This window comes from Phaethon aethereus (assembly GCF_964289735.1).
Source record: "Phaethon aethereus genome assembly, chromosome: 21".
In the NCBI taxonomy this organism is placed as follows: domain Eukaryota; kingdom Metazoa; phylum Chordata; class Aves; order Phaethontiformes; family Phaethontidae; genus Phaethon; species Phaethon aethereus.
In genome coordinates this window covers 7,100,738-7,244,916 of record NC_138597.1, presented here as the reverse complement: position 1 = coordinate 7,244,916, position 144,179 = coordinate 7,100,738, and the positions used below count along the sequence as shown (strand labels likewise).

General features: G+C 40.8%; 4 protein-coding genes across 10 annotated transcripts; 3 read left to right on the top strand and 1 right to left on the bottom strand.

The window, feature by feature from the left end:
• Window positions 1-8,601: 8,601 nt before the first annotated feature.
• On the top strand, window positions 8,602-24,323 carry NADK (NAD kinase; the record flags this gene model as incomplete). Of its 2 annotated transcripts, XM_082009390.1 has the most annotated exons (11): window positions 8,602-8,774; window positions 13,275-13,358; window positions 17,616-17,745; window positions 18,288-18,396; window positions 18,632-18,717; window positions 19,005-19,107; window positions 19,957-20,108; window positions 20,630-20,729; window positions 21,355-21,512; window positions 22,673-22,755; window positions 23,854-24,323. In XM_082009390.1, the coding sequence occupies 11 exons, from the start codon at window positions 8,602-8,604 to the stop codon at window positions 23,999-24,001; spliced, it is 1,326 nt and encodes a 441-aa protein (XP_081865516.1). In that variant the 3' UTR covers window positions 24,002-24,323. The 2 variants fall into 2 exon arrangements, with proteins under 2 accessions (XP_081865516.1, XP_081865517.1); XM_082009391.1 differs by lacking the exons at window positions 8,602-8,774; window positions 13,275-13,358 and having other exon boundaries at window positions 17,194-17,745; window positions 18,291-18,396.
• A 26,137-nt stretch (window positions 24,324-50,460) lies between these two features.
• On the top strand, window positions 50,461-57,305 carry SLC35E2B (solute carrier family 35 member E2B; the record flags this gene model as incomplete). The annotated part of the gene is made up of 8 exons (XM_082009439.1): window positions 50,461-50,785; window positions 51,495-51,630; window positions 52,757-52,884; window positions 53,757-53,877; window positions 54,232-54,285; window positions 54,935-55,007; window positions 55,715-55,860; window positions 57,059-57,305. 8 exons carry the CDS (start codon window positions 50,461-50,463, stop codon window positions 57,303-57,305), a joined length of 1,230 nt encoding a protein of 409 aa, XP_081865565.1.
• Window positions 57,306-61,263: 3,958 nt separating this feature from the next.
• On the top strand, window positions 61,264-78,410 carry CDK11B (cyclin dependent kinase 11B; the record flags this gene model as incomplete). 6 transcript variants are annotated; one of them, XM_082009279.1, is made up of 19 exons in its annotated part: window positions 61,264-61,374; window positions 62,028-62,143; window positions 62,667-62,764; window positions 63,385-63,523; window positions 64,102-64,232; window positions 65,426-65,548; window positions 66,722-66,817; window positions 66,929-67,057; window positions 67,876-67,941; window positions 68,532-68,707; window positions 69,452-69,542; window positions 70,861-70,982; window positions 71,332-71,437; window positions 72,031-72,152; window positions 73,165-73,272; window positions 74,248-74,364; window positions 74,628-74,776; window positions 76,268-76,457; window positions 77,506-78,410. In XM_082009279.1, the coding sequence occupies 19 exons, from the start codon at window positions 61,264-61,266 to the stop codon at window positions 77,596-77,598; spliced, it is 2,283 nt and encodes a 760-aa protein (XP_081865405.1). In that variant the 3' UTR covers window positions 77,599-78,410. The 6 variants fall into 6 exon arrangements, with proteins under 6 accessions (XP_081865405.1, XP_081865404.1, XP_081865403.1 ...); XM_082009278.1 differs by having other exon boundaries at window positions 62,667-62,791; window positions 68,538-68,707; XM_082009277.1 differs by having other exon boundaries at window positions 62,667-62,791.
• A 3,106-nt stretch (window positions 78,411-81,516) lies between these two features.
• On the bottom strand, window positions 81,517-137,769 carry LOC309412511 (E3 ubiquitin-protein ligase MIB2-like; the record flags this gene model as incomplete). Its single annotated transcript, XM_082009425.1, is given in 26 exon segments — window positions 81,517-81,691; window positions 82,343-82,469; window positions 83,506-83,616; window positions 84,524-84,688; window positions 85,899-86,066; window positions 87,342-87,481; window positions 90,360-90,505; window positions 94,360-94,548; window positions 94,552-94,694; window positions 105,515-105,580; window positions 106,369-106,553; window positions 108,365-108,543; window positions 110,227-110,457; window positions 111,865-111,991; window positions 112,617-112,771; window positions 113,475-113,631; window positions 114,268-114,416; window positions 116,871-117,004; window positions 118,002-118,164; window positions 118,897-119,001; window positions 120,188-120,295; window positions 122,275-122,417; window positions 123,832-124,026; window positions 127,450-127,556; window positions 136,878-137,049; window positions 137,523-137,769. Coding segments are annotated over 26 exon segments (3,987 nt in total).
• Window positions 137,770-144,179: the final 6,410 nt, after the last annotated feature.

Below are 144,179 nucleotides of genomic sequence, written 5' to 3'. Positions count from 1 at the left end.
GCCAGTTTCCCTGAAATAGAGTGAGCTAGAATTCCATAAGGCCGGATTCTGAGATCTCTCCTATATCCCTGTCATAAATGTTGGAAGCCCTGGTGGCTTGGGGCAGGTAGCAACTGCAATTGCCCAGACCTCCCCAAACAGTTGGCGTGAAGCTATTTAATAGGTAACTAAGAGAAGTTTTTCCCTAGAGTTCCCTTTAGCCTCTCCACTTGGAATTGGTAGACAATGTTGGCTTTGTCAATGTGAAAGTTTAGCCTAGTAAAGGTTTAAGGGGTGTTTGACTTTAGAGGGATCGTGCAGAAAGCAGAATTAATTCCTCTGGACTGCATATCTAAGCTAGTAACTTGGCTTGAAATTCAGTGCTGCAGCAGTGTGCTTGCCTATCAAACACCTTATTCTGTCTTCCCCAGGTGAAACTGAAGCAACTAGAAGCTTCTAAATTTTCCAATTAATCAAGCTGCTTTTCTAAAAACAATCAAGGTTTCATGTGAATAAAGGTCTTTCCTAAAAAGACTCACTGGGTTTCCTGTGAACAGTAAAATGGTGTAACAAGTAGACCTCGTTTATTCTTATTTGTATTAGAGTAGCAAGTGGAAATCCATAAAATATGGACTGCATGCTTCTTAAGGTGCATGCAAAGACGCATTTCCTGTATCAGTGAGATTATAGTCTTGAAAAGATTGATAAAGCGGGAAGTAATTACTTTTATCTGTTTTGAAGGCAGAAAAACAGACTCCATTAGTCATGCAGGGAGAGACAGGAACACCTCCCAAAACACCCCAAGCTGTATCCCAATCCATTCTTCGTAGGTGTGTCTCTTCTCTATATCCTGCTGCGAGATGGGAGGTAACTCCTGGGTGCCTATTGCGATGCTACTCTTCATGTGTTAGATTTCTCCAAAATCTCTCCACTTCCTATTACCTAAGTTTTCTTTGCTGGCTGCCAATAGCTCTCAATCCTATCCTGACGTTATCAAAAATGGTATGTATTGTCAAGTGGATTGAGTGTGTGGGGCTACCTGCCAACATTCCTGATTGCTTATCTCAGCTGTGCTACTGATTTGTTAACCTTTGTGCAAGTCAATTAATCTAGTTCAGTCTTTAAAATTGGGATAATGACATTTACGTAACGATTGGAGGTGTTTATAATCAGCCTGAATAATGAATGCAATGCTGTGGCATACATTTCTCTGTCTTTATGTCAGTGGCTTTGTAGTTTATGACCGTTGATAAATAGCTTATTTGTCACACTCATGTGCTACCATTTTCATCAGAATTAACGTTGTGGTACATTTTTATTTCTCATGATTCCTCAGGAATTCTGAGTCATCAGGAACTAAAATGAATTTTGAGAGGTGAGAACTATGTTCTTCAACCGTGTTAGGTGTTAATAGTGACAAGTTGTTAATTATTTCCTGTTCGGTGAGAATACTTTTTGCTGAAGGTAGGTTTGGGTTTTAGATGGAGACTGAACAGAGCCTCTCTGTATGAGGCACCAGTCTTCTGCACAATTAGTCAAACAAGCAATAGCATTTTTGTTATCTTCTCTTTTATGTTAAAGCCAGTCAAAATGTATTTCCCGAACTGAAATCCTTAGTAGAAAAAAGCTGTTATGTTTTTTATGTTTATTTCTCAATGTTACTGCCAATGTTTCTCTTCATTTTTTCCCAGTGTCTTCCCTGGGAGAAGGAAGCACAACCTGTGTTAGAGTGCTGAGCTACGCTGTTCTGATCATGGTGTTAGGGAGGATATGCTCAAAAGTGACATGAGACTCTTCTATTTCTCATGGCACTTCTGTCTGTAGAGGAGGGAAGAGGTGTTACCAGTCTGTCTGTTACGTTCACCCAGACCAGCAAGAAGATATTCCAAGGTTGCTGCTGAACCTGGGCGGCTCAGAGCTGCTGTTGTAACTGTAGCTCTTTTATAAATAGGATAGGCGTAGCCGATTAGCAGTCTTATCTCCACCAATTAATGAGGATAAGTAAGTGTTCATCCTGTTGCAGAGTTCATGCTTCTTGCAAATGTTGAGCAACTGCATGAAGTTACTGTGCGTGGGAAAAAAAAAAACCCTGCCACTTTGAAATGTTTATTTTTTAACAGACAATGTATTATTGTGGAAAATGGTTCTAGTGGTGATTTATCATGTTCATCTTAATGAATTTGGAAAAATTCATCCCAAGAGCGAACTCAAATGAAAATGTACTCGTTGGTTAGCTTTTGGAGTCAGTAATTAGGTAGAGACAGGCATGGTTAACTGTGTTCAAGCATGGTTCCTCTCTGCTAGAACACGTTTTACTACAGGTTTTAAGACGAATGCTTTGACTGTGTAAAACTTAGTGCTATATTCCTTCCTAGTGGCATGTTGTGCTGTCCCTTTACAGTTTGAATATCTCTTTCAGCACCTGGAAGATACTCGAGTCTCCAAGACACTGTTAACTTAATAGAACCGTGTATTATTTCCTTAATTCCTTGCAGACTGGGCTCTTACCACTGTCTGGAAGGAGGATTAAAGATAATTGTGACTCAAAATACTGCACTTTTTACAAAGTGGTGTAAGACTGCCTATGGTGTTTCCCCATATGTAGCAACTGCTTCCTCTTTCAAGTTTGTCTTGTCATTTATTGACTGTTAGTTCTTTGCAGCTCCCCAGTTTCCTGAAAACATAAATATCTGCATAAAGGAGGAAGAAGAAAAAAAAATCCCAAATTGCCACATTCTTAAATGGTGTAACTTGCTTTCACTTTGTGGATAGATCCTGGTATGCAATGCAGTGAGCTACATGTATGAATCTGTGATCTCTTTAAAGGAGTATTGGTTGAAAATGCATTTTTGAAATTGGAAAACCTTGTAGGTTTTGGTAACTGTGAAGGATTGTTTACTTGTTGGCATTTATATAGGGGTCTGATCCTACCTCTGTTGAAGTTTGTGACAAAGTTCCTGACGATTTCAAGATAGCATGCACACTGAAACCAAATGCCTTTTTGCTTTGATTTCAGATCAAGGACAGACTGGAAAATGGTTTTGTGCATTTTGGGAGCTTGTCTGTAGTTGAGATTGAGTGCTTGTAGTATAGTAAGGTGAATTTCATATCATAGAGTATTTAACCGATGATCTAAGGAAAGATTAAGGTAGAAGTTCATGACAGTTGTTGCAGGGTAGATGGGTGTGAGTGAAGTGTGTGCAAACAACTACAGCCATAGTCAAGGGATTGAGGTGTGGCACGAATTGAGGGGCAGAAAGCAGATGAAGCCAACTGAATGTGCAAACCTGTACTTGTCCTTAGATTACACGTTACGGGTTACATACGTTACACACCTGGCGCCTTCTAAAATGTGCTACAGTTCAAGTGTCCAGTGCTGTACTCGCGGTTAGCCCCCTGAGAGATGACTGCTGAAGAAGTCGTGGTATTATGAAGAGACCAAAACCACAGCAGGCTACCGCTTGCCGTTGCTTCTCCCCGGCTGGGCCGGCACCGGGCCGGCACCTGGTCAGCGCTGTCACGGTGGATTTTGCGGCACATCCAGAAGGACTGTGCCCTTCCCTTAACGCTGGGCCCATGCTCCTTTTTTGCAGCCTTCCGCTGGGGTCTAATCCCAGCTCCAGGCAGTTAATTAACAGTTCCAGGCAGCTCCTAATTAATAGTAACAACCTGGGATAAGGAGAAAAACGCCTCAGCCACGCCGCCGCCGCACCCCGGCCGCGGGCCCCGCCGCGCATGCGCAGAGATGCGCCGGCTGACGCCCCGCTGCCCGGCGGAGTCCGCGCAGGGGCGGGGCGCCAAGCCCGAGGGCGGCGCTGCCGCGCATGCGCGTTGCTCCGCCTGCGGGGCCGACGCGCCTGAGGAGGCGGGGAGAGGATGATGGAGGTGCGCAGGGGCCGTCGGCCCCGCTCACTGCCCGGGAGCAGCCGCGGTCGCCGCCACCACCACCACCACCACCGGGGTCGACGTGCCGGCCTCTGAAGGGACAGGGGGCGCGGGCGCGGTGAGTCGGGGGCGCTGAGGCTTGGGGTGGGCGCTTACGCTGAGGGGAGCCCCCGGAGAGGCTCGGCCGGGCCAAGCGGCCTCCCAGGGGGGCGTCGGTGCGTGCCTCCGCAGGGGGGCTGCGCGGTGACCCCGCCGCGGCGCCGGGGGCGGGCGGCCTTGCCGGGACCGCTTGGGCTGCCGTGTCGTGGCGGGAGCCGCGGCGCACGCATCCCCTGCGGCCGGTCCCGTGGGGCGGGCCGGAGGCGCTCGGGGAACTGCGGGCTGTCGGTCCGTCCGCGGGCGTGCGGGTAGCGCCTGCAGGCGCCGGCGGGCTGTTCCGCGGGAGCGCACCCTCGGCGCGCTGCAGTAACGTGAGCGGTGAGGAGCCCTGCGGCAGGACAGTTCCCCGAAAGGGTGACGGGTAAAACCACGTAATCTGGCCCACGATCTCCTGGTCACACATCAGGCGCGTGCGATCCACCTTCTCGTTTGTTTTAACACTCACGTGTCTGACTAAAGGGATGGCGCTGAGTTTTAGGTTATTAATGCCTGTTCCTTGGTATTGTAGGTGAGTGTGGTGGTGGTTCCGAAGCGGAGGAGTTAACAAGCGGACTTGTTTTCCCTGGTGTTTAACACGTGACAGTCATGCTGTCTGGTTTTTAGTAGAAATAGCACTTGAGTATGTAATCAAAATTACATCTACGCGAAAGCTTAGTAGAACTGTTTCAGACTAACTTTGTAGTTGGGACTCTTACAGTGGACCTGGAGTATGGTCCCTTAATAATAGTCGGAACGGTGTAGTAAAGCTTTTAGGGGTGTTACGGTGTTCTGTCCTTCTATACAAAGATGACTTGATGGAACCTCTGTGAAGTTCTGGTTCGCGGGAGCCTACATTTATAATGACAGAGAAATTGAAGATGGGGAACTACAGTAAAAGGTTGGATACATATGAGAGGTGACTCAGCTGGCTACTTTGTATCGCCATCGCAGAAATTTGATATTAAATGTGAACATTTTCTTAATTGTCCTTCATTCTGTAATGCTGAACATCTAATTACCTTTTTTTTTTTTTTTTTTAATTTTATTTTTGGACATGACTTAGACCAGAGCAGCCTCTTTTCACCAGTTTGTTGACATGTACTTAAAGCTTTTGGATCCAATCCTGGAAGCTGTTCAGTGATAGTTCTGTCCTTACGTCAAGTCTGCTTATTTAATAAAGGTCTTGTGAGGGAATGTTAATTAAACAGTACATGGTGTAAGCTGTAGTTAAAATATCTTGAATTGGAAAGTATTACATAGAAGGAATATCAAGTTCTTAGGCTGTATTCTTAGGTTTGTGCACCATCTTACTTCTACTTTTGTGCTAATCTGATTTTCTTTACCGGCAGCATCTGTCAGATGAAGATACTTTCAAAGAAAGTCACTTAGAAACACACGTTATTTATTGCTTGCTGTATTAATTATTGTTCTCTGCACCTCTTAGTTAAAGGTGATGCTGAGGAATAGGATGCATATGTTTCAACTGTTAAGTCACAGGAAAACTAATTCTCCGCGATCTGCTTTCACAGATGCTGCATTTCTATACACTGTGTTAACTGCTGTTGTAATTTTTATGTTCCTGGGCCCAAATCAAGCTCTCAGTGTTTGGATAAAAAGGCATGTGGGGTTGATAACCTATGTAATGGGAAAGGAAAGGAGAATGATGTATTGTTAACTACCTGGCCTCGTCAAATTTTTGCATGTGCCCATTTTGCAGTGCAGACTTTAAAGAAATAATTACTTAGAATTATGACTTTTGAGAGTGGATGCAGAGTGCAGATACGTGTACGGGGATATATGAATATCTCTGAGAAATATGCTGCTGGGGATAGGTGAGAGACTGCTTGCCACTGGTTTTCTCTCACTACCTCTGAAATAGTTTAGCAGCAGTCTGTACTGAGAGGTAATGAATGATAGAGAGAAAAATAACTATTTTATATAATCTCCTAGGGTAATTCTGTGAGGATAGGATTTGTTCTGGAAATATCTGGTTTCTAAATTCGATAATAAAACACAGTTGCAGTGGCTGTTGGTATCTGCTTTTTTTTTCCTCTACCAGTTCCAGTGTATTTTTTTCCTGTCTGGATTATTCCTGGGGAGCTGATCTCTGTTGATGAGTAATTATCTCTAGTACTTTTATCGGCTAATTCTACAAATTGGAGTGTATTAATGTATACTAAGCATTAACTTTGACTCACTGTGATAGTTTTGGTTAATACTGGCTAAGAGCATGGTACTCCAGTAGAGATATAGTCAGATCTGTAATTCCTTAAAAATCAGAAAGATGGTAAAGTACGTGGAAGTCTGGGTATATGAAGATGCTGGAGAAGCCTGTTTGGGCCCTGTGAAATAGATACACCAAGCACAAGAATATTCTATTTGCCTTTATGATTTCAGGTTATAAAGAATAATCCTTAGATTTAAAAGTATAAACTAAGGTATTGGATTTCTTTTAAGATACGTTGATTCATAGTCCTTTAATGATAAGTGCATTACAAGTGTAAGTAGCTACAAAGAGGTGGTAAATTACTGTCTAGTCTTCTAATTTACTTATGGCGTTTTAAAAATTATTATTTTCAAATCTATTGGATAAAGCCCTCTGTTTAAATTCAGTACTTAACATTTTGAGTTCTTTCTATATTTGATCAGGAAAACTGTTAATTCAGAACCACTTTGCATGGGGCAGGCAAGAGGGAATCCCTCAGAAATGCTCGTTCAAGTATATTTTGAATCTCTGAAGTAAAAACAGTGGGCTAGTTTAAATTATGATTTAAAGAACAAACAGTGTTAGAACTTCCCTCATGCATACATAGATGCTGAAAGACCCCTTCCAGTCAAAGATACTGAATATCTCATTTTAAAGGCACTTTTCTGAAACTCACATATCTAAATGACTTGTTTTCTGTAGCTGGTTCAGAAACAGCCAGCCAGAGATGTATTCCTGGAGCTTGATGAGGTTGTGATAAAAGGTAATACAAATGTAAAATCTATTAAAAATAATTTATGTTGCATTAGTCAGACTTTATAGTCTGTTTTACATACATGCTTGCATGATTAGAGTAATAAATCAAGTAACTGGCACAAAATTTATATTGAACTTATTTAAAAATGGAGCTACATTTTTTTAATTTGTCAAAAACTGTAAATGTGTTTACTGTTTCCCAAGTCATGGTCAGAGGTAGATACTAAGCAATGAGTAACCAACAACTAAACATTGATATCTTTACAAGTGTGGGATCTTATAAATGATTAATGGATGGCAGTAATTGTACCTCTTTGCAGTGGTGTTCTTTTAGGGTAAACCTAATCTACAGTAGGGCAAAAGTATTTTCTAATTTGAATAGGTGGTGGTTCTGTCTAATTTAGTAATGAGCCAGTGCTCATTCTAAAATTACAAGTTCATTTTATTGACGATTTTGTTGTCTAAAAGTTGGGATGCTGTGAAACTTAGTTGTAAAATTGTGGAAATTGTCATCCTCTGCTAGTATTACAGCCAAATATCATTATTCATGAGAATTTTCCAGAACCATCATCTACTTTAATGGTTACAGTAATGTTATGGTCCATTCACTACAGGATACAGTGGGAAGCGCATCCTAAGTGATGAAACTGTTTTAAAAGCACCTTCAAATTTTTAATGAACCAACTTTTTCCCCATATTGAAATCAATTGAGGAATGTATTGTTCCTCTAGACTTCATTATCTTAGTTACAATTTTTTATTGTTTGGTGTTTGTTCATACACTGAAAGTTGCTTTCTATTTGTATTGTGGTAAGGCTTCTTTTACTTGGCTCAAATAATGAGAACTTGCATATGGGGTTTCTAGTACTTTTGGGGAAGTTGGGTTTTTTTGGCTTTTTTTTTTTTTTACTGCTGCAGAATTGCTGTCTAGCTGTGTATTTTTTATTTGTGCTGATTATTTGTGGAAGTGAAATACTTCACATTTGTCCTTATTTCATCTTGTTTGTTTTGGACCATCTCCCCAGTTTGCCACAAATGATTTAAGAACTTCAGTATCGTCCTCCAGCTTGTTTTTGTCTCTTCTCAGCTTGGTATTAATCTAATTTTTGTGAAGAATTGAAGTTTATTAAGGTTCTCTCTATTGCATTATTTTTTTGGTTACTCTGACAGCTTTTTTCTTTCCCTGTTACAGCTTAGAGTATTCTAGTTTTATTTGTTTGATATATGTATCACCTAATAGATTTTCCTGAGTTTTGATTCCTTGGCAAATATTTAAGGCTTTTCGTCCTCTCCAGTACCTAACATAATTTTATCTGGTATATAACTGGAGATGTGAATCTGTGCTGGTCTTGAAACAACTTTGTATTGAGCCTCTTGTAAAGCTGAGAACATACGTGTGTTAATTCTGCTTGGTTTTCCTTCGGATTACCTTGAAGTCTTCTCATTACCTTGAATAATTTCACATTTCCAGATCCTTTTGAGAAGTGTTTATCAAAGTGTGTAAGGTCAGTGATTAGCAGTTACTTTGTTACCTTTGCTAATACTGAGATTTTTCTTCTCTCTTCCCTGTCCCCTTTCTCCTGGTGTTTTTCTATAGGAGTTGAATTTCTCTTTCACTGAGGTTCTTTCACTTCCAGTATGGAGATGAATCAAGAAAAACTGTGTACCAGTAAGGCTGATGTGAGCTCAGATTCTGCTTATCATTGCTCAACGTGTCATGATGACGAGGAGTGGAGCAATACTAGCCGGGGACGAGCTAAGTCGCGAAGTTTGTCTGCTTCACCAGCCCTAGGAAGCACCAAAGAATTCCGGTATGGCTCTTGGCTCCTCCTATTGTTGCTACCTTTAAGGGAAAAAAAAAAAAAAAATTGTAATCCAGATTTTAATTTTTGCTTCTCTTTTTATACAGCCCTGGTCTTGCAGCTGTGACAAGTGATAATGAACAGAAATAAAAATAGTGTTTTGTTGTGGTAATAAATAGGGAGGAACATGATTAGTGAACCATCCTATTGTGGTCCCTGCTGTGAAAAGAACTTGAATTTCTGAAGTAGCCATGTTGGTGGTCATCTCTAAACTGACATTCATGTAAATAGGTTCTGGTTGGTTGTGAGGTTTGCCTTCTGTTTCAGTGTTTCTTGGTAGATCTGAAACTGCTTTTTTGTAGATACTTCAGCAACATTCTATGTGTGCATAAGCAGCTTGAGGAAGACAATGCATTACTGTTTGCTTTGAATATGCTATTTAAATGCTGTCTGAAGTATGTCAGAGCCTGGATTCAATAAAGTGTTTGAATTTAGAAATGGCTACGTGAAATGTAATAGATCCTCTTTTTTTTTTTTCTTTTTGAAACTGCACATGCCATTTGGCATGGCTGTCAAAACAGGTATCTGCAGAGTTCATAGTCTTAAAGAAAGAATCAGTCAATAGTAGAGACACTTCTGCAAATTTTTACACATTTACTAGCTAGAGCTCTTAGTGCTGTGTATTAAAAACCTGCATGAGTATTTAGGTTATACGGTGATGTGAGGCAGCACAGACTAAGTTTGTGCATGCAGATTTTTTCACAGCAGTGAGAAACGCCCATTTTTTCTTTGAGCCAAATTTCTAATCTAATCAAGGCTCTTGCCATGTGGACAGCTTGGATAGAACTTTTGATTTTGTGATCTTTGGACCCATTGTAAATATTGAATAGCATGCTGTGGTAGCAGTGCGTCTTCATCTTGCGGGAAGCATAGCAGAACTTTACCTTACTTAGATTTGTGACCCTCTATAAAAGCATGGACGGAATCATGGAAGACATTCTCGACAGATGAAATTCTCGTCCAGAGTTACTGCTTTGATGGTAGGAATGCTCTTGCAAGGCAGAGCATATATGGGTGAGGCTGAAGATCGCAGGGGGAAGCTTTATGGTGAAAGGAGACATAATAAAAGCCTTTATCTGAAGAGGCTAAAAGGTTAGGAAAATACTTGCTTTGCATACGTAGTTCAGAAAGTCAGTGTACTTTAATGCTTTTGGAAACTGTTCACAAAGGACTGTGCTCTGTACTGTTCTAGCTCCTGTGTTGTGAGTCATAGTCAATACGTAAGACTTTACATTAAAAGCGTTCTGTAAAACTACTGTTTTTTCCCTTGTGTAGCCCTCAGCCTGTGTAAAAGACCATGTGGTCTAAATTTTTGTGTATTATTATCTTCTAGCTAAGTAACTACTTTTTCAAACTAGGAGAGATCTTTGTAGACCCTACCCATTGTGGGTTTGAATTATGTTTATTGTTTATGAGATTTTTTTTTTTATTTTCATTAAGATGTTCTGCATTCATTCACTGGCTGTCTTCAATTTAGTGCAAAATTGTCACAAGGCATTTTGCAGAATGTCAGAAAGTGATCTCAGGCTTTCTCTGTGGTATTTAGAGTGAAGTAGTTGCCTATCTGCTTTAAACTGACAAGTATATTTTCCTAAAAGATGTATAATTTCAAGTGCATTGCTGCTCATTCTCAGCAAAGACAGTCTTACTACAAACAACTTTAAACTCTGTTCAGTCAAATATTTTACCTGCTATTGATTTAATAGTGTATGCTCTATTAAATTAAAAGTACTAAGAAAACCAAGTTAAATCTCAACCAAAATGTATACCAGTTATTAAATTGAGTTTGCAGAGAAAACTTTGTTTGAATGTCGTGAAGGTCAGATGTGGATATTTAATGCCTCTTGTAGGAACAGCGTTTAGCCAATTACTGGGAATGGCATAGAATAATGAACTGTGTTGAAGGAAGGCAAAAAAGGCAGTTATTTGGGAGAAGCTTGAGCAGAGCAAGAAGTGGGAGCTGATGTTGCCAGGGCATTATTTAGCTATCCTGATTGCTGGTGTAATTGTTGACAAGTAGACAGAAACTCACCATTCCTTTACACATACTGGTACGCACATTAATGTCTAATTATGTCAGTTCTTGCTTACTTTTCTGTTTTAATATAAATAAGGTAAACTTTATAAAACAGTAATAATCTTACCTGACTGGATTAGTCATGCCTGGACTTACAAGTGGAAAAAAAATTATGCAAAAAAACAAATACAACTTCTGTGTGTTAGATGTTGGAAATTAAATACTCATTTTCCTTATTGGAATTCTTACAAGTGCGTGTTTTATTAGACATGGAACAAATAAGATGTTGCTGTTATTCCTTAATTATACTTTTTTAACCTGTCATCTGTTTTGGATTTTTATTAGATTTCTGAGGGGTTTTTTTTAGTCCTAAGAGTGAGTCATCAGGCTGGTCTGAGCTACTTACAATACACACAATAGAAGGCAAAGCAGTAGTGATTTGTTACTGCCAAGCAATAGGTTAGCTACCAGTTCCTGTGTTAATTGAATTAAGCACAGGAAAGGCATATTTCCCCCTTCTGTTTAATGGAATAATTCTAATAGCATTTACATAATGTTTCAACAGTTACATGACTTGAGTAAGTTTTACTCCCATTTACAGATTTGCTGAAGGAGGTGGGAGGAAAGTAAGGCAGAACCGTTCTGACTTGCTCCAGATAATCTCATCCTAAAGCTAGGAGTAATCCTGGGTTCTGGGTGGGATTTAAGTTTGAGGATAAATGATACTTCAGAACTTCTGTTTATTTGAAGACAAAGATCATATTAGCTCTTACTAGGTAAATAAATGGGGGGAAAAAAGAGTCTACCTATTCAAAACTAGGGCCCGGTACTGCAGATATGTGTCTCGATATACCTTAGAATTGAAGGATTTGCGTTTTATTAATTTATTAAGTGCAAAGATTTGAACAACAAAAGAAGTGCTTAAATGATTGGGACACCATTACTGTGGCTTGATCATGGCAAAAAAATCTGAAGGTGTTGCCTTGGTGTTGGAGATTTCATTGTAAATGCTTGTTAAGACTTACACTGGGAAACCTGATTTATATGTTACTGTACCTTATTGAGATGAAGAGCACTCATTAAGCTATTTTAAGAGTGTTTATATGAGATTAATCATTCTGCATGTCCCATTCAAAAGCTGTGCGCTCTTAGGTAAGATGTAGTGCTACAAGAAATACAGGAAAGAAAGTATCGTGGTTATTGTGTCTGCAGCAGTGAAGCTGGTGTCACTTAGGAGTTGATGCAGACTAATCCTTTACACACACTGACAACACACAACTAACAGTTGTCATAGATTGTTGCTGAGAGCATGGCCTGAAAACAACAGTCATGAGGTTATTTTATTGTTTGTATGCTTAGTTGTTTGCTTGCTCATTGCCAACAGAAATGAGTGCATGCCAAAATATTACAGAAGAGAAAGTGCTTACACTATATAAACAAAAGCCTAGCTTAGGTTTTGTATTTTAATTAATTGATTAGGCACACTTATTAAGTGAAGGTTGCGAGAATACTGGATTACCTAACAAAAACTGAATGCTGCTGCTCTTTCTCTCAGCTAGTGTTACTACAGCGATATTTTGAGTTTCTTTTGAAACTTGCCAGAAGTGTCTCATTTGATAATTTCTTGGTGTTATTTAATAAATTCCTACAAAATCTGAAGTGTTCAGTCAACTACTGGTCAAGTACCTGGTTGAGTACTCAGTGTTAAATACTTGTTTATGTAATCATACTGACTATTATTTAGGATTACAACAAATTGAGGAGTTGAAAAACGTGTCCTTTAGTTATTTAAATTTCTTCTTACTCTAGCTTAAAAGAAAACTTTTTTAAAATATGTAAAAACTACATAGCTAATTCTGAAACAGGAATTTTTCCTTTTCACAGTAGTGAGACCTTGAAAATAGAAAATAGATTGTTTTTATAATTTGGGTTTATTTACACTTTTTTTTGGTCTCTGAGACATGCATGTACTGTTCTGTATTGCAGTGTCCAGAGGCTAAATAGAATCTTTGCAGGCTTGACATGAATTCACAGAACCAACCTGAGAAAACCTGTCCATATCCTCTTTGAGTCTGTGATGCTTCCTTTGTGCAAAGTGAAGATGAATACAAGAAGAATATGCGCCTGGTACTAATATTTAGGAAGTGATTAGTCAGTGTGTGAAGGGGATAAACTGTAAGTGAGGCTTCATGTAAAATCACTTTCAAGGAACAGGTACAGGAGTTAAATTTTAGATTTGAAATGTGAGAGCTAATATGTGTAAAATTGCATTGGCTGTTCAAGCACAAATGTCGGTTTAAGAAATGTACTTTACCCTGTATTGCCTAGTGCAGCTTTTTCAAAGAAGTGGTTTTGGTGGTTGGGGAGTTAATTATACCCAGTTTGCCATCACATTTCTTTTACTTATTTATTATTTTTATATATATTTTTAGGAGAACCCGCTCCTTGCATGGACCATGCCCAGTGACCACATTTGGACCAAAGGCCTGTATGCTGCAAAATCCTAAAACGATTATGTAAGTACTTGTCAAATAAATATTATTAGGCTTATTCTGTGTGAAAGAAAAAAAAAGTTTGCTTTTCCACTACTCACCCCCTTATCGGCATTGTTTGTATTTACCTGATATTTAGAGGTTTTCATGTTGCTTGATTGCCGGTTTGGGGTCTGCATTGCCAAAATTGGCCTGTGATTTTGTTACCACACACTAACCGTTTAAAAAGTCAGTCTGAGAGGAGAATGGATAGCACTGCTGATCTGTGTTCTCAAGTAAAACCTCATTAGATGTGCTTTAGCTTGATCTGCATGTTGAAAAGTATAATATGGGTTTGTTTGTCTTTTTTTCTCCCAAGGGATGATAGGACATAATCGATATTTCTCTGTATGGATTTATAGTGGTTTTGCTGGTTGGAATACTTCCTGCAGGGTAACGGACATACAAGGAAATTAATTTTACTGGTTTTACGTTAATAATTCATGTGGTGTTCTTAGGCCCACTATCTACTGCCTAAACTAATGGGAGTTTTTTCATAGCTCAGTATATCTATTTCAGAAAAAACATTAACCATTTCACATAAAATACAGCAGGGCATGTGAGTAGTATTAAGTACTGAAGTTTTGTTTAGACATGTTTTGCATAATCTGCAATCCATAGTTTGATGTCAACAATGGCAACTGTAATAAAAGCTTTCCAACATAATTGACAGTAAACTCACCATGTGTATTAAACACCCTTATAGCAATCTACGTATGATACGAAGAAGCTATTGGTAGCATTTTGGTTATTCCATCAAGTTGAAATACGTAAAGAGCAGTGTTTCTGAATGAGAGAGGAAGAAAAATTGTTACGGACAACATGAGGAAAGGAGGAGAAGTAGTTCTCTGTACTGTGAAATCTGAGGAAAGCCTTCTCCCTCTCTTGGTATTATGTGTTTGAGGTAGTAGTTTGAATTTTTCTATTTGAACTATGGCAGTTTCAGTGTATGAATATCATTAAGGCAAGTTTGCTTTTATACTCTGAAAATAAGAGTTGGTTTCTGCTTCGCAGGCATAGAAACATTTTAATTTTGTAGGTTGGGTGGTATAAAAGTGTTGCTTTTTACACTGTGTATTGTATACTTAGTAAATGGTGTCTTGACTTGGTCAAACGAGGAATGTCAGGTTCTACAGATTAACCAAGTTAGTGGTCCCTATTTTTGTCCCTTCAAAAAGTTTTGTTTCATTGTTTTTTCAGTTAAATGTAAGGTATTTGTGTTATTTATTTGCCCCAATCTTTACTTAACCAGTAGTAGTCTTCCTCAGAACAGGTTGGTGGTATCCTAACTTTTCCTATGAAGGTGTGGCGGAAATTTTGCAGCGTACAGAAACTCGTAGCTTCCTCATTCTTTCTGTCTGTTCTAAAGTTTGTGGCTTGGAGTGCTCTTGTTCAACTGAAAACCCAGCTTGTGTTGTGTGTTTACCCACTTGATTGTGATGAACATGCTCCTCCCCATGGGCTGGGCCAGCAAGGTACGATATAATGATAGCGTCAAGATCGGTGGAGTACAGAGGCTGCAGGCAATACTGAGTGCACGCCACTAGCCAGGGAAAAGGCTGCGTACGCAGTGTTCGCAGTAACTGGGGAGTAAGGGTGCTCTCAGGTCATTGAAGGAGAGGACTGTTTGAAGACCAAATTGTAAAATACTATTCTTACTATACGAAAGGTTTTTGTTGTGGCTTCTAAAAACAAGCAAAACTTTTCTGTTTCGGTTTTTCTTCTCTACAGTAATGTAATATTGCTAAACTCTCTTCACTGGAGAGGATTTTTTAACAGAAAATTTCAGGTTTTATGTATAGGCATAAATTAGTGGAGGTCTTGATGTTAGTGGGTTAGGGCTAGTGTTGAAGATTGTATTGAAAAATCTGCTTTCCGAAGACTGTTATGTAAGATGACCAGGTGAATTGAACGACAATTCAGTGAAAAAAGAATTGGGTGCTTGTGTCGTTGAGAAGAGGTGAGGTCAAAGAGAAAAATGTTTTCTTCTGAGGTAGCACTTTATTAAGTGAGAAAAGCTGTAGCCTCTTTTTTTTTTTTTTTTTTGGAGCGCTTGCATTTGCCCGACTCCTGGAAATAAACATGAAGATCTTAAAGCATGTTATGAATAATCTTTCATTTAGTAGAACTACATGGAATTGGTGAGTACAGTTGAAAGAGGCAAACTCTCTTTTATTTGAATGAAGTCTGTATTAGCTCTAGGTTTATTAAGTGAAAAGCAGTGCCGCAATCTTTAGTTCTTTGCCAGCTTTAGAAGATAGATTAATCATCTTGAAACAGTTTTGGGGGTGGTTTCTCTATGTCTATTTTTTACCTTTTAACAGTATTGAGATTTGAGTTTAATTTTATGAAATTAACTTTGGTATAGAAGACGCTTCCTTAGTCACCATTTGTGTTGGAAATAGAATATAAAACTTCAGCTTCGGTTCCTTTGCAGCTGTTCAGCAGCAATAAACACATTAATGCAACTCCTCCTATTTTATTTCATTTCAGTTCATTTCCAGTTTAGCTGTTGGTTGGCTAGTCAAGTCCGAGGTTAGTTAGTCAAGCCTTCCAGATTTGTAGTCATCTCGGATTCGTGGCGACGTTTGAGTCCAAGTCTGGTATCTTCAAAATGCCCGTACACTGAGCCCGGGGGTTGGACTAGACTCTCCAGAGGTGCCTTCCAACCTCCACTATTCTATGATTCCTTGACTGTAAAATGAAATATAGCATAATCTTGAAAGCCGGTATGTGATACTGAGTGTAACCGCATGTTTGTATTCTTCTGTGTTATGTAATAATATTTAGAGAGACAGCACTGTTTGTTAGTAAGAGTTACTGGTATTAGACTACTCCATCAATCTATAGTTTCTGCTGTATATATGTAGAATATAGGCGTTTTGGAAAGCAAAATGAATTCCGCCTCTGTTCTATCATCTGTTTTATTTTAACCCCTGGAAGTGCTAAATCCAAATCTCTTTGTAAATTTGCCTTGTTCAGCATTTATACTAATCTGCTTTGCTTTATGGATTATATCTGCACCCTATGGAAAAGGATGGGTTGCTTGTTATATGCGAAATACAACTGTGAAATGATGTAGCTTAGAAGTAGATACTAAAGAAGGAAGATACAGCTGGGTATTCCTACATCTACTACACATGTTCTAGAACGACATGAGGGTTCTGTTACTGAACCTTCTTGAAAGCCGCAAAATTATTTGTGTACATACATTTAGTTCTTGAGGTTGTCAAGTCTTAGAATGCTGTCGTGATAACAGGCAGACAGTAATTTTAAAATACTTTTTAAAGTTAAATTTTTTTAATTTAAAGTAGTAGTTGTGCTACTTTAAGCAGATAAACATTTTTGTGATCGACATGAAAATAAAGTAAATGCATAGATTAGAGTTTCAAAGAAATTTTGCACAAAAGTTACATATGCTTGCATATCTGTAATGTTTACCTGGAATAGAAGTAAAGAGGCTTCTGTTCCTCTTTAAGCCCTTTATTTATGAGGTTTTATGATAGGAAATATAAGAGTTTCAAGTGCAGACTTCCCAGAAGAGAGTTTATGTACTATATTTTTTTCATAGTTGTTAAGGCTTATCTTGAGGATTTAGTACAGGTAACCATGTGAATCTTAATTATTTGCCCTTCTCTTGTGATAGTGTTTAGTATTAGTAGAAAAGCTGTAGCCTGCATCTACAGGCTTCAATCTGTATTGAGAAAACTGTGACTGTATACTGGTGTCGGTGGAAAAAATGCTGAAGGAAATACTGTTAAAAAGAATATTTGGGTTGGAACTATTGCACTATTTTTTAAATTTACATTGACTTGTTTGACTTACAGTATGGGATGGCAATAAGAAATTATGCTGTAGCTTCTTCTGATTCTCTAATTGGATGTTTCTCCTTATTTTGAGTGAGCTTAATAGAAGAGGGGACTAAAATAAGGTAGAGGAAAGCATTGTGGCTGGAAGCCTTAGGGAAGATGTCAGTCAGTTCAAGAACTTGATCCAAGAGCTTTTGTAGTGCTTCTGTTAAAGTCCCTGCTTGCACATGTTCTTAGCATGGTAGCAGTTACAAGAATGGACGCTTGATTGGTTTCATGGGGGAAAAAGCATTGTTACAATATGAACTATTGCATCCTTCTTGCTATTGTTCTCGGACTGCGTGCAGTTATAGTTGAGGATGTATTCTTAACAGACCAGAATGTTGTCAGAGCAAAATGTAGTAACATTGTTGTTTTTTTTTCTTTTCTCTAGGCACATTCAGGATCCAGCAAGCCAGCGGTTGACATGGAACAAACCTCCCAAGAGTGTCCTTGTTATTAAAAAGATACGTGATGCCAGTCTGCTGCAGCCTTTTAAAGAGCTTTGTGTGTATCTTACTGAGGTAATGAAATGTAAAATCCTTTTTTTTTTTTACCATAATTAAAAGTTTTACATCTAAACTGGTTTCAATTACCGGTTCTGTTGAATGTGGAATGTGCAGAATTGTATAGTGCAAACAAATTGTTATACCCATTGCCACTGGAAGTAGTAAAACTTGTTTCACAGCTTAAGATCAGTACTTAAGTACTGTAAATACAGAGCTTAAGAAAAAAGTAAAGAAAAAGCTTTCCTTCATTCCATTTGCAGTTCTAAATTACAGGGAAGGGGACGTAAATCCTTTAAGCCTTGAACAAACAGAACAATGTTACTGTATGATGTAATCATTATTCCAGAGCTTAGTTTAATCCGTTAGATGGTCTGTGGAAGCTGCAAAATTCTCATTAGACTTAGACCACACATTAAAAGTAACCCCCCCAACCAACAAATGCAGACCACTTCTGTAAAATAATATTTATATGTTTTAAACTAATGTAAATTATGGGGAGAGTAAAATATTTTGTCATTTTATGAGGTTATTAACAAGCTTATCTTGCCTCTCTTAAGGAGAACAATATGATAGTGTATGTAGAAAAAAAGGTACTGGAAGACCCTGCTATAGCTAATGATGATAATTTTGGACCAGTGAAGAAGAAATTTTGCACCTTCAGAGAAGGTATGGTAACCATTTCTTGAAAGTAAAGTTGGAGTATGTTGCTTATTGGTATTTCCTTAATTGTTCGGTCAGGTTTGTTCAACTAATGTGTCTTTTGCAACCAGCTGCTATTAGATCTTAATTGTGTTTTTTACATTTGTGAGTGAATGTTGGCATGCTGCAGTTAATTTACATTTGGAAATGAAGAGTATTGATAAAACTTAATTCAAAACTTGTATTTCAATGTTGCTTCTAGATTATGATGATATCTCCAATCAGATAGACTTTATCATATGCCTGGGAGGAGATGGGACCTTACTTTACGCTTCTTCGCTTTTCCAGGTTGGTCTTTATGGGAAATAAACTTGAAGACCTCTTTTCTTTTTGAAGTATTTGAAGGTTGTTTTTTTTTTTTCTTCATTATAGAGTTCAACACTTGTCCTTTGCTGTTGATACCTTTTTTTATCAAGCCTCTTTTACCCTGTACTTTCTGAAAATAATGTATGTAATGTGTTGTTTTTATTATGCACAGTTGAAGTTACATCAATGGTCAAAATATTTACAGGCAATTAGTTGAAGTATGAATTGCTTTTATTCAGTAGCTTTTAAATTCTTTTCTTTATTGATAGGGTAGTGTACCTCCAGTTATGGCTTTTCATCTGGGATCCCTTGGATTTCTTACTCCATTTAATTTTGAGAATTTTCAGTCCCAAGTCACTCAGGTTATAGAAGGTAAATTTAAGGGGACAAGGTGTGGTGTTTCTTTTTGTTACTTTTTCTGTAGCTTTTTCCAAGGCTGGTAAATAAATTTTCTTAACCAACTCATTTAGGTTGTCCCATAAGACAGTCACAAGAAACGTATACTAAACTAAGAGAAGTATTGCATTGCATTGACCCATTCAGTGCTGCTTTCTGTAGCATTTTGTAAAGGAAAACAGCTAAGAAACAACTTTGTCCTGTGTGGAGTGAACAAGTAAAAGATGGTGCAGAACTTGTGTTAAATGACAGCTAAAGATACAAATGGAGTGTAGCTCTGAAGTCTGCAGTGGTCTGTTTCTCTAAGCAGCGTAGTGCTTAAATACTGAGGAGTCACACAAACAAAATATTTGAGGAAAGAAGTCCTTTGTTTCTTCAAGAGGAGGTTATCCGAGTTGCATCCAAAGTAGATTCCTGAAAAGATGTATAAAATTCTCACATTGCTAGAATGTTGTCTTTTAATAGGTGCTTCTAATACACTAATTTTCTTTAGGCTTAGCTTTTGTCTTAGTAAAGATCCCATGAACCTAACAGTATTTATCCAATCTTGATCATGTCCATTTAAATTTTCTTTTTACATGATGAGGAAAGGGAGGACAGACTGGGTTCAAATTTTAGATTAATTTTGCTCATTACTACTGAAAATTAGTTTTGAGCTTTAACCAAGTATAGACAATTATCTTGTGAATGAAATTGGGAATGTTGAAAGCACAGGCAATAGATGGATTTCACGGGCATTTCATACAGTTTGCTAGTCATTACAGGGTTTTATTTACTATGCTAGCATATAATTTTTGTGTACTTTCTCCTATATTTCACTTCCAGGCAATGCAGCACTTGTTCTACGAAGCAGGCTGAAAGTGAAAGTAGTAAAAGAGCACAGAGAGAAAATGACAGTACAAAATGGTATAGAAGAAAATGGAGTAGTGTCTGCAAATATAGAGAAAGAAGTGGGCAAGCAAATTATGCAATATCAGGTCAGAGGGCAAAATAAGCAAAAGAACTAATACGCTGTTTTTAGATTGCTTTTACTTGGTTTTATTATAACTTTCCCCTTTTCATCAGTTTACTTACATTAGCCCAGTGGTGTGGGACAGATCCATATTGTTCTAATTCACAGTATGTGCACTAAACAATGAGGAAGTGATGTACTACATTACTTTCTGCAATTATAAGTGCTAATATTGTACCTTCCTTTAGTAATATTTTCCTTCTATTTCAAAAACAAAGTAGTGTTTCTAAAATGGGATATCCTGAAGATTTTTAGAATTGAAAAGAAAACCCCTGCATGTTGCTAGTAACAAGCTTCTGGAAATAATTCTTAACATCTGAAAACTTTAGCTGGCACTTGATAAGACAGAAGCGTAAAGAGTCTAATTTGGCAGGTACTAAACCAGCATCAGTTTTTCAAAGATCTGGAACGCATATTTCGACTTGCCATTTATTACATTGCCAAGTCAGCAATAGCGGACTGGTATAATATTTGATGTCATGACAGGTCCTAAATGAAGTCGTGGTGGATCGTGGTCCTTCTTCTTACCTTTCCAATGTAGATGTGTTTCTAGATGGACACCTGATAACAACCGTGCAAGGAGATGGTGAGTCTGCTTCTTGAGTTAAATTGTTTATCACTTCATGTGTAGACTGTTGCTATTTTACTGGAGGATTTTCTCACATGGAAACAAAATACCAAGCTTAATTTCATTGGTGACAGAAAACATTAGTGTGCAAAGAATAGGTATGTTTGTTTATTGGTAACTAATGCGTTCTACAGTGAAGTGTTAAAGTGTTGTAAGCTTTGTGGACTTATGAAGGCAAGTGACAGTTTCTTTGGGTATGATATGTTAGGGCTTAAGGGCAAGAAATAGTTCAGAAAAAATTTGCTTGGATATCTGAAAGTTGATGAAGGCCTCAGATCTCAAGTTCTGAAATACAGAAGTTTATCTGTAAAGTTCTTGTCATTAAAAAAATGAACGTCACTGTTAGAAAGTTGTGTAACCTGAGGTCTAGAAGTTTATGCAACTTCACCATAGAACAAACGTGCTGTGCCAGGATTAGAGGAGACTTTCTGACTTTTTGTGTATTAGACTGCAATTCTCCTGTGAAATACAAGTTGGTACATTCTCTGCTTCGTTTTCATAACAGTGCTATTTCTTAGTCATCTTCCAAAATGACACATTGATTGTAAGGCTAATGTAAGTGAAATTTTTGCTCCTTTCACAGGAGTCATTGTCTCCACGCCGACTGGTAGCACTGCATATGCAGCTGCAGCAGGAGCTTCTATGATTCATCCAAATGTTCCTGCAATAATGATCACCCCAATCTGCCCTCACTCGTTGTCTTTCAGACCTATTGTTGTTCCTGCTGGAGTGGAACTCAAGGTTAGCTTCTGTTATGTTATTTCTCTTTCTAAGTTAAAATCTTTTGTAATAACCGTGTGAACCTGACCAAAGCAGAAGAGGTTAGGAAGTGCCGTGTATCTCCTGCATTCTTTCATTTGTAGGAGGACTGGATCGAGTCTGGCTGAAGAATGCATCTTTATTTAAAATAATATACCCACTAGCGAAATATTTTACACCACTTCCTACTGGATTGTACTTGTGTAACGTTCTGTAAAATGGGAATACATAAATTTGCATTCTGACTAATAAAATTTTTACATAATTTCTGCTAAAGTGCATGTAAATCAGTGGTGTTTAAGGGAATGAAAAAATTCTACTTTCATGGCTAAAACAAGAAATATTGCAGATTTTTAGTATATTGGTAGTTATCTGCAATTCACTAATTATTTTTTTGTTAATGCTGTCTTGCAGAAAGGCTTGTAATACCTGAATATAAAATGGACTTAGTTAATGTGTATTTTCAACAAATATTCACGTATAAGTAAGAACCCTTTTCTGCTTCTTGTATCTGTTAAAGTCTCCAGTCTACTTAAGCTGGAAGAGAACTAAGGGCTCTCCTAGCGATGTTAGACGATTATCATTAAGAAATAAGTGTTTGCTGGGGTTTTTGGTCTTGTTTTACAACATAAATTGAATGTTTATTCATGGCACTGCTCTCAGTACACAATTGCTTTCATGTCGCTGGGTGTTACTGGCCAATGGTAGTCAATTCTTTTCTCTTCAGAATGTATGAGCAAAATGTCCTAAATTTGACAGCTTTAGATTCATTATGTATGAAAATATTTTTCTGGATTAACTTTATTGTTTTTCTTGAAAGATGCTAAGTCAACTTGTGTGACTGAATTAAAGCATGCACTGGCTGTAACTGGAAGGTCTTTCTGGTTTATGACCTTGTATTTATAAAGAGGGGGTTTATTGCATATAGAAAAATATATGCATATATACTGAACATGAAATGAAGGTTTGGAACTTGTGTGGTATGTTACTGCACTGTTATTATGGACAGATTGTGAATTTCAGTGCAACTGTAAAGTTGCAGAGTCAACTCTGTACTCAGAGGGAGTGTGAAGGAGGTGTTTGTTCCTTGCGCTTGAAAAATAGGTTTTAGACCTGAAGTTTAATTCTTTTCTCTTTCTCAGATTATGCTCTCCCCGGATGCCAGGAATACAGCATGGGTTTCATTTGATGGAAGGAAGAGGCAGGAAATATGCCATGGAGACAGGTCAAACCTTTTTTTGATTGTAGCATCTCTCTATAAGTATAGAAAATACTGATTCATGTAGTTCTCTCATTCTCTAACATCTGTCAAAAGTTTTGCTGGCAATGATAAAACAAGCTTCTATAAACCCTAACAACTCTTAACAGCACAAGCTGCTCTAAATGTATTTAATTTCTAACGAGTTTTTTAGATCTTACTATGAAGTGAAAGTTTAAGTGAAATATTAAGACAAGAGCGTGTAAAAATTGCATGCTTGGTAAGGAGGATGGACATGTCTTTAGAAAATTCTGTAAATTTAACTTAAAGATAAATCTCTTGAGAACATGTAAGCTAACAGGAGTTGCATGTAAGCAGTGGCTGTGAATAATGCCATATGGTTTAAACTGTATTAACTTCAGTGAGTGGTTGTGGTCACTTGCGATGCTATTGCCTTGAGTGAGCAGAATGCAGTGTGTGAAGTTTCCTCAGTTTTTATGTGCAAATGTGGTGGCCTGTCCTAATGGGAGGTGATTTAAGGCAACTGTGTGATACGTGACTGGTAGACTTGCTATTCAGGTTGACTTCTTTTTTTTCTTGGTCCGTACAAGTTGCCAGGAAGGAAAATGTGTAGCTGGCATGATGCTCCATCTTGAATCGTTTGTATTTCCTCTGAGGTTTAAAGATCTATAGAATAGGTCAGGAGACTAGTAAGGATTCAAAATGAGATTTGGCCCTTTGTTAGATGCTAGCCTTCTTAGTGCTGTTGCTTATAGTTAAAACTTGAAAATTAAAGGTCAAGGTGGTGACTTCTATTTTTCTTTGTCCCTGTATTGTTGATGTGAAGACCAGGAAAAGGTCTTGCAGGACATCATGGAGTGGGTTCAGTATTCTCACTGTGTCAAAGACTGCTGTTCACAGTGCATCTGTTAACAGTTTTAAGCCCTGTGTTCACTCTGTTTAGATGAGCCTGCAGACTTGGTTGTTACTTGATTATGGAATCTCGCTGTTTTACCAAATTGGCTGAACGTAGCACTATGTTAGCTAGTGAGTAGAAGATTTTTTTTTTTTTTAAGTTGCTATTCATTGCCCTTGACTGACTGGGGTATTCCTGTGTTGTTGCAGTATTAGCATCACTACCTCTTGCTATCCCCTTCCTTCGATCTGTTTCCGAGATCCTGTGAGCGACTGGTTTGAAAGCTTGGCTGAGTGTTTACACTGGAATGTTCGGAAGAAGCAAAATAACTTTGCTGTTGAAGAAGAAGAATTTTGAGTGTCTACGTCTAACAAGACTCGTGGGAATGGAAAGTGGCAGTATCCCTTCTATATGCTTGGGTTTTTAAGTTTTTGGCTAACAAGTGTGGTCACCATCTCAGACATACATAGCGATTAGAGTTTATATCTGACTGACCTGCTGATGGCTGGAAATTATTGTGCTACTTCCTGTCCACCAAGAGTAGGAATGGAAGAAATTAGGCTCTGATTGTTGTAACCCAATTTGAATTCCCTTTAAATGGGCAATCTGAAAATGGATTATTTCTGATTGGTATTGACAACTGCATCTGTAGATTTGATTGTAACCCGTAACTTACCAATAACATGGTAGGCTGAATGTAGATGCATAATAGAAAAGTGGCATTAAAGTAGTCTGTTTAATTCGGTATATTTGTAATTCCATTTAAGACTGCTATGCATATAAAGGCTTTAAGAGGTTTTTTTTTTAAAAAAAAAAAGCTCCTCTTTGTTAGCTTAAATGTCTTGCCCAGAACAGCTCCCCATCAAGACAGTGCTTAACACACTGTGAAGAAACACCCATAAAGAATGTTTTTTTTATGAATAGATGGAACTAGTAAAAAGTTTTGGGTTTTTTATATACATAGAATCACAGAATCACTAGGTTGGAAAGGACCTTTAAGATCATCAAGTCCAACCATTAATCCAGCACCACCATATCCCCTAAACCATGTCCTGAAGCACCACATCCACACGTTTTTTGAACACTTAACATACATGTATATCTTATGCCCATTTGAACAGTGTTTGACCCTTTGCTGTCATCACTGTGTAAACATCCACAAAGAGCATGGACGAGCATTAGTGTGGGCGTAATTAGTTATTACAGTGCTTTCCATTTTTGTAGCTGAGCTAGTTTGTAGTTCTGCAGTTCCTGTTGGTGGGAATCATCACTGTGGTGTTTTCTCTTTTTTTTTTTTTTTCCCTTGATTCTCTGGAATAAATGGTAGCATTAGACACTATAAAGTAAAACAACCCAAACAACTCCAAGTGTTCAAAAGGAATCTGGACTTCCATTACTACTATATTGTCTAGTTCCATTATTGTCTTGAAGAAAACTAATATCCTGTACTAGGAACCCTGAATGCCCTCAATTTCCATTGATACATTCCCACTCTTGGTGCTGAGTAATACAGAAAGGGGTACTGCATTGGTAGGCTGATAAATGAGAGAACACATTCCCAGTAGAGTAGCAATGGTGCCTTCAGCACACTCAAGATATTCTAAGTCTCATATTGACTTTTTTAAGATGCTTTCAAATGTTTCTAACTTCTCTATGTAAATATTTTATTGTATGTGCTTTTATGAAAGAATAACAAAAACCAACAAAAAAAAACAGTTGGGGAGAAAAGGGTTTGTACTGTACTTTAACTGAAAAATATCAAACCCAAGTATAATGTTTACATTTATGTTCTCTGTGGTGCAGTCTCATGATCATACTATCGAAACTTTAGCATTTTCAAATTCTTGCTGCATTGGACATTAAAGGAATGGACATTATCTGCTAAATTTAAGCTTATGGCGTAATATTGTGGAGGGATTAATGTACTGATTAAGTTGGGATTTCCTTGAAAGTGGAGTGAGAAGCTCTGTTGAACTTTTCATGATTGTCTTCTGTTGTTTATGTGGTCCAAAGTGGTAATGGGAAATGTATTAATTTCCTACTCTGCCTAACCTGCTGTCCTCTGATGGTTTAAATAATGTCTCCTGCATTTTGAATGCTGCCCTAGTCTGTCTAAATTTATAAACCCAGGTGAGAGCACTTTTCCATGAGAGAGATGCAAATTCTTCGTTAATGATACAAATCACAATGAAAATGTGTTAATACAAATTAATACTCAGTTTGTAAATTTTGTAAAATAGAATATTGTTTTGATTTGGTCTAAATAGACAAATTTTGTGATATCTTGGAGAATATCCAGATAGCTTGTGGGATATATCTTTCACTTGAATCTGCGGTAATTGTTTTATCACTGTTTTGAAGTTGCTTACGGGTTTCCTAGGTGGAGTATTCAGTTATTTAATAACTGTTTACTTTTTGAACTATAGAAGTGTCAGACTTTTTGCTTTGAAATTATTTTATTTAAACATGCAATAATTGAGAAAAGAACAGGGTATAGTGGCTATATAAATGTATTGTTAAGTGAAAAACAAGCAGAATACTAGGCACGCTAGGAAGTGGAAATCATTTTGCAGAAGTGAGGTGAAATGATTAATGAGCCTTATCTAGTATTTTTTTAAGATAAAACTATTCAGCACTTTTTATTTATGCTTTTTATAATAGTAAAGCTATTATTGATTAAATTGCCAAACTTCAATTCTCAGAGTGCATAGTTCATGGAATCTGTAATCAAAACGTACTACTTTCTCTAGGTTAGATCTAGATCTAGATTAGGAGTTGTCTTAAATTTATCACATACTGCAATTGCATTACTGGCTTTGAGGCTTCTGCAGTTGTGCTCGTACAGCTATTCCTGCTTGGTCTTACTTGGATCACTGATCAGCCAAGTAGAGAGCTACAATCTCTGACTGACGGAAAGAAAGTCACATGATGACTTTCGTCTTTGCTTTTTCTTCAAAAAGCTGCATTGATTTTAATTGCACTAGCTGCTTTTGTGTCAAAACGCAACCCAAATTGTGTTAATACATTACAAATTTATCGAACTGTACAAAGTCCCTTTGCAAGGCCTTTAATCCGCAAACCAGCAATTCACAAGCAGGCTAGTGAGGTTTAAACAGCTCTCAAGTTTTGCATATTTAACTACTTAAAGTGTAGGTAACTTCTGTTCAAACCACAGCTGAACCAGAAAAACGCTGTAATGCAGACCTGGTTATATTGGCAATATAAGCTCATTTTGCTGATGTAGCTTACTCAAAAGTAACTTGTTTAAACTGCACTAGTAAAATAGGTTTTTGCTGATTAAGAGCAGTGTTCTTATTATAGGGGTTTGTAAATGTCACTGTACCTACAAATCCTTTCCAGTCTACAAAGGGCCAAAATGGAAGCTTGGAAAATTTTTTTTTTAAAGTTATTCTCTAGTAGAGACTTTAAGAAGTTATTAACAACTGAAGTAGTATGGAATGAAGCAGTGTACTGAGTTTTTAAAAGAGGAAAAAACCTGTTATGTATTGTTAATGCTTTGAAAACTTGTTTTAAATATTGTTGAAAACCTATTTTTCAATTCTTTCAATAAAATCTTTTTGTAAAGTTGGATTTGTAAAGCAGCATTTTGACTGTTGAGAATATAAAATTAGATATACACAGTTACTTGCTTAGAAGGCGAATGTCCAGTGTGGGTTTTTGATACGTTGTCTCATGGGACAGTGGCATCTGTTTTCTAGAAATAGATGTAAAGCTTTTTTGAATGTATATGTCTGATACCAGTCTTTTCTCAAGTTTCAAAATAAAAGCTGAATTTGCAGTGCAAGTTGAAGCAAATCTTCTGTACAACTAGTTGGGCTACATTAACTACTTTTGTGAAGGCCCAAGAGTAGAAAAATGGGGAAAGAAATAGATAAGGGCAATAATCTCAGATAATTTGGATACCTAGTAAATTTAAGATTGAAGATGTAGTTTAAATGCCCATTCTATCCTTACCTTTGCATGCTGTGACCAAGTTCTAGACACTTCTTCCATGAAACTTGTGGCTAATGATTATGAGTTTTTATGATTTCATAATTAATCTCTAACCTATTCCAACAGTTCATGATGTCAAATGATTGGTAAATGTGAGGAAGTATCTTATGCAGGTAATACAGCTGTTTTCAATGGAGTTCATTTGCTTTACAAGGTGCCTTGGAGTTTTCCATCTTCTCATGGCTGGCTTGTGACAAACTTGCTGTCCGTGGCCAAAACAAAACACCATTTCTGTGGCAGTGACACTCTATTGCTTATGCATAAAGCAGGGAAAAAGCATGGCCAAAGACTGGACCTTCATTTTGCAGATGATTCTTTGAGACAGTTTGTATGCAATTTGCTAGTCCTGCCTTGCCAGCGTGAAGTCATCTTACTGTTTTCAGTTCAAATGGCCCTGTTCTCGCACTGAGAGCTGTAACCACCATTGTTTGCTCCACTCCCCAGTCTTTCCAAGCTGAAGCATCAAAAATTTTGGCACAAAATCAATTCAGCTGGGCAGATTAAAAAATGGCTGTATCAATTTACCCTGGGTTTTTAAGAGTTAGGAGAACTTAAGGTAGCCCAAAGTAGGACTATCTGGACATAAAACCTGTGTGAAGCTTGAGGCCATCTTTTTCTAGTCTTCCCCTGCCCTGCAGTGTGTCCTCATGATAAGCAGAAAAGGATGTTGGCACCAAGATGCAGTGCAACCTAGATCGTTCACATAGGCGTTGGGTGGCAGTATGGATTACAGCCATCTCAGGAAGTACAAAAAAAATCTCTTGTGCTGGATGTGAAGGTCAACACATCTTGTACCTGTTGCTGCCGTTCCTTGAAATACTAAGTTTAATTTAATCTGGGTCTCCCTTCGTGCAGCAGTCCTGCCTCTTGATGAGAGTGTTGTATTCCTTGTGCAACTGCGAGATAACTTACTACATTGCTAATGAAAGGAGTGATAGAGAAGCATATACCATTCAGAGTGGTATTAGGATTTGTCTTGTAAAAACATGATTATATTCTAAAGACAATTTGAACTAGCCTTACCAGTCAATGACTTGTTACTGTGGGGCACAGAAGATTGCAAGGCCTAAACGCTCCTCCTTACTTTGTCAAATTACCTTTGTCTTTCTGTGCTGTGTTCTTTTAACTTTTCTGGAATCCAGATTAGTATCAGCTGTTGCGCACGTGCGCAGTAGCTTGAAGCTTTTTTAAGGGGAGTCATGAGCACAACGGGGAAAAATAGTTTGGTCTCATATATTGTCCTCCAACAGAAAAGCAGGAAAATATACCCAGAGAAATGCGATTAAAGCTACCAATACTTGGTAGTGATGGGAAAATAGCAAGTTGATTCGTTTTTTCAGTAATGATGAAAAATTGAACTCAATGGCTTGAACAAAGAACAGGCAGAAGATAATAATGCAAAAATTAAGTGTATGAGTGGTTCGGACTCTTTCTTCCTGTTGGGTGCACTTTACTGCATATGAAAAAGAAGCCTCTCTACATGCTGTTTTTGTGGTATTTCTCATATAACATGGAAAAGAAGATTGATCAAAGAAGGGGAAATGTTGGTGTATTTATCAGATGTTATATAAAGAATTGGTGCAAATTACCCAAACCCACAATCTCCTTTTATGTACCGTTCTGGGTAAAACTTGCTAAATGCTTTTGACAGGGGAAGTTCTTGATGACATGTAGAGCAGTAGCTTCCATTTGTTTGGTATCGTGTGATTTGTTCCCATTGTTTTCGTGTTCTATTGGCAAATTCCAGTTAAAAATGTGATGAGTAACTTTGGATTTACCCAAAGTTAACTTTGGATTTAGCTGGATTAATCTCCTGCTTTAAGAACAGAAAAAGTGAAGTTGCTTGTCTGAACCAGTTGGCTTAATGATTGTCTACATCCAGGATTAGAGCTGGGCAAAAAATAAAGTGCTTCGATTTGGAGTAGGCCAAAGATATTGTCTGCAGATTATTACAGGATTGTGTATTGGGAAACTTTCACAGATTCAGCCTACTAGCTCTTACCTACACAAGCATTAACTTCAAGACCTTGTGAAAAAGAACAGGCAGATTTCCACAGGAACTTAACAAGACCTTAGTCAGGAATAAGAACATTTTTCTGTGAAAGTATGAAAGTTAATTATCCAAGGCATCACAATACATTTCTGCTTTTGGGGAGAGAAAGGTTTGGATGTAATCACAACTTTCTTCCTGCTAATCATACAATCGTTTCTGCCATCTCCTTGCTATGAAGATCAAAGGAGCGTAGTGCAAGCCTACTTTCTTCAGATAATTTTGACGAAGTACAGGCCTACTGCAAGATGAAAGTCTTTCCTTACTGCTGCTTTAGCCAAGACCTGCTGCATGTTTACTTGTTTTAGAAAAGGATTGAACATGCTTAATTGTGTTCCTCCATTTCAGCAACAATTCATAGTCACATTTTGACTTGTGGAATGAAGTCAGAGTCATCAGCTGGTACCCTGGTGCTTTCTCTCGGTGTTGTCAGCTGTATGCAGTCTGACCACAGACATTTAACCTCTTCATGTCTCCATTGTGCTATATAAAATAGATTTGTTTCAGGTTTAGAAGACTAGGATGAGAAAAAACCTTTTTATAGACGTTTTGAGATCGTCCTTGTAAATTTCCCTAATAAGGTACAATAAACTATTTTAACTACTTTTGGCAGTGTACAGGTACCACAAGTTAAAGATGTGTTTGAAAAGGAATGTGATGGCAGTTTTCACAGCATATGTGAATTGCACGTCCAGCCTCTTCCATACTCAGTTTGTAAAGAGGCTTCCCATGGAACTCGTGCTGCTGATATGAGAAATAATTATCCATGCACATACTGTGTTGATACTTTATTAAAAAATAGGCAGCCAGTAGGTAAAGATTCCAATCAATAAAATACTGAACTTTTACATTGCAATATTAAAGGCTTATGTTAACAGTCACCCTTGTGTATGGAATGGCACATCAGTTAGATACGCTAAAGGCAGGCATGAGATTACACCACGTAGCTTTTATGTGTTGCTGGGATTTAAAAAAAAAAAAAAAAAAAAATTATCCTGAAGTCAGAAGAGGAACAAGAGCCCTAGCCATTCTGTTGGGGTTAAGCTATCACACAGCCATGGTGGAGATGAGGGAAATCAACTTTGGGGCTTGACTTCTGTTCAGCAACAGATCTGAGCTGAGAAATGATGGTAGGGCAATCCGCTTCTGGACTCAGTAATAAAAGATGATGGTGTGCAAATTATTTTCATTATGTTTGTGTATATCCAGAAAAACAGCATTTATATTAACAACATTCTCTACTCACATGCATGTTGTGAACCTCCTGCAGTTACAAAGCAACATCAGGAAAACAGAGAGTGAAAGATGCATTGTCCTGTCAGCAAAACTCATTGAATTGAGAGGAATACTGTTAATTTCCCGAGAGCACATTGATTTTTAAACTAAGTTACCAGCTGCACTGCTACAGTTCCCTGGCAGAATATGAACCAAGAAATGTATAGACCTTTTCTGAGCAACTTCCTCTACCTCTGTGAAACGGACCCATTATCTCACATCCTGAATGCCAGCAGCTGATCAGAACTTCCCCAGCTACCATTTGACTCTGTAAGAGCTGCAGATAGAACACAAGGGGGATGCTCAGGAGTCAATCCTTCCATAGGAAGAGAACACTGTGGGAAGAAAGAAAGGAAGATCAGTCAACGCCAATGCCTAGCAGCATTTATGTCCTTCATGTAAAAGGAGGTTTGGGTAGTTTAAGATTAGTGGTGCTCTAGGTCCCTTTATTGGGTCTCTCTTAGTTATTGTAAGGCAGTTATACAGCATGATAAAGAAAAATTACGTGTATCTTGTATAGAGGAGATTTTTCCACATAGGTCTGTTTTTCTGGATAGCAGCAATTGTTGCATATGTTGGAAGCAACTTTGATAGTATCAGTTTTCTTCAGGGAGAGATCGCATGTGTTCCATCCAAGCTTCTGAACTTTGTCAGGCCAGTAAATTCTGAGGCTGCAGTAGTGCTTGATGTCATTAGAGATCTACCTTTTATTGTGACTATCCCTAACTTTTCTTCTCGGCAACCTCTCTACCTAATTGTGACTGTGATACAATAGGCTACAACCGTCATAATTAAGTTAACCTTTATAAGTACTTACTTCTTTCTCTCAGCCCCTGCCCAAAGTTGCGGTAGACATGAATCAGTGCCCAAAACAAAACAGATTTTATTGCAACAGAAATGCAAGAGCCGGTAATGAAAGCAGCTTCCAGAGTGTAAGAATTCCCTTTGCCCCACTCCCTTATCACCTGCAGGAAAATGGAGACATACAACAATCAAAACCTAGTGCCGCAAAACCCTGAAGCCATAAAATGCAATCGGCCACTAAATTTCTGAAAGCCACTAGATAGTAATTGGGGGTGGGGGACAGAAAAAAGCTGGTCACTTTTAAACCATCTTACTTTCCTGATTACGTGATTCCCTGGCTGCACACTGACTGTAGCTTTCTGATCTCTGCATCATTAAAGTCGTATGAAATCAGTATTGTGCCCAGATTGAAAAAACAGTCAAGCTGGAGATAAGGAAACCAGACTTCATCTTACATCTCAGTCTCTTTCCACTGTAAAATACAGAATGAAGTTGTGTTCCCTGGCTGTCATTGTATGTCCAGGGTCTGGCTTCATGATCCTATTTTCATTCATATAGCTAGCCTGATTACTGTGCTTATGACGCTAGTAGTTGGCTAACCTGTGCTTTTTTGAGGGGTCTGACACAGAGAAAATGGCAACTTTTAATTAAAAGCAACAATATTTATATCCTGCAGCTGTCTACTGCCTCGAAGAAGGGTCACTGTTCCCATGAACAAAGTATGGTCAGGCGTGTTAATACTAAGATGAGACCTCTGCAAAAATTCAGTACCGAAGGAAAGACACTAAGATCAAGCAGTACTCTTTTCCCCCTTTCTGCAGGTTTGAGTCACTGCCCCAGCAGGCCTAGTAATTATCAGGATGAGATTAAAAAATGCACAGTTCTGACTACTTTGATTTCTTAACAAACCCAATGGTGTACGTGCCAAATCAAGGCAGGTTAGGGACGTCCTGGCCAATTTTGATGCAGTTAGTTATTTTGTCTACTAAGTCCTATCACTTTTCCTGTTTATACTGCAGAGAGTTGTTAAGCAGCTGCTATACAGAGTCAATCTAGCAGCTTTTTCAGCGCTTAAGTAATTAATGGTAAGTGCAGTTTACTTTTCCTAGTTTTTGTTTCTTGGGTGGTTTTTTTTTTCTTCCTTTCAGGTAGTCAGACAAAAGATGCTAAAAAGAATTGATTTGGAGAAATGACTATATTACAGATCTCTCTAGCACAAAGGAGTATTGTATTGCATGTCCATGCCCTCATTTGCTGGGCACTCTTGCGTGTTCATTGTTGCCATGCAAAAATATAATGAGACCTAGCTATTTTCCGGTTGTTACGTTACTCTTATGTCTGAAGCCACCACCTGTACTTTCGTTCCTAACTGCGCTACAGGTAAAGTATAGCCACCAAAGGCAATGTCTGGTCCTTCTGTGCTTTGCCAGTGAATAATTGGAAGAGCCTGACTTGACTGCGTACTTGAATAAATACAACCCCAAGGACTTGGATGACTGCAGCCACTGCACTTTTATCAGTATCTGGAGATTATTTATGTGAAGTATGAGAAACACTGTCTGCTATTGGTAGAGCTTGTCCCACGATGAACAACCTGCTTTGCCCTTCTTCCTTACCTCCCTTCACACATGTGTTGTGGGAGGTGCTGGGATGCCCCAGTGATAAGTGCTTTATCACTGTTACAGTGCCAAAAAAATGCCTAACACTGGAGTTTGTTGGGCTTGCACTGTCTCTTGTTTTGACTACATCAGGATCGACAGCTGGGGGTGCTGCCTAAGAAATTCTTTAAAATATAAAGACTTGAGGCCCTTGCAGATAGTCAAATGCTCTGGCACCATTTGAGACTTCTTGTGAAGGAGGGGAGGCATTTTTGAGGAGCTGTGTATCTTGTACTGGAAGATTTTTTTGCATCTTTCCCTAATCATTCTGGACACTTTGACAGTTGCAGAGACTTCCAGGGCCTCTCCCTCTAACTAATCAGTTCAAGTGCAATTTGATGTGGTTCTTGTCTGAAAAGTTGATCCTGAAGAGGTAGGATTTGCCTGCTGCTTTCATCGATTCTAACAGGAGCTGCAATGAAGGGGTATGCTCAGGCATGAGGCGCCGTGTTTTGGGCCCATGGATCCAGTAATGAAGAGGAGGCCTCCAGCCTTGCTCCCCATTATCAAGCAACTAAGTTTGATGAGTTACCGTGTAAAGCAGGTAGATGAGATAAACTACTTCAGGTACGTTCTGACTCAGAAAAATCCACACTAGAGGTTTCAGTTCTTTTAAAATCTGTAAAATAAGATGAGATACATACAGCTTTGTAACTTGTGGCTATATATAAAGGCTAGATACATTTGATTTTTCAATAGCATTTCAAGTGTTGCTCTATGGAGTTCTCAGTTGTAACTTTGCTCACCGCTTGCCTTCTCTACCTGTGTTTTTTTAGCAGGAAATATGGTCTCTGTTTTCCACTGAGCTGCGCCAGGGGTGATGTTGGTGAAATCAGAACTGGTTGTTTCATGGGCACATCCTGACAGCTGTGTGTGATTTGAGCCATCTTGGCATCCTCTTGAGCTATACCTTCTATTACTTACATTACAGCTCCCAGCTAGCTTAAATGGAGAAGCAGCTGACTCAGATTCTGAGTTGCATTTAAGCTGATGTACTTTTGCTTTGGGTACGCTCAGATTTTTCTCTAAAAAATTAATGTTTTCATAGCTAACAGACTGAAAGCGCTCTGTGACTTTTTTCTCCACCTTTGCTTCTACTACAGGGAATTAAATTCACTGAGAACTAAAACGTGGGAGGAGCAAGAGGATTTCACTGTCAGAATAACTTTGTTTCACAATTAACCTTGGGACTTGGGAAAGAAGAAATGATGGACTGCTTTCCAGCAGGTACCAACTTTCAGCAGTCCTGAACTGGAGGGGCAGGTCTAAGCAAATGAAAGAAAAACAGATGAGACACTGGGAATGAAAGTAGTGACTGTGACAATGCTATGATAAGATTTGATGCATCCCATCAACCACAGATTCCCCCCAAAACCAATAGTGATCCTTCTGCAGTGGTCAATATATGAATCTCTACAAAAGCATTAAGATGGAGCATTAATCATGCTCCCCCTAAGGGAGTTTGTCTATTCCCTGCCACCTCTACTATTGTCTCTGTTTTCTGTGGTACTGCACAGTGCTTCTCTTAGGATAAAACCAAAAGGGAAAGGAAAACAAAGGCTGAGAAACACAAGGAGAGGGAAAGAGAATTAGTAATTAATGGGAGAAAAGAGAGAAAATAAATAATGGCGGTAAGAAAAATAAATCCAGTAAGTAAATGGGAGAGCATGTATATAAATAGAAGACAAATAATGATTAATCCCCTTACGAAATAGCATATGCATCAACACAGAAATAAGGGAGCATGAGGTTTAGCTGTGCTTTCAGATGCTGTGGTTACCAGAAAGGACTGTGTATGAGGTGTTTCCAAGTTTTCCCTTCTATTATGCGTATACTTTCTGGTGGATTATGTATGTCTCCATACCTTTCTTAGGTAACAGCCTCATAGCAGGTGCAGTTTCTGAGAGCACGAAACAAGACAATGATACATGTTTCTCTACTGCTGCATCATCTGCCAGAAGCCAATTGTGAAAAACTTGTCTTAACATGGTAAGGAAAAGGAGTTGCTATTGTGACCCCTCTGTCAAACTGTGTACATGCTTTAGCCTAAGACGGAATCATTTTTACCTCGGATGCAAAGCTACCAGGCTGTCATGAAATGTGTCTACCTTTTCGAAGCTGCTGTTGCCCTGCAGTGCTACTAGTTACTGAAATACAGTACTACATTTTTTTCATTAATTTTACATTTGCTATTTCTTAGTTAGCTAAGAAGCTGTTAACTCCTTCTAGTACGGAAGTCAGTAATGTACCTAGACTGGGTAAAAAGTAGTTTTCATGTAGTTCTAATGTAGACAGTTTCGAGCAAAGGTCAAGAATCTGTACTTATCCCTAGGACATTTACTATTACTAGCTGAACTATTAAGAAACACGTTTGCTGTTGATGAAAGCATAAGGAATATCACGAATGTTAAGACATGAGACCATCTGACTGAAGCACCTTTTTCTCTTCTTAAAAGAAACAGTGCCTTTTAATGCCTAAAGGCAAATCAACGAGAAGCAAAGAACTCATAATATGTGAACGCAACTGGTCAGATGAACTTTCTGATGGTGGGGGAAAAGGAGCTGAAAGGTTTGCTTTTAATCCTAGGAGGAAAAAGGACATGATTCTGACTGTTCCCTCTTTTCCACATCCAATACCTTTGTGAGGCACTGGATCTTTGCTTTCAGTTAAATTGTATGTGAGGTATTGCACGACACTCCCAGAGAAAGATGATTCTGTGCAACTGTTCACCTAAAGTTACTAAAGTATTTTAAAGTACAGTGCTCAGTGCTAGCTCCATTTTTAGCAAGGAGAGCAGTCAAAACACTTGGAAAGCTGTATTTCATCTATCAAGAGTTTGTCTGAATGGCTAAAGCAAACATCCGAGGAGCCTAAACAAAAAAAAACAAACGCCAAACCCCCTAAACTCCTTCCTGGTAATAAAAGACTCGCATACCTGATGTACTTTGGCCTTGATCCTGCAATCCTTATGAGCTCTCAAGATCTCAGATGAAGTTCAGTCTGATTGACCTGAAAAACTACATTTCAGGTTCACAAATCCTTATGTTAACCTGAAAACTGTCGCTCACCTTTAAAGAAGCTGCCCCAATAAAGGGCCACTCATCTTTTTGGTGTGGTTTCCTAAGGATATAAGGCCTATGCAAGTCTCTCTGTGTCTGTATATCCATCTTCATAATAATTTGGAGGACTGTTGCCAGTTTCATTTAACCTTGTCAGAGAGGTAGAAATATTGAAGATACTGTGACTCTGTAGGTTTCATTAAAGTAGATGATCAAGGACTGAGAATAAAACAATGTCCCTCAGAAAGGAATAATGATAGTGTGACACTGTTTCATCCTGTACGCTCAGTTGAGAGACACAGATTTATACGAAACCTGACTTCATTATTGTTGGTGCTCTTGTCTTCTGCTGGCATCCATTCTGGCTCCCTTCCACTTAGCAGTATTATGTACAATGGGATGGCTGTGACTTCCCAGCCTGTGATAATTGCTCAGGCTGAGAACTTCTGGTCTCAGAAGTTGACTATCCTTGCTACTGTCACTGTTAGCTTAACACTTACTGCAATGATGCTAATGGTCACCTTCAGGCAGGCCCAAAGAACCCCCGTTGCCGAGATGATATTATGTAGAAGGGTGATCTCATGCAGACTTATCAGCAGAACACACAAGCAGAGCTGAAAGAGTAGAGGCAAAGATTTGGTAAAATTATTAGTTTGAGACTGTATAGCCCAGCAAAAAATACCTGACACAGTTGGGTACAGGTCTAAAGACTAAATTTTTTCCTCAGAAACTGACAGACTACGAAACGGGGCTCAAGGACATACTTCCCTTTATGCCGTATTAGCAACACCAAAGAACAGGGAAGGCAGTAACATGTGCTCCAGATAAAGCATAAGGTAATACAGTGTAGTACAGTAGTGACGTAAGAATGAAGGGTAGTGTACAGAAGTACAAACTCTTTCTAAGCAGATCTTGGGTTCACTTCACTTACCTATAACTGCAGGTTGCTATCTCACCCTGATTGCCCTGCTAGGTCAGGCTCTCCTTCCCCATGCCAGTATCATTTTCTCAAATGTAGAAGACAGCTAAGATGGCTGGAAAGCAAGAGACTGCAGGCTGAGATGTTGTGCAGTGATAATCTTTCTTATTTTAGGAGGCCATGTTGGGTTGGAGCCTCCGGATGCAATTGTTTTTACAAGGAAAACTTCCCAAAAATAACTTCCAGTTCTCCTTTTGGGCAGGACAGTGATAAAATTGATGTTGCTTCATTGTTATGGATTTTAACTAAGCTTCCCTATAGCAAACACCTGGAGAGATGACCATTATTAAGCTAATCTTACCTAAAAGGTAAGATACATGCAGGATTGCTCTAGGAAGTTAATAGTTCAGCTCAGCTAGTCGAAGATATTCTCAATAGGAGGGAAAAAAGGGAACCCAGGGAGAGAGAGTTCTATACCTGCGCCTGAAGATCGAAGGTCAACATGGAAAAACAGAGGTTCAGCATGAAGTACTGTGACTGTAGGCTTTCTAGAGCACCACCCACTCGAAAGGCCATCATGCTTTGACTCTGGATGAGGATGATGGCACAGATGACATCAAAGGAGCCAACCAGGAGGATCAGAATGAAGCGGGCCTGATGGGAAAGAGAAGTAAGGATGTGACTGGCCATGCCAAAACAGGGACAGTCTTTAACCCTAAATCTAACGGTAAGTATAAGAATAAAGGAGTAAGGAGAACCGGGATGCCTGTTAATAGCATTTTAAATAGACAACAATTAAAGATGCCACACTGTTAAGCGGCAAAGATCAGGCCATGACTTTTGCCATTTGTTGCAACCACTTGGTAATAACTGTAAACTCACGTTGGCTATTTTGGTTTACATCACCCTCAATGTAGTAGTTTTACAACTGTTAGAGAAACATAACTTTTGCACTCCCTGTAATAGCATGATGGTTTTTAGCAAGGTTTTGTTTGAGGTCTTATCATACAGTTTGAGGAAACAGCCACCTTTGATTCGAGACTGGCTCGAAGCCAACTGGCAAGAATATTCCCCGTTGATTTCAGTGGGGACAGTGGGTTATTCTCAACGCTGTACTTACTAAATTTTGAAAAACATTGGGTTTGTCTGGGTTGTATCCACAACTTTGCCGGCATTCACACTAAATGTCTGCTGCTTTAAAGATGGCTGAAGTGGCAAAATGTCCTTTGTAATTACATTGATAAAAGAATATTTATACTGTTATGCCTTATTCTGTCTCAGAAATTTTACTCAGGAAGCGGGAGTTACAGTAATCCAAGTTACTTTTATAGTAGTAAAAAAAATCCTTAATAGTACATCTCCTACACCAGGTTTTACTTTGAGGTTCTTGTTTAATATATAAACTGGTGACTGAGATGCGTACCTTATAGTTAGTTGCATCTCTTTGATGCCTGTTCCTTATTGACCCTACCAACCCAGTTTGCTGTAGATAAGTATGTTTAACTAAATGTACAATTGATATGTAAATTGAATAGGCAAATTCTGCTCCTCTGCGTCTTCCTAGCTTGGTTGCCATCTCTTCTATTGACGAATAATTTTTGGGTGACTTCACAGCAAGGAACCTTCTTCTCACATTTGTGATAAATGTGTGACCGCAAAACGGAAGGATTTCTGAGAAGCACAGCAAGTGGAAGTTTAACTACAAATCTTAGTATCACTAACTTGTCTTAGTATCTTAGTGTATTTAGCTACAAATCTTAGTACCTGATTGAATACAATCCCTGTATTACATTTTATTGTTACAAAATGCAAACAAGATAATCTGGAATGGCAGTACCTCCCCTAGCAGATTGTATATTTTTGTTTCCTTGGAGCAGGTTACTGTAACTCTTAAAAATACATGGCTGCATTTATGGTAATGGCTAAGTCACTGCGTATCAACTTAAGATTCCAGTTCTGTTCGTAGGCTAGATTTATATGACTTTAGGCCAGTTGTTTTACAGATGTAAATCTGAAGCAGAGTAGGTGAAGCGAAGGATATCTTCTATGGTAATCCTGTGTGAGTAGAACTCTTTGATATTTATGTTACTTTCAGGTACTGCCAAAAAGAAACCCACAGAATAGCTCAAAGCAGCAGATTTCTAATTGTGGAGGTGCACATTTTGTTATTTAATGGTAGGAATAACTCAGCCTGATTTTTCTCTTTTATCAGTGCCCTTATCACAGATTTTTTGCCTTTCTAAGATTTTCAAATCCCAGATGTGGAAAAAACCATGGTTAATTAAAGCCAGGAGACTAACCAGGAGTTTGGGCTTTTGCTCAGCAGAGAGAACTGTGAAGTTGACAATGGAACGGAACATCACTAGCAAGATGGAGAGAACAAAGACGATGAGCTCCTGGCGATTCTCCTGCAGGATTCCTCTAGTCACATAGTACACACAGAACACTGGGGAGGAGAAGGAAAGGTCAGTTACCAGGTGAACACAGGGTGCAATTTTTCCATAAGCTTGATCCAGATGACAAAATGGAAGTTTCAAGACTGTGTAACTTGGGCTCCTCAGTCCAGAGCCTATCTTTACTCTTACCTGAATCAGATACTTAAAGTGAATACTCTCCCCTGTGTTTAGTATACAAGAAATTAAATAATTTGTTAGATTTTTAAATTATTTGTGAAGTAACACTTTGAAAATGGCAGCATACTAGCGATCCAAATTAACTGGCAGCTGTGGTATGTTATTCTATTAATACTATATTGAACGTTATGTTGAACAGTGTATTTGAATTAACTGAAGCAACACCATTTTTATTAAAGCATGGAAATTACATCATCTTCCCTGTGAGAATAATTCAGGTGACTAACAAGGAATGTACTACTCATACATATACCTCTATAGTATTGTTTTTGTGTTTCTGACCACTACAAATGGACTGTGTATTGAACTGAACTTAGACAAACTGGATTCCTAACAGTTTATTTTCGTTGTGGAAATTTTGAAACACCCCATCTCACAAACAGTAGTCCAGAAAAGAACTGGTTCAGGGAAGTTCTGACCTATGTTTTTATAAAATACATCAAAACCCACCACTCTTTACAGCAAAGATAGCTGTCACTGTTGAACTCTACACATCTACTTTGACAAAGCATAAATGAGGAAAAGGCTTTCCTTTTGGTAAAACAGGAATCACTGCTTTGTTCTTATATAGGATGCTCCAGCAAACACTAGTTAATTCTTACCACAGACAAAGTAACAACAGATTTCTTTTTCCAGAGGGTTACTTCCTGGATTCCGCACATCTAATAATCTAGTTTTGCTAGGTTGGGTCATGGGGACAAAGTGTCACAGAAGTTTTCAAAGTAAGATAATAACTTCAGTTTCCCTAAACAAACTTTCTAGTGAATGAACTTCCTTTTTTACCTTTATTAACAGTGATTGAGAAAACTGAAAATTTTTGGCAAATTACAAAGTGAATCATGCAATTTTTTTGCATACTTATGACCTCAGGAAGACCTGAAAGATTTAAGACGGTATTTCCTTGTTTTGCGAATTCATCTGCTAAATCAGAAGAAGTCTGTACAAATAACTTGAAAACAAACTCTTTTCTGAGCCTTAAGATTTTTGCAGAGATAGCATATGCACATTTCTGAAATAAAGGACATCCCTTTGTTTTTTGTAAGTGAACATTTTTCAACAAATTAAATCCCAAACCCTCTTTAAAGTAAATAGCTCTAGTGGTAAATCCAAGAGATTTGTTACTGCTGGGGCATCCATTTTTCTTTAAAGACCTATTATCAGTTCTGACAGTGTTTTGTCTACCCTATAGAAAACATAGTTTGGGCATGTTTATGGAGGTTAGCTTACACATCTTAAAATCTTAAGGTAAGCCACTCATGGTTTTAGCATGTTCCTTGAATGATGTTATCGTTACAGACTGTTATGTTGAAACAACAACTTTTGTTTACATTAAGACTTTGAAATCTGAAGTAATGTCTGAAAAATACACTACTTTTCCTGATTTAAACCAGAGATTTGAAAGAGGAGTGCAATTCCTTCCCTGTGTGTGCTGCAGCATAGAATACTAATTAGTATGAACAGAAGGTAGGAGGGGGGAAATAGATTAGCAGCCATGCTTTCAGCTTCCCCATTTATAACATCATGTGATTAGTTTATTATGAAGGTTCTTCATTTTTCTCTGAAGTACAAAACAGTGGTTGCTAACAAAAACAGTGTGACAGATTGGAGGCACCAATGGTCTGTTCTAACACTGCAATTTTTGTTGGTATGCTTGTGTGAAAAACTGCTAATCAAACCAGAGTTTTGGAATAAAAGTATTATTTGTATGTGTCTAATTATAGAATCTGGAACAAATCTATTGTCTTTGTTCCCTCTGGGTGAAAGCATGAAAGCTGGAAAGCAATAACTGCTTATGATTAGTGTCTCCTTCTTGTACACAAGGTGTTACACCCACAGAGGGTCTATTCTTTTCTACACTGATTTGCCCACTGAGCCAACAGCCAAAACCTGCTAAAGCCACTGAAGAGGACATCCTAAAGTATTTATACTTATTTTCATGTTAAGTTTCATTTCTATTTAATACAAATGGACCCAGGAATACAAACGTAAGTTTCTACTGAAGCTCTAATTGGAAATATCCAAGGAAGTTTGTCCCACTGGAAGCAAAATCCAAAAATTACTAGACTAAAAAAAAAAAAAAAAGAGCGCTTTAAAAAAATGAGGGCCTTATTTTCTTTTATTAAAACACTTCAGATGAAGCCACATCTTTGCAGGAACATGAAACCGAGAGATGACTTAACATTTTCTTCTTTCAGATCAAACTGTGTATGTTTGGTTTCTTGCCATGTGAGAAGGTGCCTTGAAACCAACTACAACTCGGGTATAAGCACAGCTTATGTCAAGAGATGTATGTTCTATGACAAGCCTTGGAGTGTGGACACCTCTGAGTTCCCCAGCACATTACGGCACAGACATTAAAATGGGAAATGGTAAGCTCTTTCTGGCATAGTTGTGTAAAGTGAGAGCTGTCTGAAAGCAAAGTCATTGCCACATCTGCCTAATCAAACACCAGTAAGAAAGCAAATTTTAGCAAAACTTCCTAAAACCTGAATATTTTTTCATGCTGTTCACACATGAATATATTCTGGATGACACCATGTCTGTTACTGATCCTTTCCCTAAAATACTACTGGAAAAAGCACCAATGGCAAAAGCACCTAGCTTGTTAGTGCTAAACCAGCAGAAGATTCTGTGTGTAATATATCAGGCCAAATGGAGAGAAATAAAAAACTTCAGTTGCTGCTTAATTACTACTTCGGGAAAAAACTTTGTGTCTTAAAATACAAACAGTATGTTTCTTACCAACTCCAACTAACTGAATAAGAGAAATGGTGAAATCTTCCTCAGTTTGTTGAACGAGTGTCTCAATGGTTAGCCCTATCACACTTAGCAGAGACAAAATAGTGACACAGAAGTAGATCTTCACAGGAAGTGATAGCTCTGAACAAGGTTTTATCTGTAAAGGAAGAAAATTTTTAAACACGTGATGCAGTATAAACTAGTTGCTATTCCTAAGAAACACGTTAAAGTCAGTCAGCTAAATAACACAAGTGCAGGGTTTCCCTTGGAAAAAGGAAGCAAAACTCTTTGCAATTGAATTGAAACTCCAAAACTGCTGAGGAAGGGAGAACTCTAGCTTTATTTTGTAATTAATCTCAGCCTAGATTTTTCTGGTTTATACCTACAGCCTGCCTTCTCCTTTTCTCAGTGCCTCATAAGGGCCACAGTGTTGGTAATTTCATCTCCCAAAGTCCCACATATACACCCATTAAAACACAGTGATGTTCAGCAAGTAACTTCTTCCCGGTTCCCCGTATCAACATTGTTAGTTTTGGAGAATTGTAAAGAAAGGTTCACGCTTCCAAGCAACGTACAAAGGATTTGAGCGGGAGATGTTTTTTCTGTTCGTCTCGGGCAGTCTACATGATGGAGAGAAACTGCACCACGCCAGCAAAAATCACTTTACTTCCCTGTGATGTTTGCAGTCAGGAAAATGGCACTGGAGAGTCACCTGGAGGTAGAGCTGGGCTATGACACTTGCTACCACACAGCTGTGCTTCGCACTGGTACCGTTACCCGTAATTTCTGTATCGCAGGAGCTTCTGATGAATTACAGGTTCGCTATTTGAGAACGGTTTTATTTCGGTAAAGCCGAGGGAGCACCGAGTGCCAGCGCTGCCTGAACTGAGGCACCCGCGGCCGTCAGACGACGCCGTGTCAAGGCGGCACCTCGGGCACAAATCCGCCTTACTCTCGCGTCCCCGACTTCTTTCGGAGGCGCAGCGGGAGAGCACGGCCCTTACCGGGCAGAGCAAAAAGCCCTTCCCGCAGCAGCCGGCCCGGGAGCGGGAGGGCCGCCGGTCGCAGCGGGGCGCGGGCGGGAGGTGTACTCACGGGGCCGCAGGGCGTGGGGATGAGCTGCCGGTGCCGAGGGGTGAGGTTCGGCAGCGGGGGGGCTGCGGCGCCGCTGGAGGGGGAGAGAACGGGGAAACCGTCACCGCTACCGGCCCAGCCCGCGGGCGGGACCCCGCGCGGCCGGCAGTGACGACTTCGCGCCCTCCCGGATGGGCCGTACCAACTGGGGGCGGGGGGCCGGCCCAGACCCCTCCCCTCCCCGGCCCACGCCCCCCCGGATAACGAGGCGGGGAAGCTCGGAGAGCCGACCCCGCTCAGGTCTTGGTTTCGCCCGGCCTCCCTCCTTCCCCGATGGCGCGAAGCGCTGCGGGTGCCCGCCGCTACCTGTCGTCGGCGCCCTCCATGGCCGCTCCGGCGCCGTCCCCCTCCGGTAACGGTACCTACATGGCTGCAGCGGCCGCGCGCGGGTTCCGGGCAGCGCCCGCACTTCCGGGGCAAGCCGGGCGGCCGGGACGTCACTTCCCCGTCCCGGGCGGGAAGCGCCTCCGGAGGCGCTCCCTCCCGCCGCCCCTGTCCCCGCGTTTGCGGCCTGCGCCTTCCCCTGCTCCCCGGGGGTTCCCTCTTGCCCTGCCCGCGCTGCAGAGCGACCGCTGATTCTCCTCGGGCGGAGGGGCCGTGTCAGGCGCTGCGACAGGGGAGGGCGGCCCGCCCGGCTCGATGGAGGGGCCGGCCTTGAGTGAAACGCCTGGCGGGCCTCAGTGGGGTTTTAATCGGCTGTTGCTCGGAGCCGCGTCCCCTGTAACCCCCTTTTCCTTTTTTTTTTTTTTCCTTTCCCTTTTTTGTTTCATAAAATGGCCTCCCATTGTCTTCTGCCCGTGGTGACAGGGAAACAAACGGCTGCTGTGACAAAGCGGCGCAGGCCCTTCTCCGCTGAGGCGCCTCCGTCCCCGCAGAAGGGCCGCCGCGGGCGAGGCGCTTTGCCCGCCCGGGGCTGTTGCCCGAGCAGAGCTGGCTCCCGGCGGCGGCGGCGGCCCGGCGCCTTGCCCGCCCAGGCCCCGCTGCCAGTCCGGGCGGCCGCGGTGCACGGCGTGGCCCCGCCTCCCGGCGCGAGGGGGCGGGGGCGGCCCCGGCCGGCGGCTCCGCTCCCGGGGCTCGGGGGGCGGCCGCTGGCCTGAGGGGAGCCGGAGCCTGGTTTGCCCGGGAGCCGCCGGAGCGCCTCGGCTTTGGCAGCGGGCCGCTGCGTGCCCGGGAGCCCCCAGGTGCTGGCCGTGATCCGCTGATGCCCGGCTCTGGGGCGGGAAGGTCGGCGGCTGGGCTCTGCTGGCGCTGATGCAGAGGACGACCTCCGGCCCGCTGTTCGACAGCGCTTAGCGCGTAGGTGCTGGCTCAGCTGCGGCATGCCCCGAGGAGGGAGATGGCTGTGCTGCTCCCGGCTGCGCCTGGCTGCGGAGCTGGTGCTCTCCGAGTCCTTGAGCCGGAAACCCGGGTCAAAAAGGACGTGGTCCAGCACTGCTCCCCTGAAGGGCTGAATCGCGATGGGGAAGGCAGGTCCGAATGCGCAGCGCTCCTGCCGCTTCTCCGCTGTTGGGGAGGCTCGGTCAGCTCCGGGGTGCCGCGGGGCGTGCGAAAACACGTGCTGGATTTGCCTGCGTGATAGCCGGTTCTGAGTGAGAGGAGGAGAGACTTTAGGCCTGGGTGACTCGAAGTACAGCTGAAGTGCAAGCAAGGGCTAAGCTGTTTCTGTCTTAGCATCATCTTCGCTGTATGGGAGACGTTAATAGCTTTGCTGTTGTATTTACGGTCCGTGTTTATAAGCACCTTGGTTGCTCTCATTATCGTTTAGTGGAACAGCAGTAATATTTACTGTTTACTTGGGATGCTGAATTCTGTGTGTTCCTTCTTTGGAAGCAATGTTTGGGTGACCTGTGTTGCATAGTAGATTAAGAGGTACGTTCACCAAGCCTCTGTGTTTTCACTATCAGATTGGCCTTAGTTTCTCTAACACTTGCAACATTTTTGAGCTTTTATTTTTTGTGTGAGGTGTAAAGGGGCCTTTTTGGAGTTCTTTGTGGATCTTGTCAAAAGGAAGTATCTGTCTTTAGGTAGAGTCATAGAATCATCATCATCATTAAGGTTGGAAAAGACCTCTAAGATCAAGTCCAACCCTCAACCCAAGTGGTCAGAAAAACTGTAGCAATGGCTTTTTGTCTTACGCTGTTAAATGGTGGTCATTGCAAAGTCCAGAGCACTTCCAGTCTTGGACAAATGAATGCAGTAAGAAACTCTTGGTGTCATATATGTAGTGGTGATTGTCAGAATCTGCTTAGCGGCTTAAATAATTAGAGCTTCTAACCAAAGGGCATCGGTTTTGAGGCGAGCTGCATCACAAAAGAATTTTATTTTAAATTTGTTGGACTACCTGATAGATGCTTGCAAATGAATATATTTCAATCGTAAGAAATTTTTAGTATGCTCCGTGGAAGAATCACGAAGGACTCTGTGCATAACCAGCGTTGCAATAGACAGTTAAAAACCACAGAATCTATAGTGCTGGAAATGCTATGCTTTATTTTCAAGATAAATTGTGTCTTGGTATAAGATATGTAATTTTTAAAAGACCCTATATATCCTTTTTCATGTGACTGCTTTGTCTCTTGTGCTGTATGTGTCATGTTTAAATAATTTTATTCTTTCAGTTCTAAGGAAGGACTCTGGTTATATTGAGCTCTGGCTATATTGTTGGCTTTTTTATTTTTGACAATTTCTTAAACATTAGGTTTAAAATTGCAGTTCCTCATGAAAAAGTTTTTCATTAAAGAGAAATGAATGCTATTATGAGAATTTTTGACGTGTGTCAATGATAATCTCATTGAAAAAATTAATATCAGAGTTCATTTTATCTCTCGCCTTTTGTTTTTTTATCAAATATGGCTCTGAATGAACACTTGATCTTCTTTATGTTTCCTTTTAAAGATAATGACTAGGTGGTGTTAGGGTGGGGTGAAGATAGCCCAGCTGGCTGCCTTTATTTAATCTGTAGCTCTATTGCAGAAAACCTCAGTGAAGGCCAGGTGTGGGGAATGTGTCGGGACCCTGTTAGCTGCTGAGTGCTTGTGACTGGATTTTCACCAGCTGCTTCACCCCTCACACCTCTGCAGTTTTGGAGGAAGGGGGATGTGACGCGGACCTCCTCTTTACCAGAAGAGGAAAACTGATTTTGCTCGCTTTTAAATGTGTTAGAAAGTTGCACTGTAAAGCTTTACATTAGGTTAATTTCCTGTTGTGTTTTTCTCTCTCTCTTTTATTCACTTGACTTCAGGGTGGAATGTCGATAGTTTCTTTGGAAAACATTTCTTGTGAAAAAACTAATGCAAAAATGTGATGTGTGTTGTCTTGTTAATTTCTGTTGCTTGTGCGATTTATTTTTTGCAAAACTTGGTGTTTCTTTTCTTCTGAGACCTGTAGAAAACAGTCTGTGTAGACATACTGCTTTTACAATGGTGAGGTTAAACTGTACTGGTGTGAATTAATCTTAATTCACATTAATAATGTGAATTAATCCACTTGAAAGTGGATGATGTGCACTAGTCCTGGTGTGGATTGAGAGTGACCTTTTCCGTGCAGCCTTCAGTTTCAGGGGGGAGCAGTTTCCCTGGTTTGATCTATTGTATGTCCACAAAAATATCTGTTGTAGTTGGAGTGAGCAAAGGGGGTGCTATGTATTTCAGAAGGTGTGAGCTGGTGCTAGTTCAAAATGTTTGTTAAGCCGTGACACCATTTTCACAAAAGCACCACACAGACAGCTGTCACTTCTATATATTCATGCAAGCTGCCTGGCAGCAAAATTATGTTTATTCCCACGGAAGGCCACTTGTACACAACACAAAATAGTGTAAGCAATTCAGTAATTGAAACAAGTATGACTATTAAAACTGAGAGGAGAGTGGTATTTTTACTTAAAACTAGATGCTTAAAAGCACAAGCAGGTAATGTCTTCATTTATTTCCTTCGCTCTTAGGTCTTCTGAGAAAGTTTTTTCTCAGCTTTTGTTTTAAGTTTGAAGTGGATGCATTTCTGATTAAATTGTGAACTGTTGTGAATAGAAAGGGAAAAGGAGTTTGAATGCAGGTAGTCTCATGAATATGATGTCTTAAAGCCTAAGAAATTGGGGGGGGGGGGGTTGGATTGGTAATTAGCTACTTCTTGTAAGTTAGAATTTGCTTGAGACCCTCAAAGCATATTTTTTCCACTTTCAATACAACTTTTTTATTGCTAGTGTAGTTAAAAGTTGGAGAAGATACAAGAAAGAGGGTAGAATGCACTGCATGCTGTTTGTTCTTGTGAGCTGGGAGATTGAAAGTTTGTGTATAATCCAAGAGAAACAGTCTACCAACCACTGCCACGTTTTCATCTATTGGTAAACATCAGCTGCTGGTTGGTCTTAAGGGAGGAAGACTGAATTAGTTCCAGATGGAGGACGCGTTCAGCCCATTTAAGACTTTCCAGGTGATTTAAGACAGCAGGTCAGTAATTTTAGGGGAGTAGTTTTGTTCTTATTTGCTTTTCTGCTTCGTGCCATGTATGGAATCGGTGATAGCAAATATGATACCACAGTGCTGCTGAGGGTGGGAGTTTTGTTGTGCTTAATTGCTTTTGTTTTTAATTGAGTAGTATAAACAGAAAAAGTATTAACACGGTTGTGATTAAAAAATACCCTTCTACATTCAAAATGGTTAGTTAAGACCTGAAAAAGGAGGAGTCTTCAAGGATCTGTTTTTCTTAACAAATTCTCTTAAAGAATGCCTATCTTCCTTCAGAGTGGCTAGTTTTGTCTTAAACTGGGTTAACACATGGTTTAAGGTCTGTCAGAGGGTCTTGTACCCTGGTGTGCTGCTAGCATGATTTCCTGGTGAAATGTAAAGAGATAAGGGGCCAGGGATGGAAACCTCCCGTGCTTGGCTTGACTCTGACAACAGTAATAGAGAACATGAGGAATGGAAAATTTCACTGCAAAGTAGCTGCTGTTTAGGATAATTTAACTCTTTAGAACCTCCTCATGATTTATTTTGAGATGCCACATTGGATGTTCAAAAAGCATGAAGAAAATAGTGTATCCCGTTCACATACTAACAAAATCAGGGCAGGTGCAGTAGCTCTTGTTACAACTCTTTGTATTTTCACTTCACATTGATTATTTCTTGTGCTACCATTGTTTGACCTATAGTACTGTGACTTCATGTCAGCCAACTTTTCCAAGATGTCCAGCGATTAACTTCCCACACAATAATTATGTTTTAACTGTATAAGATCCACCATCTTGTCTGTCCAGCAAATGGGCTTCTGGTGAAAAGTATTTCAAATTCAATTTCCCCTAGTGCTTGCTTGTTAAGGAGCAAAAGAGGTCCTGTCCATCATTTCATTCTCATCTGATTCATCCTATTTTTTTTCCTCATAAAACACAGACTGCGAAGTAGAAAGCAGTAAATCCAATAGTATGATTTAATGTTGCGATAAGCTGCTCAGGTGCAATTTCTTTCTTAATCCAGACTTTGAACCTGTTAGCATTATGATGCTAATTAACATTACATGACTTGAGAAGAATAAAAGATCACAATGTGTTTTGGTTATTCTCTGTACTCTTCTACTGTAACTTGCCCCATTTCACGTAATTTGTAAAAGGAGAACGCTCTAGTTGCAAATGACTTAATGCCTTTTTCTGTCCGATCTTTTAAAAAGGCTTTAAGAATTACTGCAAGTACTAATATTGAATTGCAAGTTAATAACAGTACTGCAGTGGTAAAATAAGTAATATTGCATTATTTACAAGTAATTAGATAGAGAACAAGTCTGTTTGGAAAGCTCTTGGGCATATTTTCCTACTTAGTTATGTTGGTAGCTATGACATCTAGGTGAACAGATGGTTTATGATGACTGGAAGTTATAGTCCTTGATTATTGATGACTTTGACTTGAGATGATAACAGGTTAATTAGTACTAAGGGTAAAAGCTCTTGCCCGGATTTTCTGGGTTGTAAAGATCTTTTCTGTTGAGTGGTTATAGGAAGACCTTAGGCTGAGATCAGAGAAACTGTAGAATCTTGAAGAGGAGTTAATTATAATGGAAAAAGCTGTGTTGACATGCCTTAGAGGAGAAAGAACTTAAAAACATGTAATTGTGTGTTTGTGAATAATTTGTTTTATTTTAGAATAAAACACCTCCCTTATCTAAGTTCTTAATCATGGTATCATGGTATTAGGAGTGCAAAATCCAGTCTGAAAGACAAACTAAGTCCTTTTATCTTTCATAAACCGCAGGTGAAATGTGATATCTTTGCTGCATTAGGGATTTAAAATGTCGTCATGTTCAGAGCTACATGTTTTTCCTTCTTGTTTTTTCATTCTCAGGTAGAAAAAACGGAACAGACCACATGAAGAAGCATGTGAAGTTTATTTTTATGCAAGATGTTATTTGGAGGACCAAGTACACTTTTTCAGGCCATGGGAGATGAAAGACTAATCACATGATATTTTTGTTCCGTCAAAGTGCTGTTCTGTGCTAAGTCAATGTTGGTTTGTATTAAGGACAAATACTAATTTCTTAATGTCAGCATGTCGACTGTGACAAGTGCTCAGACACTGGAGGAACCTAATCCTCCCCCCGTTGAAGAAAAGCCAAAGGGAAAATCACTATTTCATTTGGGTTCACTCTTTGCTAACAGGAGTGAAAAATTTGTAATTGCTAGGAGTGATAGTGTACCAGAGGAGAACGTTCTGAAAATAACTATCACGGAGACTACGGTCATTGAGTCGGACTTGGGCATCTGGAATTCTCATGCTCTCATCTACCTCACTTTGTGGTTTTTCTTCAGCTTTTGCACTCTTTTTCTTAACAAATACATTCTTTCGTTACTGGAAGGAGAGCCCAGCATGCTAGGTAACCCTGCCTTTCTTTTGCACTTTAATTCCAGTAACACCATATCCTCCTTTGTCCTTTAAGGGACAGAATGGTTCAACTGACATGAAAAAGACCTAGTTAGGAGAAGATGTGGGGGTGGATCTTGGGGCTGGGAACTCAGGAGTTGTGATCTTGGCCTGTAAAGGGCCTTCTGACACCGTCCTTTCCTCCACTTACTGAAAGATGGTATGAAACTTGCTCACAGAGGAGCTGTAAGATGGTGTTTGAGAATTAAGAGCTGGAAAAAAGAAAACGTATTTTTTTGTTTTCTGTGTTGGAGGATAGTGTGGGTTTTTAAAAAAAGGAAAATTTGGAGTCAGTTGTTGATAGTCTCCAGAGCTGTTAATCTGAACTTACTTGTCTGTAGAAGCGCAAAAGTTACCTTTCTGTGATCTTTATTATCCAATGGGCTTATTAATTTTTTTTTAAGGGGGAAACAAAGAGCATTTTATCTGTGAACTGGATTTTATAGGTGTATGCCACCTTTGTTTTATTCCGCTGCCTTGCTGGTAGATGTAGAAGTAAAGGGCTTCTGTGAGAAGTCATAAAATCTAGATAGTAATTGCCATGGTTTTTAACTGCTTAAAGTACTACATGGAAGTTTGTGTAAGAAATTGTCTTATGTTGTTTGATTCATCATGTTCCCAACATCTTCTGATTTTATTTTTTTCCTCTCATGTTTCTTTAGGTGCTGTTCAAATGCTTTCAACCACCTTCATTGGCTGCATAAAAATGTTTGTTCCATGCTGCTTGTATCAGCACAAAACACGCATCTCTTATCCACCCAATTTCATCATGATAATGCTGTTTGTTGGATTAATGAGGTAAATGATTAACTATTTCCTAGAGATCTATCTGGTTGCTTTGTTGCGTTCTTCTGAACAGAAGCTGTATTTTCATGGCTCTCTTCCTTTTAATTCTTGCTTGGAAAGTGTTTGGAGTATTCAAGTATTCACCTTCCCCCTTCCAAATGGCAGGATAATTTTATTTTCTGTTCCTATAGCTAAATGTTCATTTTCCCAGACGTCAATTTTTTGGCTAGCTTGGCTTCCCATCGCATTTAGCTTCTTTCAGAACATACTTCTCTTTCCATATACTTTCTTCCTGTTCTCTTTTGAGGCTGATGTTCATTCAGTGGACTAGTATTTATTACAATGTTGCTTTGTTCCCTCACCTTTTCCAGCAATTTGCCCCAAAGTGATACCGGCTATTAATGTTCATCTTTTTAAAAGTAAATATTTGCTGTGTGCTGGGATAGTACCAGTTTATGGTCTAGGAGAGAATAAGAAGATATGATTTGGTTTCCTCTACACTGCAGAAGTGATAAAGGATAACAGGATTCAAATTAATTCAGAGTAGCTTTATCGTATCAACTGTGCTGTCCTGTTGTTTAGTGGTTTAAACCATGGTAAAAATGTAGTATACCTAATTTAAATTAAAGATAACTGCAAATGATAACATTTCCTTGGTGAATTACTGTTTATCAGCAGAATTTTACTAACTTTTTTGACTGAGCCTATTGAAAACCTTAGCTTAAAACGCTGTCATCTTAAGTTTGGTTAGAGTGCATTAAAAAGTAAAGTTTGGTGTTTTCTGGAAGTCCACTGCACATTCACAGAAATTGCAGAATTGCCCAAGGGTGCCTTCATGTGTGCTAAATAAATAATAATGTTTAAGCCAAAGCAGCAAGAAATAGATCTGATACATTCCACGTCACAAATCCTAAGGACTAAAGGTGTGCAGCTGATCTGTTACTGCAATTCAGTCAAGCTACTATGATTTGATAACTTGATTGCCAGCTACACCTGGCCGTATTCTTAGATACTGCAGCACAAATTTATAAACCTAAAGAAATTATGATGCAATTCTTTTTTTATGCTAGATGTCTAAGAGTAGCTCTTTAAGCATTATTTTATTTTCTGCTTAATTTCATGTGTTCTTTTACTACAGATTTGCAACAGTAGTCTTGGGTCTTGTCAGCTTGAAAAATGTGGCAGTTTCATTTGCAGAAACTGTTAAAAGCTCTGCACCTATTTTTACTGTTATCATGTCTCGGATGATATTAGGGGAATACACTGGTAAGTCCTTCACTGTTGAAATGTGATTTTTTTTTTCTGATTTTTTTTTTTAATACTACTGTCACTTAGTTGGCCATGGACAGGGAAATTCCTCTGAAGTATAGTAAATGCAGCTGGAAGAATCATTCTGTTTGAACACAGTAAATAGAGTATATACAAGTAAAAAAGGATTTATTCTAATGCAGCTGTGTAAGGGCATTGTTGCTCTGAAGTTATTTTTCTGTCAAGAAAATACTGCAACCTTAAATAACTGAAGTTCAGTGTGTTCCTTCTTCTAAGGACAGCTTGCTGCTCGGAATTTAAAATTCTTGAATTTATTCACTGTGTTCACTCTGTGATTTAAAAAAAACCAAATGAACAAACAACTGGCTTATCACTATACAATTTCTTTGCTATTCCACTTGCAAGCATACTAGTTGCTTGAAGGGATTTTGCTTGTTACCAGCTGCAAGTCATAGGAGTAATACAGAAGCCACGTATAGATTGCTTTGTGGTGCAAAATAGCAAAAGGGTGAAATAAGCCAGAGGAAGAACAGTATTTCAATCACAGAACAAACAGGGGAAGTATAACTTTCTTCTGTCGTTTGGTGAAAAAGATGAAATGAAGAGAGTCATCAGTCCCTTTTCTTTCTCCAAGGGAGATACTTTTATCAGTGAGTATTTGGCCATATTGTTTTCAAGAGCATTCTGCTATTGTCAGAGATCTCTACTTTGGAACCTCTGTACTTTAAAATTCAGTCAAGTAAGTTGCTCCTTCTTTCAACTAAAGAAGTTAAGGTGGAATTTAAACTTTCAAAAACTGTATTATCTGGTACATGTAATTGGAAGTACAGTAATTAAACTCAGATGCCAATTTTTCTTTTAATTTGCAGGATTGCTGGTTAATCTCTCTCTCATTCCTGTTATGGGTGGGCTAGCTCTATGTACAGCTACTGAAATCAGTTTCAACATTCTAGGTTTCTCGGCAGCTTTATCTACTAATATCATGGACTGGTAAGGCATAATGATAGTTGCATATGTGGAATAAAGGAACTTCGTTTATTGATAGATTGTTGCCTGTAGTTGTTTTTTGTATGCTACATTTAAATGTTGGTATTTAAAATTTATTTTTAACAGAAGATACAGTTTCTTTATTGTATCTGCTAATATCCAGGGGATTTAAAAATAGCACAACGCCATTAATCTAAGAGAGTTAGGCCAAACTCCTTTCTCTAGTTGCATATGTGTAGAATGTGAAATGTGTAGAAAACATATCTAGCCATCTAAGGGAAACAACTCTCTGTCTCACGGATTGATTGATTTGTCATAACTAAAATACTGATAAATGATGTGCTGTTTTTTTTCCAGTTTGCAAAATGTCTTTTCCAAAAAACTACTCAGTGGAGATAAATACAGGTTTTCGTAAGTATTAAAAATATTTCAGGTTTGTTTATAGATGGACTTTGGGCTGTATAAGAAAACCATATATTTATGATTATATTGCACCAAGATTTTTTTTTTTTCCTTAGACTGTTTACAGACAGCTGTAACATAAGTCATTTTGTTGGGGAAAGAAAACTCTATGCTCATATCCCACTGCAGAAAGTTGGGGTCTCAAAATTGGCCAGAACTTTCAGTATACCCAAAATGAGTCATCTTTTCACAGAAATAAGTACTTATTCTGCAATCACAAAACATCCCTTAACATTATTAGGCATGCAGAAATGAACTTCAGAACTTGCTCTATGTTTTAACTGTGAAACGTGAGCCAGGAGTAAAGTCTTAAGGTAAAATATACCTATACCTATACGTATGTATTTTACCACAAGATGAAATGCTAGTTTTGGTCTTGAAAACATATGCCTTTTATCTTCAGTCCATCTCAGCCAACACAAAAGGCAAAACACTATCTTTCCCAAGAGTTTGCTGAACTTCTTGTCCCCACACCTTGGTAGATGTATTTACAGATGCCAAAAAGTAGTAAAAGCCAATAATGATGCAGCTTTCTTCAGCTCTAAGAAAGAGGAAGCTTTTAACCATTTTAATAAATTTTTATTTTTCTCCTTTGTAGAGCTCCAGAGCTTCAGTTCTACACAAGTGCTGCTGCAGTGGTTATGCTTATTCCAGCTTGGATATTTTTCATGGTAATTTGAATTCACTAATACTGGTTTATGTTTTCTTTTTGATTTGTTAGCAGAATGTGCAACTAAGGTTAATCTTAATTTTTACTTTTCGTTCTTGTAATTTTTTTTAAAAATCACTCTGAAATGTGCTTCATCCTACGTTTGCAAGAGATGGGGAGGGAGAGTGAAAAGAGAAAATTTTAAAAGGAATAATTTAATATAGACAGTGGTTGACAGATGACCTAGAAAGCCTAAGTTTATTTCAGGATTTTTGAGATCAAATCATAATTTTGTCTAAGTGCATTTAAAGTTTTAGATAAAGACTTCAAAACCAAATCTTAAATGTTTGTTGACTTTTTGCCAGTATTCACATAGTATACGGGAATATTAACTCTCTGAAAGCAAAACTGAGCTGAAGTAAGTATAATGTATCAGGTTAAATATGTGTCCTTCCTATTCTGTCATTTCATTGCCATGCATTAGTGTTCAAAAAAGAAAATATCTCAACAGGCAGGCTGAACACACTGGAAAGTTCAGTCGGGTGAGAGCTGTCTTTCTAATATTTTGTGGGGGAAATCTGTACGATCTAAATGTCTTCTATGTTTTAAGTTTTGTTTTGATGACGTTTAAATGTAAAACTATCTGCTTATAATGATGATGAGTTGGGTGGAAAATCACTTTTAGATTTGCTTGTAAACTAAACTCTTAAAGTTTTCTCTCTTGTTTAGGATGTGCCTGTGATTGGGAAAAGTGGGAGGAGCTTCAGCTACAACCAAGATGTTGTTGCACTTCTCTTAATAGATGGAGTTTTGTTCCACCTACAAAGTGTTACAGCCTATGCCTTGATGGGAAAAATTTCTCCTGTGACTTTCAGGTAAAACTGTTATTTTCACGTCAAGAACACTATTTTATTTTCTTTATTTCTTGCTTAGTATTTCTTCGTGAGAAATGGGCAGTAAAGGTATTGTGCAAAGAAATAAATAATGTAAATGCACAAATGCATCTAATTAGGAAAAGTTTTCATATCCAGATCACCAAAAGTTTGTGGATTGCTCCTTCACTGTGTGAGGAGAGCAGCATTTGACCCATGGTGTTGAGCTTACAGAACAGGTGGTCACATTTACTAGCAGGGGTATTTTATTTAGGTTTAACAGCCATTCCTTAAAGGTGGTTAACGAGACTGAACAGATTCACCGACACCATAGATCTGCTACATTTAAGCTGCCATTTGCTTCAGTGATGAGGCAATACCTATATGCAATCTCAGTGCAGTACAGAGTTATGAGCAGTCAGCTCTGTGTTCTTTTTTTTCTGAAGCATGACACCAGCATGTCAAGCTGTGCTTGAATTACACGCGTTCTCTAAAGACAACTTCCACCTACATTGTCGGTTATCGGCAGCTTTGTTGGGCTGTGACACAATTCTGATTCAATAATCGGTCGTTTGTATGAATAGCACTAGGGCTTGTGGGGTAATGCTGGTTCTAAACTCTGAAGGCTTCTGCTGTCTTATACTTTGAGGTGCCCCCACTACAGTCTTGTGACAATTCACTGTTACACACATTCTTACTCTGAAGTTGGTTAGTCTTCTCTACATAACAGGATGTAAAAGCATATATTCATATTTACATGTATACAAAACTTCTTAACTACTTGTTATAATGTTATTGGTATGATGTAGATAATGGTTCTTTGCAGGTTATAAAGCTGTATTACTTGAATAGTAGCAGCACACTCGCAAATGATGGTTATGTTGCTAGTGTTCAGTTAGCATTTTCTGGGGGTCTGTGTTAGCTAGAAATGAATTGCAAACACTGTACTGCATGCTTAAAAGCAACAAAAACAAAAACCTGAGGTGAATTCCTTGTACTAGCTCTAAAATTAAGATAAGTATAGATACGAATACCGATATACAAGCAATTTGGTATTATTAGCTTCAGGAGGAAAAGTGGAATCTGAACTGGTGTTTAAAAATCAAGCAAAACCAAAGAGGGGTCCTGCTACATTAAAGCATGGTTGTGTGTGGGATATGAGAAAGCTTTCTTTGGCCTTAATTTTTATATTCCTTTCCAGTGTTGCTAGTACTGTGAAGCATGCGCTGTCAATCTGGCTAAGTATTATTGTGTTTGGTAACAAAATCACAAGCCTCTCGGCCATTGGGACTGTTCTAGTGACAATTGGAGTTCTGCTATATAATAAGGCAAAGCAGCATCAGCAAGAGACTATACACAGCCTGGCAGTTGCAGCCCCGCAATCCGCACAAAGTACAACTGAAGATACTGAGCCACTAATTTCCAAGGATTTGGAACCGTATGATTAATATGGCCATTTATTCTTCCAACCTAGTGTAACTCAAAGGAATTCTTCCTGAGAGTAATTGTTTCTTCAACTGTTGATGCTGATTTGGTTCCTTTGAGCTCATGGCAGGTCAAGCCTGGGACTTGAAGCAGAGAAAAGACAATGGGAAAAATCCAGTAAGCCTTTATTTACTGAGAAACTGATATACCAAACAGAGGTCCTAGTGACACATAATGTTGTAAATGTGGGCTTTATTGTCTTTCCTTGACTGCAAGTAACATAAAAGCCTATATTTGAGAAAGAACTTCAGTGTTTTGTGGGAAAACGATTCCTTTCTCCCTGCCCATCAAAACAGTGTGAAAACATGGACCCATCACTGTATTCTGCTTGCTTGCAGTGGAGTGAAATTGGTATATGACTGAAATTCCCAGTTGTTGCTCTATGCTGCTTGCATCTTCCATTATTTGTGTGCATTGTAGAGCTGGAAGAAGGACCACCCTCCTCTGCCAACAAATGACTTATTTTGGTATACATTTAGTTGAAGTAAACTATGGAAATGAGTCCCTGCCCCAAAGCAGTGATGAGCAGCTATTTCTGACTACAAAGCAAGGAATGAAAAGTGTTTTTTCTACTAAAATTTAACATGGAAATACTGCATCCTGGTTGTGTATTCACAATACTGAAATGCAAGTATACATGCATATACATACATTGTATAAATGGAGTGTTGAATTAAATATTGCAGTTGCTTAGAGGTAAAAAACACTGAAAAATGTTGGTGATAAAGGAAGCAGGATCTCTGTATTTCTATAAGAAACCATTTTAATACTTTAATTTCTTGCATTTTATTATATCTATCTGTTATGAGGGAATAAATCGATTTTTTGGTATTACTTCTAGGAGTGCAACAAAATACTGCCTTTTAGAAACTCAGGGTTATAATTCTGACCTATGTGCAAAGTATTTCTATCATTTCTGATTATGTAAAGAATCTTGGAGGTATCTGTGACAGATGAAAGCGAGGTCACTAAAGGGAGGAATATTAACCATAAACTGAGGCTATTCTTTATTTCTGCTGCTTTTAAGAAGTTTTCTTCTTTAAAGAAATTCTTCTTTGTGTAGATCAAAGATTATTAAAAGTTAACTTTCAAAAATTAAAAAAAAAATCTTAGGTATTTAGTTTTGGAAGAAAAGCACATGTAGCTATGAAAACATTCTAATTGACTTTTTGGTAACAAAATTAAATTAACAATTAAAAGGAGATGATTTTTAATAATTGCCACTCTTCTGAAAGATTGTAGCATGGCATTAGAAGCATGGATTAAGTGGTCATTATGGTAAAAATAATTTCCAATAGGAAGTTACCAGTGATATTCCTGCAAAATTTAAGCTAATGCTTACATTTCCACGATGTGAGGTATTTGGTTAGCTTTAGCGAACTATTCCTGCAGACAGCAAAAATGTGTTCCCAAGACAGTCTCTCTGAAGAAGTCTTCTGTTTAAATAGTGTGTGCTTGTTTTGTCTTATGCATACTTCAGATTACATTCCTATACATGACTGGTTTCCTGGGGCATATTCCCTGAAGAATTGAGCCTGAGGGAAATGTCAGGTTTTTTCATTGCATATGTGATGTCTGTGTGTTTTTGTTTCTTTGTACTCCTATCACTTTTACAAAAGCTGTGGACTGTGGGGTGAGGCTCTGCAGGGAGGTTTTTTGTGGTTTGTTTTTTGTTTTGTTTTTTTTTTTTCAAATTTTGTTACGCTTTCAAAAATCTCGGTGTATTTGGCAGAAGGAAAAGTCTGGTTTCCATCGTATTTCTACTCTTGTTGGAAGACAGAAATACAAGTGGCTTTCTGGTTGCCTTGCTCTGTTCTCATGTAGACCCCTTCATCAACTGTTTGAACTTCATTTTAAAAGCTAGCAGGCTTTTACCTTTCCTATTGCTGGAAAACTTTTTGTGAACCAAACAGCTGGGAGGATTTTGGAACTTGTGATTTCTAACACATGTCTAAGCTTACTAGTGACTGGTTTAGCCCCACCTGTTCTGAGGCAGTATGGTAATACTGTTTTACTGGGGGGTTGTTTTCACAGTGTTCATCTTGCATACTTTTCTATGCAGTCTTCCTGGCCTATATTTTTGTTAGATTAAACAAACCAACCTCTTTACTCTCCACTTTCAAGACCTTTTCTTCCTCTGGTCATACTAGTAATTCTTTGCAGTTGTTCCTGTTGGGTAAAGGAGGACCATCTTATTCCATGTTAAGGATTCATTACGGTATTATACCCCAGCTATCTTCCTTTTCATTGCTTTGTATGATGGCAGTAGTACTGCCAGATTTCTTCTGGCTTCTTAGCTTTTCTTTCACTGGCATTTCTCCCAGCCACACCCCTGATATTCGTGTACGGATCAAGACAAGCTCTGTGAGCTAGAGCTATGTGGATTATTTGGCTTACATTTGTCAAGTATGTTCTCATAGAAACAGCACATCTTCCTTAAAATGTGAATTCCTGAAATAACACAAGTCCTTGCTGAAGAACACAGACCTGCAAATGTGTTACTTGCAGCAGTTAACATGTTTCTAAAATGACATTATTTCCCAGCTAAAATGATGGATGGATAAGAAAGTAGCTGCGCGTAACGATCTTTCCTATCGTGATTGCATTGTGACCTCTAGTCATGGTTACCTTCAGGACTTTAAAGATGTGTTATGTTCTATCTGCATAGTCTCAACTAATTTTTTTAGGAGTTGCTCTAATGTAAAATATCCTTCGTCGTGTATGAGTTCTGTTGCCGTTATGTGACTTGTTTTAAATGATCGCTGGAATCATGCTTTAATCAAATGAATACGAATAAAATTTAACTTCGTTTTTTATATGTAATTATAAGGATGGTCCTAAAGAACGGCCCATGTGGTGATGGTGTTTCCTTTTCTGCCGCTACGTGTTCGCTTGTCGTGGGTTGGTTTTCTCGTTACTGCCGCCGCTACGGCTGATGCGCTGTAGGAAACGGGCGATTTGGCACTTCATCGGCGCCTTTCGTTACCTTCCGGTCCGGCCCCCGGGCGCTCCCACGGTTTCGATGCAGGGCGGCCCGGGCCCCGCTCTCGCGTTCATGGCGGCTGTCTTCCGCCCCAGCCTTCCGGTCGCCGGCGTCAGCGAGCGTGCGTGCTTGCGTCATCAGCCTGCTCCGGCCGGCGGAAGTGGCGCGTCAGTCCCGCGCTGCGCGTCCCAGTCTCCGGTAGCGGCGGCGGTGAGTGGGCCCGGCTCCGGCGGGGCGGGGCGCGGCGCCGTCTCTCCCCGCGGCGGCGGGAGCGCGGCCGGCTCGCTGACCGCATCGATCGGCGTCGTCGCGGCCGCGGCGCGGGGCTGAACGGGAGCGGGGGAGGGGCCGAGCCGCCAGCCCGGGCGGAGGCGGGGCCTCGGGTGTAGCCGCCGCTCTCTGAGGCGAAGGCGGGCGGCGGGGGCCGCGCCGGGTGCGAGCCGCAGGGCTGGCTTGTCCTCCCGCGCCCGCACGGCCGCTGGGTCCGGGCGAGCTCTGGGCCGGGGTGTGCTCGTGGGCGAGGCTGTCCGGTGGGAGCGAGCGGCCGCGGGGTGGGTGGCCCTGATGGTGCCCGCTGAGAACGGCGGTTCTCATCACCCGCCTGGTACCGAGGCTGTATGTGACAGGCTGGTGTGTACGGCCGCCTCTGCGTCTGCCTCGGTGGTGAAACACCGGCCCTTGTTTATAGGCGGTGTTTTCATTTTACTCGAACAGGTCCCTACGTTCGTAGCAAAGACTGTCCGTGCTTCTAGGTTTAAAACGGACTTTTCTGGTTCAGCATAAGTCAAATCCCACTTGGCTTTACTTAAAGATGGTGTATTAAGTGTTTGTGTATAAAAAGTCAGTGTAAAATAGACATAGCTCTTTTGGCCTGTGTAGTGTGTGTAGGTTTCATCAATGTCATGTTCTTTTCCAGAGGTTTTTTTTTTTTAACTCAAATGGGTGATGAAAAGGATTCTTGGAAAGTGAAAACTTTAGATGAAATTCTTCAGGAAAAAAAACGGAGGAAGGAGCAAGAAGAGAAGGCAGAGATAAAACGTATGAAAAATGTAAGCTGCCCTTTGGTATACGAGCATTTCTGATGAAACCTGAGGAGCTTCGGTGCCCATCCTCATTTTCTTATGAGAACAAGGCTTCTTGCCCTGTCATGTATGTTTTGTGTGTGATCTCTAGTTCCAAAGTTTGACAAAAATATGATGCTTTGCTAAGATCTCATTGCCTTTATGTTGTACACTATGCTTTGTTTCATAGCTATTTGTTAGAAAAGGTAAAGAAATGAATGCAGGTAACTGGGAGTTGCAATTCAATAAACACCTTTCAAAGATTTTATAGAAGAATGGGTTTAAATAATTGCTCTTGAATAACTTTTTTGTTACGATTTGGTTTTGTACAATTATGTACAAAATAATGTTCTTTTGGGAAAAAAAAACACAATAGTTAGTGCAATCCTCCTTAATTGATGTTTAATTTTGTCTAAATACATTGAATTTACAGAAGTTCAGCTATGACGGCAATGGAGCCTTTGGCTTCTTAGAACTATGAAATCTCTGCGTCATAAGTTAGTGTACTTTACTGGTGCGACCAGTTGAGGATGGCTTTTGAGCTAGGAATGGAAGAGTTGAATACTATTTAAATTTTTTCATTGTGTGACAGAAAAATTAATTGCTTTTTGTTTTTGCCCTTTCTTGCATTTCTGTAACAGTCAGATGATAGGGATTCAAAGCGGGATTCACTTGAAGAGGGGGAGTTGAGAGATCATCGCATGGAAATAACAATCAGAAATTCACCTTATAGGAGGGAAGACTCTATGGAAGACAGGTAAGAATAAAAGAATAACCATGTTACCTTAGAAAGAGTTAGATCTTTAGAAGTCCTGAGAAGAGGTTTTAAACATATCTGAAGCAGGAAAGTCAACTTCATTAGTGTGCAGATGTGCCATCTTGCCTCCTGTTTGTAGAACATGCCAGGGTATCTTTGAAGTACTGATTAAGACTTAACAGAGTATTGTGGTCCACTTTTGGCCACTACCTAATAATGAAATAGTTTGCTTAAGATGCAGCAGGCCTGCTCAGTTCTCTTCAGTACTTAATTCATCCGTAGTTTGCTTGTATATTAAAAGTGTGCATATAATAGCTTAACTTCTCATCTACGTGACTATGATTTTCTGTAAGGTGCTATTAATGCCTTGGTTCAGGGGTATTATGGAAATTAACTTTAATATAAATTAATAAAACAGGAAAAAATGCATTCTTTTCAAAACAGAGAAAAGAGGAAATAACATGCAGTCTGTTTGAAAGTATGTGTAACCTTCCTGAGTTTATTAATTTGTCTTGTATTTTAGAGGAGAAGAAGATGATTCCTTGGCTATAAAACCACCGCAGCAAATGTCACGGAAAGAAAAAGCCCATCATAGAAAAGATGAGAAGAGGAAAGAGAAGCGTAGACATCGTAGTCATTCAGCAGAAGGTTGTTATTACTACATTTGGATAACCTCTGTGGTGGCTTCCCGAAGTGAAGCCAAACAGGCACTATGTAGAAATTAAATAACAGTAACTAAAAGCTAAAGAAAACATGTTAGGTGCATAAGACAAAGCAATTTAAACTTGTATTGTTTCTTTGATTATGTTTAATGCCCTTATGGGAGCGACACGGGTATATATGTGTTTGAGAGGACAGTAATCACTTTGGGACAGGGACATAGAGTCTACTTTTACTCTTTGAAGTCTGTTAAGCTTCTTTCTGGCTTCACTGAGTGACTGGGATGAGCTATGATCTTTGTACTTGACTGTAAAGGGAAAAATACCCTTCCTAGAAACATTCATGTTGTATTTCTATTACTAACAGCCTTTTTCTGTTTTTAATGCAAGCATTTGTGCAAGATCTTACAAACTTCGAATTTTCCCACACCTTTTCAGATCAGGATTTTTTCATTAAGAAAATAACAGAGAACGTGAAAATAGGTTGACATAAGTTTCATCCTTCGTAGTTTTGCTTCTTAAGGATAGGAACGCTAAATATTTTGAATAGTAACACTCCAAAATTAATTTTTGTTTGTTTAGGGAAACATGCCAGAGTGAAAGAGAAAGAACGGGAACATGAGCGTAGGAAGAGACATAGAGAAGAGCAGGATAAAGCCCGTCGTGAATGGGAAAGACAGAAACGGAGAGAAATGGCAAGGGAGCATTCCAGGAGGGAGAGGTACATCCATCCCTCCCTCCCCTGTGACAAACCAACAGAGATATGAACAGCTTCCTTCTCGAAATCTATCTCTAAACTTTCATTGTTCTGAAATGACAAAAAAATTCAGAGCAAAAACTTGTAAGGTCTGATGCCAGTGCCATGTTCCTGTGAATGTGTTGTCTAATGAAAATGTGTTTTGACTTTAATTATCTTTGTAAGTGGCTTCATTACAACAGATACTTGTAGGTGAATTCATAGCCAGTGTTTTACTGTAATGAAAAAAACCCCAAACCCATGAACTAGATTTGTATAGCATCAGGGGATTTATTAACTGAACTTGCTTAATTTCTGTTTGAATCCTGATAAGGGTGCAGAAGCTCACGTGATTTAGAGCTCATGGTCTTTGTCTTTGAAATGCTGTTTTTAAAGGATCAGCTGAAAAGTTATGTCTGTTTTTGACTGATAATGCCATCAGCTGTATTGCTGATTATGAAGTTGAACGGTCCTTCAGTTTGTTATAGCAAACCGGTTTTCCTTTACTTCATAAGCTGAATTTGTAGTGAACTGTAATGTAACAAAAAATAATTATTTTCTAGAGATCGTCTGGAGCAACTTGAGCGAGAACGAGAGAGAAAAATCAGAGAGCAGCAAAAAGAACAAAGAGAGCAAAAAGAACGCGAAAGGCGAGCTGAAGAGAGACGTAAGGAACGGGAAGCCAGAAGAGAAGGTAACTATCTCTGTATAAATGTTGTTTGGGCTTACTGTCTGCTGACATAATGGTGGAATGGTGGTATAGAAAGCATTTTTTTGCTTAGGCCAGTGTCAGAATTTAAAAAAATTAAAGTGGGGGGAACTTCTAAAAGCGGGGGGATGAAATCTATTAAGTTCTACATGGGGAGATAAAACAATATCATATGCCTTAAATATCATGGTGTATTGATTAGTCAGTAATTACTGTCTGTCTTTGCCTCTCTCTGTTAGTCTGGTTTCCTATAGAAACAAAATTTATGTAATTCGTGGTGTCTCTGTGTGTGTGTGTGTGTATCCGTCCTGATCCCAGTCGCTTCTGAACTCTTTGGCTGAGTCTAACCCAATTTGATAAGAGATTGAAGTCTCAAAATTAAGTGTTTTAAGGATTTGGGGAAATAAATTTCAAAGGGAGAAGAGAGATAGATCATGTAAATACTCCAACCATGAAAAAGGATGGAGTGGGAATCAGGTGGGGAGGATAGGATAACCGAGCAATTTAAATTAACTTACACATGAACCCTCACTTTGCACAGGATATCAGGTATTTGCAATCTAAGTTGGGATCATATTTGCTTAAAGGATCTCTGTTTGTCCCAGCTTTCAGAGGTAAAAATCAGAGCCCCTTCCTGTGATCAAATGGTGAAGATTGGTCAAGTGTAGCAGAGGAAGCCATACTTATTGCTATTCTTTCTAGTTCAGCTCATACAGAACAGCTCCTTTTTGTGCTTGGTATTTACACTGATATTGCTCAATCTATCTAGCCTTTCATTTTAGTTCTTTTTATTGCTCTAAAGGTTCTGTCAGCTCCTTCTAAACCTTAGCTGGTTTTATTCTTTTATGTATCTTCCTGGTCTGTCCATTTCTTTCTCTGGCATTAATGCCTTAGTTTCAGGGTGTTTACTGTGTAGTACATAGGGCATCTTGCTTCTCTTTCCCCAAGTATGGCAGATCCTTTCTCTAAGTAGTACAAACCCGTATTTTACAGTGCATGAGATAAATCATAGTCCTTTATTCTCCTAGATACAGTTAGGTTCCCCTTTCACTCCTCCACATTACCTGTTAGTTTGTAAGGAAAAACGAGAAGTATGCAAAGCAGGTGGTTGTGGTGTACAGAAGTATTCTAGTTAGGGCAGGGAGATGTAACAGTTTCTTCGGTTTTGTTTTCACTAGTTTCTGCACACCATAGAACAGTGAGGGAAGAATATGGAGACAAAGTAAAAATGAGACCCTGGAGTCGCAGCCCATTACGACAGCAAAGAGACAAGCTTGAGCAAGGAGATAGCAGGAAACCAGGTAGCATTTGCCACTTTATAATGTCTTTACCTGGGGTCTAGGAGGAGCTGTTATGGGGTAGTGTTTAATTTTTAGTAGTAAATATATATCCCTGGTACTCTATTGGAAGTGTTGTCCACTTCAGCTGTGGTGGCATAATTCTGGAATATTAATGAATATATACATATGTACTGTTTTCTAAAGCAATGCTGGTTTTGGAGGTAATTGTGCAAGTGAAAAATTCAATGAATCTTTCCTTTTTAGTAGTAGGAGTAGTAATTTTAAAAGTTTCAAAGTGAGTTACTTCAATGATAAAAGAAGCAGCTGACTGAATTTTAAAAATTTTGTAATTTAATTCCCTTGCAGCTTACAAAAGGATTGTTTATGCTAGCTCCAGTTGGATTTGTTGTTAGGAATGAAGCTACCTTTAAAAAGTTACCTTACAGGGATCAATATAGTTTAAGCATCACTGACATAGTCATCTTGTAGAAGAAAATAAATGCTTAAGGCAGTATTCTGGTTAGATGGTGAATTTTGTTTTCTAAGCCAGAAAATTGTCCTTCCCATGCCTAGAAGGTCCTAACTGCGAGTAGAGAACTTGGACAAGTGACATAAGTGTCTTTGGTTAAAGAAGAAAAAGCTCTGTGTCTGCCTTGTTAAGGTGTGTAGCTGTAAAAATAAGTGTAACTATTTCAAATAAGCTGATTGCAGAATGTAAGCAGCTGAAATTCCAGGTGGAGGCAGGCAGCTGATCAACAGTTATTCACACATGGTATTTCATGGTGGTCCAGAGAGACTGCATTAGAATAGTAATCACTGATAGCAAGCGCTGTATGTACACACATTAGTGAGACTGTGTTGTGGTGGTACTTGTTACCATATTACTTTTTTCATTTTGGTAATTTTTTTTTTAATTACTCTTAGGGGGGCTTAGGCATATATCATGTTTAAAAAACCAAAAGATCAATATTCCGCATTTTTCGCTGTTGATCCTGCACCGCTGCAATTCAGAAAAGCTGCTTGTCTTTTGAACAGTTTGTGAAATATTTTTAGTGCTCTGTATTTCCAGTACAGATTGTTCAGCACGAATTTCATGGCCAGAGAAACTAAAGCAGTTATCTGGGTCTTCAGAGTCTTATAAGTAGACGTGATACTCAGTCAGCACCCTGCTTTTAATTTTCATGGTCTCAACAGTAAAAGAAGAGAAACCAGAAGAGAGAGATCCTCTTTCAGACTTGCAAGACATCAGTGACAGTGAGAGAAAAACCAGCTCAGCAGAGTCTTCATCAGGTGATTAAATGCAATTTAGTAGATGTACTTAATTGTACAGTTGTTTGTTGAGGAAACACTGTTGTAAGAGTGCGTGCCTCCTTAGTTATGTGTTTGATTATTCCTGAACAGAATCTGGATCAGGCTCGGAAGAAGAGGAGGAAGAGTCCAGCAGTGAAGGTTCTGAGGAAGAAGGAGAGGAAGAGGAGGAGGAGGAGGAGACGGGAAGCAATTCTGAGGAAGTGTCTGAGCAGTCAGCTGGTGAGTAACATAACACACCATTCTAGGACCTGCTTTATGATTTTCTTTGTTTCTCATTCTGTATTATTTTATTTTGTCATTTTCCTTTTCTGTTAGTCTAGGATACGCTGAGACCTCGCAGGTCAAGATAACTAAAAAGAAAAAAAAACCCAAGTACAAGTCATATTCTATCCTTTTATATAGTGGTAATAGCAATTATTCATCTAAGAAGCCAGATTAGAAAACTGAAAGCCATTTTTGTCTTACAAAGTGGTGCAAGGCTAACAGTTTAAGTAATTTTCTAACACAACAAATATTCTGTAGAGAACAATTCTGCACTTATTTGGGGGGGGGGGGCCGAAATATAAATATGCCTGTCATTTTGAATTATTTGCAGTTGCAAATTTCAGATTTTTTTTTTAATGCTAGTAAATGAACATAATAGGTTTAGTAAAAAAGTCTACTTACAGCCATTCTTGTAATTAATTAGTAAAGAAAGGACACAAAAGCATGCTCTGATGGCTGGGTATATTTCTTTAAAATCAACTGCAGTTAATAAGCAAATATTAATAAGTTTCTTGACTTAATTTATTCACCTGCCCCCATCCCCGAATTCCCAGATAATTGGTAGGAATTGTATTCCCTGCTGGAAGCTGAAAGGTGCAGTTCTGTTGAGTTAGGGGAAGCATTTGCTTTCCAAGTGAAACAGAAGTATGAGGTCACTAATTAGATAGTGAAGAAGGCCAGGTGAGTTAGAAGAGCATTTCAATAGTGATCTGCCTTACAAGGAACTACAGAAGTGTTGAGTTTATTCAGTTGAACTTGATTCTGTTTTGCAGAGGAGGTGAGCGAGGAAGAAATGAGTGAAGAGGAGGAACGGGAGAATGGAAACCACATCCCAGTTGGTACAATGCAAATACTGAATATCTAAAGAAGTGTTTGGCAGTCAAATCTGTTTCTACAAATATTTCTAAATATTTTAAATGTATTTCTTGTTGCAGTTTTGCCATCTTTCTAAAGTATCATATATTTGGCATTTTGGGGCCATTCTTATGTCAGAATCAGAAATTCCTTGAAATCTGTTCCAAGGTCTATGTTTAGAGGAAATCAGATCCTAGTCTAATGAGCTAATGTTTCCTTCTTTTTCATTTTGGGTCCCTTGTCCTGTCCTCTCATCCAAAAAGCTTTGCAATCAGAATGAGATATACTGGGTCGGTTTTCTCTCTCATTCTGGTAGTGTAAAGATTTATTTTTCTGTCATGCTGTATTTAACACTGGAAGTTGTATGTACGTGACTGCAAACGAGTTCTTGAAAGCATCATCTCTGCAAAGAGGAGAAGTTAGGCTTCTCATTGATCTTTATTGATACAGTAACTTAAGTTGCACACCTGCCTCGCGTACAGTGATCAGTGTTTCACTACCCTTATTTGTCTAAAGCTGAATTTAATTGTTCCGAGCGGCTCCCTCTTTCCACGACTGATTCTGACTTTTAAAGTTACAGAGTCGAGGTTTGACCGAGATTCGGCAGGAAGCGAAGTAGAAGAGGAGGAAGTAGGGGAGGGTACCCCTCAGTCCAATGCAATGACAGAAGGAGAGTATATTCCTGACTCACCAGCTTCCTCCCCCATTGAACTGAAACAAGAGCTTCCGAAGTATCTTCCTGCGCTTCAGGTAGAGGATCACTTAAAGGATGCTTGAGAATATCGTAGGCAAATGGATCTCCCTGGCTGCTTTGTTAACATCATAAGTACATACTTGTACCTGAGGTAGTTTATGGGCAGCATATGCCGTAGTAACTCAACATCACAAAATACACATTTCTATGTGAAATACTGCTGTCTTTTTTTGACAAGGAAAAAATGTGCATGGAGCAAAAAAGGAGATTACTCTTTTAGATATAGATAAGAATGTGATAATACATATAATCTGGTATTTTGGTATTGCTATCTGAAAATAGACACGTGAGAGAAGAGTTCTTTTAACGTGAGTAGAAACTGACGGGTGGTTATTCTTTTTGTAGCAAAAAGCAAAGTGTAGATATATGAAGAGAAAGCCTATTTTTATTAATTAAACTATGTGAAAGGTATCAGTCTAAGGTGCTGAGTTGCTGACTTTGCTATTGTGGCAGGAATTTGAGTTTATTCTGTGGCAGAGTGAATGAGTGAAGAGTTAATGAACTAATTTAGTTAATCTACTAAAACACTGACTCTGTCCAGGATTCCTTTAGAGATTCAAGTAAAAATAAGCCCCAGAGATACCTTTCCGACATGGAATAGCCGTATTGTTGAACTCTCTTGGTAGATTTTAACTATGCCTGTGAAGCTGTTGAAGTTTACTTTATGTCTCACTAAAGAAGCTCAGCAAAAGCCTCCCCCAGATGCTGGAGGAGTAAATGTTGTTCATCTGTTTTTTCAGGGATGTCGTAGCGTGGAGGAATTTCAGTGTTTGAACAGGATTGAAGAAGGAACATACGGTGTAGTGTACAGAGCAAAAGACAAGAAGACTGGTTAGTATAAGTGGTCTGCAGTAATTATCTTCACAGTATTTTATTTAGGGCTGCAATTGTATGCAAATTATGGTTCTGCATTGTTCATTGATGAACACAATCTGTCTACTTTCTTCTTTATCAGGAATAATCTATGCTTTTTAATAGGATGTGGGCTTTGACATAAGGGCTTCACTTGCGGCTTTTTGAGTTCGGAAATAATCTCTGTATTGGCCATGAATGGTGTAGAGCAATTAACACAATTTCAGTTTCTGGCTCAATAGGCAGTTATTTCTGGCTTGAGATCTGCTGTAGATAGTTACCAAGTTGGAAGTTTTTGAGATTTGATACAAGCGTTCCACCAGGTGTCACTGGTAGAACTACCCATTAGAGATTTCATAAAGCAGCGGCTGGTGTGCAGTGAGTATACACTGCAGTATTTTGCTGTAGAAAGAAATTTAATTCTTTTTTTAAGCTCCCTCTCGGAAAACCACTTTTTGTGTATACAGTGAATTTATATTTTTTAAACGCAATCTCTTTGCTTATCTGGTTTGTAATGGCAAGTGTCTTGAAGAAATTACTGCATTTCCTGTGTATGGTGCAAGAGCCAACCATCAAGTCATTTATATGTTCCCCTTCCATGGTGATTTCTCAAATGAAAGAAATATTTACTTTGATAATTCAACAAAAGTAGTTATGTTAGTGCAGCACTTCTTTTTTTCCTGGAAAAAGATAATGCACAGCAAGATACAGTCTGTTCTTTTGGCTCTGACCTCAGTTTCTCTGTAGTGTTGCTATCACTAGTGAGACATTACTTTCTAGCAAGCTGGTCATTTTCAAGGGCAACTGTAGCACAGTAAATTAAATACCCAGAGTTTTAAATAGAGTTGGCAGATGGTGAAGAGAGCTTGTGAAAAGAACTATGTTCCAAAGCAGACCTAGACAGAAATCAGGGTTATTCTCAGGTTCCAACTGACAAGCTGTGATTTTGGTGACAGGTTTAAATTCTGGATACCTTTCTCCGTTTATTTTAGAATAATACGACCATTTGGTCTCCTTCAGGGAGTGGAAGTATACAGCTGGCTAGTGGTTTCTCCGAGTTCACTTGCTTCCTGGACAACTACCATGGGCTTGTTTTGTTGGCAATCTTATGGTGGTGGGTTTTTTTGTTTTTACTTTGCTAATGTGAGACTGACTCTGCTTCCTGGCTTAACATAATGTCTTGAGTAATGTTTTCATTCAGATAAATTATTGACAGAACACTGGGGGACCTCTTAGCGTGTATTTTATTAGCAATGTGATAGGAAGTCTGCGGTTAATAATTCTGGTTTCTTTGCAGATGAAATTGTGGCTCTGAAGCGACTGAAAATGGAAAAGGAAAAGGAAGGCTTTCCCATTACTTCTCTTAGAGAAATAAATACTATTCTGAAAGCACAACATCTAAATATTGTCACTGTCAGAGTAAGGCCACAATCTTCTATTTCAGAAGTATTTTTGTCCTTGAAATAACTGCCTCTTAGCCTTTAAGACGCCTTATAAAAATGTTAGCATTCCTAGCAGAGCTTCTTTCTGTAAACAGTTGTACAGTTGTACTACCCATAAAACTAAGTGGACAGTGCTTGTCTCTGCATAATCTGATGTTTTGCAAAAATGAGCTGTTGGAGTTTTTTTCCATAGAAAAATACATTTTCTATGGATTTTACCAATGGCAGGCTCCATTTATCCTCTTGCCTGTAAATTTCTAAAATTCATATTTGCTTGCTTTTTAAATACTGTGTGCTTGTTTTGATCATTCGTTTCTGTGTTTTAGGAAATTGTTGTAGGTAGTAATATGGATAAAATCTATATTGTAATGAACTATGTAGAACATGATCTCAAGAGTCTGATGGAAACAATGAAGCAACCATTTCTACCAGGTACTGTTTGGCATAGACTCCTACAACTCTTAAAACTTGAAAACTGGCCCTCAGTGTCTTAGGGCTGTACTGACGTCAGGGAACTAGCTTTTTATTGACATGTACTGCCTTGAAATGTCTTATGAGTGTTCTTTGGAATAGAGACTTCATTGCTTTTTTTTCTGTTTGGTCTGATTTTACTGATACAAGTTAAGATAGGATCGTAGGCTGGGAGTGCTGATATTCATAGTGATATTGGCCGATGAATCCAGTTTGCATGCTTAGGGTGACGTGGAGGTTCAGGTGTGAAATGGAGGGAGTTTCCCCTGTGCTAAACCGGAAGAAAACACTGGGTTTTAATTTTGGCCAGTTCCTGTGTTTTTAGAGGCATTAATTTCTGAGCATTATTTGGATGCATTCCAGCTGTCCAAGTTAATTTTGCTTTATTGGCAGCTCTGTGGGTTTAACTGCTCTTGTTTTATGGTGCAGTCTGTACTGTGCTTTTAACTTGACGACCTTTTCTTCCTCCTGCCCACTTCCCTGTTCTCCAAACAAAAAACAATTAAAGGTAGATTTCTTCTCTTGAACGTATTTGCTTCTTCTTATCATTTCAGGTGAAGTGAAAACCTTGATGATTCAGTTACTGCGAGGAGTCAAGCATCTTCACGACAACTGGATACTTCACCGAGACTTGAAAACTTCCAACCTGTTACTCAGTCATTCAGGCATTTTAAAAGTAAGAATTACATGAAATACACCACGCTTAGGAAAAAGCTTGAATTGCAGAATTACACTGCATTATAGCTGTGTCATGAGGCGGATAGAGTGTTTTGCATCAGCCTTTAAAAGGTATGAGTTGTGGCTTGCAAAACATGCAGTTGTGAAAGAGTGAACTTTACTGTTAAAGTCAAGTCATGAGACTGCCTTGCCACAACGGTAAGATTTATGGTAGGTTGTGATTAGTAAGTGTGGTCTAGTGAATATTGAATTCTTTATAGCATGATTAGAAGTCTGAGCAGTGTTCTCTTCCTGGTGATGCAGCATACCATATGTGTGACAGTGTCGTTTACTTTTTCTATGTCAGCATGATAGTGTTTGAACTGGGTTGCTTTTTCAACTTGAGAGATTGTGAGGCTTAATAGAGAATATAAATCTCTGTAGTAGTGCTGAACTGTACAGTTACTGGTGGAGATGGGGATTCTCTTTACAAAGAAAAAGTCTTTAAAAAAAAAGTTGCATGCTTTAAAAATCGATCTATCCTTCACTGACTTCCTACAAAAATCTAAGAGAAAAGCAGTACTAATCAGATCACATCATAACACTTCAATTTTTACTTCTAAATTTTAGATACCAATTGTATATTGCCATTATTTACATCTTGCAGCCGTTATTGTTATTAAGTCTTTCCCTTTCTCAGAAGAACTGGACTTTGAGGGGGTTTTTTTTCTTGCTTGCAAAGTTGAAGCCAGCATCTATTGTTGTTTGGCTTTGTTTTTTCCCCTGCCATATAAGCTTTCTGTCAAGGTGATCAATAACAGGAACTCTTTCTTGGCCTCAGGAAGGGAAAAATGGTTTTTTCCCTTCAGTGGAAAAAGACAAGGAAGGCCTGTGAGGAAACAGTATTCTGTGTGGCTATTTTTGAAGGCTGGAAGCCCTGCAAATAGCCAACATGGCCAACACATATTGGCACCGTTAGTAAATGGTATGGTCAATGTTGGAAATATTGCTGATTACCGGTTTTCATTTAGGTTGGAGATTTTGGACTAGCCCGAGAATATGGATCTCCACTGAAGCCTTACACGCCAGTGGTTGTGACGCTTTGGTACAGGGCTCCAGAGTTGTTGCTTGGAGCTAAGGTATGTTTCTTCTCGTTCCTCTGGCTGCTAGAGGAATGACTCTTCAGACTAACTTTATTTTACAATTTACGAACAGCGTATGAGTATGCTTGGTTCTTTATATTGATTTAGAAGTGGAAATTCTGAATTTTCAGTATTATTTTTCCTAATAACACAGCTAAAAACGTTCCATCGTCCACAGATGAAAGGTTGGTGGGTGACAAATTGAGTTGTTCTCCTTTAGAATGCTGATGTGGTAGTGCTGCTGGACTTCTTGTGGCTTGGTGCAAATTGTCACTGTCATCATAGGCAGCTGGATTTTTTTTTTTTTTTTAAACCTTACTCTAAAATTTGTGACATCTGAGAGCAGAACAAGGTATTGGCAACATTCTGGCAATGTTCCCTACTGGTTACCTGTTTCATAACTGAAATCTGGATGAAATCAGTAGGGTTTTGTAGGGCTTCAGTGACAAGAACTGTGTACTACCACCAAAAACAAAAAGGGTGAAAAAGTAAGAGCAGCCCTATGGTACCTTTCAAAGATGTTTTTGTAATAGGAGAAATGGCTACGTTTAAGAGCAGAGGTGTACCATGGAGACCAGGTTTTGTGCCCACAACTTGAGATTGCTGTTGTGGCAAAATAAGGGCTAATGATTTCTGTGAAAGACAGTGTAAGTTAGAATGGTTTGCTAGTTGTGATGGTGTGTTTGTGAGTGAAAAAGAAAAGCAGCATTGTGGAGACTTTCATGTTTCATCCTGAAGTATTTGTGTATTGGGTATTACTCATAATTCACAGTAATTTTAACTTTTAAATAAATACAGTTGAGACCTGTGCCTTGGGTATCAGAATGATTGTGTGTATTCTGTTCAGAGTGGTAGAATCTTTACGGAAAAAAACAAATCAACCCTCCACCACCCCCCAACAACAAAACCCTAAACAACTCAGTGAAAGTATCTTACTGATTTTATAAGGTATAATATATTCCTTCTTTTCAGGAATACTCGACGGCGATAGACATGTGGTCAGTAGGGTGTATATTTGGAGAGCTGTTAACGCAGAAACCACTGTTTCCAGGGAAGTCAGAAATTGACCAGATTAACAAAGTTTTTAAGGTAACATTTTTAACAACCTTGGTTTCTAACTGCCTGGTTTTAGAGGCAGGTACATTGGAGTAGTAAGAAATTAAAAGTGCTTGCTGCTCTTTGACAGATTCAGCCTTAATCATTACTCCGATTCTTGTTCTACAGTGTTTATAGGAGGCTAAGATCATGATTTGTGTTTCATCTGTTTTCTCTGGATACTTACCAACTCCTACAGCTACATAATGAATAAGCAGTCTAGAATGAGTTTATTAAGGAGACATTTTAATTTACAGGATCTGGGTACTCCAAGCGAAAAAATCTGGCCTGGTTACAATGAGCTGCCAGCAGTGAAGAAGATGACGTTCACAGAATATCCCTATAACAATCTACGCAAGAGATTTGGAGCACTCCTCTCTGATCAAGGGTTTGATCTGATGAACAAGTAAGTGCTAGCTTCTAGGGCATCCTTGGGAAAATGTGTTCACGTGCTATGATGGTGGTGGAAAATGACTTGTAGTGCAGCATGGTATTTCAGTGCATTTAACCTTGTCAAAACATACTGATGCATTTCAAATTTGTCTGTGACATTCCTTGCAATGCTATCCCTCACTCTCTCACAGCAGCTTTATACAGTTTACCATGCTCTTAACACCTGCTGTTAAACCTCAGTCCAAGGTTATTCTTGCACACCTATATCCTAGAACAATAGAAAAATGTTTCAGTAGTAGTTTTAGCTCATTCATGTCCTATTTAATTATGTGGTGAGTCTGCTCATGGGTCTTGTTAAAACAATTACAACTGAAAAAAAGAAAAAAAGCAGTACATGCTAGAGATCATATTAAAGACTTAGGAAAATAGTATTATTTTTTTCCTAGATTTTCAAAGTTCATGAGTTTGGTCACATTCGATGTTCTGGCAGTCCTTTTAACTAACTCTACTGGTGTATTCTGATTGCATTCCAATTAATTTTTCTTTTAAAGGTTGACAATGGCTTGAGAGATTTTTGTTCCCTTCTCTCCCCTAATATTCCCTTTAAAATTCATGACATGAAGTAGTGGGAATGATTTGAGTTTCAGACCTTACTTAGAACTTGTCTCTTTTTTTTTTTTTTTAAAAGGGAGCTTTTTAGTCTTTCCACCTTTTAAGAATTAAGCTGCTCCAGGTTTTTTAAGAGTTCTGAATAATTATTGGAAGTTAGATAACCTTTCAGAAAGTCCAAGCACAACTTATCTTAATAAAGACGGCTGTCATAGCCAGTGTCATCTACTTCTTAATTGTTTTGGTTATGAAAGGGCTATGTCTTTGTTATTTTGGGTCAGAATGACACCACTATAATCATATGGGCCTGGAACTTGCACAAGCACATGAGTAAGTGTACATAAGTCAGTGGAACTCACTGCATGTACAAATCTCGGATATATAAGCATTTACATAGTCTGGTCCAAATACTGTTTGATAGGATGAATAGTAGGGTGCAACATGTTTCTGTATTGCAAAAGGTTTAAAATAATAACCACAAGCTGTACAGTTAAGTTACACCACAAAATACTGTAACATAGTGTATCAATATAATCTCAGTTGTCTTATCTAAAAAGCAAAGCAGCATTGTAAAATATCTTAATTGAACCATCCTGGATCCCTTTTGAGCTATATCTGACTACCCATAGCTTCTGAGGTGTCCAACCATTTATACCTCTGTAAACAGATCCCTACAAAAGCTACTTCTGATACATAGTTCCATTAATTATAGGTTCATGTAGGAAGCATGCTTTTAAATTAGATCACCCATATGTCCGCAATCATACCCATTAATAGAATTCTTTGTTTAAAATCTGAAAATTCTAAATCGTGTTTCTGAAGGGTTTATAATTTTGGTGCTAAAATTTTTCTTTCTGCTCTCATCTTCCCTGTTTAATTTCTAAATTCTTCTCAGCTTTTTGACATACTACCCAGCCAGAAGAATTACTGCCGAAGATGGTTTGAAGCATGAGTATTTCAGAGAGACTCCCCTTCCTATTGACCCCTCCATGTTTCCCACCTGGCCAGCAAAAAGTGAACAACAAAGGGTAAAACGTGGCACTAGCCCACGACCACCTGAGGGAGGCCTTGGATATAGTCAGTTGGTAAGCATAGCAGATCGAGGCAACTGTCATAGACTTCTGATGTCCTCAGACCTGTCCAAATCCTGATTTTGGAAAGAAGTTCATGTGGACTGCATTTTGTTAGCTTTCTGGGGCTTGCTTGGGATCCTGGGACTCACCTGTACTTGTATAAAAAAGACACTATTGAAGTCCCAGTTTCCCTCTGTTGCTTTCAAAGGGCAGGTCCAATTGCTGTTGTATTCACGGAATCATAATTTCAGTACATAATCTAAGAAAGAAATGATGCCTGGTTTTATCACAGTGCAGAACAGTTTTTCTTTTGAAAGTGTACATTGTTTTACACTTTCAACTAAGGTTTCAAAGCCACAAATTTATTTTTTGAAAAAAAAAAAAAAAAAGCCTGGTTAAGTTATGCGTATCTTCTGGATAGAAACAGTCTCCTTTTTCCAATATTTGGAGAATTCTTCAAAAAAGGGAAAGCTGCTGTTCTTTCTATCTGTGGGGATTGTGCTGCCCATTTTGAAAAAAAACTGGCTGAAAGAGATGCCCTTGTAAGTATGTTACAGTCTCAGGTGCCTTAATTATATCAACTTATTATTTCCATGTCTCAGCATACATGAAATGGCACTGTGCAGTTGTGCCCAATTTAACAGATGAAGTAGCTTAAAAGTTTGTTCAGCCTTGATTATGGAGGGTATAAAAATTGACATGGAGGATATGCAGAGTGTTTCATCAGATGCTGAATAAGTGTAGTTTACACTTACTTATACAGTGTGTTCACAAAATTTTTTCATCTTTTATTTGTGCAGTCCAAAGTAGGTATACAAAGTAGGAATACACTTGAGATGTCTTTAGAAGAGATAACTTTCGAAACAGCAATGTTTAAAGATCATGAATAACACTCTGCATCGTCCTTAGCTGTGACACCACTACATCATACATTTATTTCTCATCTCCTAAAGATACTTTTTGTTGTTGTTGTTGTTGTTTTTTAGATTTTTTGTGTCAGAGAGGTAAACACATCTGCACAGACACTTACTAAGAAATGAATTGTGTTTGGTTTTCACAGGGTGATGATGATCTGAAAGACACAGGTTTTCATCTGACCACCACAAATCAAGGAGCATCTGCTGCAGGGCCTGGTTTCAGTCTCAAGTTTTAAACTCAACATGAAAGGTGGGGGAAAAAAAAAAAAAGAGAACCATTCACGTGAGTGGATTTCTGAGTGCCCCAGTTCTGTTCTTCACGTCAGGGAGACTAGATGTTTTTCAGAGGGAAAGTCAAATGTCGTCACAGATTCAAAGACTCTTGGCTGGGTGTGGAATATAACTGCTGCATTCCATTAGAGGACTGGAATTAACCTGAAAAGCCAAGGATCATTACAAAATTTGTCAAAGGAAAACTTGAAGTACAATCCTGGAAGAGTTTGTGGTTTATTTTTATTGTTTTTTTTGTTGGGTTTTGTTCTGTTTTGGTTTTTTCCTTGTAAATTTGTAGAATTAAAATACATTTTTAATTGTTCAACAGTGTGAAGGATTTCATTACTTCACATACAGCAAACTTGGATGGTGGTGGCATTAAATCTTCTAGAGTGGAAACTTATTCACCCTGCTGCCCCCAGATCTCTGCTGACACTATTACAGCGTATTGTCAGCCGGCCAGACTGTTTGTTTTCTTGTTTTAAGTAAATTGTATGTTTCCGAGTCTAATTAGGGAAAAAACCCAGCAGTTCTGAGGTTTCTTTCCTATTATGTGCCTTGGAGAGAGCTAGGCTGGGTTGGGCTCGATACTCACTGACAATATTTTTGGGTGCACTACTGAGCTGAACACTCTTTGATGTGTTGACTACATGTATTTACAATGGCACTGGTGCAAAAGAAGTACTCTATTGTTTTATAAATCCAAAAGATGTAATATGGAGACTTGAAGCTTTATTGTTTATAGAAAGTTCTTTTAAATATGCCCTTTTTCCATAAAAAGAAGAGCTTATCTTTACTGATTGTATAATGCCATATTCTAGTCCTTTCTCATAAGATAAAAGACCAGAGGAATCATACTGGAGTATCACAGCCTTCTGAGTCTCTAATTTATAATGCTATCGTTCTTCTCTGGGAAGAGGAAGATTTGGAAGATACTGGAGTATTCATGCAGTCAGAACTGGGCACCAGTCCAGTAAGGATTAACTTAAATTATAAACATTCTATCAATTTCAGTGCATTTTAAAGAGGTTTTCTGGTTAAAGGTCTTGGAACTGGAATGTACTAATATTGTGGTAAATTTTGAAAACAGTAGGGTTGTGGGTGTGTTTTTCTGTGGAGGAATGCAGAACTATTTTCTCTTTAGGCCTGATTGATTGCCTAGTACTGAAGGAGAAACAGCTCTGTTACAAGTCTCGTAACTGAAGCATGCGTGATTTTAGCAAGATTCCTCATAGGTGGAGATCAATAACCCATTGTAAAGCAGGTTTGGTTGTTTGGTCCTGTACATTCCACAGTACAGGAAAGGAAAGCCATTTTGCCATGGCCTGTGCTAAGCCCTAAAGGATTAGAACATGACTGCATATTTTGAATTTCAAGCTGTGCTGTGCATCTTGCATTCTGTGAATTATTTCCTTCCTAGCTTCCTTGGCATTGTTGCAGCCGGTGTGGGCATCACTGGAAGATCCATGGTCCTGACAAAAAGGATTATTCATCTAAGCTGGGATAGTTTTAGTAAAACAAAGAAAATCTAATAGTAGATTGCAATGGAAATTTAATATGGTTATGAGAGATATGTGTAACTCCAGGGTTTTTTTTTTTTGTAGAAGGGAAATAAATACCAGCTCTCCCTGAGTGGTGCAATATTGTTTGGTTACTGCTCTCAGCTTTTATTTTGTCTCAATTGTTTATTTTTGCATAGAGTGCTTGCCTTTGGTGATCCTGGGCTTAACTGTTGACGCAAAGATGCATTTTTTAAGTTTTATACTATGCTGTACTCTCAGCTAACGGTGATGGTAAAAGCTTGCTTACTCATGCAAAATGAGTCTGAGAGAAGTGAAGGGGCATAACAATACTGAAACGCCAACTGCGCTTTACCAGCTAAGATCATTGATACTAACTTTATAGACAGGTGCTTTGTGTACAGGTAGAAGACATTCGTTCCAACATGGGCTAACAACTCTGGATTTTGTTTGGAGAATTGTTTGCTTTTAATCATACACAAGCTTTGTAAAGGCAAATAAGGAGAGAGGAAAATAAGTTAAGGTCTATTTCACCAGGATCAGTATCCTAATATCCAGGTAGTTTGAAATTAGGTCTCTTTAAACGACTGATGCCAGTGTGGAAAAATTGCAGGCATAGAGTATTTAAAAGAGAAGTTCCAGTGCATGAGCGTGTAGTAGAATCACAGGGTTGTTGTAAGTTTAGGTACTTATTTTGGTTTTGGTTTATTTTTATAAATTGAAATTGTAATCTAAGAGAAAGTTTTGTTGCTTGCTTTGAGGATATCAGCAACCTATGAACTGTTTTCCATTTCAGCAAATGGAAAACAGTGCCTCTGCAGGAGGATGAGGAAAGCTTAATTCTTTTCTTGGCTTCTTTACAGAAAATCCAAGTGTTTTGTTTCCCGAGTTTCTTGATGATTCTGCTCGGTGACCAGGTAGCCTTGAAACTGCAGACAGAGCAGGTCTGCATACTGGAGCGCTGTGCCCTGCTGATTGTGGCACTGGATGAATGGCAGAGCTGGGTAGTGGCCTGGTGTCTGTCTAAAGCTTGCAATTTATTTCATTGGCTTCTTTCTCCACTGGCCTTCAGGTCAACATCCAGTTTCTGAAGGTGGCTAACTTCTCGTAGAACAGCTGTGGCAAAGCAGATCCTTAGCTATCAGTGCTTACCCTGCCTCTGCTGCCACTTTTGCCTGGGCCTTCACTTACTCCCCAAATTCCAGTGTGGACAGTGCCTGCCAGAAGCATCAGACAGTTGGAGAGCAGTACAGAGATAGCAGTAGGTTATGCAATGTAAATAAATGGTACTCAGAGAAATTGTATGAAACTCGGTAATCCTAAATGGTATGTTTAAAAGACAGTGCTATGCTTTGGATCTACCCAAAGATTAAGCTTTCGTTAAAGTTTTGACATCCCCTTATGATAACTACTGACGACTGCAATGATCAGCTCCTTGTTCTTGTTTTTCTTCTCCAACTCCCAAAGACAGAGCTGCCTTGAGAGGAGATGCTCAGATCCATATGGTGCAGCTTTGGTCTGTTAAACGAAGACGTGCAGAGTTCGTGCTAAATGTCTGCCAGTAAAATTACAGTCATTGCTATTGTACCAAACAAACAGTAATTATTAGTCTCTTTTTTTTTTTTCTCTTGCACTTTTTGCTGTCCTAGATCAGAGGAGAATTTTGCTGATAGAGCCTTTCTGCTCTAATACAGGGGTCTTCCTAGACTGCTGACCTATGCCGCACTGTGTGAGATGCTTTGCCGTTTTGTTGGTGCTTTTAAGTAGGAAGAGGCTTGTTTTCAAGAGGTTAAGAGGACAACTAAAAATGGATGAACCTAAGCAAAGAGCAATGTAGGCTGCTTTAGTACGGGATAAGGATCTCACTAAATGTAATGACTGTCAGGGATTCCTAACGCTTTTTTCATAAGTTCTTCTAGTACTATGCACCAGGATGTAAAAAAAATAACAGCAAAACACTTACAGAGCATAACTGGTCTTTTTCCTTCCACAGTACCTCTGTCTCCATTGCAACATAGCCGAGCCATCAATCTGTTCATCCATTTGTTTCATGAAGAGTCAAGTTCTTGTTTTTCAGCAGTCTGCAGCGATCCACACAGTTCAACTGCACAATCTGACACTTTAAAAAAAAATTTTTTTTAATTGTTTGTACAGCACATACTTGATAAATTCTTTATCATTAAAACTAATTTGGAAAAGTTTTACTTTCCAGTCATCAAGTCTGAGTCTCTTGTGCCCAAGGTGTGGAAGCAGCTGATTTAGTTCGGTTGTGCTACTGGAGATTAAATAGAAAATGCCAAAGAAACATTTCAAATTTGAAACAGAACTAGCAGTAATTGAAGTGCTGACTCCAGGGCCTCGTTAGTGCTTCAGTCTGATTCTCCAGGAATAAGTAGTCAAGATTCTTTCTTTTTTCTTTACTATACAAGTGTAAGTTCCTTCATTAATTGCATTTGCAATGATGCTCATGTGATCCTCATTTAAGGATAAGTAACCTGGATACGAGTATTCCAGAAGCTCCTTATCTTTATACCAGCTGTCATAAGAAAAAGAATAGAAATTAAATTACAAAGTGTCCAGTACAATGCAATATGTGTTATTGGTTCTTCTTTTTCCTGGTAAATTTTGCTTCAGTAACTGTACAGCACAGATGGGAATTCAACAAAACAAGGTTAAGTTTTACTGTATATTTTAGGGCACTATCCTGAGTGAGTAGTTTAGGAGCTTGAATCTTACTCAAAGTTGGTGGGAATTTGGGTCCTTGACCATATCTCTCTCTGTTTTAGATACTAACGTACGAGCATGTTATTTCAACTATTAATTGAAAGGGCAAATTTAAGACACTAGTTTTTTGCAGAATATGGCACCAGGGAATGTCACTTGGTGGTAAGAATTATCTTTGTGCTACCTCTATCAGTTGGATTTTATCCTTTTTCAACTCAGCATGCTCATTTCTGATAGCTCTGCTTTCAGACTAAATGCTTTGCAATGTTATGAGCAGTATCTGCACACTCCCTTCTCACAGTTAGCCAGCCACCTCCCTTTCTACTCTGGGTGCCAAATGAGACAGTGATGTGCTCCAGAAGACAAACTGCATTCTTATTTACAGTGTTTTGTCATAATTCCGTAATTGGTATGTAAGCTGTAAAGTCTCCTAAAGGACTAGAATAAATGATGGAGCACTTACTAAACTTTGCCTTTTTTATGAATTATCTTCTGTCCACAGCGGAAGGTGACATTCCTGCCTTCAGAAACAGTCTTGGTTTTTGTCCTTGGTGGGGGCAGAGTAGGGGGGACCGTTGGAAATGGGAATTCTATCCACCAGAAGTGAGAGAAAGAAACAGCGAAAGTTAGCATTTCTCATTATCGAGCTTTAGTCATTCCAAAACACTTTCACAGAATTACGTCATCATCACCTAAGGAACCTTAAAAGTATTAATTTAAAAATGCCTCCTACTGAGCAATCCTTGGATGGACATGTAACATTATTCATATGCAAAGATAACAATTATTGTGGCGTGTAAACTGACAGGTATGGATAAAAATCAACTTGCCTGTTTCATATATATGTAAGAGTATTCGTTCAGTATATGAACAGTCCCCTAGAATACATGTGTTTGTAATTATCTGACTGCATCTCTGCATTAATCTGGTCTAAAAAAAAAACCTCTGTACTGGAGAGAGAGGTACTAGTTACACAGCACATCTTCTTAAGGTCACACATCTTCTTAATGTCAGTAGGTGTTTATCTGAAGCTTAATTCCACAGCTGCAGTAACTTGACCTGATCCTGCATTAGTCCCTGATTCATAAAACTGAGAGACTAGATAAAGTGATTAACATACTTTATCTCTTTTTCTGCAGAGCAGCTCAAGTCCAGCTGTGCTTGAGATGTCATTTGTCTTGTTTATGTCCCATCACTGCATCAGGAACTGAACTGCATCTCTTATCTCTGAATTTACTCATCAGCATCTCACTTCCTCAGTTGGGTCCAAAAGGGGAGCAGTCTGAGGCACACGGAGTAGTTGTGTTTTCAGAAATTCCCTATCCTTGCTTCAGTTAAACTAGAGAAGAATGGGACAGTTTAATGTTTTAGACCCAAAAATGTTTAAACATAAAACCTATTGCCAATTTCCAAGCCTTGATCTTGGCTCCAGTGTGTAAGAAAGAGGCCATCTCTGCTCTGCTTCTTATGAGAGCTGGATGGGTCTAGTTGCTTGCATCCACCGATTTCTAGTGTGGAATTAAGATCTTGCCTCTCCCTGCAGCTAACACTGCTTAAACTTCAACCTCCTCGACCTCCTCCCTCTGTGCAAACCCCACCAGGAACCCCAGAAGAAGAGTTAGATACCGTAGCAGAAGTCACAGGTAGATGGACAGTGCTTTTTCATCAGCTTCCTGCGTTTCTCACAGAAACCTTTCTGTGCCCATGATGGGCACATAAATAATCTGTCTTTACATCCTGAAACAGAAGGAGACAAGGCATTAGAGGGATTCTGAGAAGTAAATTGACATTTCACCTAAATCAGATTGTTCAGTGTAAGTGGTAGAGCTGAGACAGGAAGAAATCTAAAACAGGAGCACAGTAAATAGAGCAGGGTGCCATTACCGTACGAGCAGTGGGCTATGTATCGAGTTACTTTCATGCAGTAGCATTCAAGAGAGTTGCTATTTTGAAGTCCTACACTAGGTGATGTTTGAAGAGCAGCAGGCAAACGTGTTGGAGCTCAGGAGAATCTTGCCACAGCCAGTTTGGTTTGCGGAGAGTTTTGTCATGTTCTATTAACACATCTGAGCCCAGCCAAAAGAAGAATTAACAGCTGTTTGCCTTCCCCCTTCCTTTGCACTTGAGCTTTCCCTTTGCGCACCTGATGCTTGCAAATGTACAAGTGCGAGTTGTTGGGGCTCTCCACGGCTAAAATCAGCCTTTTATTCTTGTATAAGCCACAGCACAGAAGGCCCCAAGAGTCCATGGCCAGAGCTGGTTGCTGGGCTGGGGCATAACGAGCTAGGCCTATGAGAATACACACAGTGCCCATGCCTCTGCTCAGAGGTGTCTGAGGACACCCCGTGGACTGACCCCTCTGAAACTCCTCTCAGAACTGCCATCGGGGGAGGTGGAAGCGTGAAGTCTGTAAGGCTTCCAGCTTCCTGTCTATCACACTTGAAGCTAGTAGTGCTGGAAACGGACAATGCTACACGAGCCTTCTCGCTTTACTTTGCATCAAAAGGAGTAAGATTCCTACTGCTTGCTGGCTTACAGCCTAGTCTTGCCAAATGATGAGGGTCTAACGCCACGAGAGCTCCACAGGATCCAACTGACACTTCTTTATACAGAGGAGCCCAGAGTACAACCCTGGCTTCCTTACCGTAAAGTCTGTGAATTCCCCAGACTTCATCTTGAGAGATGGTCTTTTTCCCGGTCAAAGTGGCGTTGATGTGCATCAGGGCATTGGGGTTTAGGGAGTGCATGAGTCCTAAGGCATGTCCTATTTCGTGAGCGGCTACATGTACCAGATCTGTAAGCCAAACACCTGGAAGAGAAAAGGAAAAACAGCCAGCTTTGTGTGGTAAAGTACATTTGCCAATCCTGGTGTAAAACCAGAGGAAGTATTTTAGCACTAGGGCAGTATGGTCTTATGAAAGGTTGCCCCAGTTTCATCTTCTCTGTAGCTGCTTGGGTGCAAATAGATTAGCCAATTATGTCCACATGCTTCTGAATTTAAACAGCAGAACACACAGCCACTCTACCAGACTACAGGAACACTGCTCTGGAAGATCAATGTTTGAAATGAAGGCAAGTACCCTGCGCAATACTTGCTCTTGTCAGCTTTCTGCTAACATTGTTCCCACAGCCCATAGCCACAACTGGAAATGGCCGTTTGGGAACGAGATTGCTAGCTGGAGTATTCCAGTCTGAATAAGCCTCCGTTGACCTCTGCATCCCCCATAGCCTATAGGTCAAACAAGTTTCTCGGTAGCATCTTGAAGCTTGCTTCCAGCAGAGATGGATTTTAACTGAAGGATGACTCCCAAGAGGTGTTATTACTGACACCTGTTTTGGTATCTTGCATAATAAACTAATAGATACTAACATTCTTGCTTTGAAACTCATGTCTTCTAGGTCTTTGTTCCTAGATCTTAGATCTGTTGCTGTGCTTTGGAAAGCAAGGAGGATAGAAGTCCCTCTAGGTCACCTGAAATCCCTCCTCCTCTCTTTTTATTTGATGAAAAGCAAAATATCTTACTTTCAAAAAAAAGTACTGGGTTGATCATATAGTATGAACTGAATTTGCTAGTTAGTCAGGGACCATCTGCTTTTCAATTAAAGTTAGTTTAGTTTTCACAGTGCTTAAAAAAACAAGAAGAAAAACCACCAAGCCGTAAGTAACATGAGACATTTTTAGGTGCCCACAAACCCAAAGATTACTGCAGACCCAGGAAAACTAAAACATGTAGCATTCTCCAAGACGCACCTGCCTGGGCAGAAGCCAGATGTAATTATTGAGTATGTGTCTGAACTATCGAGTAAGTCCACCGAACTATACAGAAAGAAATGGCACTGCCACCAAACACGGTCCCTTAGAGTAGTTCAGTCACACGACAGCAAGACGAACATCGTCCAAAACTACAGAAAATCACAACCATTTCTGTTGTCTCTTTCCCGTACTAGGTAAACCACAGAGCAAGGACTAAAATCGAAATCCTGCAGGCATTAATTATGTACCCCCTGAGACGTGTTACCTTTTTTCCAGCTGAACCGTGTATTTCCCAATATCCAATACTCATGGTCATCAAAATGGATTTCCCCATTGGGTGGGAAGAAGGCATGGGCAAGTTCCCCTGTTGTTCCATCAAAGCAGTGGTGAATGAGAGACTCCAGACAGTCTGTGTGATTGATAGAGTAGAAACCTGTGAAAAAACCAGCAGATTTAGTATATCTAGCAGGGTAAGCCCATCCAGGACAGACATCTGTAAACCTGTGATTTGCTAAAAAAAAAAAAAAATTAAAAAAAAAATATATATATATTTAAAAAAAAAAAAAATCTCTTATGGTATCCCACGTTTTTTCCAGCCTACAGAGCCACACAAGGAAAAATAAATGCAAAACAATTGTCAGGAATGATGCAAACTATACTCAGCCCTGTGACGACCCTGGATTTAGAGCTGTTTCCAACAGACACAAATGAGTTTACTTTTCAGAAAGAAATGCTGAGCTCTTTTTGCAACACCACATGGAAACTTTTTTTTTTTTTTTTTTGGAGAGAAGCTAGACAATGACATGATAACCCCAGGATGTAATTGTTCCATTTAAAATGTAAATAAACAGTTAGTCATAGCTGCTCTCCGTCTTGCTGCTTAGCGTCACGACAGCATCACAGTGTACCCTGCGTCCGCTGGAATTGGGCCACCTGGACTCACGTGTGGCAGCAGGACAGGCTCTGGGAAGGCTTATCATGTGCTTGTAAGTAGCGTCATGCAACACAAGAGTGAAGAGCATGTTGCGAAACAATGGTAAAGCTGCTGGTTATTTCAATATTGCTGCCATCTGCACAGGAAATAATTATTTCACACAGACCATAAATCCCAGGAAGAATTTACATCTGGAGTTGAGACCAAGCAGATAATGGCTCAGCACTAACATTTTTCTAGACCTGAGAAACTCAGGAAGGAACTACTGCACAGCGATACAGGGGCAGAGGAAGGGGAGGAGAGAGAAGGCAGAGAAAATGTGGTGCTTCAAGGGGATCAAGAGAAGAGAGAGCAAAACCATGAACAAGCTGGAATCCGTCACCTGCTCTTTGGCTCTGTGTGACCTTGGATATGTCATTTCACCTTTCAATATTCAGTTTCCCCATCTGTGGAACAGAGATAATCCTGTCCCAGTGGCAGATTTTGAGGGTTAATTCTTGTCAAATACCCAAAGTTTCCCAACTGCAAGATTCACAGAAAGTGTTAATTATGATATTAGTATCTCCTTAGAGCAACTAAAAGCAGTTTCTCTACCTGACTAAAGGCAATCAATGCCCCAATCTTTGTCCAAGAGGCCCTGCCAAGTCCACACAGCAAAGGAGGCCTGTCTCCTGCCTCCGAACTCCTGGTTTACATACTGAAGCTCTACAAGTCCCACGTGAAGTTAACATACACAAGAGTGTTCTGTCAGTCCGGGAGTCCACGCAGCCTTACCTATTTTCAAGTCGCTAGCTACATGGCGTGGCACTTCCCTGAAACTGAATGGCGAAACTTCACTCCACATTCGGAACGCAGCCGCCAGTCCCTTGCGTGTGTCTCTGGCATTTATGAGGTTTCTTGGGAAGGAGAGGATTCTGTAGAAACACAGAACAACTTCAGGAAAATGCTGTTGCCTTCTCCCACATCAGCTGAAGGCTCTCAAGGCTGCATCAGACAATCAAGTCTTTTCATTCACTCTAGTAAGTTCAAAACAGGAGTAGCCCGAACTGGATATTAAGAATATTTAATAAAACCCTTGCAGGGACTAATATATTACTGGTATTCTTTACAATCACATGTTCTGGACTACAGCTTTTGTCCCTCCTCAAGCGCATCATTTTAGACAAGGTTCTCTTGGGAAACCATTTTTATCCTAACACCTCTCATTGTGCAGTGTTTCTAGAAGGGGAAACAACTGCACTTCAGCAGCAGAGGAGGTAACTCCTATTCATAACACTTAGGCTACAATGTATGTGCACACACTGAGTTATAATACTCTCAGGCAGACCTTTTAAACGAGGGTTCCAAAGGCTATCAAGGCTTGATGGTACGACAAGTTATTTCCTTTGAAAAAATCTCATCACTTGGGAGAGAGACTGGAGAGAGGTTTTTGCTTAGGCCACAGATGCAGCTGAACTGTAAGAAAACTACTGGTGCAGGATGGCAGAACCATGGAAATGTACAGATGGCTCCTAGAAACTTACCTTGTCCCAAAAGAAGATCTGCATTCAGGAAATTGCCTGAAGCGTAGCAATTGGGAAAAGCTGTGTATATTCTGCTATCCCCTCTGGTTGTATTTTAGCTATGCTGTTTATGTTCTCCCTTCGTCCCAGCACATCCTAAAGGGAGCAGAAGGTTTCGTATCAAGCCAGGCTGTTAATGAGTGTAAACCTGGACAATTAAGAGTGTCATGAGGCTTAGCCTGTTTGGGATGAGCGTAAAGGGAGATATGCGTTCTCTGCTCGGTGTGAAGGAGTCGGGTTCGTGCCAGCCCCTCGTTCTTTGTCTGGGCTTACAGGCAGAACTAACCCCTGCTGTCCACCGGGAAGTCAACACGTGCTGATCAGCACTGCAGCATCACCCACTAAACAACGCGACAACCAGCCACCACCACCGCACATCAAGCAAATAAGGCTAGCAACAGTTACAACAAGACTTCTGTGTAACTGATGGTGTAACAGCTACCTAGAGATAACGCAGCATCAGCCACACCTTGCAAATTATCTTCCCAGCCTGCTTTTTGTGACCTTGAGATACTCCCCTTCCTGCTTCTGTGGAGAAGAAAGGGGTTAGTGCAGAACTCTCAAGACAGACACAACTGCTGCTGTCCTTCTGCCTGCCCCACTTGCCCTCCTTGCTCCTTACCTCCATTGCCTCAGCCAAACCCACTGCAAACATAGCTCAAAATGCTTTCCTTTCCTTTCCTTATCTGTTGGTAACAGAAAACTCTCCCACCCGTTACAGTCAGAGCCTGGTCAGTTTTTCACAGAGCCAGAGTGTGAGAAAGACCCTCACAGCTCCATAAAGACGTCCTCAGCCCAATGCCAAGAAAAAGCTGCAACACACATTGCTGCTGCCAGAGGCCACTTTCAGGTGTTTTCTGAAATGCACTGTGACCTGCCATGCGAGCCACTGCAGTCTAACAGGTAGTGATTGCAGCTCTCTTGAGAGGTCAGGTTCGGGGCTTGCTCTGCACTTTAAAGTCAGGAGTGGCTGGAGCTAGCAGCCACATTAAAAGGACCTTTGTAATCACATAAGGCATTGAAAACAACCCTGATTTGACTCCTGTGTCTCCAGGAAGGTGCAGACTCTCAGCCAGGAGTGAAAAACGGATCTTTTTTCAGTCAAACCTCCAGGACTGCTGCTAGTCTGAGGTTTACCGTGACAGTCTGATTCTACCTGCCAGTGCTCATCTTACAAGACTGTTTCTAAGTGAATTACCTGAACCTTGTTCTGTGTGAACTCATGCAAACTCTGCTGAAACACATTCCAAAATGCCATTAATATTTTCCCAGAGAAAAAGCATCTTTTCAGGATGTGGCCACCACAGCCCATCACACTGGACAGGGAGAGAGCTGCCTCAAGGCTGAACACCAAACAGGACTGACGTGGCCTTATGCCTGCAGTAGCAGTAGAGCCAGACAGCAATAAGAAACAGTTCAGCATGAAAATCCATAGGACTCCTTCAACTTTGGCTCCGAACAGCCTGCTTGTTGGAAGTAGCACTGGCATTGCACATTTACATAGCTCCCTCATATCAAAACCAGACCATGCTACGGCTGTATCGTACTGTTTAAATGCTGCTGGTTCTGAGCAGCGGTTAAATCCGGCTGGATATCAGTAACCTGGACAGCCACTTTCCCTGGCAGAAGTGTCTGAAAATATTAGGGTTAACATTCACTCACCCTAGAATTGCCAAGGGCTTTTTATTGTTTATTTGTTAGTAATCTAAGAGTTGGCATCCTTTCCCAAAGACAACAGGGAGAAAGATTCCTAAAGGCACTCAGCACTAACAGAGCTCTGTCCTCCTGAAATCACAGAACCTTTCAACAGCAATTTCCCTCAGTGATGGTTTAGATTCATATGGAGCTCTTTTAAAAATACCAGCATGACAGAGTTGGTATTCAATTCACTACCTTCTGAGGGAAGTCCCTAGTTCTGGGAAGCCTATCTGTCTGAAGCCTGAATCTCCCCTGAACAGTTAGTTTTACTATAAAGTAGCCTCAGCACGCAGCTGTATGTGCTACTAGCTTCTAATGCAGTGATGATGCTTCACGTGATGCACAGCTGAAGCGAGAGGTGTAGCAGTTGTAGAAATACTTCCTACTTTAAAATGGCTTTAGCAGCTATCCGTTCCCTAGCAAATGGATTAGCAATATTCATATGGTTAATATCTATACCTATGGCAGGAAAAACAGAGACCCCAGTGTCACTTAGAAAATGCTAACTCTTAGGGCTAATGCAAGTCCGTACTTGTAGGTCAAGTTGAAGTGGTCCCATTTCAAGTGCCCTGGTGTGATCGTGTATCGTTTTCTCCGTGCCGGAGGCCGAGGTGGGAAAGCTGGACTGTGCAAAACAGAGGCACTCACTCCATGAAGAGCAGGTGATGTGGCATCTTCCTTAAAAGACAAAACAGGCGGTTGAAAGAGATGGGAGAGACTGCAGGATTGAACAGTGTAAAACTAAAACTACCAGGTATGGGACATTTGGAGGCTGGGGAGCACAACTGGTACTCCCTTACGGGTGTCCAGGAAAGAAGACTAGTGCATCAGCTGGTCAGTGCTTTGCAAGGTATGCCTGTTCCAAGTGTGCCGAACAAAACCAAGACAGAGCAAAAGAGGGGCTATACCGTGAGGAGTTCTTGGGATGTGTCTTGTATCAGACATGCAAGGAAAGGAAGGGAACAGCACTCCTCAACAAGGGATCACAGAGGATCAGTGCTGTAGGCTCCCTTGAGCTGCTGCATAATTCCAGAACAGGGCACTGCAGCCACTCCACTCTCCTCTTGGAGTGCAGCACAGATGGAGCAGAAATGAGGCCTCAGTAGGCTGCTGGCCACAGCGAGCCTGCAGCTCTTCCTGGAAAGTCTTCATTTCCTTTTCACTCCGCTATTGCTCTCCAGCCTCACCACAGAAGAAATTAAATACTGGACAAGTGAGACAGACAACCCTTTGTGCAGAGAGCTCTTGATAAAGCTGCATTGTGGATCTGAAATGCCTTCAAAGTAAACAGGAGCCCTGGAAACCCAGGAGCACATTTCAAGCCATCACACAGTAAAAGACATCAAATTTGGTGACAGGTCTGACTCAAACTCTAAAAGCCTTTTAGTCCTGAGTAGTAGAGGTAAAAGAATGGGACCCAACACGGTTCTCTGGAAGTCTACCCTCTCTGCCTCCCCTCTTCAGGACTCTGACCCCTGTCTCTGGATCATCTTTGGTCCAGAGACACCAAGACACTAAGCGATATGTACAGTGGCAATGTTAAAAAAGCTGCACCAGTAGGAGTTTGCTCAGCCTCACAGCACATTCTACAGAAAGCAAGAGCTGTCTTCATTTTACTCATGGAAGAGCTGAGGCTTCTAGAGTCAAAATAGCATAACCCCTGGTCTCACAGCAAGCAAAATGGCAAAAAAAGACACAAAGCTCGAAGCAACAGCTGCCAGATACTGCCCAAATCACGAGCATCTCTCCATGACTACAGCTAGCCATTACTGGTGAAAGGCTGAGGGACTCTATCCTAACAGGAAACCCATCTCTTCTGCTCATGTCTGTGAGCCATACTACCTTCTATCTTGTTCTAATCTCAGTATCCTTCTTTCCTAGAAGGACAGTCTTTCAGTCTTTCTTCCAGTTTGGAAGTTTGACTCACAATTTGAAATCAGCAGAGTCCTTGAATGTAAGGAATGCAAGGGCCATAGAACATCACCTATGAGACAGAGAGATGTTAACTAATACCTTGCCTTCTAAGCTGCAAGCTTCTGGCAGGGTGTTTGATCGCATTTCTAAGAGTCTTCAGATGCCAGTCTGATCTTGAAAGAAATGGGATCACTTTTCCCATTTAACCATTGTCACTTTCTTTGCTGTATTAAGGGATCTGGCTGAGGAACCCATATTTTTTGGTTTGCTCAGCCCAAGGCCTAGCCCCTTCTTCACCAAGGCATGTGTGATGTGAGTACACTGGCTGTTATCCCTCTCCATTCACCTCCAGTGGCTTCTACCTCCGATTCTACTCTGAGAATGCCATTTTTCCTTGATAGAAATGGAAAATCTTGCATCCTTCTGAGCAGCACAGACAGGTGGAGGATCGACTAGCCTGTGTATCAATGATCTGTTGGAGCTGTAAGAGAAGCCTGAAGAAGATTAGCTCATAATTACAGGATAAGATATTTCCCCTTTTTTGGCAGTTCTTTCAAGTAAGGCAGAAGTAGGCAAATCCTTTCTGCCTTTATTGTTTTCTCTACAATCCCTATACAATACAAGCAATACAATACAATGCCAATAGAAGCCAGTATTGGGGCTGACCGCACATTCATTCTGGCATCAGTCAGAAGTAGCCCAGGATTGCTAGTACTGTGAATTCTCAGTCAGTCTACAGGCTCTGACTCAGGAGACCTGATAATTTATGATGGGATGAGGCAAGGTATTAACGCTCTTCAGTAGCTGTCTATCCTTGTGATAGATGCTACTGCTCCTTAGCAAAGCCAGCAGAATACTCAGTGCATTTGCTTTCTAGCCTCTATAATTCACAGCCCAACTGGTGCCGTCTCCAGTTTATGACAACACACTGAGCTGTAAGTGGCACAGGCTGAGTAATGGACACTGCCCATTCTTCCTCCTCTGCCACGGGGCTATTGAATTCCACCAACATCGGATGAAATCCCGAGGCTTTTCTTAAAGCCCCCTGGGTATCAGCAGAGGAAAATCAGATACTCAGAAACAGCCTGCTGGCTTTTCCTTCTACATGGAAAACTCCCGCAGCCCCGAGGAAGAAAAATTATTGTCTTTTCTATGGCCATTGAGCTTAAAACACTAAGGCCATGAGTGCTGAACAAGCAAGCCGGGGGGGAATAAAAATCTGTGTCCTTAGTGAGCTTACCCTCAAAATACAAAACAAAGCAAGGGTGACTCGGGCCAAACACCAATCACTGAAACCGGTATCTGACCCAGTCACTAGATCAAGAAAGCTGCAGAGGATTCAGTTCTCTTGCTCAAACATTCTGCTCAGTCTCTGTTCTACTCTAGTCTTTGTTCTACCTACCACTGGTGCAACAGGATGCTTTTAATTAAGAATGTGTTGCAAAATGAATTGGGAAGGGTGGGGTACCACACATATGGTGCAGCTCAGATGTACAATTCTGACAGAAACAGAATGACCTAGTTAAAAATTTCACAGCATCATTTGGATCAAAGGATCTGTCAGGATGCCAAAGAACCAAGACTATGGGAATACTCAGAACTGGAGAAGAGGTCGGCTGCTCCCAGGAGGAAACCCATTCGACTATGGGTGAAGGTCTCAAACATTCAAAAAGCTTGGGAGGTACTAGAATGATAGGTGCTTCAACCTTCTCTCAACAACTGCAATAGACACCAGCATACATAGACACTGGTCAACATCCCTGCTCTACATTATTTGCCCGGTGCAGTCAGACCACCAATTAATTTACTTCACTGAGCTGCAATGAGTGTAATTCACTCCCCTCTCTCTCTGTCCTCCTCATGCAGTTCCCCTTTCATGAACTAAAAAGGAACATAACTCTCTTGCTTCATATCCATCAGTAAGATCCCTGAGCCTGTAATGCAAAAAAGGGGTGCCATTGCCTGGATCTTCATAAACACAAACGGCAGGAGGGGGTGCGAGCGCTTAGAGGAGACGGTTTTCTCATAAAATTAAAAGCAAAAATTAAGCTAAAAGCAAAAACTAAGGTCAGCTTCTGAGAGTCCCAGAGCCTTGCTACAGTTCCCCCACCCACTCTGTCCCAGTATATCTTGCTAATGGATGGACCTTGAAAGAGAATTCATATCAGTTAATAGTTTCTGCAGGTCCAGCGTTAACTCCCAGGTTAGATCTTGCAGACCACGAGCCCTGCCTCTGAGGTTCCTAGGAAAGCTCAGCTGCTATGGAAATCAGAATATATGCATGCCACATCATACTAGGCTGGGAAAGCAGAGTTACTTAGAAGAATAGCCAAAGTTCTGAGGAAAAACAACCCAAATTGTGCACTCACGCTTTGGCTGCAAGCTGCATGTACAACTCTAATAATCTGATTCTAGCTGGATGCATAATTACCTTTTAGTATCCTTTGCAAAAAGGGACTCAAACAGCCATAAACTAATCCCATTGCCTTAACCGTTATTTACATATTGTTTAGATTGCTTCCTGAATTTATCCATCTTCTAAAAAGAATACACATGCACATATACTTGATGTCCCCACTCCCCTTTCAAGCATTTGAGAATTAGATCCTTTCCCCTACCTGACTTTTCTCAACTGCAGCTCCAGCTGGATCTCCCACAACAGCCAGCAAAGCCACCACAGGGAATATGCATAAAAATCCCACAATGGTTCTACAGCCACAGCTCTTTTTCTTGTCAACCGAAAGGAAGCTCTTCCTTCTGTTTGCAGAAAGTTGTTCTACTTGATCCATGTCGTTCTTTAATACTTTTTAGAGGGAAACGCGACAGATACTAAGACATTCTCTTCGCAGAATGTATTGGTAATCCTTTTGCTCACAGTTGCATTTGAAGCATTTGTGAGTAGCCCTGCAGTTACTGCTGAAGTTGTGCAGAATCACTAGAGTTTCAAAAAGCCCTAAAAAAATAAAAAAATGTAGACTTTACATTAAGTCTCTTTCCAATGTGCCAAAGATTCTCTTAGCCTCTGCCAAGTGGTATCATATTACCGCAGCTGAAAGTTGGGCTGGCAGAGGAAAAGCAGGAAAGTGAAACAAGCTGGGATGGACATGAACTCTTTTCTTTAACTGACTGTATAATCAACAGGACAAATCTGCAGTTGTCAGCTTTATGTAATGAAAAAAATGGGGGAGGGGGCAGAAAAAGGGAATCCAGAAGCCAGCATCATGCCCTTGGAATGTTTCATTAGGGATGCTTAACACTAGAAGAGCTGTCATTTGTCAGGGACTGTCTTCAGGAGCAGAATGAAAAATGAGATGCTGTGAGACAGCAGGCAGGGCTTCTCTGCTTAGGAAATTCTGGCCAGGGAGTTTACAAACTTCGATAAAAGTAAACATCAATTCCCTCTTCCATGAGACTTGGCAAGTGACCTGCAAATTTCTTGTGTACTTGGGAGCTACCCAGTAAGGGGTTATCACGCTGAGAAAGACAAGTATTTTCAGAATCATACTGATTTTGGGTACCTCAGCTTGAGCACGTCAGGAAGACTGACTTGGAGAAGTGGTCAGTTTGTCTTAAGCTGTTAGATTCTTTAAGGCATCTCCAGGCTGCAGACATGAAGTAAATTCAGGGCTTTTTCAAAAGCTTACTCAGAAATTCTCAGGTTTTCACAAATAGCTGCACTTTTTTGTCCCACCTCAATGCTCCTGAGGTGGGATGTCCTTAGCTAAACAGCTCTGACCAGACAGAGGAAAAGGAACTCTGCAATCTCCTAGTTTCACACACAAATGGCAGGGAGGGGGTAGTTCTGTTGCCAGCCACTATAAAACATTCCTCGGGGATATCCAAAGCATTTGAAAGGTTTCAGAAAGTTTTTGCACCTTTAATAATGAAAAAAGTTTCAATTTTATTTTTTTCCCCTAGTTCATAATCAAGCTTGTGACATTTTATGAGTTTAATGTATTTTTTAAAATAAATAAATAAAGCTTTTAAACAACTCAGAATAAATATGATCGACACCTCCGTGTGCAATTTAGTGACAATTTTCTTTTGCAATTTTCATCACGCTCCCCCTCGAAGAAAAAACATGCTTTCTGCAGAGAGTGGACAAAGCGCAACAGTTGTTCAGATACCAGGAGAAGGACAGAATAAGGAGTAACATGGAAGGAAGTTATGGATAGAATTACAAAGGAAAGCTGGAATTAGGAGGAAGAGAAAGAATGGAAGCGAGGGTACAGGGCTTGAACTCCTGTGGGGCAAAGCAGAGTCAGCAGTACGAGATATTGGCTCATCTCAGCTGTTAGCTGCAACTTTCTAGGGATAGTTACACCTCTTCCTCAGTAGCACAGTTGGCAGAACGAAACATGCCTGTGTGTGAGCACTCTGAAATTCAAAGTGCTTTGTTTGGAGCTCCAAAGAGTGGTGCAAATGCACCTCCATTTGTGGTTTAAGCTGTAGACCACAGTATGAAGTGAGAAATTGGTAACAACACACTCCTAAACGTACCAGTGCCTCAAGTCCCCTGAACAAGTTTCTGTCAGAGTCTGTAGACAAGAACACATCTGCAGAAAGACTGAGAAGGGAGTCTTGAAGGAAAAACCTGCCTTGGAATGAGGCTCAAAAACTTGAGCCAAGAGCTATTCTGGAAAAACACCGAGTTTCAGTCATGGAACTGCGTACCAGAATTAAGTGCATCCACCTTTCATACGGCTAGAAAGAGTCAGCAGTGTTTGAAAAAGATTTTAACTTATGCACCGTTACGTATGCCTTTCTCCACTTGCCTGCGTATCTGAGCATCTCACAGTCTCTCAGAGCATTGAATCTCACATTAGTTTGAAGGTAGGAAGATAGTACTATTATCCGCACCTTACAGGTTAAGACCCTGCTTCGCTGCAGGGAAGACTTGCCTGCGGCCAAGCATGGAATCTTGCAGAGCAAGAACCTGAAATCTTCCAAGCACGCAGTTAGAGCCTTACCGTTTCTCAAGATGACTACATGAACCTGAGTTTTAAAGCACAGATTGAGAACTCACACAACCACATAGCCTGAGGGAACGAAGAATTTCCTTTGTCCCAATGTAAAGAAAGTAAATATTTTTGTAAAATACATCTCGGCTCAGACCCTCCCCCCCAAGTTAGTATCTAGAGCTTTAGTAAAAGCACATTCTTGAGGACCTCATTGCTTCCAAAAACGTATTCATGAAGCTACTAAAGGTTAGCACAGCCAAGCCCTTTTCCATGAGTTACTGAAATACTCTGAATGGGGAAAGAGACTGTATGGTACATTTAGTCATTCATCTTCTTGCACCACATGTGGTGGGTGAATGGGAAACTTTAGCTGCAGACTTGATTCATGACCTCTGTGACATTTAGGACCCTGCTTCCCTGTCAAGGTAGCAAGCAGGTTCTACCTCGATGGATCAGAAGAGAGACAGCAGGGTTTCTTGGAAAGCACGTAGTTCACTTTACCCCCGTATGTCGGGAACACACTGTGCGCATCCACATGGAAATTCAGTGCCTGTGCATCCAACTTTACCAAACCACTTGGCTGCAGAATGCTTTCAAAACTTTTAAAATTTAAGCCAACTATTTGCTCAGAAACCAGCTCAGCAGCAAGGCCAAGACAAATCTCAGTTATTATGGCAATGAGAGTCAGATGAGGAAAGCTCTTATGCTGAGGTATTCAGAACTTACAGATGCAACTTGTGGAGCTAAGGGAGACACATGAACTTAATGCTGTGCACACTAACAACGCTTCTGATAAAGTCACTGTGCATCTGGATTCTTTGGTGCTCAAGCTCTGGCCGGAATCCTCAGTGTCACTGGTAAAAAGCAAAATTTCAGGTTTATACTTAGTTCGTTAATACTGTGGTGGTGAACTTTCAAGCACAGCTCTCTTCTATAGCTATTTTAAAAATTACTAGGACCAGAGTGCACATCTGTTGACATTTCATCCCTGTTCCCTGCCCTGGGCTAAGAATATCATGGCTTTCCCAAGAGATACTTGTGCTTAAAGGACTCTCAGATGCAGCCATCAGTGTCCTCAAATCTACAGTACTTATCTGAAGCATCTGAAAGAGGCTTAAATTCTGACAACTCCCCAGACTCCCTCCTGGGAGCCAGTGTTGCTCTGTGCCAAGGGCAAGAAGTTAGTCAGACCTCTAAAGTTTTACCTCTGTTTTTTCCAATAGCTGAAAATATTCTCCATGCTTTATCAGGCAGCCTGAACCCCTGAAAGGACTGCTTTTATAGAAGTGCAGAGCGCTGCTGCTATGACTTCACAGTTCTGCTGAATTTTAGAGGTCTCAGGTTCTCAAGTGCGGATATTTGGTTTGGACTACAGGCGAGAACTGTCATCTGACTATATTTGGACAGAAAAACATTCCTGGCTTTGGTTTCTGCACAGTGTCTAAAAGCAATGGAACACATTACACTTTGAGGGAATCCATATGGTATAATGGGGAATAGGAAAGGAAGGCAGGGGACAGAACTGATTTTGCTTTGTCTTCATGCTTTTAGCAGCAGTGACCAGGATCTGGATATAATTTGTAGGGAGCTGTGATTTTTTAAGCAGTCAGGGATGCGTATCCTGAGACCTCTGCATGCAATAAATGTCACATGAAAACAGCAGGCTCTAAACAGCTGTCAGAAGGGAATGAATGTTGCATAAAACCTACAGTGGTCGACTAGAGACTATGGATAATGTAAAGGATTGGATCATTTGCACGACACACTAATTTTTCCTTGTTAAATCACCTCAGTCTTGCTTTGCTCTTTTCAATCTTAATTGCTGCAATGTTTAAAGTGGGGCTGCTGTACAATGCACAGCATATGTCTACATTCCCAAAGGCAAGTTTTAGCTAAAAAATAAATACTTTCTCACTTCCAGGAATTATTCTTAGCATTTCTCTCCTCCCCTTTATTCAGCATTGTTAACGTTAAATGTTACTTTCAGCACCGTTTCTATGTGGTTCTCTCTGCTACATTTACCACACTTAAGATGAAGGTTAGCCCTGATGCAGCAAGGCCAGGAAGCACGCTGGCACTACTTCATTCAAGTCCCCAAGATGACACAAGAACAATATATTACACCACCACCTACAGTCATGCTAAAAGGCGCTACACAGAGAACAACTATTAGTGCTGGAACTGCAGCTGTCTGACTACGCAAAACTAATCTCAGCTCTCATGAAACCTCGTATTTATTCGTGGATTAAGTGCACGTTATTCAGCACTGGAACAAAGTGCTCCCATTAGCTTCCCCTGTCATGAACTGGGAGTTCTACATGGAGGTGGGGAAGACAGGGAAAGAAGGACCTAACATCTGATCGTGTCTGATGGCCCAAGGCATGAGCATCAGCATTTCATCTCTAAGGGCACCAGTCCAAGTCCAGGCCACAGGCAGAAGAGGGAGAGTGCACACAGCTGAATGTGATTTACCACATACTGGCTCCTTGGTGGCCCATGTGAAAAGAATTAGCAAATCCTCATATAGTTCTTATTTTAAAAAGCACTTACATATTTATCCCTTCATCTCACAACTTGGGGGGAAAACAAAACTACCCGACATTCTTGCATGGTTCCTGTGGGAACGGCAGTTAAAACTTGTACTTTTTCAGCAGGTCATGGACTGAAAAGGGTTGTATCCGCTGTAGCAGGGAGCAACATTCCCCAGGGAGTGGGAGAGTAAGAATGTTCTTTAGACCCCAAGCATTCTCCCACTTTCTACCATGCAGCCCCTCGTGATCAGCATCTGCTGGTGTTCCTAGAAAAAATCCATGGTCTGCTGAATAGCAAATGAGCTGAAAAAAAGGGCTTGCTCCAGCTGGCAAAGGAAACGGAATATTTTGCTTAACTGTCAATTTGGAGCTACAGCTCACAGAAGTGCCTATACCGGCTTGACCTTGTGTTACCAGAGAGACATGGTCTTGACTCTAGTCAGAAGCTCAGCGGTCCAGTCATGGCCATGTAGCGAGCAGAATTCCAGGAATAAAATGAGGGAGAAATTCTTCTCAATACACAGATAATATGTGTCCATAACAGAGTAAGAATTGCTTCCCTGGGTGGGGATATTTCTGCCATTGCTCTTTGTGGGCTACATTAATAATCTGGAATCCATTTGTGGATGGACCAATCCTCCTGAAATCCTGGGAGCAGCACGGACTAGTGGGAACATAATCAAAGGAGAGATGGGTTCTTTTCTGACTCTGCCTTTTGACATGCAATCTCCCTCTCTCTACTCCCTCAGTCTCAGGCCGTCTGTAAAATGCAGGGGTTTGGCCACACTTCCAAAGGAGGTGCTTTAGAAACCCTGGTTCCGAGTAGGACATGAGCTGCCTTCTTACATTTAAAGTTTTACACCAGAAAGACTCAGCAATATCTTTCCCTTTCAAAACCATTGCTGTGCATCGCTGCAAGGCAGAGCACTGCACTTCAGGAGATGGCAAGAAGCCCCACTGCAAACAACGAGCTCCCCAGATCATTTGCGGAAGACCTGTCAGTCTCATTTGTGGGAGAATAACTGGTAACAAACATCAAGCGGAAAGTTACTCACTATCCACACCGATTAACTAATAACAACATTTGTCTTTTGTCTTTAAAGGAGCATTTGCCTACTGCTCCGACATCTCCTTGCCTCTCTTCATCCCCCTGCTGTTCCTAGAACCAGCAAGAATAACAGCTAGTAGCAAAAGGAGAAAGGGGAGGAAGATCTTCCCCCACCTTGCCCCTCCTTTCCTCTCTCATAATCTCTAGCTAAATTTAATGCAGCTCCTAATCTCAGCCCAGGCTCTTGGCTCTTTTCCTGCTCACTACAAATACCTTTTCTTCTCATACTTCAGATCCAAACCTGGACTGGAGCACAGAAACTCTCTTGCCGGCTGAGAGTACAGGCCAGATTGCACATGAACTGGATGAACTAGCAAGTACACCAAGCTAACCGTTTCACCCAGCGTGGCACTGAATGGGTCACAAGTCACACTCTTGATCCTGGCCGTCCACGTAAATCAGGCTTGTCAGGAATGATAAGACAGCAGAACCTTCTTCACTTCTCCAAAGCCTTGGAATCCCATGGATCCGAGTCTGTCCTGGGGGGCAAAGCTTGCCAAAAACATACCTGGTACATACGGGCATCTGCTTGCCTTCTGTTATCCTTTGCTCCTGTGGCTCCACTGACCATCTTGTTTCTCCTCTGTTGTGGTGCAGCAATTCCCTTCTTCTTACTAGGAAAATGAAAGGGTCAAAATGGTGCTTAACAGCTCAGCTCTTGCTCCTCAAAAGCAATCACAGCACGAACAGGGAAATGAAGGAATATAGTCCCAACCTGAAGGCTATGTTTACAAACCGTTTCTGTAGTTCTTAAGCAGGTATATTGTGCTGTGCAAAATAATTTGGCCACACAATTAATTTCAGATATGAAAACAAGATCAGGAGATCTTGAAATGGAATTTGCATTTTAAAAAATTAAAACATAAAATTGAGGGGAGCTCTTCTTTCCCTACAAAATCTCTCTTCATTAGCCAGGGGCGGAAAAAAAAAAATTAAAAATTCTCCATTTTCTGCAACAGCTGCACAGCTTGGAAGTCGAAAGCCGCAGTCTTCCTACAGTTTTTTTTCCTTTAGGGAGAATAATCACTTGGAAGCCTCTCTTCATTTAGTATCCAAAGAAATTATTAAAAAAAATCAAGCAGATGCTCCCTGTTGTTTTTTCCCCTGAATAAACTGACACCCTAGGCATAAGGGATGAGAATAATGCAACAGATACTGAACAGTTTGCCACCTCTGTCCCCCCTTCCCTAAGTGCCAGCACGCATACACATTTAACACACATGATGAAGTATTGATCGGTTTTACCTTTAGTAAACTGCTTTTGGATTTGATGTAGAGGCTTGTGAAAGAACTGTATTTAAAAAAAATGCTTAGCATGGGGCTGGGGTAATATATAGTCTGGAAAATTATTGACTTATACCAAATAGCAGTTAAAGCAGCTCTTACATTACAAAGATGGCTCAGCCTTGTACTTTTCGAAAATAGCCTTTGCACAGTACTTTTCTATTGCTGCCCTACCGCAGTACAGCAAACATTTTGGGGAAATGTCTGGTTTATTCCAAAGGACTTTCACTAACATGAACTTCTTTGAAGTTCGTAAATGAGTATCTGCACCTATGATTTTTACCAAAGCTGATTCTGAAATTCAGCTTTAGGTTATCTGGGTGTTAAATCTAACCCAGCCAAATAATTTAGGGGTTAAATCTGATCCATTTTCATAGCTCAAAAAAATCCACCGAAACTATAACAGCCTCAAGTGAATATTTTGTCAAAAATTATCTATAGGAATCAGAAGTTGTGACATAAGACCTTCTCACACCACCAAAGGATTATGAAGAAGTAATGAATATTCCTGTAACTACCATATATTCTAGGAAGTTAAGTTTTTTTTAAAGGATTTGCCACCTCTTTGCTAATGAACAAAAATAGTAGAGGAATACAATATTTCTGGTTTAAATCTTGCTTGCCGTATGTAACAAACAGTATGCTTCTGTATAATTGTGTCACTAAAGATATACACCAGACATGCAAACATGTATGTATACATACACACACGCATGGCACACTAGCCCTACAGGTTGCCACTTCCACCAACAGTTACTTTACAGGATGGACTCAGTGGATAATATTTCTTCAGTCAGACAGTTGTACAACACAATACAGCTGGATCCATAGTTCAGCTACTGATTGTACATTCATTTTAATGCTCAGGAAAATATATATTTTATTTTATTAAGTTTTGCTGCAAAACAAAGAAACAAAAATGAAATCCCTTTTTCTCACGTCTTAGTTATTACTATTTATTTTCTTTACACTTTGATTGGAGTATTTAACACCTGCCTTTGGCATTATGGATAGAAAGCTAAGGAGTCTCTGAACACACAGCTGTGCCAAAAAAAAAAAAAAAAATGGAAGAAGAATGTCACTTAGAGGTTAGAAATATTTGTTGTAACAGCGTATTTTCTCCAATCAGTGTTCACTACATTATCTCTAAGGCACACACTCTGTCTTTAGGATCTCATTACATCCAGATTTGCTTCTGTCAGTCCAAGTTCTTGTTGAGCCCACAAGCACTAGTTCAGAGAGCATGCTGTCTTAGGACATTACCTCCCTACCACTGACCGGCATCTGAGAGAACTGGTGCCACGACTGATCTTCTCCAATATCTCCTCACATGAAGTGCAAGCGTACGCTTTGCCATTTCCTGCCAAGGTGCAAGGTATATCCTCTTACAACATCTCCTTTCAGAGCAATGCAAGGCTGCAAATCTGACACGGTAGGGCACCAGACATGATGCAGTCACTGGAGTTGGATGCCATTGAAAACATCTGCATATGGAAGTCTATTCGCCTCCGGTCTGAAAGTCTCTTATGCCTTCAGTAGACAGGTCAGTGTTCTTTACTTCAGGTCTTTCTGATGGATCAGCAGCACGGGGTGAGGGGGCTGCCTGCCCTCAAGCACCGCTCCTTGGCCTTATGATATTATAAGCAGAGGGGACTCCCTCCACCTCCACCTCCACCCGAGTCACAGCAGTAGCCCAAGTACCCTCTTTCAGGATGGCTTTGCAGGTAGCCAAACACATTAGCCTGACTAGCACTTCTCATCTAAAATGCAAACAAAAAGGAAGTAAAGGAGGGAGGTGAGAATGGGAAGGGAAGCAAGCATATCCTTAGACAAAGATCTGAATCCTCTCCCGGATAGCCTGCCGGCAGATGGGGCAGACAGTAAGGGCTGTGCTGCAGTCTGGGCAAGAGCCATGTCCACACTGGAAGACCAGTTTGATTTGGTCATCGATGCAAATAGGGCAGGTGATGCGCTCTTCCATCTGCCGGTAGCGGTTCTGCAGCTCCTCCATGAGCTTCCTCTGATCTGTGGATTCAGAGCTTGGGCTGCACTCCACCTCGGTGCTGTCTGCAGGGGTGGAGAGCAGGAAGAGAGTTAGTCACTAGTGTGCTCTGCCTCATGCAGTGTCTCTTTAATTAGACTGTGCCCCTCCAGAGTAGCAATTAGTTCAGACTTAAGTCTCTTCACTGAGTCTTATCCAGGGATTCCTCAAATAAAATGCCTGAGATGGTGCTTTTTACAGATGAACAGTGTTGCTTTCCTCTGTTTAGTTGCTCAGCTGCTTTGTGTGTGTTTTTGTTCGAGTTTGGTTGGTTTTTTTTAAAGGAAACAAAATGTTATCTGAAATGTCCTGCCTTGGTGTTCTGGAATATGCTGCTGCTACCTTCAAGTAAAAACATTCAAAGCTGGTTGTGCTACTCTGCCATACTAGTCTGGGAATCCTTACAGTGCTATGAGTACTATGTTCACTCAACCTCCCGTTCATATTTGGGATTCAAATTTCGGGTTAAGTCTTTCAGGACACACATGGTGAAACGAGAAGAAACCATCTGATCACTTAGGTTGACTTTTGCATACATGAAGCTACACAAACAGTCATTTGGTCAACTCTATGAAATGAGCGAACCCCAAATCCTGGACAACTGCCAGCTTAGGTAAATGGACTCCTCCTGGTTTCAGCTTAATACAGCCCACTGCTCATCTTCTGCTCCTCAATCTTTGATTAGGTAGCTTTACACTTCAATACAGATGTCCCTTTCCTCAACATTCTGGAATTAGTTGCACTTCAGTGGTGCAAGAAGTGATTTCAAATCCATAAGGGTGAAGCAAGTTTGGGGATGGGCAGCTTGCTAAAGGCAAATGCTGAAGACATCACTGATAGGGAAGTCCTGCTGATATTTTCAGAGACCTTGATGTTCCTCCTCCATCGGAAATCTGCATGCAAATATCTCATTTGGAACTCTCATCATTATTTTCTTGCCAGTCTGTAGCAAAGACAAATGCTCCTGCCTACTGTCAGGTAAACTTGCTATTTTTTGCATTATGGCATTCCAGAGAGGATTTCTGACTTTGCCAGCTGTGTATGTCCAATGTCATGTGACAGATTCTTGGTTCCCCTACGCTTTTGTCCAGGCATCAGATCACAAGATGACAGCCTGACTCCAACAAAGGAGTCCACAATACTAAGCCATGAACAGCAGGACATGCAATTCATTTTCATGTGCACTTGCCCTAAGAGTGATCTTAGCCAGAAAGACATCAACTCTGCTATGGAAAAAAAGCTTCAGTGAGCAACCTGCACCAACTCGAAGGCAAGCACAAACCTGCTTCTAGCTTGCTGACATGCATAACACTGCTCATTCTGGATGCTGAGTAATGTGGACAGAAGACAAGCTGCTTAAAACTGGGCTAAAGAGCTTTATCAAAACAATCCAGCTCAATGATTCCTGGAGAGCTGGCTAATGCCAGCCCTGCATAAGCACTGTAATTTCAGCCAAGGGAGAAGCAAGGCCTTGACACAATGTGATTTTTGCTTTCTCACAAATTTTCACTGTTAAATCACCACTTGTGAAAACAGTTAGACTGACACATGGAGAACGTGATATTTGCTTTCAACACACAAAATAAGCCAGGCACAGGACAAGCTTCCTCAAATGTCCTCTCCTGTTTATGCAGCTTGAGTTTGGCCCATGAGGCCGGAGAGAATCTACCTTTTCCACTCTACAGGTGGTTAAAACAATAGGCGCACACACCCCCCAAAAAAACCAAACCAAAACAACAACCAACTCCTTCCCTTTTGCTTATTTCACTGATACTCATTGATGCTGCTCAAACTAATGCTGTGCAAGACCCTTCCCACAGCATTTAACAGTAGGAACAGCAAACATACCTTGTTTCAGTTTTTTGGTTATTGTCACTTGACATTTGATGCACTTCTTCATTCTCCTGGAGCATTCTACCATAAATAATACAAGAAGAGATTACAATTAAGCCCACTGATGCCAGAACCAAGAGGAAGACAATAGACTCAAGAACATCAGCTTTAAAAAACCTGAAACCTCCCTGGATGATTAAGAGGTTGTTTCTGCATGGAAGTGAGTACACTGCCTTCTTTTTGAGCCACGTCCTAGTCTCTTGATTTAGTTTTTCCAATGCCAGTAGCAAATACAACACATTTAAGTCCTCCATGCTCTATGCTACTGGAACTGCTACAACTGTCGATCAGAACAGCCCTTTGCTCTGACGGAAAAGGATGCAGCTCTGGCACACAGTCCCTACCAAATTCCCTGTGGTCAGATTGTGAGTGCCTTGCAACATAATAAACTTGCTGACATGTTTAAGCAGGCTGCCATTAAAACAACTGAAATGCAAACGAGTAACAAAGGCCAGAGAAGAGGGAAATCCTTCTCAGGATGGTTTTTGATGGATAAAGCACTGCCAGCTAGAACTGAAACACCTGGCTTCCCTTCTGAATTATCCAGGGCATCTATAAGCACAGCAAAGCTGCCTGGGGTCCCAGTCAGCAGGTAGTGAGAACACTCTGTGCTTTTCATAGATAGCTTTGGACATCTTATCTAAGCTGGTGGCATTGAAATCACGCTGGCGTTGTTTAAGGACACAAACAGCACAATAACTTTGTGTCTAAACAGAGCTTGATTTATGAGAGTCCAGCTAGGGAAGCTATGTGATGGAATAGGAAAGAAAATTTTTTTTAAAAAGAGAAAAAAACCAGAATGGACTTACCTTCACACACAATACTGTGCTGGCATGGGAAGAAATGGATGAGCAAGGCCAGCTCTGAGCAGACTAGGCACTCTGTGGGGACTGCCATGCTCGAGACACTAAGGTTGGTCATTGTGTTGGGGGTGGTGTGCACACGGCGAAGGCTGCAGGTGATGGCTGAGCTGTCTGAAGAAACCTGCTGTTCCCTGCAACCACGAACATGTAATAAAATTTGAGCCACATATTCCAGGTCCTCCTTCAGCAACCAAACAAAATTGCAGTGATCCCTGGCAAATACTCTGCCTGGAGACAGAGCAGCAGATGGTCAGGTAGCATAAACTTGTGAACCTTCATTGCCCTAGTAGGGCCAACTCAGCCTCAGTAGCTGCGATTCTGACTGGATCTATCTAAAATGAAAGGGAAAGAGCAGGGATGACTAATACTTACAAAAGCTGAAACTGCTCTTTTGCAAGGCAACAGTAAAGTATTGACAGTACAACCATTTGCTGTGAGGAGTCAGCTTTTAGAAGCTATTTAAAAAGCGCACCCCTAAGGATCCTCCGTATTTGCATGTTCCTGAAAAGTGCCTGAGGTGGTTGTCTGAGCGTTTGCCTCTTACATAATACAGGCTGGGATTCAGACTTCTGTCCTGACATTATAAGCCACAAATCCAAAGCCTTCAGCATCCACCAATCCATCCATTATTTTTCCTACCAGCCAGTCATCGGCTAGCTAGACCTACTGCCTAAACTGCAAGAATGATTAATGATTGAACAGAAGGGACAAGGATGTTCATTTACTAGCAAATGTCTTCAGTATTGCAAAGAAATCCCCGGACCACTAGGAGTATTGCGAATGGTGCTTTTTGGTCTTTTGATACAAAGTCAGTAAGTTTCTGGGAGGAAATCGCTATCTAGCTTCCTACAAAGTGACAGTAGCTTCATTATAAATGCATACAAACCCCAGATACTTTTCCTCTTCTAGACCTATTAATTTCAGTCAGACTAGACAAACAGCTTAAGAAGGCATAGCTAACTATCTTGTCCTGAGTGCGCGATGCCAGGATAAACCACGGCGTACTTAGGCCTATGATCTAGCATGCAGCACTCAATCTGCAGTGGCTGCCTTAACTCTGCAGACACACACCCAAATCCTTCAGTCAAACCTGAACACAGAAGCTGAAACCAGTATAACACTGTTACGAGAACTGTCAGTTTGAACAAACTGGCATTCTTTGAGCAAAAAAACTTAATCCAACATATACTCCACTAATAAAATTCCTATGCGAGATGTTTAAAGGGACACATTTCACCCGTTATTTACAATGGGCCAGAAACATGGCCAGTTACAATGGCTGCTGCATGGTTCCTCCTCCAGCAGTAACATGACTGTAGGTCTGTGCCCTCAGATCAAACAGAACTCTGCTTTCATGTTTGCAAAGTCAAAACCCAAACAAATGTTTCTCAGAACCTGAGATAAAGCCATCTTTGACTTGCTACTCTCCCTTTGGCATTTTCTCAGCTATTTCTCTTACCAGTTGAAAAACAAGCATTTATCTAGCTCTGGAACAAATTCTGCAGATTCTGGTGCCCAGTCTTTTGTTGCACTTCCTCTCTGTTTAGACTTTAAATATCTGTAGCTGCAGAATCTAATGAAAGTAAAACAGAACCCAGAATTACTCTGAAAGAGAGAAGTTGCTCTTGGCTTCAGTGGCCTGTCTTCTTAGACTGGCTCAGGGCCCCCTGTAAGTCAAGAGGCTGAGTTTGCACCAAGCAGTAGTAATCTGCTTTTCCAAATTCTTTCAAACAGTAGTATGCACCCTTAAAGAAGCCCTCCAGAAACACAGGGTGAGCAACCAGCTCCACAAGAGGTGCTCAGAGTGACATCCAAAGTGTTTCAAAGATGCTTCATCCCTCCTAGAACAACAGCTGCATGCAGTGACACCACAGTGCTGTGGGAGCGCTCTCCATTTTGCAAGGAAGTATACTACAGCTAGTTTCTGGATGACATGGTTTACCTGAATTTCTGAGAGAAGTCTTTGATGATCTGGACAATCCTTCCATCTCTAATGAGGTCTACAGGAGACTTTCCCCGATGGTTTGCGTAATTAATATCTGCTCCTTCTTGTGCTAAGTAACATGCAATTGCAGCTCCCACATTCAGCTCTACATTTCCAAGAAAGCCAGAAGCCTGCAGCTGAAAGATGTTGAGAAACACTGTTAACAGAAGAAGTTTCTGTTATGCGGCTTTGATCTGCATCAAGTTCTAAACAACGTCTTAATCCTTGTACTTGCAATTTGAAAATGCAATTTAGCATTCTTTTTTGAAAACACAAAAAGATCCCTCAGCATGTATAATAGCAGGTTCAAATCTTGCACTCCAGGAACAAGAGTGTGTAAGACTGATCCTAACTGATGCTGTTATTCATCATAGTAATAGGCATTCACTTCTTCAGGTACTGAAAAGGAAGTACACTGCAGACACCACAGTACATACCAACCGATGAACAGCTGATGCATGGAGTCCTAAGTGGCAGCTATTTAAAAAAAACAAGTTTTTGTGTACATCATCCAAACTATTTTGAAGTCAACAGAAATTTTCCACTGACTTAAAAGACCAGGGCATGTTGATGAGGGCAAGTAAAATTACACCTAAAGGAGTCCACAGCATCTACATACAATGTTACTGTAAACAGTATTGGGAATGAAATGCACAGGTCCCTCATGTTGCTTTAAGGCTTTCTGCATCCAGGACTAACTACCGGCTGTCCCTAGCACAAGATAACAAACTCCACCCTTTACTGCTGACCCCTCTGCTCAAATTTGCTTGCAGAGAAATTCAGATGAAAGAAGCGATTGCTGAACTGGTGTGGGGTGTCTCTGTGGAATGTCAGTGGCTGAACAAGCCTGAGGACCTGAGGCTGGAGCATCTTTGGCCATGCACTTGAACCATCGTTCACACTATCAACACTGCTAGCTTGGTCACAAGCAGAATGGAAGAGCAGCAATGCACTAGGCTTTTTCAAGCACCACAGGTAGAAAGGACGAATGGGGGTTTGGCACAAAGCGTGCAGCCCTTCAGAATGTTGGTTTAATTTATTTACAATTTATTACCATGAAAAAATCAATGCCAGATTTGCCAATGTACTAAATTATCCCTACAACGGAATCATTCTCGCTCCATCTATAACCAATGCTTGCACTCTTGGTTTGCACCGCAAATCTGGTGCGTGCATATGTTGGTATTTATATGGATGGCAGAACACTTTGAAGGGCTAATTTAATATCTTTGCCAAAAAGCCAGACGAAGCTTCCAGTCCATGGCATATCACGCACTGATTTCTAGACCTAAGGCCTTTCCTGAAAGGCCTTATATATTCATGAATACAGAGCAACAGAGAAATCCAGTTCAGGCTTTGTAAAAACACAGCCTTTATCCTTCAGCTTGATAGGTCTCACCTCTTGCATTCTGCTCTACATCTGCAGATAACTGGGGTGTTTGTGGTTAGCTATCCTCGTATTTTCCATGCCATCAGACAGAAATGAATTGCTGTGGTTCTGGGCTCTGCAACTGGATTCATGACCTTTCCCATGTCAAGAAAGAAGCACACAATGCTAATAAAAATATCAGGGGAGACAGTATGAATTGTTGTCTGACTATGTGAAGTTTCATGTTATAAATTCAAGCATACCCTCAGAGTATCTATTCTTGCTTTCCCACAAACAAGAAGGTTTTTTTCCACGCTCCCCATCTGGACTGGCTTTAAAACAATTTCCCTGACTGCCTTTGCCCCCTTAGATCCCACTATCTGCTGTCATTCTAACATCATCAAGCATTTTCCTGCCCTTGGCACTGGAATTTCTCCTACTCCCAGCTCACCTTGGAAAGGAGGGACAACCCCATCTCCCCTTCACGCTTCTCCATCATGACAGACATTAGCTGCTGCCGTTCCAAGGCAATGTGCATGGCTGTGTCCCCATCCTCATCTTCAGCATTGACATCACTGCCTTCACTGACCAGCAGTTGCACCATCCCTACATGTCCCTGGATGACAGCCAGGTGCAGTGGTGTCTGGTTACGGTTGTTCTTGAGGTTGACATCACAGCGACCCTTGAAGAGAAGAATTGTATCAAAGAGAGTTGTTGCTGCTGAGTTTGGCTGAAGAAAAGTGCTACAGCTGTGGTGCTTGTTGAGGCTCATCTTTGTCAGGAGAGCAGTATAGAGATCTCCAAAAGAGCTACGTGATCCACCCCACTGTATCTTGGCTATATGGCCCACACACCTCAAATATCAAGCAAGGGAGGATCAGAAGCCAAGTACCCAACCAACACAGAGATAACATTTCCCTGGTGATGACTTGGATATGACAACTCATCACTTCCCTGACAGAAACAAATCCTGGAACTACTCCAAGAAAAGAGTCATGGACTAGCTCCTCTAAAGCAATATTGATTCCTTGCTGCCTGTTGTGCTTTGATTTCCCCTCTTCAAAGCAAAGAGGAGAAAAACCTGTTCAAAGCTGAATTATTCTGCCTCTCTGCCAAACCTGCAGGGGAAGGCAGCAGCAAGGTTTAGAGACAGAGAGCCTTTAAAGATATGGCTATGCTAACACAGTTATTATGCCAGAAATAAAGCAATCATAGTACTAAGTAGTGAGTGCTCACAGACATTGCTCCTCTACGGCACTCATTTGTTAAATCCATTAAAGCCTTGATGTAGTGGTTTGGATCCCCTTTGTAAAGATGGAGAAACTCAGGCAACAAACCACTAAAAAGAAGAAACAAAACCCAGGAGTACTGACATGCAGTTGCCACCTTCATTGCCACTATCACCTGAAAGCAGAGACAGAGGCTAGCTTTGACTCCACAAAAATCAACAGCAAAATGCCAGCTAGATTGCCATCCCTCTGTTTAGCATTTTCATTGCTAAAGAATGCAGCTCACCGGGGGCAGGTCTAGCACTTAAGACTGAAGAAAGATAAATAACACAGAGTAAACATGTCAAAATATTTTGTTCTGCATTCAAATCAAATACTTGCCTTCAGATATTCTTTCATGAAAATTAAGAATGAGAAACCCACCACAGAACAACCAGTAGCTGGGTAGCTTCAGCATTCACTTGGAGGGAAACTGAGCTCTGACCTGCACCTACGAGGTAGGGAAGGTTTTGAATACAGATCTACACACTCCTTAATGAGCAGGTTAACAGCTATTCTGAAGTCTTTTCCCTTCATCTCTATCACTTCACTGAACATTTCCCAGCAAGCTCCAGTTCCAACCCACTTTGCTCTAGCCTGCAAGATACCCTTCTCCTCTACTGCCAGTGCAAAAGGAAAATACCCCCAGGAATGCCAACCCCTGTTCTTCAAAGCCTGGCAAACAATGCCAGCTCTTCTTCAAAGAGACAGAGACATTCTTGTGAGTCCAGCACTAACTCATTAGTACTTAGGAAATGTGGGTGTTTGGGAGTGGGACAGGCAGGAGTTTTTGTTGGTGGTGGTTTGGTTTTGTTTCTTACCTCTTTGATGAGAATTTCTGCCACTTCTTCGTGATTATTGAGGGCAGCAAGGTGCAGGGCAGTGAAGCCATCTTCTTTTTTGGAGTCAACCAGCTGCCGAGCTCTTGCTAGAATCTTCTTTATGGCTCTAGAGTGTTAGGGGTTAACAGAGATGGAAGAGTTACTTTATCAGGAAAGAAAACAATGCAGAAGAGACAAGCCTGCCTCTTCTGCTCAGTCGTTATGCATGTTCATGTTTTAATAGGCAGCACCATGAGCTGGCAACTGTGATGCAGAGCACTACTCTATCTCACAGACTGAATCACAAGAATAAAACAAAAGCCCTCAGTTAACATTTAATAAAGTAGGGTAAAGTCACACTGCTATGAAAATAATGAGCAGATTTATCCTTGGAAGAATTCCAGAGGCTCTCAGTTAGACACAGTCTTTTGAAGTACCCTTTAGTACAGACCTTCTCCTGTCCTTCCATGTGTGAACCCAAACATCTACGGAGACTATCCAGAAGTGGACAGATTTCCTAGTCAACCTAGGGAGGTACGAGGAAGACGGAATGGGGAAAGCAGCTAGCAGTTTTCTGTGAATGCGTGAAGGAGGGCAGCCACTATACCTAGCCATACCTAAACCCAGGAAACGTATAACCAACCATTTCCTTCCCAGCTATCTAGAACTACATTCACTGCCTCCTTACTGTTAAGACAGCAAGCAAGAGTTAACATCTGTAAAAAGAATAAAAATGAAAAAACATCACTTACAGCTTGTTGCCTTTTAGAGCAGAATAGTGTAGCAGGTTGAAGCCTTGACAATTCTGGACGGTGAAGTCTATGTTGGGTACTTCAGTGAGAATCTCAATAACGACTTTGTAATCTGCAGTGATAGCATAATGCAGGGGGGTGTCTCCCTGGGAATCCTATACGAGGATACCAAAGCAGAATACAGGTCACCTACCTCAGAGTGTCAAATGAAACGGTTCACCCTGAGGGACAGTTCAAGACAAGAAGATATATAGTGTCACCAGGTCACATCAACTCCAGGCCAAACATCCAAACATCACTGGCATCCACAGCAGTTTCATAGTCTTTGCGAAACCATTTCCCCAGGGCTCGAAAACAAGCTGCTGAGTAGATAGGTAACTAGCTTTGAGAGACTGACCCAGCACAGTTCAGTCCCACCATCACAGAATCACACCCTAAAAATGAGCTGGGTCCCACTCACCACCACTGCCCTTTGAGTTCCTAAATACCAGTCTTAAAAACGTCACCACTCTTTATTGCTGGGAACAGGAGTGTTTCAGCAATACACTTTAGCAGCAGGTCAGCTCTCGCTGGAAGCCCAAGTCCAGCACAGCAGGGAGTGCTACTGGATTGAGCTGAGCAGACTTACAATGAAGAAGGGGCAGACCCAAACCTGGAATTTCAGAGTACTGAAGTTAGAGGAATACTTCCCCTGTGCAATGCACAGTAGTGCATTTTAAGACAATGACCTTCAAATTCTATGAAGCAACAAATGGTGTAAAACATAAAGAAGCACCTCCCCACCTCAGAAAAAATAACAAGAAAAAAAACCCCAAACACACCCCCCCACCCCGAAATCCCACAAAACCCAAAACTTACTGGGAGGTTGACATCACAGTTGAGCTCACAGAGGGTCCGTACCACCTCTGTGAATCCTTGACTGACAGCAATATACAGCGCTGTGCACTTGGCATTGTTTAACAGGTCTGCACTGGCTCCTTTACCAATAAGCACACGGGCAACCTCAGCTTGGTTTCTGATTTAAAAGCAAGGAGTAAAACAGGTTAGATTCAATGTTGTGCAGACAGTAAAGTCTTCCTCCTTGCAAGGCAACACCATTTCTTGGGTTTTATATCCTCTTGACTTCATCCCACCTCCTCTTCGTATTTCAAAAAACCTCAAAACCACAACACCACCTTCCTAATTTGTACTCTAGAACCTGTTCTCTTTCTGCTTGAAATCAACAGGAATCTGCTGCTCTTAATGATGTATTCTTCCCTGGTAAATGACAATACAATTCAAGCTTTCATCTTGGTCTGGAAAACTTACACACTTACAGAAACCAATCAAACTAATCCCAGCCAACCCACCCTCCCACCCCACCATCCCCCTGAAAAAAAAAAAAAACTAAAAAACTCCTTATCACTTTTTCTGATTGCCCTCAACATTTCTAGCATGGAAACTGACCTAGCGGTGGAGGTTAATTAGTGCACAAAGAAATGCATCTGTGGCACTGAAGCTCAAAAGCCAACTGCTAACATGAGGTAAAAATCAGAGAAAAGCCTCCAGCAGCCACACACCCTTCATACAGACTGCCCATTTAAATCTAGAAACGTCCTTCTGGAGCCCTTTAGGTCTTGTATCCAAAATAGCAAGAAGAAAGATATCCTACCCAAAAGCTGCATAATGCAGTGCTGTATCTCCCTCTTCATCCCTTAGGTTGACAGTGGCATGTGCCTGCAGCAAAATCTTCACAACATCCAGGTGCCCCTGATAAGAGGCAATCTGCAGGGCAGTTCTGCCCTGGTTCTTTGCATCAACCTACAGGAAGAGCAGAGACACAGCAAACAGCTTGGTTAGGAAAGACCTTGTCTTGTGTTCAGGCCTTAGCTCTGCTCTAGAGCAGGTCCACCAGGCTGGAAGTCAATAGCTGCAGAACAGTTGCGGGCTCAGAAATGCTAAGCAGAATCCATGCCCCATTGGCTCTGCTTTATGTACATCAACTACAAGGTTGACCTTGTCCCAGAATATTTCTAAAGGGGAAGGGGACATTAGTCAAGGAGGGAAAAGCAAGTGAACAGAGCTGGAAGCCAGGGCTCTAATTACAGCTCTGATGCCAAATCCCTCTATGCCTGCAAGTAGAATACTTCTTGACATCTCTGCCAACAATTCCTCTCCCAATAGGAGAATGTGTGAGGAGATCAAATTAGCTTTGCATATGGCTTTGAAGATGCCACGTCCCCATTGTTCTATGTTACTCCAGGTGCTTGACTGGGCATAATAGCTGGACAGTATATCACAGTCTTGAAGTGCTGCAATGAGATTTTTTGAGAATTAAAGGGACTGAAAACCAGAGAGGCTGTATGAAAGGCAAATAAAAAAAAAAGGAAAAGAAGCTACTGAAATCAGTGGGAGGCTAAGGAGAAGAGATGAAGGAACTAGCAAAACCTCAGCAGACTGGCACAGAGAACAAAGTTGTTCTTCCCTGCAGCTGGTTCTATGCAGCAGTCAGGACACCTGGACAGACAAGACTTCCCTTGATTCACTCAAAACAATGGGCTAGTCATTTAGGCAAAGAGGTATTAGAGGCCACTGTTATTGTTGTGGTTTAACCCCAGGTAGCAACTAAGCACCACGCAGTCACTCGTTCATTCCTCCCCTCCTGGTGGGATGTGGAGGAGAATCAAAAAAAAAAAAAAAAAAAAAGGTAAAGATGGCAAGGGACGAGAAAACAACAATAACAATAATAGACTATACAAAATAAGTGATGCACAATACAATTGCTCACCACCCACTGACTGATGCCCAACCAGTTCCCAAGCTGTGGTCACCCCCACAGTTTATATACTGAGCATGATGTTATACGGTACGGAGTATCCCTTTGGCCAGTTTGGGTCAGCTGTCCTGGCTATGCTCCCTCCCAGCTTCTTGTGCACCTCCTCACTGACAGAGCATGGGAAGCTGAAAAGTCCTTGACTTAGTGTAAGCACTTCTTAGCAACAACTAAAATATCAGTGTGTTATCAACTTTATTCTCATACTAAATCCAAAACACAGCACTATACCAGCTACTAGGAAGAAAATTAACTCTATCCCAGATGAAACCAAGACAGTTATTCTTTCATTTACACAAGAAAGACAATGCTGATAAGCTGAAAAGGCCTTGGCAAGCAATTCCAACTTGCACTACTAAGTGAGCCTCAAATCCAGCCTCCTCTTGCTGTATATAACACTCTAATAGAAGTAACTAATTCATTAATATAAATACTAGAATAGAAATCTAATAAAAATAACTAATAACATAATGGATTCCTGACTCTTGGCAGTTTCTTCTCTAGGATAAGTTCAACAATTGCAGGTATTTGTCTCTTCCTCCCATCTCCAGAGGCCCCATTAACGTTGTAAATAAAGAACTACAATAAATACCAGACAACTAACCACTAAATCAGCTCTCACAGGGGTTCCTTCGGAATTGATCCTAGTTTTCCTGGTTCACACATCCAGCTGCTCCTGCCAGTCATGCAAACATAGCCTCAACAAAACTTACATTTTGTTAGCAATGGTTTCCAAGGACACTGCTGAAATACTTTGGTTGTCCTTTTTTAACCTGTTTATAAACCCTGTACCCCTCACTGAAGGAGCTTGAACCTTCAAACAGGCATCTTGAAAGAGGTTTGACTTGATGTGATCCTAACAGTTTGGTACTCTGCAAGCACAGAACAAATTTTTCAGCAACAAGTCAAGCCCAGTTCCCTGCTCCAGTCAGACATGAGATAAGACACTGCAGAGACATGCACTGCATCAGGATCTGGGCAGCTTTTCTCTTTCCCGATTCCAACAATTCCATTTTGCAAGGTCATCTAAGGACAGACACATTCAGCCAGACACAACCCGTGGCTTTCTTTTCAAACAGAGGCTAGATACTTGGACATCTTGCTACTGTTTTCATATAGATAAATACCTCTCCCCCTAATTCTACAGGTGCAGTGTCCATACATGAAATCTAGGAAACCCCAGCTTTGGAAACGTGCTGCAAGTACTTAACCCAGACCTAATGCCACAAACTGGAGCCATAAAATATGCACATTTAGCATACAAATTTAATCCTAAATTGCAGCAAAATAATTTTGCAGCAGTTAGGAGCTAATACTAGGTCTGGAAAAAAAAAAAATCTATTCTTTTTCTCCCATCCTCTTCCCAACTTGACTACAAAATTTTATAACAGTATTTTAAATAACAACAGAAAGTAACCATTCAGGATGTCTTCAAAACTTGCCTTGTCTGGGTACTTCTGAAGGAGCTCCCGAACTTTAGCAGCATTGTTGAGTGCTGCACAAATGACCAGGCACCCTGCATGCTCTGACTCTGTCTTCTGGGACAGCAGTTTCTCCAACACAGTTATCAAAGTGCCTGGTAGGAATGAGAAACAGCCATAGGTTAAGAGAGGCAAAGAGCATGAGTATACAAGCTGGCATAGTACAGCTGTTTAACCACAGTGTGGGCCTGCTGTACCTCTAGTATTTAGCTCACACAAAAAGCTTTACAAACTTGTGACTCACACAGAACTTTTGCTTTACAAAGCAAAAAGTTCTGAAAACCCAAAAGACATGAGACCATGCTACAGCAGACCAACACAGAAAAATCACTACTAACAGGCAAATAATCTGAAGAGGAATGCATGGTTTTGTAAAGGATGCTGTAAGGAAGAAATACAAGTCCTTTCAGATGGGCCCTCTAATGACACACTTTCAAGTGCTCAAGAGGACAGAGGTGTCAACAGTTCTCCAGACAGAGCAAAGTTAAAAAACTTGGGCTCATATGCAAGTTTTCGCTGAAGTCTAACTTGAGCAAACAGTTTAAGACCCATCTACATAGCAAAACAAAAAAAAAACCCATAGACTTGTCCTCTCCCCCATATGATACTGACATCAAAAGCAAGTAAGTATGGTGAGGCTACAAAAAAATTTATGAGCAGATGTGCAAAACAGCAGACAAAATCTCCTCTACACACCATGTGAGCCCAAATTCAATTTCAGGGTGGACTGAGCAAAATAGTTGTTAATTTGACAACACTTCCACAGAACGACCTGGGAATATTTCACAAGCATTAGAATCCTCATATAGGAATTGCAGCAGGATATAACAGAAATTGAGACAGATCAAGGCAGAAGCAAATACTGAACCTAGGGCAGTGCTACAGTTGGCATTCCCAAGTCCTAAATTCTGTATTTTCCTGTTAAGACCAACTTTGCTTCCCCAGTTAAGGCACAAACTAGATTTTGGAGCTCCGTCTGGGGAAGAACAGGCAGCTGGAGTTTAACCCTGTCCAGAGTGTTGCTGCTGTCACAGCAGAGCAACCATTTCACAAACCCTGACAGAGCAGACATCTCTGTTCTCACTATCTCACTTTTTGATTCCTTTGCATTCTCCGTGGTCATGAGGTTTGCTTCCTCATCTCTCTGATAGGCTGTCAGGCAAGCTGGGTTAAATGTCCAGGACTGCCCTCCAACCGAGACTCGCAAATCTCCATCCCCATAGACTTTGATCACTTTGCCGATGTGCCCTAGGGTCTGCAACGGAAAGAGAGAAATGATTTTTAAAAGGCAAGATGCAGTATGCTTTGCAGCTCAGAACCAATGCAATGCTTCTAAGAGTGGTTTCGCAGGCGGCACTCCTGCTGTATGAAAAGAAGCACTGAACAGTGACACACTCGCAGACAGCTCCCACTTCAAGGACACCAGAGGGTTCTCAGCAGTTTTTCTGTTACTGGTTTTACATAAGACAGGTTTCCCAGACACATTAAAAATGTCTGGAGAGGAAGGTGGTGAAACAACAAAACATGGTCTGAAGAACCCCGAGAGAACTGATAAAATTGGGACTGGGAAAGGTCTCCTCTGTGCATTTAACTGCTCCTGGAGGACACCAGTATTCTGCTGTTTAGCCGTAGTGGTCGGATCAGACCATTTTTCCACTTGGACATTCTTTCCTGCCTCGTTCCAGAGAATTAGAAGACTGGTTTACTTTGGTTAGTGAAACCTCTTATCCGACTTACTGGTAGCCAAATCCTTTGTCAGGTTCCCCATCTACCAGCTTTGCTTTGGATGCTGCAACAGGATTGTATTACTGATAGTCAATAGCACTAGGCAACATTTATTTTGCAAGGCCTCAGCAGTCCCAGAAAGGTCGGTGCACTCACTGACCAGCAGGAATACTGGAGGGCAATGCAAGCCCAGTCACTATTACTAATTGCTTGGGAAAAGTCAGGAAATTACTGGACTGTCCTGGAACTGGCGCGCACTCACAGGTGCCATTTCATCTGTCCACTCCCCATGACCAGGTTGGAATCGCTTCACTGTTTCCATATCATCTATCACCCGGACAACATCACCAACCCAAAAGGTGTTGAGCTACAAGAAAAAGAAAGTCATAAGCTTTTGGGGGATGAAGCCAGAAAAAAAAATAGTGAACAGCCCCTCCATCCCCACCCTCAGAAAACCCAACCAAACAAGAAGCCCATTGACTCAAAAAACAAGGCATTAAAAACGTAAGTTAAATAACCAAGAAATCTGTAATCGCTGCACTGCAAAATAAACATAGTCCAACAGCTGGGTTATTTCTGTTTTAAGCCAAGTGCACATTTAAGTAGGGAAATAATTTGGGACAGAACAATTTTCTTCTTTTCTTTCTTCCTCAAACCATTTATAACTAATACCAGTATAAAGTACATATGGAACTTTCCTTGGTTCATCTCCTCACTATACCTGACTTGGCACTGGAGATTTTAATTCACTGTTTGTTATTTAAAATAGAAAAGGGAAGCCAGAGTTTACCTGTACGGGCAATTTGCCAGATGCTCCCTCTGCTCACTAAGAAGGGAGCACTGCCAAAACACGCTATTCAAAGCAGACTAATAGTGCACAAAGCCTGACACTGCATTTTCCATTGGTATTGGAGATTTTACCATTGTGACCTTGTTCAGGTCTTTCAGAATTCTGTAGTCTTCCAAAAGGTCCTTCTATATCTATTAGCCCCGTTTCTAATCATCCATATTTCAAGTCCTCAAACCTCTGGGGAAGGCCAGAGCTATGAGCTTTAGAAATGCAGACACAAAATTAGGAGAGCTGGATTAATGACTCTGATCATCCAGAAGAATCGGAGAGAAGCGAGACAAAGAAATATACAAGAAGGAGAATAACACGAAATCACAAGAACAAGGAAGAAAACAAAATCAAATGGAAACGATATGGAAAAAGGTTCATCACAGATGAAAGGTAGCTGCAGAAGGATGAGCTACTGTAGGTTCATCTAAGAAGCTGAAATTAAGAAATGGAATTTACCTTAAGGACTTAGATCATTTGAAATGCAAAAGTTCATACAATTGGACAGCCTAGTAGTGCAATTCCCACTGTCTGCAACCATCCATCTTAGCTGATAGCTTGCAGGAACTTCTGCCTAGAACTACTGCTTTTAGAACAGCAGTAGATTTCCTCAGCACTTGCTTGAGACACATTGTGTTCTAACACAGCAGGTTAAATTGACAGCTATTCCCTGCAGCATTTCTAGTTCTGGCCAAGCTCATCTACCAGCACCTACCTTAGTCAGAGCTCCAGGATGGAAAGTCCAGCGGGTTTCACTGTTGAACTGGACCCTCACGTCCCCTCTGTCCGTGATTCTGTGCACAGTCCCTGTCTGGCCAATGAACTTTTGATAAGGGGGAAAAAAAAAAAAAGTAGGGGAAACCCCCTAAATAAATCACATTGCTTAATAGTGGGGAAAGCAGGCATCCAAGGCACAGATGGCTAAATTACCCACCATTTCCAATTCACAGACTAACAGTGCTCCCAAACCTGCTTTAAATGAGATGCAGTCATTTCTTTTCTGCAAAAGGAGGGAACGACTGCTTTAGAAGCTTCTCTAAAGTAGCAGCATATTGAGGGAGGAAGGTGACAGGAATACGAAGTGTGAAAATCCCTGAAAAAGCAGCACAAATTGTCCTCCTCTTTCCAAATGACAAAGGTGGGCAGACATAACAACACTATTCTGCAGTGTAATACCAGCCAGGCATTTTCTGAGAGAGGAAAAAAAAAAGGGGGGCACAGTAGAGGAGACTACAGAAAACAAAGTACAGTTGTGTAGTGCAGTATTCTGTAACTGTTGATTCTGGCAGGTCCCGAGCAGGTGATAGTTTTGAAGGATATAAAAAAGTACTTATTTCTGAGACGACAGGAAGTTACTCTTGCTCTGTTTAATATCCTTCTCTACACCTGCATTCCCCAACAACAGGAATTCAGAAGTGCAGAGCTTTAACAACCTAGCAGGCTATAGTAGCCACACAGCAATATTCAAAAACTATAGTTTTGGGGACGAAGGCCTTAGCTGGAATAAGAAAATCATGGCTCCACTGACAGTCTTAAAGTTCATGCCAGAAGAGAAGTTCCTGCCTGCCAGGCTAAAAAAAAAAAAAAATTAAAAAAAAAAAAAATCCATGCTCAGTTAATAGATTTCCACATTGAAACTGAAATGTCATAGTTTGTCTTGACATTTTAAAATCCGATTTCAAAAAAGACTGCTCACCTATTGGGCAGGTTGGGCTAGGATACATATATAACATATCTTTATAATTTTATATCACTGCTTCATATACCAAGCCTTCAGACAGCTGCCTCAGCACCAGGCCTGCAGGCTATTCAGTTTACTGACTCAAGTGTAGCGGGCATTTAGGTCACTTGTGGCTATACACTTCCCTCCCTCTCCAAAAAGCCATTTTTATACAAGTTACTAATACAGGCTCAGAGACAGGTCTTATTACTCTAATGGTGAGTATCAAAATGTGATTTTTCTCTTGCAGTAAATCTACTGCCCAACAGCAGTACTGCCTTCTTCAATATGTGAAGGTAATTTAATCTATTTTGGGCAATATCTGTAGACTATGAAAAGCCAGGAAGGTTGACTTAAAGAGAAACAAAAAGCACAGACCTTTCAATTTAAATGGAAAATTTATTCATTTAGCTGTTATCATTTCATCTGAATGTTCACAGCCCCCTGGAGACTTACTTCCATGATGGCCCCCTGAGATGCTATACTACAGTAATAGGTGTGATTTCTATCTTCCTCTACTCTCTGAGGTTTTTTTTAGACAACAGGTGACAAAGGACTCATAGCTCTTCGAACTAAACACAAGACAACAGGCTAAGTGCCAACATCATATGGGCTGAGAAATTTTAGCCCTGGCCAGGGATAGAGCCCACTGTTGACAAAACACATACTTTCAGTAGTAGTAATGCACAGTACAGAAGAAGCCAAAACAGAGTGAATCCAGAACTCCAAGGAAAAGGTCCACAGCCCATTTAAAAACAAAGAAACAAACCAGCCACTAATATTTTGCACTAGCTTCCAAGACTTTTGAGCAACTCTTTTGACCCATCATAGACTCTTAGAAATTATGCAGGGCTCCACAAGGCAATTCTCATACAACATAGATTTATCTGAGCCTAAAAATAAATCTGATTCCAGTGTGCTATCCCTAAAGAATTTGTATTTGTGATTCAGTCAACACGATGTAAATATAGAAGGTAACACATGACACAAAGATGTTCTGGTAACTTCCTAGCCAGTGCCTTCTGTAGTCTAAGACAGCGACTGATACGTTACCGAGAGAATAGGAGCAAGCAGAAGCATACCTCAGCCATTTTAGGATTCCAGCCACCATGGCCCTCCTGCATCTCCCGCAAGATGTCAATGTCTAGCAGGCATTTCACTTTGTCCCCATGCTGGAATGGATGCCTGTCTGTGCTCTCCTTCCTCTGCAGTTCAGCTGGTTTTCCTAAAGAGAAGAATGACACCACTCACTCACATGCAGGATGCAATAACGTGCTTTGTGTCTCATTTGGCTTTGTAACAAAGGTTGCAGATTAACATAGGCTTAATTGGGGCAGAAGAGTGTAAAACCCTTTGTGTACTGTGGAGTATGCCCTACACTCTATGGGACAGCACTATGTAGAGAGATCAAGAGGATTTAGCTCTAACTGGATATTACTATGGGTTAAACATGAGGTAGTTCTAGCAAGACACAATTTTGTCCCTTCCCAGACGGGGGAATGCCTTTGAATGATGCCTCTCATGTCATGTCATACATCAGTAGCTGTTCTTAGCAATTCAGTCACCCACAACTGTTGTTCAGACACATCCACACAGCACTCAAAATACGTTCTCCTCCACAGGCAGCCACATAGCTTGCTTTGTGGAGTGCTTTACCTTCCTAGCCTTCCTGTGGCCGTACCGCTGGAAATAAGCTCCCCATCCAACCCTTTCCTTCCCTCATGCTCTTGCCAAGCTGCTCAGGGAGAGAAAAAAATGAGAAAGACATGGTTCTGCTGCTGCAAACTCAAGAACAGACCTCTCAGGGGAGGTTTTCCTTCAGGGGAGCAAAAGATGTCCCCTACACATCATTAAAAAAAATACAACTAAATTACACCTTAGCAAAAAATGCTGCAAGTCCAAAAACACAGTTTTTGTTAAGAGGAAAGGTGGATTGCAGCAAGTTGCCAATAGACACATGACCTTTTTCCATCATTTTTTCTAATCTTGCTGCTGGGCAAGTATTTGGCAGCTCCATCCTCAGAAATCTCCCTTTTGTCACATCCCCCTTCATTCCCTTTTGTGTTCAAAAACGTGCAGACGTGGCACTTAGGGACATGGTTTAGGGGGCATGGTGGTGCTGGGCTGACTGTTGGACTTGGTGATCTTAGAGGTCTTTTCCAACCTTAAAGATTCTATAACACACTTTTTTGATCCACCAGAACAATAATATTTGCTCTCTAAAGGCATAGTGAACACCAGCTGGACCACTGTCTGCCTGAAGAATGACAAACTTTGGATTAGCAAACTGGCAATGGGTTGAATTCTCTGCTGACAGGTGTAGGCATTCTCAAGGGAATGCATCTGCAGCAGCAAGAAGTTGCCTTGGCAGAAGATCCCTCCTTAGGATACAGCTATGGGCATCTGATGGTTTTACACAATCTTATCACTGAAAGGCCAAACTACTAACCACCCTGAAATAAAGCAATATGTTCACACACAGACCATTTTTTTTTTTTTTTAAATGGTACACATTATGTAGGAACTTTATAAAACTACCTGCTGGTTTTCTGCCTTCCAAGCAAAGGGCACACTTCTTTAGTGTCAAGAAATGTCAGTGTAAATCAGAATTTCTCAACAGAAGACTTGTCTCTACACACCTAATTTTGGGAGATGTTCTTTGTAGTAAGAGCCACCAGATGCCTCCACAGTACATTTCAGGTCCACTTTTCCCTTGTGTCCAACTCTGTAGACATTCGTGGTACCATCAGACCATGTGACGCTGGCCACACTGCGTCCGGTCTCTACATCCCAGCCACGAATATCAACCACACATCCAGTTTTACCTTCACCACCTGATGGAAAAAGAGGGGTGAAAAAGCATCCAGCTTGCATTTTCACTGACACCAATATACAGAAACTCACCTGACACTGGGATGTTTACTGAGGTATAATTTAATGACATTTTTATCTTAACTAAGCAAAAAAACAGGAAAAAAAAAATCTGTGAGTTCTCCAATTATTCACCACAGAGGAGCAGGCACAGAGGCAAAAGTCAATAGCTGGGGCAGATGAAATTCTGACAGAAATGTTGCTGCCAGGAAGGATTTCTGTGGGGCCCTATCATAGGCCAGCTTTACATGCTGAACACAAGCACAGAGATCTGCTTCACTATCAGCATACTGCTGCCTGAAGCAGTGCCCTCTAGTCAAGTGTTCTTCATATACATGAAAGGAGGAACTCACACCAAAAAAAATTTAGGTGGCAGCTCATACAAGTTCCTCACAGCTTGCATGATTCACCTTGATCTGCAGAAGGCACAAGAAATCTCAGCCACCTTTTTAATTAGGGAAATTAAACCATGAGAGAACTCAGTTTGACCAACTAGGAGAGAATCTCTACATTAAACTCACTGAAAGCCAGCCAGCCATTTACTTTGGGTTACAAAAATGGAAAAGATGAATTCTGTGTAGAAGCAGCCGTTCCTCTTGGTGTACAGAAACACTGCCTAGCTAGGCAATGCACAGTGTCATGGCACCACACTGTGGCAAGACAAAAACACAGCACCACTGTAAAATCCACCTAAGATCTTTAATCTCTTCCCAACACCAGCCAGGTGGAAGAACATCAAGTAAAATTTGTTCTGATACTTCTGTTCACCTGCCCAAGCAAGGAGGAGTACTACTGAAACAATCCAGAACAGAAGGATATATCTGTGAGAAGGTAAATCTGTCTGGGCACATGGAACATACTCTCATCCAAGAGACCACAGCCTATCAACACCAAACCTAGTGACAGGCAGTCAGAATCTGCAGATTCCCTACCTCATTCTACTGCCAAGTCACTGTGTGAACTTGGGGAAGCCCCAGTATTGGTCCAGTGCTTTCACAAACAGGGACAGAAACATCTTGTCTGTCTCACTGGGTGGACACAGGCTTCTAATTGCCTGCAGTGTCTTGGAATTCAACAGCTTAAAGGAGTTAGCTTCCTCATTTAACTGCTTATCTATCTAAAAAAGCATAATACAACCAACCAGTGGGCTTCATTGTCAGTTCTATCAATAACAAGAACACACCTTTAGATGGCTGGTCTGAGAATCATAAAGTCCCAATAGCTCTTGATTTTTACTGGAAGAAAATTTTTTTTTAAATCCTATCTGCCTTTAAAATCTCTCCCTAGAAATGGCAGGTGGATCCCAGTTCTGTACACAGAACCAGCAGCCAGTTACCAGATCAGAACTCCAGATATCCACCCACATGAATATTATTCATGAAAATACAATTTAAGGTACTAAAAGCATTTCTGTGATGTAACCTGCACAGCTATGCCTAAAAAAAGCCTTCCGGGTTAAAACCCAGATTCTAGAAATAGGGCAGCTAACAGTAATTTTCATCTTCCTTTCTGCAGATAACCATAAACAACTGTCTAGTCCAAAATTAATGACAGCTATTAGAAAAGGAGGTTACATCCAATATGCAGTTACTGACCATGGGAAAGGAGAGCCTCTGGATGGTACCAATGTTCAGTATGGGAAAACAGTGATCTTGCAGCAACACTGTGCTCCTTTGACTACGTTATTAATAAGGACAGGTTGTAACAGATTGCTGTTCTCTCCCCAGTCTTTCAGTCTGTAAGAAACCTGGTAGGTATCACTGGCCTCAAATTAGTGCTGACAGAAACTTAGCACCAGTGACAAAAGAATTTAATATTTGTCTGTTACAGCAGGGATTCAGATTTAACAACAACAAAAACAAGTCTCCTCCTTCGTCCTGTTCAGATGCTTTTCTCTAGGAGGGCACTAGCTTCTGCTTCCATGGTGTTCGGACTCTGAGAAACGGTACTAAGGAAAAATATGTATTCAATGAAAAGGTTGAAGTGACTGAAGAGCTGCCAAGGTCCACCCAGGCCAGAGCAGAGGAAAAAAAGCTTGGTCAATTGGCAAATTTTGCAGACAATGCTAATTTCTGCAAAGGGCTTAGGCTGCAGGAATACTAAAAAGACAGATAAATAAAAGCAAGACCATTTGATCAGATTTCTCAACTAGCTGCTATTGCCCTTACCAGACACACAAGACCACATGATCAATACATAAACTTAACAGGACCCTATTACAGAGTTTGCAAGGTTATTTATTACCACTACTTGTATGTTACTTCCTTAAACGGAAATAGAGTTGATGTGTTTGTGCTACCAGGAAGCTGAGTTCAGAAGAGCAAAAGGCTGTGGATGGGGGCAACTCCATCAAAGACAAGGCAGTACCCATTAGAGACCGGCCAAGTGGCTGGCCTTAATGTTTCTTCTCACTTGTCTTGCGCATGTAACTGCCTTTCAGGTCACAATCGTTGTAAGCAACACAAGTCTCAGACATGTAAATGTTGATCTGATCTCAGAAGGATGGATAAGCTGTACTGAGCATAAGCTGCTTTTGCTCTCAGACCCTGCAAGTATCCATGTCCTCCACTGAACCCAGAGCTGCAATAAACGGCAAAGTCAACACTGGAAACCTTTGGACTTACAACTTAATTATTAAAGGAAAAAAGAAGCTGTAAACATTACAGTGTGTACAAGGCTCTCAAATAGAAACAGGCAATGAAGTTTCCTTAATCCTGTAGCACTACACAGAAATTGGTATCAGTGAATTAGATACAATCATTATACCCCAAGAGCAGCTCTAGAAAAGGCTTTTTTGTCCCTTTGCATTTTCAGCCTGAAGTTACAATTCACACAGAAAGCAGAAACCATTTGCCAGTAACCACAGCAAACACTTCTTCATTAATGCTCCATGTGAAACACTCCTTATAGACCATTCCTCTTCACTGTTCTTAAGTGTCCAAATAAGGATAGTCCAAAGACCTCCAAAGAAAAAATGGGTACTGCGCACAAAGTCAGACAAACCTGGTTCCTACTGTGAATTGAAGCTTTTTCAGGAAAAGATGGGTCTTTGTTTTCTTGTAACATGGTGCACATTTATAGCTCTATACAAGATCTTCCAGGATGGTTCCCATGAGCTTTCACATCTATGAAAAAGGAGCAGCAAAACTTCCCTCCCACACCCTGAATGAATGCATACAGTTTGTGTCACAGATGTTTTTAAACAAATACAAGAAAACTTGTATGTTTAACAAACTTAATACTCTAAACAACAGCAATCTGCATCATCTGAACAGCTCCCCTAGAAACTACTGCTCAGCACATGCATTTTCAACTAGCAATTTGGCAGAAAGAAGGAAAAAAAAAATTTGAATGGTGTTTTACAGGACACTTCAAAAGCAGCTTACCATCCTGGTTACCCCACTCCCAGTCAGGGCCACGGACTACTTTAGCCCCCCGGAAAGTCCCTTTTAATGTGATGCGAGTCAAATTCTGTCGAGGACTCACTAGGACTCTGAAAACAAAAAACAAAATAAGAGAAAAACAAATTAATTTATTGTTACTATTCACACTTTATAAAGCTCTTTTCCAGCCAAGGTCTGTCAAGCGTACCAGAAACTTACATACAGAAAGACACAGCTCGAGTTCTGAAGAGCATGTAAGAAGTGAGAGAGAACAATAAAATAGCTGAACAGGGTCTTTGATCCTAAAAGCTGGTTTCCCCAGGAAGGTCAGAATACTTAGGCACTGTTCTTACTGACAGCAGAAAGACAACTAGTGAATAATACACTGGGCTAAAGAAAGACACAAGTTTATCTTCAAACATTAGCAAAAATTGTGAGATCTATGGTGAGCTTTAAAAAAGTTCTGTTCCTCTCAGCTGTGGGATGCAGATAATTGGGAATAGAGGCTGCTGTGTGAGCATGGGGAACAGGCACAATTCAGCAACAGTCTGTGGAGACAAACACATATCTATACATAAGCAGCAGGACTGTGGTGGGGTCGGTCTCTCATGTTGTTAGACACTGGGATGGCATCTTGCTGACTCAGGAAGTGGAACATATACAAACATAAAGATACCAAACTATTACATTCACTCACTTGCACACAGCATGCTTAGCTGTGAAGGGAAAAAAAAAATTCTTCTTTCAGAACTTCAAGAGCCTTGGGGGCTGTGTATGGCAAAAATAAAATCTGGTAGCTCCAAAGAAGAAAAAATTCCCCATACGCTCTATGAGATGCAAAACCAACAAATTATATCAGGGCAAGGCAGCTGAGGGCCAAGTATGATTATTTTGAATGCATGCAAATTAATACTTTTTAACTATTTATCAGCATTCTCCAGCATAAGGTACAACATCTGCAAACCAAAGTCATCAAAATCTGGATTTAGCCTACACAGAGCAGGGGAAGCCCCGCTACAAATATCATCAAGCAATCCTAAACATAGTAGGAGGGCATGTTAGTTTTCATTGCCAGCTGTGCCACTTATAATCCACATGCTTCCCAAAGGAGAACATCCAAGTCAATTAATAAAAGTCTCACACAATTAAAGCATATCTTTAAAACGGAGCCTCTGAGAGGGTGGGAAAAAAATAGAGGAGTGAGGAGAGAGTTGGTGACCTCTGCAGAAAGTCTGCCATCACTTGGGAGGGAGAGTGAAAACACTTTCAGCTGCCCTCGTAGCCCATCGCCAAGTTTAAGGCAATGCTTACGGACATTACTGGGGTGTACACTGCATAAAAGCATTAATGGCACAGGCAGTCTCCTAGCTCAAAGTCATAAGGAGGTTCAGCACATTTCATAACCTAAGCTGCAGACTGCACAGCCTAGTTCACTTGCTGCAAAGCAGAGCAGGTGAGACCCAGCAGTGTCATGGCTAGACTGTTTCCAGGATAACACAGACCTTTCTATCTGCCCTGCAATCCGTATCACAGGCATACACACCAATCCATCTTAAGAAAAAAGAAAAAAAAATACCTACGTGATAGTAAACAGGGGGTCTGATGTCCTGTTAAAGCAGCTTCCAATTCCCATAATGTTACAGCAGCTTCTCTGCTCCCTAGCAGAAAGCTTTCTCATGAGATACCAAGCCACCAAAGTCCTTACGGATCTGTTTGTGTTGCTCACCCAGGGTACAATCCACTTTTCTAGGTGACTGCAAAGGTGCCACAATCCATGCCCATAATTGCACACCTCCTCCTGACAGCTCTTGGCAATTCCCAGACCAGACAGAGCAAAATGAAGCTCAGCAGCTGTTCCACAGGGGAAGGGGAGGGGAAGCCTACTGGGGATAGGACTGACCTCAGAATGCTGTATTTATTTTCCATCTAATACCTAGAGAGGGAAGGTGGAGACTCAGAAGGATAAAAAGCTTATGCTTGAACTTACTATTTACTTATCCATCAAAAGCCTAAGTCTTTTACCTTTCTTAGCTTGTTAACAGATCTCCCACCTGTGCTTTACAACCTAATGTGTTAAAAAAAAAAAGAGGGAGAGAGTATTTACACATGTTCTTCTAATTGTTGAATGTTCCTTATCCAGACTGTAGCTCAACAGGAGGAAGACAAAGACCATTTTTTGAATGATTGAGATTTTGTCTGTTTTAAACACCACCAAGGCTGGCAGTTGTTATGGAAGAGAAGGTAACGGAAGAGGGATAGGAAAAAGCTCAGCTAAAAAGAAACGCTAATCAGCGTTCATTTTCTCACAGTGTCAGGCACTACAGACTGACTTCAAGAACCAGCATGGATTTGTGTACTACATCTGAAACAGCTCAGCTACAACATGCTATTTTCACTGTATTCTGTCAAATGTTTTTCTAACAATTTATCAAAGATGTCTTAGTCAAGCCCTGACACAAAACGATAAAAATAAACTTCTTTCCCCCAGACTCTACTCTCACAAGGGAGGGGTTTCAATGCAAAGATTCTCAGTGAAAATAAAGTATGAAGCTAAGCTTAAGCAAGATACTCAAACAGCAAAATAACCAACATTCATTATATTCCTAGTATAATTTCCCTTTTTGTATAATCATATAACAGCAGTTATTTCCCATCTCAACAGCTCTCACATTAAACTGTCAGTTACAGTGAAATTTGTGGCTAGGGACCAGGAAAACAAAGCTGACCAGTTCAGAAAGCTGAGCTTCCTTAAAAAAAGAAAGTGTAAGAAACTTCAACTCCTGTTCTACTTAAATGCTGGAGGCAATCCACCATAACTGCTTTCTTCCCTTGGCCTCACAAAAATTTTGACCTTGTCTTGAATCACACCACTGACCAGCAACACTGAAGAATGATGCAAGAACCAGATGTCCTGAGCCAATACATCTTAGGTTTTAATCTAATTCAACATGTTTTGCTCCAAATACTGGATAAGAACCAAAGTTATTAGCGTGTTGCAAAAATACCCTAGGGATAAATTTAATAACTGCAATATTGCCTTTAGAACAATTTCAATTATAACAGCCAAAGTCTGCAACCATTTCTGCCCTACAAATTCCAATGATATTAAATTACCATGGAGTCCAGAAAAATACTTGGGAGCATGTACTGTACGGAATGAAGTTATGTCTCTCTTCACCATGCTGGGAACCCCTGTGGATGTTCTGCCTGTGCTCAAATTTCACTGAGGTGCTTACATAGCCTTTCACATCACTGAGAGCTATGCTCCAGACAGCTAGAAAAATAGCATCATCCATGCTTCACAGATAAGAGATTTGAGACCCAAAACAGCTGACTTGGAGAAGTTTAAGCAGAGACTGCTTTTAATTTACAATAGCAATCTGAGGCCCTGCAGAAGTCAGGGCCCCTTCATACCAGGCACAGCTAACATATTTTGCAAGACAGAGACTTCTCCACTGCAGAAACTTCTTACCCAAAGAAACCACCACAATGCACAGGACTGGAAAGCATAGGGGATGGTCACCCTGCAAGGTGGCAGGCCATAGCTATTGTGTTCATGCGATCACCCCATCTCTTCAGAACAGCACAACTGTAAACTAGAATCTCAGCTCATGGTGGGTACAAACCCACGCTCCTTCCAGGACATGTAAAGATCTACGCAGGCTAATTCAAGAAAGACCAACACAAAGATCTTACAGAAACCACAGGTAAAACTGAGCTCAACGATGCAAGAAATTCTAGATTCTCTAATCCTCCCTAGCAAAGCTTTTACTGAAGCACTTCCAGCAAAGGATAAAGGAAGGAAATTCTGACAGATGGCAGGCGGCTGCTGATTGCTCAAGCATGAACCAGACTAAGACAAGGACACTAGTAAGTGACGGATCAGGATCACAGAAACCTATTTCAGGAACTGTCTTTACCAAGAATTTCCATTGCCAATCCTACTCTTCCTTGCCAAGGCACAGTTCTTCACAAAACCGGACTGCAGGGTCTGAATTGGGCTAAATTGGGCTGTCTTTTTCACTAACCTCCAAAGCTGACTCATATCAGACTCAGTTTTGGAAAGCCATAGTGGGCAAGATTTCACACCAAGGCTACTACAACGTGGACTAAAATGTGTGTGTGCACCTAAGACTCAACACTGTACTGCAGACAGAAGGTTTTCTCAACTATGCTGTCAGAGACGTCTATATGCAGCCTTTAATGGCAGACTATTGTACTGAGAATGATACAGAAGCACTGGTGAGCATACCAAGTGAAATGTCTTACCATCCTTTAAACATGACTATTAGTTCTAAACACAGGCTAAGGAAGTTTTAGTGAAGACTTCTCTTGCTTACAGTTTTGATCATGTAATTCCAGAAAAGATGAAGATAAAATATGTCACTGAAATTTAATTCCTATTCCACAAAGCAAATAGAATATTCCAAACTAAATAAGGGAAGCTCTAGTGTGGGGATATGCCCTAGTGTCACGCAACGTACATGGTTTTTTTAAGGAGGTACAGTTAGATAATTTATCTGTTAAATCACGGCGGTTTTTTTGAAGTAAAATCATACTAATTCATTAACAGAATAAATTAATAATTACATATTAATAAATTCATTAATACTTATTGAGCAATTAAAAAGTTAGGAAACCATCATCATCACACAAGAGTCAGATTTAATTCCAAATGCTACTCACCAAAATTTCTTAGTCTAGCAGCTTAAACTGACATTGCACAAATAACGCATGTTGAGGAGGTTACTACAGTAAATAAACTTTCATCCCCTTTATTGCCTAGTAATCAAACGACCAGCAGTTGTCGCTCAGCTGCTATATTAGTTCAGGCTTACAGTATAAGCAGTCACAGACAGAAGGCTGGATTATCAGAGCTGCCTTGAATGGGTCTGCATTGCACCTGCATACCTAAATGATAGCATGCACTTGTTCTTGTAACGTATCTGATTTAGAAATCCAACTGGTAACTAGACTAGACAAAGCTGGTTTAAGAATTACGGTTGCAAATAACTGCAAACTCTGTTTTGACTACAGTATAAAATACAACCTGAGAAAATGTTTGTATTTCTTATGCTTGATTACACAAAACGTTTCCCTGTATAGTTTGCTGGCTCCACCAACTCCATTGTTCTCCAGAAAAAAATAGGACTTTTGAAAATTTAGTAAGGTTGGGTAAAATGCACCACATTCCCTACTGAAATTCAACTTAGCATCATCCCTGAGAAGGTGATGCATGCAAAATGCCATTGCTGCTTTTGCACTTGAATATAGTAATACTAATACTTTGTATAAGAGGAAGATTTTCTCAGACTTGATTATTTGCAGAACTCAACAGTATGCCTGACTATTCCAGCCCTGACATAAACCTGCTGAGTTTTGTTTTGCTATCGTGTTTACAGACACTTATTTTTATTCCAGTTACTATGCATATATTCAGCAAATGGATACAAGATTGTGAAAAAAGGAGGTCGTCAGTGAAACTAAGCTGTCCACCCTCGTAAACTAACCATGAGAGCCTCTCCCAAAACAGCCATTAAATTCAAACCAAACAAGACCAATGAAATACACCATCAATTGGCACATGTCAGGAAGAGATTCCTTCAAATGGCAAAATATTTTTAAAAATCAGTACTTCCTGCCACCAGAGGTTCAAACTCAGGTCATTTAAGACCTGAAATAGCCTTCAAGTAAGGGTGTCTTCAAAGCCTCTTTAGAAAACCGATTGGGAACCCTCTTCAGTGTCTGTCTAGGCTTAAGGCCTCTTAAATCCTAGGATTAGTGAGCTGCTACAAACAGTTATGTGTTGGCCTTACCTAGGCTTAGCTGCACAGGTGCCATGTGGTGCGTCTGGCAAGAGCAGTGCAGGTGGCAGCAGTTTGCTGCACAAGGACATCACACCGCAATCTCTGAAATTGTCCTACCAGGGACCTTAGCTTCCTCTGTCAAAGGATCAGCAATGGTAGCAGTTGCAAGCTTGCACGCATGGCAACGCTTCCTCACAATGGACTAAGAATGGAGACCAGGGAGGGACTGGAAACTCACAGCTCTTCGTCTTTGGTTAAAGAGAGAGTTGATGTGACAGTTAATACAGCTCATTCCACGGTTCCACATTTGATCTCACTGATGGTAAGCCAAGGACTACAATCATGATCTATAAGTAGCCCCTCCTACGTTAAGCAAAACCAATATTATGGGATGCTGTCAAATTGGGTGAGCTGTCTCTCCATCCACTCTCCTTATAAGGTTTCTAACTAATTAACACTCCAGTGAGCTCATCGTAGCACTTTGCCTAGGTCTTGAAAGCAACACGTTACTGTGCTTAAGGCTCATTGTAAAGAACCAAAAGATACCCATTCCATGCCAGAGAAAGGAGGTGAGAGAATATTGATCTCTAAAGAAGACTCATCTTGCGTTTCATAACCATTTAAACAACAGTGGGTAGCAACAAAACATCAAGAAAACCCAAATGCACACAGCAGTTACCATGTCTTTTTAAATACACAGCTTTTTTTTTTTTTTTGGTCCTTGGGGAACTGCCAAAGGTTTTCTCATCTATTTTATTCAGCAAAAAAATTGAGATGAGTGACCTAAGCGACAGTCCTACTGAATCATAAATACGCAATTTTTGTTCTTCGAAAAGGATGCTGCATTGCCTAAGGCAACGTGTCTTTACAGCTTAGACATCAGTTATTCCAAAGTCCTCCTCTCTGGGGCATTGTTCAAAGGTAATCTCCCTCCCTGCCCCTTGTTTCACTTTTTTTTTTTTTTTAAATCAGAACATTCCATTCTTAATGCAAAGCAATATACAGAACCCTAGACCAACAAATCATAGGATTACATTTGCATTAAAGCCAAGGTGCTACTCCTTCTTCCTGCTCCTGCACTGCAAGACATTTCTGAGTAAAATTGTTTCAGTTTGCCAGCTCCCTCTATGAAAGCTCTTGCATAAAACACATATGCACTGTAGTACAGTATTCTACTACGCAATTCAGTCAAATGACTGAAACAAAAAGCCTGTTTTTGCCAAAAGCTTAGTGACTTTTAAGAATCACGATACGTAGCTTTCATTCATCTTTAAAACTGCAGCTTTCCACAACTGGAAGCTTCTTTGTTGTGGATTTCTAATTTCTCTCCATCCCTCAGTAGAGCTACATTCAAAATCTGACATGTAGGAACAGCAGGAAAGATCTTATATTATTCAACTACAACTACTGCTGCTTCTTCCTTTACCCCTTATTGAGGTTCCCAGAAACCATTACCACATCTGACAGGCTTATGCTGTGACCCTGATGTCATGCACAAACTTTTTTTTTTTTTTTTAATTAGCTGCCTGATATTAAGAAGATCATTGCTCCTGCTAACACATAGTAATGTAAATCAGAATATACTGTTACTTTAACAAAAGACTTGGGATCATAGAATCTCGCCTATGTCTAGACTTCTTTTTATCAACTCAAAAAAAAAAAATTAATTTATGTCACATCACCTCTAATGACTGAATGAGCCACACTTGCAGAAAGAAGCAAAGGAGTTTAGGAAAAAACAAACCAAAAGCCACTAAGAGGTAAGTATCATCAGACATCAAGTTCTGCTCTAGTGACATCTACTTCCAAAGAGCCCTCCCAGTGCTTCGGTGATATTCTAGATATTCCAGCACTGCAGGTGCTGCAGTGTTTTGTGAAAGTGAAACAACTCACATAGGACAGTACTAGGTCCAGCAAGACTGGCAGTCTTCCAAGCTCTCTTTTCACACTGACAGCAAGCACTCTACTGCCTAATTCAAAGGGCAGCCTGGACACAGGTCAGATACAAGCCTTGAAAGGGAAAATCGCTCCATTTACATCTTTTACCATTCGGATTCCTTAGAAAAGGAAATAAGTTCTGCAGAGGATGAGAGTCCTGGGGGAGTAATTGCCTAGCAATCTGCCTTTTGATAAACAATAGCCTTCTGGGGTGTTCCTGATAAGGTTCAGGAAAGGCAACAGAGCTGGCCTGCTGCCCAAGAGAATGCACCTCTGTGCAGCGCCCTGGAGAACCCACGCAAAGGCCAGAAAATTCAGACTGCTCTGCAACAGTGCAGCCTCTTACAGTAATTGTTGCCTACGTTTTTTTTCTTTTCTTCTTTAAATGTGAGAAAGATTATGTGCCTTAACAGTAGAGTATACCTAGAGTTCCAATAAAAGACACAAGCAGGCACATCTGAGTAACTACTTGGAGCTAACTATAACATTCATAGAAAGAGAAAAAAAAAGTACGTCTAGTTTTATATATACATATATTCATATACATATATGAAATCACAAAGCTCACTTCACAGTAGGATCTGGCTGGCTTGTCGATATATTAAAACAAGCTCAAGAAACATCCTCATCTCATGGATAAACACAAGCCTCAAAGGGACATCTTTGGACAGCAACATCTATCCCTTTGCTAAGCACTCAGAATTCTGGCTCAGCCACAATGGCAAAACTACAGTCATCAACTCCAGAAAGAGCTTCCCATATGGGAGGAAAAGCAGCTGCAAATCCAACACCACTGTCTTTAGCAAAGTAATTATACGTTTCATTCCACAGACAGATGCAATGCACAGAGATATTTTCAAAGGGAGAGGGGAGGAAAAAAAAAATAATAATCAGTGAGAGAGACAAGAGCTGATTTCCTATTACTTTTCCTAAAGGCAAGAGGATTACAAGATCCATCTTCATGCCCACCTTAGGAAGTGCAAATGAAACTACTGTTGAGACTATTTTTCAGTTCTTACTCAGGTCAGGAGAACAGATCTCCATGTTTTGGCACATCATGAATGAGCATAAAATCATGGATAGTGTTCCAAAGGCATCAGTGTAGCAGTCACTTCTGATCAATAATGCTAATGTGCAGAGGCAGAGTACTGAGTAAATGAGGTGTTGCTCTTCAGTGAATAGCATAGACACTGAGAAGAAATCAACAATTTGGGAGTGCAGTATTCCTGTTAGCATCCCTGTGGCAAAGCAGGTCTAAGAAATGATTTAACTGGGGCTGGGGTGCGTGGAGGGAGGAGGAACCAGAGCAGAAAAACATTTTGAATTTTCACCTCAATTTAATTTTTCAGAAAAATTCTGCTGATTTCTGTTTGTTGTCTTTTTTCAAGCAGCTCCATAAAGTGCCAGATCCATCCTTACACTATTCTATAGAACAGCGGTGCGCAAATTTTTGATCGTGAAACCCCATCAGTAAAAAAAAAAAAAAAAAAAAAAAAGGTACATTTATTTCTTTATAAATTATACAGACATATAGTACTGAAGTCCTATTATTTATTCCTGCACCTCAATAGATCATCTTGCATACCCCCTGGGGCACCCCCCCTTCCATTCTGGAGACCACTGCTTAGAATAGCAACCTATAAATCCCAACATGGTTAACTGGACTTCCCCTATAGCACCACTTACGGTTGTGAGTGTGCCGTTTCATAGCGCTCGAAGGAGTGAGACAGATCGTGCTTGTTGTTCATGTAACATTGTGTGCATAAGTCATAGTCAAAACACATTTTGCATTTCCACCGCATTCCCCGTATACCATGCTTCTTGCAACAGTCACAGATGATGTTAGGGTGACGGACACCTAGGAGAACAAAAGCAAACGAATGTAAGATCTACACAAAATCTAGAGAGACCAGGCTGACCATGCTCTTAGAATTACCTCAGCATGTTTTAAAGAGAAAAATCATGTACAGTGTGTGTACTGAAGATGCAATAACATAATACGAAGTGATATGTGTAATGTGAAGTATCCATTTCCTGGCTTAAGGAACTCTCATCCTAAAAGTCATGCCAGAATCTAGCAGAGTGACAAAGTCAGCAAAACGATTAGACCCACGGATAAAAAAGAAAGAGGAATGAAAAGCCTTTGCATAGAGGCAAACAGGAATTTCATTGCCATGAATTGGCTGAGCATCCACTGCTGCTCAGCATCAGTCCACAGACAGTTGCAAAAGGCTTAACATTCCAGCTAGTATGCGAGGCAGGTGTTACATATACTAAAGGAGATGGGTTTACAGGGCTATTGTTTGTGCTTCTTGCCCGTGCTATACCTACCTATTTGTGCGTTATCATACAGAAGAAGGTCGTAAGCCCCTTGGAATCCGGTCCGATAATTAGTTCTGTTGCCTTGATCCCACTGCACAACCACAGTCTTATCTGGAGTAGTTGGGCTGCCTGTCCGACCAATCTCAACCACAGTCCCAACATTCCCTTCACCGCTGTCCTGGCTGCCCCACTTCCAGTCCACTCCACGAACTACCCGCATCCCAACCTGCATGCTGGCATAGGGGTCCACGTCCATTGATCTGCACAGCAACCCCTAAAGTTCTTCCACGTAAGGAGTCTTGGAGACAGGCAGTATCATCAGCAACACATTCAGCATCAGCAGCAGCATGTTCAGCACACCTAAGAAGACAACATACAATTAAGCGATGCCACTCAACGCATCACCGCAATAACTTTCATAGCAAGATGAGTGGATGCCGTTTCAGCTCACACCCTTGGTACACAAACTCACGCTGAATTAGCAGGGCTAACAGGTTTTCTAGATTCCACTTCTCAAATGAAAAGAGCTCAGACCCCAACTTGAAGTATTTATCCCACTCTGCTGTAAACACCATCATAAGACATTCTGTGCAAAGTGATATTACTGAGGAACATCCTGACTACCCTCTATTTAGCTGAAATCTTAATTACAGTCCAGCTGCTGTTTTAAAAAATGACAGTTGCCTTTAGCAAGCAAATTGGAAGCCTGTTTTCTTCATAGTATCATAGGTAAATTTAACTCCAACCCCATTTAAAAAAAAGATAATAAAAAAGAAAGGCAAGAAAGGTAATTTTTTCCCCAGAATGACCTGGCTACAGAAGAGGCCTGACCTGCTAAGTAAATAAATCTGTAATTTATTTAAAACAGGGATCCTCACAGCTTTAGCACAGATGGGAAGGAAACACAAACTAGCCAGACTTCCAAGGCACAGAAACATCTGCATAATATCAAAAAGACTTATGCCAGAGCACTGGGTATGAGGGTAGAGAACTGGGCAAGAAGTCTTTACAAAACGCAAGAACTAGCCCTTGACTTGAAATTCAGGAATATGTGCAACAGCTACCAGAGCCACAATGGCAACAGAAACAAAAAAAGCACAGAAAACAGAGTTGAAAGAAATGACCAGGTAAACACCAGCAGCATGATTTTAGCAATAAAAAGTCAATACCAGTCTATTTTTGGGGAAGACTTTTCGTATGCATTTTACCACATAATACTGCAGTGTTGAGTTTCACATGCCCAGAAAGTTAGTTTTGGTTTTGATTTTGGGATACAGGAAGTTTTAAAGATGCATATGAAAGAAACGTTTGTCTGTTTTCCAAAAGTAATACAGTTTTATAAACAGTGACAATGTCAGAGAAACGTCACTCTTTCCTGCTATTTATCAATGCTAGCTACAGCAGGAAGAGGGATGGGTTATTGCTTACCTGCAATAAGCACTGCAGATTTTGTGCTGGGATTAGAAAAAGCTTGGAATAGCCTTTCCAGCTGTTGCCATGACAATTGGTAAATGAGGTGGATACCACAGGGATGCAGCACATCCATGACTTTTAATTAAATCAAATAGATTGCCAAAGCCTCCCCACCTCTCTACCAGAACAAGACAGAGGAACGTGGCTTTCAATATTTAGGGCCAAGCTGCTGCTTTAACTCCTGGAAAAATCTACTGTAGCATCTTTTTAACTTTGGGCATCCCTGGGCCTCTTTCTCTCAACCTATCCATAACATCCAAAATTTTCTCAAAATTAAAAAAAAAAAAAACAAACACCAACCAACAGAATGCCAAGGGCCAAATCTTGCAGATTCCAAAAATACAGCAAATCTTACCAACTGCCGTGACACAGAGCCAGTTCAAACCAGGCTGACAAACCAGCTGACAACCTAATAGGATATGTCCTCAGACATGGCAGTAGGAGCAGCTTTGTGCCACGTGACATGTTGTTAACACTACTGCCTACCACTAAAGCAACCGAAACCACTGAGGCCTAAAAATAAACTCTTACTCCAGCCAAACATCTTCTTTTAAATTCAGGGAGGAGTAGCTTGATGCAAAATCAAATTTCTAGCATGCAGAAAGAGCCTCATTTCTGTTCAGCTTTAGCCCTTCTCTTGCTTCAGACTTTTCCTGCTATGCATCACAGTGACATCCAAACACCAGTCACATGAGAGCAACATCAAAACCAAACGTCCTTGTGAACTTTAGAACCTTGTCATCTTTCGTTCTAATCACCACTAAAAGATGCCTTGGGCAACACTTTCATTTACAGTTCCTTTGTGGAGGTGGACGTAACATTGCTGTTTAAGGTGTACCAGTGTTTATTGTCTTTATGAAACCAGAAATTACCAAAAAGAAAGAATATCCTATCTAGAAAGCATTGCAGAGCCTCACGAGATATGTACAATCCCTTCTTCCTCCAGATCAGCAGTGAATAAAATGGACATTTTACTGCTTTAACTAAGAGAGAGAACTGCTTTTTTAAAAGGCTGCTATCAACCAGTCAAGACAGTTAAACCCACTGCAGAGAAAACAAATGGAAACATCCAACAATACAAAGGTACAAGAGAAGCACAGTCCAATTATTGCTACACGGCTTTTCCTTAAAAACAACCACCCCTCCTGTTTTTATCCTGAACTGGTGGAAGGTGGGGGAAGGTAATAACAGTGGTAAAAGGAACTGCATGCTTAGAGAAGGAAACAACAAATACCATAGGTTTTTTTAGATGGGGATGGAGTGCCACTCCCAACCTCAAGCGTTTTATGGTATTTCAGTGGACCTTTTCCTTCTCCCCAGGAATGAAACATCACAGGCTTCAGAACTCTCAGCGTTTCAAGGAAAGCAATGCCCCTTCCAAAAATTATTCATCATAAAAGAATATTCCAGGCTGTGACACAAACCCATAAAATTTAAGTCACCATAATATAAAGGAGAACGATCCCTTGCTACCTGAAAACAGCAGAGCAGGCTAGCACACTATCGTGACACATGCTTAACAGAGCAGTCAAACAGCAGAGTACAAACCTAATGTCGTTAACTGCCTTGGGCCGAGAAATGCGTGACCTACATACAGGCAAACTCACGCTTTCTCTGTGCACCTTCCCGCTACATTTCTGACACAGATGCAACAGACATCCCTTCTTCAAACTGCCAGTGAAATACACAAGCTACATGAAGACACTTCGTAGAAAGAGTCCCTGGAGAAACGCATCATTTCACTGCACTGTGAATTTGCTTACGGATGCAATAGGACATGCCCACATCAGGCATCTCGTCACAGAACTGCCAACAGACAGCAATCTCTGTCAGTGTCACAGGTACTGAGTTGCAAGGACAAAAATCCATCTAATCAGTAGCCCATAATAAGCTGGATCCAGATGGGAACAGACTTTTACTGCTGCCACAGGCATCAAGTTTCCCTTGGTTCTGCAGATCCCTACGACTCACAAAGGAGCTACACACGTACTCATTACACAGCTGGAGGAAGCTATTGTAACTCAACTGTACACTTGTGATGCTGAATACTAGTTAATGGAGTTGTCTGTGCTGCAATAGCCTTCATGCAATCCCTTGCTCACTGCTCTGAAGGCTGTCTTACTGGAAAACGGAGTATTCACACACAAGAAGGCACCAAATGTATTCTGCATTCCCATCTAATCTGCAGGGGTGATGCATAACAACAGTAAAGAACCATTCAAAATCTTTACGAGATGAATTACAACGCTCAAGCAGTCTGAACCTTGCCAGAGATCAGTATTATTTACTTCCTAAGTGGAAATGTTTCACTCATTAAAGTAAATACTCCTCCCCTTGATGCTGTCTGGGTCATAATTATTCCATGAAAAGATAGGTATAGCTACCAGAAATGAATCACAGAGAAAATACCAGTTTCCTATGGGAGTTTAAAATAACTATGAACAAACAATCTACCATAAGACACAGGCATACTTCTGAATCCTGACTTAACATTCTGACCTCATCTATTGTTACACAGGAAAGAACAGTCCAGGTGTGATCTATGAGTCCATTCTTAGGAAATCCCAGTAATACTTAACTGGAAGAAAGGGAAAATACATTAGTGCGAAGGCACTAATGTCTGCGACATTTTAGTTGCAATAATTGTTGCAACTTTCTGCCAATATTCAACCACTGTTGTTAGCAGGTGCTCTAGAGGCAACTTAACATCCATCCCACGAGAGGCAAAGGTTGCTGCTGTACTGGGTACACAGCAAACAGAACCCAACAGTGGTGTAAGCAGACTGACAAAATCAGTGCATGTTAACTGTTTACCATGCTGTTCAAATAACCGGATAACCACGAGGAAGATGCAAGTCATTTTGTTTCGTTTTGTGGGTTTTTTAAGGCAGCTTTTTTTTTTTTCCCCTTTACACATATTTTGCAGTTTGAATTGTCTCTTTGGGTGAATTACTCCATGCTGGAAAGATTTGCCTATCCTAAGAATGCTTCCTTAAGTGCTGGCTATAGCAAATGCAAATAATGCACTTTTGCAGAAGAGCAGCACAAGCTTGCAAAGCTCAGACTTTGATATTCCGCTAAAGTCTCTAGTTCCTGAACAGTTCCTTAAGAATGCACATGCAGATGGCTGCAGCAGAACTTTTATGACAGGGTCTTTTCCACAGCAGCTCAGCTGAGCCTGAAATGTCCAGCCTTCCCAACTGTTAATTCATAAACCCCCAAAGAAGTCATTATTATGCTAAGCATTTTGGAAAATAACTTCACCCCCATCTCTTACTATTTTCATTTGCTTTGACTCTTCCTTCTCCTCAGGTACAGTCCGTTATTACACCTCTAATATTAAACTGGAGATCTGCAGCATCCAACACCTACCAAAGAGCTCACGCCATCTTACTCACTTTCATCTTCTTGCTCCTAGGTGCTTTTCCAAGGAATACAAAGCACACGCAAGCTACGACCCCCCAAAACCGATATAACAACTCGATCCTTTGGACCCAGTCCCGGTGCGTTGGAGCAGGGGAAGCCCTGCTCCCACCAGAGACACCGATCAGGCAGGAGATTCCCGGGAGACCCGTCGCTGCGCCAGAGTCCAAGTGAGCCGGAGCAACGGGCCTCCTGCCATTAGCCGCCGGCAGCTCCTGCCACTGCCCCGTCCGCTACCACCGCGGCGCATCCGCGGCACCGCTGCCGGAGCCCGAGCTCTGTCCAAACTCCGCCGGCCTGAGCCCGCGAGGCGCGGCCGCCGCTCCAGTCGAGACGCGGGGCAGCCCGGCACAGCCCGCCGAGCACGGCCCGTCACGCCCGCCCGCTGCCCCGGCGGGGCCCTACCCTCCGGCCGAGTCCCAGCGCAGGGGGTTTTCTCAGGCCCGAGGCGCCGGCCGCCGGTTTCGCTTCCCGGCAGGCGCCCTCGGCCCGTCCCCCGCTCCGGGGCGCGGCCGCAGCCGCGACAGCGCAGCCGAGCCGGGACATGCGGGGCGGCTCCCGGGCGGAGCCAGCGGCTGCCCGTCCCGTCCCCGCTTCGGGCGGCCCCGGGCACCGCGAATGCGGCCCCGCCGCCCCACGGAGCCCCGTCCCGATCAGGCTCCGAGCACCCCGACGCCCGACACCCCCCCGGGGAGCTACAGCGACCCAGCCCCACGGCTGCGGGACTGAGAGGGCAGAGGCAGGAGGAAGATCCACCCCAGATGAGGGCAAGCGTTCCTCTTCCCCACTCGACCCTAACGCGACAGCTCAGGCTGGCCCGGCCTGCTTCCACAGCACTGATCGGAGATAAAAGCCGTGTTTCCTTCCGAGGGCCTAGGCAGTCACCCAAGTGCCCGCCTTGCACTCATCTGCATCGGGCCGATAGCGAGCGAGGAGCTGCCTCCACTCCCTCCAGACAGCAGCGAAGAGACTCTCAGCTCTAGTCTCCAGCCAGCTGGAGACAGACATGTCTGTAGGTCAGGTTCCCTGGAGAACGGCCACAGCGAGCATCACTATTTTTATGCTTTAAAAGCCATGAATCCTGCCCAAGCATCCACAGCACCAGACCACATGCAATTCCCTCAGAGCAGCTCTGCATCCTTCTTAAGGCTCTCACTCATGTGCATGTTTTGAATGCAACTGCTGGGCCTCTGGCATGAACGTGACTATGCAACGGGGTACACTGGAACAGGGCTAGACACTGCCAACTGAGGTCGAAATCTTCACCTCGGTAAATCCTGGGTGGTCTGGGCAGTCATCACAGGAGTCAAGACTTGCTCCATAAATTCCCATTCAGGGACAGAAAATACATAACATTACTAAAAGGAGAAAACACTCTGTCCTCTGCCTGAAAAAATGGGCAGATCAATGCTTCTTGAAACTCAGTATTTGTTTATTCAACGCACATTGTGTTCACACTGCCCCTGTGACACTGCTACAGAGCTATAAACCCATTCTTCCACACGACATTTTGCACAGTGTACAATGCAGTGAGTAAGAGAATTAAGCTTTGGCATCCTCAGAACAACTCAGAGGTGGGTAAAGAAGCTTATTTTAATTAGAAGAGAATCTAAAGAGTTTCACAGCCTATCTTCTGAGGTATCCCCCCTCCTGCCCTGAGCTCCCCTCTCATACAGATAGTGAATAAGCAGCACAGGAAGAACTACACACAGGCTTGAGTTTATTAAATTAACTTGCAGCAGACTGGGAGTTAGCTTACATCTCAGCTAC